Source organism: Polypterus senegalus, chromosome 3 (genome assembly GCF_016835505.1).
Source record: "Polypterus senegalus isolate Bchr_013 chromosome 3, ASM1683550v1, whole genome shotgun sequence".
NCBI lineage: Eukaryota > Metazoa > Chordata > Cladistia > Polypteriformes > Polypteridae > Polypterus > Polypterus senegalus.
Genome location: NC_053156.1, coordinates 280,559,849 through 280,704,027, shown reverse-complemented (window position 1 = coordinate 280,704,027; position 144,179 = coordinate 280,559,849). Strand labels below are relative to the sequence as shown.

At 42.4% G+C, this 144,179-nt stretch overlaps 1 protein-coding gene across 2 annotated transcripts; it reads left to right on the top strand.

The window, feature by feature from the left end:
• Nucleotides 1-46,647: 46,647 nt before the first annotated feature.
• LOC120526234 (chemokine-like protein TAFA-5) lies at nucleotides 46,648-133,914 on the top strand. 2 transcript variants are annotated; one of them, XM_039749292.1, is made up of 5 exons: nucleotides 46,654-47,901; nucleotides 71,342-71,491; nucleotides 87,828-87,955; nucleotides 109,330-109,367; nucleotides 133,518-133,914. In XM_039749292.1, exons 1-4 carry the CDS (start codon nucleotides 47,805-47,807, stop codon nucleotides 109,351-109,353), a joined length of 399 nt encoding a protein of 132 aa, XP_039605226.1. In that variant the 5' UTR covers nucleotides 46,654-47,804; the 3' UTR covers nucleotides 109,354-109,367; nucleotides 133,518-133,914. The 2 variants fall into 2 exon arrangements, with proteins under 2 accessions (XP_039605227.1, XP_039605226.1); XM_039749293.1 differs by lacking the exon at nucleotides 109,330-109,367 and having other exon boundaries at nucleotides 46,648-47,901.
• The last annotated feature ends 10,265 nt before the right edge of the window (nucleotides 133,915-144,179 follow it).

Sequence of the window (144,179 nt, the reverse complement as noted above, 5' to 3'; positions counted from 1 at the left end):
ATAGTGCCTTTCATCTATCTATCTATCTATCTATCTATCTATCTATCTATCTATCTATCTATCCTATAGTGCCTTTCATCTATAGTGCTATCTATCTATCTATCTATCTATCTATCTATCTATCTATCTATATCTATCTATCTATCTATCCTATAGTGCCTTTCACTATCTATCTATCTATCTATCTATCTATCTATCTATCTATCTATCTATCTATCTATCCTATAGTGCCTTTCACTCTGTCTATCTATCTATCTATCTATCTATCTATCTATCTATCTATCTATCTATCGCAGACATCACCCCAATCTTAGTGGGCTGTGAGATTCCAGTTTGGAGCCCACCCCAGCTCTGCTCCTTGCCATGGATAGTTGGTGCCTCCTGCTGGTAAACCAGTAAACTGTGAAGCACTTGGTGGTGAGGTGACATAGCTGACATGGTGAGTAAGGCACAGAGCTCTTCTTATAACATTTAGAAGAGAGACTTGGTTTTGAATGCAGACTTTTACAAAGACACTTTACTTGTTTTCTAAGCCACAGCACTGTGTTATGCTATAAGCAGAATGTACATTGTCTGTTCATGCTTTTGTATTTACATAAGAACTGCCTGAATATTTAGGTATTAGCTCAAGTAGAAAGTGTTGACTTAATGCCATGAGAGCTTTGAGTGCTTTAGGAAGGTAGTGAATGCAAATATGAACCCTTGAAGTGTGCTCTTCAGACATCACTGCACACCAGAAACATTCAAAAGCCAAGAGCGTGTTAAAGTCAAAAACCAAAGAAATCAGCTGTCTTTCATCTAAACAGGAGAACGTATTGCCTTTAAATCACATCCTTAATTTAAATCCTGAAACATTTTGAAAATCGGTTAGTAAAGTCCAGTACTTGGACAACAATTGCCATCCAGTGCTGCCACTCGAATGATGTCACCTGAAATACCCTCGAGGACACGCCACCTAGCAACCGGGCAGCGTGTCATTGGAAACAGGAACACAAAACAGCAGCAAATGATTCCCATCATAAAATCAAATAATTTTCATAAAGATGTAGCAATAATTCATGAAACACACTTTACAAATTTACATATTCAGTAATGACTGGAATAAAGTTGAGAAAAATAAAGTGGATTCAGAAAGTATGCATATTACTTCACTTTCTGCACACTTTATTGTGTTGTAGGTTTCATTTAAAATGAGTTACTTTGCTATTTTTACCCATCGGTCATAAACTATAATGACAAAGTGAAAACATATTTTCAAAAGCGTTTGCAAATTTATTAAAAATCAGAAACTGAAATCTCTCCTTCATTAAAGTATTCAGACCCTTTGCTGTGACATTCCAAATTGCACTTGGGTGCATCTGGTTTTCTTGAATTGTTCTTGAGATGTTTCTAGAACTTGATTGGATTCCACTTGTGATAAACTCAATTGATTGTTCATCGTTTAGAAAGGCACACACCTGCGTACAGAAGGTCCAACAATTCGAACTGCATGTCAGGAGAAAACCAAGCCATGAAGTCCACGAGATTCTCTGCAGACCTCTGAGATCAAGTTGTGGTGAGGCATAGGTCATGGCAAGCATATAAATTCATTAATAAGGCTTTGAGTGTTTCCAGGAGTACAGTGACCTCAATAATTGTGAAATGGAAAAAGTTTGGAACCACCAGGACTCTTCATAGAGTTGGCTGTCCAGCCAAACTGAGTAACTGGGCAATGAAACCAAAGGTCACTTTAACAGCTTTAGAAGTCATCTGCTGAAATGGGAGATCCTGTCAGAAGGAAGACCATCTCAACAGCACTTCATCAATCAGGTGTTTATGGAAGTATGGGTAGAGGGAAGCCATTCTGGAGTAAAAGGCATATGACAGTTTGTAGGTGAGAATGAGAAGAAAAAAACTCTCTGATCTGATGAGACAAACATTGAACTCTATGGGCAAAACTCCAGGCACTATGTCTAGAGATGACCAGGTAGAGCTCATCACCTGCCTAATGCCATCCTTCTCATGGGCAGCCTCATGCTATGGGGGAACTTCTAAGAAGTAGGGAGAGGCAGACTGGTCAGAATTAAGAGAAAGATGAATGCAGCCCATGAGACATCCTGGAACAAAACCTGTACTTGACCTTAGACCGGGGAGATGGTTCATCTTTCAGCATGGCAATAGTCCAACACATGCAGAAAAGGCAATCATGGAGTGTTTCTTAGACTCTAAGTCTAAGATTGTCCTTGGGTGGTAGTGCCAGAGCCCAGATTAAAACCTCATGGAACGTTTGTGGAGAGACCTGAGGTTGGCAGTTTACAGATGCTTCCCATCCAATCCAATGCCAATGATTTTCCTGGAAGAATGGGGCACACTGCCTAAAGCCAGGTGCGCAATGCTTGTAGAGACTTAACTCAAGACGGTATGAAATTGGCATTGCTGCCAAAGGGGCTTCTACAAAGTCCAGAATGAAGAGTCTGAATACTTTAATGAAAGAGTTTCAGTTTTTGATTTGTAATAAATGTGCAAACCTTTCTAAAAACATGTTTTCACTTTGTCATTATGGGTTATTGAGTGTTGACTGATAGGCAAAAATAACAAAGTTATTCAATTTAAATTCAATCTACAACACAATAAAGTGTCGGGAAAGTAAAGGGATCTCAATACTTTCTGAATCCACTGAATTATAAATTGATGGGGTGCCAGTCCATTGAAGGGTAAAGAAAAATACACACAGGCCAATTTAGTAGTGCCAAATGGATGGATGTGTGGCTGACATAACACATATAAAAAAGAAAAAAAGATGAAAAACATCCACACCCGAGACAGCTGCACCTTCTGAGGCTTTCCTTCTGCTGCTTTTCTTCTCCCAACTATACAGTGCAGCATTTCTGTGACCCGTTTGCAGCCATGTCTGTTTCCACCTTGGCATTAAAGTTCAGGTAGACTGAAACAAGATCAGTTCCAGCAAATAAATGCCCTCAGGAGATGGTGGTGGGGAGCTCTAGCTCTGATATGCTGGAAGTCCCCATGGTCAGTGACGTGTGGTAGATGGCACACTGCCCAAACTACTGATACCCCGCAGTGGGCTTCAAGGTGTACATGGGAGTGGTGGCAGCAGCAGCATCTGCACAACGCCTCCCCAGTGACAGCTCTGGCATAAAGATGAATTAATACTCAGCACTGGTGGAACAGTTGAGCCAAAAGAAGTGATTTGATTGCCTGACCACAAATGGAGTTAGTGCGATTCAATTTTCAATTTGGACAGCTCCGACTCGCATACATCATATGCGACATATTTCATTACACAGCTAAACTGGAGGCAGTTACTTGGGGCTTCCTCCTCAGGAAGATATCAGCGATGCAGTATGGCATTCCATTGATAAGGCTTTAGCTGTCCATCCAGCCACAGTGCGCTGAGCTGTCTGTATACGGCACAACAGTTAAGGCTACTGTCTCACAGCCACAAGGCCGGGATTCTAATGCTGCCCCAAGTGCAGTGTGAATGTTCTCCCTGGATCAATGACTTGGGACATTTCAAAAGTGTGGAGATTTTTTGGGTGATTGACTTGCTGAGAGTGTGCTGCTCTTCGTATCTATGATAATACAATTTGATTGTGCCACACGGGGACTGCACTCTTAATAGCCACGTCAGAAGGTTATTCTTGGTTTGTTTTTTTTTAATTCTTATATGTATTTGGAGGGTGGCTGTTTGCTATAATATTTCTAGAGTTTCTGTAAAAGCTAATGAATACATAATGCTATTAAACTATCTATCTATCATATAATGTCTAATTTCTGTTCATAATAAAATGGATTTCACATCTTTGTTTCAATTATGTAGTGCCTTTCATATCTAACTATCTAGTATAATCTGTACTGTCTTTCACGTATATCTACTGCTTATGTATCCATCCATTTTCCAATCCACTGAATCCGAACACAGGGATCTGCTGGAGCCAATCCCAGCCAACACAGGGCACAAGGCAGGAACCAATCCCAGGCAGGGTGCCAACCCATTGCAGGACACCCACAAACCGAGCACACACTAGGGCCAATTTAGAATCGCCAATCCACCAAACCTGCATGTCTTTGGACTGTGGGAGGAAACCCACGCAGACACGGGGAGAACATGCAGACTCCACGCAGGGAGGATCCGAGAAGCGAACCCGGGTCTCCTAACTGTGAGGCAGCAGGGCTACCACTGTGCCACCCTACTGCTTATGTAATGCCTTGCAAATCTATTATATGGTGCCTTTCACAGCTATTTATGATCTAGTACCTTTCACATTAATAAATGAATTATATAGTGTCTATAGTATCTAGCGATCTATGTACCTATCTGTTCTACTGTATAGTGCCCTTCATATTTAGCTCTCTATCTTAAACAAATGTGGGGCATAAATGGTGTTTTTTATTCTGCAAAAAGTGATTGCCTAGTAGTAAAATGTGAATTAAAAAAAACTAAAAGTAGATTTTGTTTTTATTTTATGCTATAGACTGGTGTTAATATAACTAATTTTAACATACTTGTAAATGAAGGTCTGTTTAAAATTTAAATCAATTTGTCTATCATAATAGTGCCTTTCTTATCTTTCTATCTGTGATATAATGCTTCTCATTTCTACTTGTTATAAAGCACCTTTCACATCTATGTATAAATTATATTGTGCCTTTCACATCTACTGTACAGTACCTTTCACATGTTTTTATTATATACTATCTTTCATTCATTGATTTATGAATTATATAGTGTCTACCTGTCTATTCTATTGTATAGTAGCTTTCACATATATCTATTTAATAAATAGATCATCAATATATGAAATATATAGTGCCTTTCCTATCTATCTATCTATCTATCTATCTATTTATCTATCTATCTATCTATCTATCTATCTATCTATCTATTATATACTGTCTTATCTATCTATCTATCTATCTATCTATCTATCTATCTATCTACTATCTATCTATCTATCAATCCTTATTAAAAGTGGAATCACGAAGATTGGCCATCTTTTAAATAACCACACTGGCACATGGCACACCTCAGCACACCTCACATCGGTCCTGGTGTGAGGTCTGAACGCTCTCGTACACCACTTTCTGTGCCAGTTTAAGGAGGCCTTGGTCAACTTAGGCGCAGGGTCACTGTGCCAGAGCATCTCTCGACAATCCGATCTTCAACTCAGATGTCACAGAACTCGTCATCCAAGTCAAGCCCAACGTCCATAAACTGCACTGACCGTCCAGGATCCATTCTGATATTTGGCAACTTAATAGACAAGCAGTTTGACACAATGGGAAAAAATGAGCTCTACCAGGTGTGTGTTAAGGTGACTTTTTATAAATTACTGAGAGACTTGCCAGACACACGGTGGAGACAAGAACTGCATGTTGGAGTGAATGAAACTCCAGCGTGGAGAACTTTTTATAAACAACCACTGCAAAAAAGAATTGGCGACCTGCAATGGAGGATTCTTCATGGGGCTCTCGCCACCAACTCCTTTTTATCGGTTATTTCACCGGGAACATCAGACTGTTGTCCGTTTTGTCAACAGCGAGAGACTGTCTTTCATCTTTTTGTTAACTGCAAACGGCTCGAACCATTTTTTATATTTCTCAAGACACTTTTGGATAGAATAGGACTGTCATTGTCAACTGTTTGTTTTGTTTTTGGTATTAAGTATACTCAGAGACAGAGAAATAAGTGTGTGCTGGGAAATGATCTACTGGGCCAAGCAAAACTGTCAATCCTCAAAACCAGGAGGAACAGAGAAAAAAACTCAAAGACCACCGATGTGCTCCTGATGTTTAAAGTGCTGGTAAAGTGCCGATTGAAGTTGGAATTCACTTACCATCAACTCATTGGAGACATGCAGACCTTCTGTGATTTATGGTGGGGGCTTTGTGTTCTGTTGAGAAGGGCAAGCTGGCGACTGGGTGGTGACTTCTTTAAATGTCCTTCAAAATATTTTCATACTGGATGGTTGAAAGCGCAGAATAGGAGACTCCTGGGGAATACAATGCTGTGTGTATAATGGAGAGCGATATGTACGAGTAGGAGACGAGTACAGGGGGAGTGATGGTGGAGTAAACTGATTATGAAATGTGTGTTTATTATGGACAATTATTTATTATTTATGTGTGGATCAGGAGGCATGCTCTAAGGGAATAGTGTTTTAATGAACAAATTATGAATTACTTATTTAATATGGAAATTCTGTACTTTATGTGTGGAGTAGGAGGCGTAATGGGAAATAGTAGTGGAGTAATGCAACATATTTATTAACTGCATACTACTGCTGTGTTCATGTTTTTTGTCATTGCACAAGGTAAAGTTTAAATTTTTTTAATAATCTATTAATGAGCGGAGTGGGAGGAGTGTAAAGGGGGAGTAATGGTGGTCTTTGTTTTCTAATGAATTAACATTTGATTTTCTTATTAATGTGTGGAGTAGGAGGAGTGTAAAGGGGAATAACGGTGGTTTGATGTATGGTTCTTTTTTTATTCTGAAATTTGTCATTTAACTGTGTATATTGTTATATTGATGTTTTTTATGCTCACAATAAAGGTTGTTTTAAAACTAAAAAAAACAAACTATCTATATATATATATAATATAGTGCCTTTCTTATCTATCTTCTTATCTATCTATCTATCTATCTATCTATCTATCTATCTATCTATCTATCTATCTATCTATCTATCTATCTATCTATATAATATAGTGCCTTTCCTATCTATCTATCTATCTATCTATCTATCTATCTATCTATCTATCTATCTATCTATCTAATAGTGCTCTTCAAATCTATCTATCTATCTATCTATCTATCTATCTATCTATCTATCTATCTATCTATTAGTGCTCTTCAAATCTATCTATCTATCTATCTATCTATCTATCTATCTATCTATCTATCTATCTATCTATCTATTATATAGTGTCTTATCTTAATATCTGTCTGTCTGTCTGTCTTTTGCAGACATCACCCCAATCTTAGCAGGCTGTGAGATTCCAGTTTGGAGCCCACTCCAGTCGTGGAAAGTTGGTGACTCCTGCTGGTAAACCAGTAAACTGTGTAGCACTTGGAGGTGAGGTGACATTATTATTATATAGTGCCTTTCATATCTATCTATCTCTCTGTCTGCACGAGACTGGGTCCTATGCCCACAGAATTTGAATAAGCATGCCCATGTTTCCATGACTGGCCCACCACCCAGTCTAGTATTGTTGTCAAATCAGGCTGTGAACTGGGCTAAGCCTTCATGAACTGGTGCTGTTATTCTAATGGTAATTGTTTTATTTTCCTGTCACATGTGCAGATTACAATGGATTCCTTCCTTGTGTGTCCGCAGGGCCTGTGACAGATTATCGTACCCTCCAGGGTTGGGCCCACCTAGAGTCACCTGCGGCTAATAGTGACTCCCCTCATCTCATCACTGAATTGGAATCAGCCTGACCCTGTGTGGGCATGTGCATGAGTGGGCCAAGAGATTGGCTGGCACGCCATTGAGTATTGGGTCCTGACAGCAGCCTAAAGTTGCCACAGTAGGCTCTGGTCAGCTGTGACCCTTAGTTAGATTAATCTCGGCAGTGCTTGCCCCTATGTGAATAGATCCTGAGGTGGACTGGTGGTCCAGCTATGGTGGGCTCCTGGCTAGAGTCTAGTGTTGCCAAGACAGGCTCACCTCACTGCACCAATGAACTGGAATAAACCTGCGTAAACTGGCCCCAAGTTATGTGGGCAGAAGACCTTGAAGTTCTTTCTTGTATGTCTAACTGACATTCCACACCAGTAAGCCCTGTAATAGACTGGCATCCCATGGAGGGTTGGGTCCTAACATTGCCAAGATAAGCTTTGCTGCACTGTGCCTCTCATCTGAAATAAAATAAATGAACAAATGACTCTTATGTCAGAAGAATCTGGGATGAACTGGCATCTTGGCCAGGGTTGGGTCTGATGTGTCACTGCAGGCCTGAGTTTAGAACAAGCCCACCTTTATGTGAGTGGGCTCTGAGATGCACTGGTGTCTCACCCACAGTTGAACCCTTCTTTACACCACCCCGGAAACCCTGAATTGGATCAAGAAGGTTTGAGAATATAATAATAATATTAATAATGCATATTATTTATATAGCTCCTTCCCCATGATTATGTCTTATGTTAGAAACAAAAGTGTAAATTTGTCGTGTCTAAACTCCACCGCTCAACCCTGTTAAGGCCAATGTGAAGCCATGTATATAGAAAATCAAAGTGATAGGCGCAGTAAGAAATGCACAAAACACCCACCTGTGTAAGCCCTGCTTGGTGTCCGCTTTTATCTGTGGGGGGACACACACGTTGCCCGACTTGTCCGCCTCTTTGCTCTCACCACCTCTTCCTTACATTTGTGGGCTGCTGTTCCTCACTGCCAGAATCTTCTTGTCGTCTTCCCCCAAATGACTAGAATGCTGGCATGTGGTGGTCTTTGAGTCCGCGTGAGGTTCACCTTCAAATCAGGCTCTTAAATCACTCATGAGGGTTAGGAGTGGTAGTCTTACTGCCCTCTGGTGGCTTTTGTAAGAATTTCACCCTTGAGCCATAGGTTGGCCTGAAAGCACCAAGAGAGCCTTTCAGCTGGCATCAGGGGTCGGTGGTGGTTGGGCATATCTGCGTCCTCGTTTGATAACCTTCAGCATTTTTTGTAGAATTTCTTCCCTGGACAGTTGAGGTATTTGTAGAGATTTTCTTTTTTGAGTCCTGCCAATATGGAGTGTGCGCCTATAAACCAGGTCAGTAAACAGAATGTCCGAGTCCTCTGACCTGATCTCTCCTTGTCTGTTGTTCTCTTTCTTACTCTGACGTTTTGCTCTCCTCATTCTCACCACAAAAAAAAAAAAAGCAACAACCCAACCAGTCCAGCAATACGTCAAGGTGATGCTTGAGAAAATGCATTTCGACTGCTACAGGCAGGACTGAAAGATTTATCAGGGGGCTCATTCAGCTGGAAATGCTCAGCTGACATCTGTGACTTGTCACGATGCGTCATCCTTTCTAGAGAGTAAAAGTAAAAGAGGAGTCGGCGGCGCCGGCTGCTGCTACTGCTACTGCATCAGGAGGACCCGGCAGACAGCAGGCTCTCTGGAATGCCGGCATGGAGCAGCTCTTAATTCCATCTGGGGTTCACTTCTGGAGAAAAGGCCGCAGTGCCTTCTAGTGGGTCTGCCACACCCCCTGAGAAAACATCTGGGCAGACCAGGTGACATGAGGGTGTACATGTGGAAAAGTAAGTACCCCCCATGGATATTGTTGACGTGTGTGACGGTGTTCAATGGCAAACTGTCTTCTTGCTCTAATGTTCTTTTTAGACAGCTAAAGCATTTTCCTAGCACACTTTGCAATTGTTACCTGCAGTTCCTGTGAAGAAGACTTCTTTTAGTATCAAACAATCAGCTCTTGGTGTGAATTTGCTGGGCCTGCCAGTCCTGGACAAATTAGCAGTTCTTTCAAATCCACACCACTTGTAGATGATTTTCCTTATAGCTGAATGATTGATTTCAACTAACTTGGTGATCTTTTAAAATCCCTTTCCAGACTCCTACACATCCACAACTTCTTTGTAAGAGCTCTTTTGATCTTGACATGATGACACAATGCACGTCAATAGTAAAGACAACACCAGACCCTCAAAATCTGTGGTTTAAATGAGACAGGGTCCACCTGCTGACTCCCAGGGTGGTTCTAAACATCGGCAACTCCTCTGGAACACCTGATTCTAAATCGATGGTGAGAAATATTAAAGTGTTGTTACTTTGTTAATTTAGATTATGAGAACATAATGTCAGTTTTATGTGCCATTTGTTCCAGCAGATCACATTTATCTGTAAGCACTGTTTGCGTGGTGAAGATCAAATGTTTGCCTGTTCAAATATGTTGAAAAAATCTGCAGTTTTCATGGGGTGTACTTACTTTTTCACATGACTTTAAGAACAAGTGGGCTAGGGAAACAAAGTGGGTACAATGGGTGAATGAACAAATCCTTATATATAATTTGATACTATCCATATGTATGGTGTTTGTGGGCAATACCTTGAGCAGCCACAAGAGCAGCGGCCGCGGGAAGGATGCGTCGGAAACGAAGTCACACAACTGATGCGGAACGTAGACTTGCTAATGCGACCACACGTTCACAACGAGCACAACAGACGGATGAGCAGCGTACGGCTACAAATGCTACTAACACTGAAAGAAATCGTGCAAATCGGACACAAAGGACTGATGAAGAACATGCACTACAGAATGCTACTAACGCTGACAGACATCGTGCCAGCCGTGCACAAGCGACTGAAGAAGCTCAAGCAGCTGCCAATGCAGCTCAGGTTGAAAGAAATCGAGCAGCCCGTGCCTTGTGGCGGCCAAAAAGGTCGATTTTAACCACAAATCAGTGTCATGATAACAAAATCATTTCAAGGACTTAACAAAACAAATAATTCTTTGCAGAGAAAGAATGGATTTCACAAACGTTGAATTTGTAGCACGATTCAATCAGGCTCCCAGTCTCTAGTAAATAAATGAATGAGGTACTATGGAAAATGAACACAAGATTAGTGGTAAGGAGGCAGAGGTTCTCAAAATATAATCAATCCACTTGTCCTAATAGTATGTGTTTGTATTGAAGATTTACTTGTGCAAGCTTCACCCAATCAAAATAAATTATATCTATATCTATATATATATATATATATATATATATATATATATATATATATATATATTGTGGTCCCTGGCTAGGGCTGGAGCCCGGCTGGGACGCCCAGGAGGACGAGAGGAGGGCTTGTGCCTCCTCCACACCGAGAGGGGGCGTCTGGCCTCGGGTAGAGGGCTTGGAAGCCCAGCCCTGTAGGGGCCCGTGGCCACCGCCAGGCGGCGCCCCAGTGCCTTATTATCCCGGGAAGACGACAGGGGACACCCAGGCGGCTTCTGGGTGCGCAGCCAGCACTTCCGCCACACGGGGGTGTGTCCGCGGGAGATTGCCGGGAAGCAGCTGGAGCCCATCCGGGTTCCTATAAAATGGGCCGCCTCCCTCCGGTCATTAGTAGAAGTCGGGTGGAAGAGGACGGAGCTGGAGTGAGGACTGGAGGCGGCCAGGAGAAAGAGAGGCACAGGACTGTGTGGCCTGGACTTGGGGGAATCGGTGCTGGAGGCACTGGGGTTGTGAGTGCACGTATTTATTGTAAATAACTTGTAGATAAACAGTGTGTTGGGTGGAACTATGTTGTCCGTCTGTCTGTGTCCAGGTCCAAGTTCACAATATATATACCCTGTATATATATATATATATATATATATATATATATATATATATATATATATATATATATATATATATATATATATATATATATATATATATATATATATAATCTTCATTTGGATCTTGATCTTTGTCCACGAATTAATTAGAAGTAGAAGCACTAGATGGCAGTAGAGAGACAGCTAAAACATAGGCATTGCGTTAAGAATCTCCTCCAGGCTTATACTACTGAAGACACTAGTACTCCAGTCACACCTCAAAACACAGACATTCAAACTAAACAAATTGTTGTGCTTTAAATTAACTAAAGAGATCTTCATTTAGATCTTGATCTTTGTTTGTCCGTGAATTCCACACATGCGTAGACCACCTTCTAGTTTAGTACGTTGTTGTTACTCACGGATGTCAATAATGTGCAAGAATAACGAAAGGAGTGGTGGACAGTGTTACGCTGGTTAGCTCCTGAGGCCTGGATAGAGAATGAGATTGCCGAAGATAAAAGGTACGTGCCTACGTAACATATGAATGAAAGAAAGACAGTGGGTAAAATGAATGACAACGTAACAGCACGTTCCGGAAATTATTATTGTTACGTTGTAGCCAGCGAGTGCTGCGCGTCTCACAGTTGTACCGTGGCTTGCTCACATGTCAGTGAAGTGATCCCTATTTATGCTTTAAAGAGCCTGGATAACTGTGTCCCCCTTTAATAACCATTGCTCCATGTATATTGCCTTACTCTTTGGATTGCCACAAAGCAACCTGTGAGATTGGAGAAATGTTGAGAAGACATCGTGAGAGTAAACGATAGCGTCATGAAAATGAGATGGACTGTGAACGGACAGAAGCAGAAATGCTCCTACACAACCACATAATTACTATTCGGACAGTGACTCCAAGGAGGCCATTCCTATCGAATCATCAATGTCCAAGGGTTTTCTTTTGTAATTTTGTTTCCCTTATAAAAAATCATAATGCTGTGCGACGAAGGGCCCAGTTCACGACTGGCAGCCGCGTTTAAACAGGGAGCCTTTCACAGACAACTTTAACACGCGCATAGCGTAGTTGGCGCACATATATAGTATATATATATATATATATATATATATATATATATATATATAGCAATCAGTAGGGGGCGCCACCGAGCACCAGACCCAATAATACCCAAAACAGTCATGAGTTCAAACAATGGATGTTTCAATCGAACAAGCACTAAACACAATGAACCACAGGCCAAAAACCATACAAATTTAAAGCTTTTCCTTTTCTGCTTCCATTTGAGTGTTGCCTGCAGCCTCCTCTCCTTCTTCCACCTTTCATCTTCCTGTTTTTAGCTGAATGCCAGTTTTGCCTTTTGTCCTCGAGGGTACCTGCTGATACCCCAATCCTTAGTTTAACATTGTATCCAGCAGGGGGCGCATGATCCCTGAGAATTTGTTCTTTTAAAGATTGCAGCTTGACTAAATCATATATAGAAAATAAATATCCTTCCCGCAGTGATACAGTGGCAAATTTCAGATGAAGAAAGAATAAAAATGACAAGTAAGAAAGTATACACTTTGCTTCTTTTAATATCGGCTTGCACTCCAGTAAATAATCAGTCGATTGAAGCTCCTGGGAAGCATGGTGCAGCAGTACAGTTCCTGGTAGTTGGCTCTGGCCGCTTCGCTTTGCGAGTGCTGGAGGTATGGGCCTAGACACAGGGGGCAGAGATGTCTTCCATGCGTCCACAGGCTGAGCTTAAGTTTTCAGTTGCCAGAGCTTTTATATTGTTCTACACATTGTACAGCTTCAAAACAAGAAAGCACAATTACTATACTGTATACAGTATGGGATTCATTCTTTGCTAACACAGTTCAGCTGTAAATAGTACACAATATCCGCTGACCCTCCTCAAACAAGGAGTACACCAGCGCCCTGTCAGTACCCATCTTGAGCTGCTCCGTTTGTCTCTCCTTATCTCCGTTTCTTCCTCTTCCTGTCAGATCACTTATGTTGCTTAGATGCCTCAGCTCTGTCTATTCATCACCTCTGAAGTTAAAATAATGTAATGTAGAATTCAAGTCACAGATCACAGTTGCACACTTCAAGCAGTTGGCTACAAACATGTCCTCCTTTTGCGCCTTTACCATACGTTCAGCCGTGTGTAATTAGGGCACCATCTCATTCTACTTTTCAGTATCATAAAGTAACTCGGGTGTCACGAGCTTGAAGAACCTACCCGAGCACCTTGGGTCACAGCCTGAAGGAGATGCCTGTCCATCTCAATGAAATGTACATATCATTTTCACACCTCTTTAATCAAATTTAGGGTCAATGGGGGCTATTGGAGATCCCAGGAGCATAAGCCTGGAGGGGACGCCTGTCCATGTCATTGGGCTTCACAGAGCACTTGAAATGATCTTAGAAAAAGGTTGTTGCTGCTCAACTCAATGATTATTTACATTTCCCTACTTAAGCCTTTTCAATCTGGATGCAGAGCCCTACATAGCACTGAAACTGCTTTACTTAAGGTAGCCAATGACTTTCTTATAACTGCATTTTCTGGGATGGCCGCTATTCTAGTTCTTCTTGACTTGAGCGCAGCATTGATACAGTTAACCATAAAGTCAAAATCAAAGTGAACTTTATTGTCATCTCAACCATATACAAGTATACAGATAGACGAAATTGCGAAGCTCAGCGTCCACAGTGTAACAACATGACAGGCAAATAATCAATTAAGAATAGAATTAAAATTTAAATTTAGAAATTAAAACGCAAATGAGACATTGTGCAAAGACAAGACAAGAAGTAGCAGCAATATTGACGTGTAGTTAGCAATATGAACATTGATGCAATGTATGGTATTTGCTATCTATCTATCTATCTATCTATCTATCTATCTATCTATCTATCTATCTATCTATCTATCTATCTATCAATATAGTATAAATAAATAGTAGATATAGATAATACAAAAATTATCAGTGTATGATAATAGTTGTTTAAGACGTGTGTAAACAGTGACAGGTCAGAATGTTTCACAGCAGAAGGATGTAAGAGTGTTAAAATCCTTAAAGGTCAGTATGAGATTTTCAGCTCTTTTCTACCTGCACACTCGTCTTTGCAGGAAAGTGGCCTTCATGTATAAAAGTTCTGTTTTTAGAGGTGGTGGTTGAGGCCGTGTGGAAGATCCCAGGGGGCAGCTTGGTGTTAAGGGGTCTGGCAGCTTGGGGGTAAAAACTCTGCTGCAGCCTGGCAGATCTGGCTGTGAAGCTGCAGTATCTTGTCTTGGATGGCAGAAGTGTGAAAAGTCCATTAGAGGGGTGTAAGGGGTCCTGCACAATGCTGCACTGCGTTTGTAAAATATGTCCAGTAGTGAAGGGAGAGGCACCCCAATAATGTTCTCTGTTGTCTTCACTATCCTTTGCAGGCGCTTGTGGTCGAATATGTTGCGGTTGCCATACCAGACGGTGATGCAGCTGGTCAGAACGCTCTCCATGGTGCCTCTGTAGAACATGGTGAGGATGGAAGAGGGAAGACTTGCTCGCTTCAGTCGCCTCAGGAAGTGTAGTCTCTGCTGGGTTTTCTTGATTATTGATGAGGTGTTATGTGTCCACGTAAGTTCCTCAGTTATGTGCACACCGAGGAACTTGGTACGCCTAACAGTCTCCACATCTAAACCATTGATGCTGAGTGGGATGTGTGCAGGATGTGATTTTCTGAAGTCCACGACTATCTCTTTTGTCTTGTCAACATTGAGAGATAGATTGTTGTCTTCACACCATGCAGACAGCTGTTCCAGCTCATCTCTGTATGCTGTTTCATCATCACTGCTTATCAGTCCCAGCACTGTCGTATCATCCACAAACTTGATGATGTGGTTGGTGTTGTGTGTGGCTGTGCAGTCGTGAGTCAGCAGGGTGAACAGCAGTGGACTAAGTACACAGCCCTGCGGCGCTCCAGTGCTCAGTGTGATGTTGCTGGAAGTGTTGCAGCCCATCCGAACTGACTGGGGCTTCTCTGTCAAGAAGTCCAGGATCCAATTACAGAGGGTGGTGTTCAGGCCCAACCTGCTCAGTTTTACAACCAGCTTTTGAGGGATGATTGTGTTGAAGGCAGAGCTAAAGTCTATGAATAGCATCCTGACATATGTGTCCTTTTTATCCAGATTTGTCAGAGAGAAGTGACGGGCAGAGCATATGGTATCCTCAGTTGGCCTGTTTGAGCGGTATGCAAACTGAAGAGGGTCAAGGGAGGCAGGGAGATTAGTCTTTATGTATGACATGACTAACCTTTTGAAGCACTTCATTATGATTGGCGTGAGTGCAACTGGTTGGTAGTTATTCAAGCATGTCACTGATGACTTCTTCGGCACTGGTATGATGGTGGTAGACTTGAAGCATGCTGGGACTGACGACTGGCTCAGAGATATGTTGAAGATATCTGTGAGGATACCAGCCAGTTGACGGGCACATTCTTTGAGCACACGACCAGGTATGTTGTCAGGTCCTGCAGCCTTGCGTGGATTAACTCTGGATAGAGTCCTCTTCACGTCAGTTATGGCGAGACAGAGTGCCTGGTCAGTGGAGGAAGGTGTTGCTTTTCTCGCAGGCTTTTTGTTCTGTGCCTCAAACCGTGCAAAGGAGTTGTTCAGCTCATCCGGAATGGAGGCATCACCACCACTGCTGTGTGGGTTGGGCTTGTAGTTTGTAATTGTCTGAACGCCCTGCCACATACGACGTGTATCTCTGGTGCTGATGAAGTGTTTGTTAATCCTCTGTGCGTATGCCCACTTAGCTCTCCTTATAGTGCGAGACAGGTTGGCTCTGGTCACCCTGAGGGCGGCCTTGTCTCCAGATCTGAAGGCTGCATTTCTGATCTTGAGCAACTTGTGCACTTCTCTTATCATCCAGGGCTTTTGGTTGGCTCTTCTGGTAACATCCCTGGAAACAGTAACATCCTCTATGAATTTGGAGATGTAGCCAGTCGCAGAGTGTTTGCACTTCTCAAGATTGATGGAGTCACCATACATAGCAGCCTCCCTGAAAATGTCCCAGTCTGTCAATTCGAAGCAATCTTGGAGAGCTGAAACAGCACCAACCTGTCATACTCTGATGTTCTCAGGGGCTGGTTTAGTGCGCTTCAGCAGGGACTTGTATGCAGGAACCATAAAAACCATAATATTTTACTGTCCCGACTTTCAGATATTGATATCTCTGGTGCTGCTCTTTCTTGGTTCACATCATACCTCAGTATGAGCCTTCATTAGGGAATACAAATCTGACACTACTTCATTCACACAAGGTATCCCTCACGGGTCAGTTCTGGGTCCAATCCTCTTCAACATCTATTTGCTCCCATTTGGTAAGACTATTCGCTGATATGGTCTGAGCTTCCACTGCTACGTCGATGACACACAACTTTATGTAAGCGGTGATGGAACTGCAACATCTTTACCTGTTGCGCTAACTGACTGCATTTGGGAAATCAATCATTGGATGACAGATAATTTTTTACAACTCAGTCCTGATAAAACAGAAATCTTATTGGTTGGTACCAAATCTGTCCTCTCTACCCTTCATGGGCTGAAAACTGATCCTGGGTCAACCCTCAGCATCAGTCTGTAATTTGGCTGTCATCTTTGATCAGCTTCTTACTTTTCAATCACACATTAGCTCAATACTACAGGCGGCTTTTCATCTCTGTAACATTGCTCATCTGCATTCCTTCCTCAGTGTGAAAGATACTGAATCACTCATTCACGCTTTCACCACTACCCGTCTGGACTATTGCAATGCATTGTTTTATGGCCTCCCGACTAAATATATCAATAGATTACAATATGTTCAGAATTCTGCTGCTCATTTACTTACACACACTAAAAAATCTGCTCACATCACTCCTGTCCTCTATGATTTACATTGCTTACCAGTTTCTTCAAGAATCAAATATAAAATTCTTCTTCTCACCTTTAAAGCTCTACATGGGTTAGCCCCTCATTATCTGTCTTAGCTGCTGCTTCCTTACACTCCTGCCCGTGCATTACGATCATCAGACGCTAACTTACTCACTGTACCTAAATACAGGTTAGTAACTACGGGTGGCAGAGCTTTCACTGTGATGGCCCCTAAAATTTGGAATGCTCTTCCTATAAGTCTTCACGAAGAAAAATCTATTATTAATTTCAAACTTCTGTTGAAAACACATTTTTTCAATGAGTATTATTCTTTTTCGTGTAATTTCTACTGTCTTATTAATGTGTGTATTGAATTGTAAAGTGCCCTTGAGTGTATGAGAGGCGCTACATAAATAAAAATCATTATTATTATTAAGTGACATTCTCAAACTTCTTAATCCGATTCAAACGTCATTAGGTCAGAACGTTTCCCCGTCAAGCAAGGGTGGCACAATATGAATCAACCCAGGACATGATGGCCATCCATCTTATTCAGCTTTACATAAAGTAGTGCCACATTCCCAAACACATTTAATCAAATTTAGGGTCCCTAGAGGGCCAGAGACGATTTCAGCAGAATGGATCGCAAGACAAGAACTAATCCCACTCGTTCTCAACTAGCTTTAAATGTCATTTCTAATTTGAATTGAACTAAACAGGCAGGTCTAAATGATCTTATGGATGCCACATAGATATCCATGCCTCCCACTCAATAACATAATCATCCTGATGCCAGTCTTCCCAAGCTGTCCACCCACCTCCATTTCCCTCCGATCCTAGAAACTGGTGGCAGGATGGGCACTCCAGTCACTGTAAAAAACCTCACACTGCTCCAGTGTGGTGCCGAGGTGTCACCTTAAACACTCGGGTCCCAATCCAGGTGGTTTGTCGTGTGGTGGGTGCGGCAATGCGCTATCAGCACATGCTCCCAACCTGGACTCTTGCTGCAGAAATCCTTGTCTGGCCTCTTATGAGCTGACCAGCTGTTAAGCACTCACGTGTCACCCACCTAGGATTTGTCTGTCAGCCAGTCATTGTCATGCTGTCTAATTCACGGTCGTTCCTAGGAGTAGAGATTAAAAAGACCCTGTGGCCAACTATTTGGGTTATTTTCCTCATCAAAATTGATTTTACATAAACCTTCTCTGCATTGCGTTTAGAGAGTAATAAGCAGAGAGCAGCCATCAATACTTCTTTAATGAACAAAGAGAGTATCGATTGGGCTGAGCTCTGCCTCTGAACCCTGCCCCAGCTAACAAGGACCTCTTTTCTTCCTTTCCCACCGAAGTGGCTGTGTGACACACATAATTAAACCTCAGCAGCTCTGGACAATTAATTACTGAACCGAGAGGGGAGCAGCGGTGGATCAGGAAGAACTGAGCAAGCCATTTCAGGGTCCACCACTCCAGCACTTTCATCATGTAAAGCGCCAGCTGGCTGGCACCTCAGCTCCAAGAGCTAAGGTGTCATACTGCTATTACAGTGACCACCATAATGTTTGGGACAAAGACATGTTTTTGCTTGATTTACCCCTCAGCTCCACAGTTGAAAATTACAAATCAAACAATTCAGACATTATGAAGAAAGTGCACATTGCAAACTGTCATTTAGGAGGATCTGCATACATTCAACACTTTCTTGACATGGTCCCCCCATTTCATGGCACCATACTGTTGGAGATGTTGTTTGTGATTCCTCAGGTGGGTTTCATTGCTTCATAAGATACATCTACCCTTTGGGGTCTGTAGCTGCCATTGTTTAATATGATGACCAGAGCTGTGCCAATGAAAGCCAAAGAGGCCATTATGAGCATATAAAACAAGAACTAACACCATTAGAGACAGCAGTGACACCTTGGGATGACCAAAATCAACTGTCGGGAGTACCATTAAGAAGAAAGAACACACCGGTGAGCTCAGTAATCACAAAGGGACTGGTAGGCCACAGTAGATTAATTAAAATTTTTGTGATGCACCATCTGTTGGAATGAGAAATGCAATGTATTTTATTACTTAAAATTTTTGTGATGCACCATCTGTTGGAATGACAAATGCAGTGCATTTTTATTACTTAAAATGTTTGTGAAGCATCCTTTGTTGGAATGGCATGCAATGCATTTTATTAATTAATATGTCTGTGATGTGCCATCTATTGAAATGACAGAGACATTGCAACTGGACGGACTCACTGACATCCTTTAATTAAGGCGGATTATTACATCATAATGTTTATTTATTAATTTTTTGTGTTATTATTTTGTAATTAAAATAAAAAATACTGTTGTATGAAAATGCCCCAACTACTGAAATGCCACCTGAGACGATCACCTCGCTGCCTCACTCCACGGGCCTGTCCTGCCAGCAGGGACCTCCTGCGCTTGTGTCCCATTTCCGTCAGCACTGCTAAGGACTGTTACTGTTATTTCCGCCATTCTTCTCATGTTCTGTTGAAGAGCTCACCGTCGGCCACTGCTTTCCTGAGGTGACAGGTTTTTGTTCCTGTCATTTCCTCAATCTGTGAGCCATTTTACCTCTAACCGATCTCAATGTTTAATTAGCTGCATTTTTTGTGCATTCAGGAAACAGCGGTTGTGTTGTATGAGTTTTGCATTAAGAAGAGATGTAGAAAAATTTTTTATTTTTGCCGTAGTTTTAACTCATCTGTCTTTTGTTATTTTCTTACCAATTTACCTTTTACTGTGGAGTTTACTGTTTAACTTGCATCCTAAACTGACAGTTAATGACAAGCAGAGTAGACAACGTGACAGAGAGCAAATGGTGAAAAGCGGCCACTCCTTTGGTTTCCGCCCCACTAGGGTGATCACCTGAAAAGCAGTTTGAATATCAAATTGTGATGATGATGATGATGATGAAGAAAATCATTAAAACCAAGGTGAAGAAAAGCAATAAATTACAATAATGTAACACACATAAATGCTCACTACATTCCAATAAAAAATGTACAAACCCAATTTTGGGTTTTCTGGCCTTTTAGTATTCAGTGTCATTTGCTCCTGTGTTTTCACCAACTAGAATTAATAATAGGATTAATTAATAAAGCCAACTACACAGAAAAAGCGGCAAATAGTTAGGAAAACAACAGTACACAGTTAAACCTTAGTAAAAATACTAACATTTCTTAATACCTGTTGTGCATTTTTCAGTGGAAAATAAGATAAAAGAATGAACAAAGAACAAAAGCCAGCTAATTAAACAGTGAGATCAGTTAGGCACTGCTTGTGAAACTGATTGGAACAAAAATGTGCAGCCTCAGGGAACCTTCATCCTAGGATTGAACTTGGAAACTACAGCTGGAACAGGACTGGTGCAGCTCTGCCTGGAGAAGCTCAGTGGCACAATAGGCTTTAGAGGCTCGAGGCAGCCGGCATTCGCCTCATTGTGGACCTGAGAAGGCTGCACAGTGAAGGACCACTAGGGCAGGACGGATCTCCTGTGCTCCAGCCCCTTTTTGACAGCACGCTTTTGAGCTCCACTACTGGAAAGAGACCATTACTCTGAAAACCTTTCTTTTTTTGTGCTGAGTAAAGATACAACAGCTTAAAGAGCTTTGCCTTTCTTGGTCCTGGAAAAAGATGGAAAGATCTTTTTAAAGTACTTTAGACAGATAGATATGAAAGAAACAATATAGATATGAAAGGCACTATGTAATAGATAGATATGAAAGGCACTTGACTGACTATATAGATAGATGCATGATATGATATGCACTATATGATGGATAGTTAGTATAGTATGAAAGGCACCATATGATAGATAGATAGGAAAGGCACAATATAAATACTGTAGATACATAATATGATAGACACTATATGACAAAGTATGAAAGGCATCATATGATTGATAGATAGATAGATAGATAGATAGATAGGAAAGGCACTATATAATACATAGAAAGATAGATGGATGATATGGAAGGCACTATATAACAGATAGATAGATAAATACTGTAGATGGACAAAAAGATTGACAGGTGGTATGGAAGGCACTATATGATAGATAGATTGCAAGTCAGGGTCTGCATTGTGTGAAAAAATTAACACCCCCTTCCCCTAAATTGCGCTGCCCTAGGTGATCACCAGCACATCTTAAGTCCAAAACCTTATTGCTTGCCTACAGAATAGTCAGAGGGTCTGAACCTGTATATATGGAGACATTTGTGAGGTCCGGTGCTCCTTCTTGACCACTCAGGTCTGCTATTGACTGGTGTCTGGTGATGCCACCTTTGTGTGGTATCAAATCTCTGTCCAGACTGTTTATTTGCATCCCCTTGCTGGTGGAATGAGCTCCATTTTAAACTGTTTAAGATGTGTTTGAAGCCCCTCTTGTCTGGTGAATTTCTGTCTTAACTGTTGTTAGCTCTTAGGTTCTTGTAACTAAGGATGTATAACTCACTTGTTTTTTTGCTTTGAGGTCTCCACTTGTGGTGGTCAATTTTGTACCCTTGTCCTGTAACACTTCTTCCCAAACAGTCCTCCAGACTGATGTTTCTTGGTAATGTTGGCCTCTTTTGTAAGTCGCTTTGGATCAAAACGTCTACTAAGTAAAATAAATGTAAACGGTAAAGCTGGCCCTGCTCATACTGGACAGACTGGTGAGCTGTGGCAGGTCACTCTTCATAGGTGGCATTTGTTACAAAGGGACACACATTTTCTGACTTTAGGTGGATGTGTATATAGAAATGGGACCTCGCCCGTCACAGAGGTCTGCAGCCACAAGGAGGATCAGCCCATTTGTCTTCATTTTGAGCAGCAATGTTCCTTGATTAAATAAGCAATTTTATAAAAAGCATCATTATCCTCCCCAGATGGGGCCTTACATTAAATGAGTGTCTGTGTGCTGCGCCGGCGCCCTCGCTTCCTCTTCGGCGAGGACTTCATTAGCAAAAGTTTGAGCACTTAAGTTAATCACATCTCCTGGGGGCTTTGCCGAGTGTTGGAATTCAGACAGGAAAGTGGCATCCTAGTGTTACCCCACCATTCATGCCTACCGTGATATCCCAGGGGTCAATTCTGTCACTGGACCGCATGTGATGAAAACACCTCTAGTTACCCCCTCCAGCTCTGAGCCTCTCAACACATGTCCTGGTGGTCCTAACACTCGTGTCTGTCCTGCTCCAAGTGGCCAAACTGATCTGACCAAACCCACCGTGTTGAGAAGCCTTCCATCCAAGTTGTTGTAGAGCAGCCATTCAATCATCTTGTCTCCTGGGATTTCGTTGTTGGTCCCAAATTCCTGACTAGAACCAACGCACCCCAACCCGCTTTCATCAGGCTCTTTAGCTAACTGCTGCCCATAGTGACCTTGTCCGTAGTCTAACACGTCCTGCCCGCCATTACTGTTTCCTCTCCCTGTGCTATGGAGTTGCTTATTAATTTGTGTTCCCTCATTGCCACCTTACTCATAGTTTAAGGAGTGCTGAGAAAAAGTATTTGGCCCCTTACACTTAAAAACAGATTGCACCCCAATGCCACTCAATACCCATCTGTAAGACCCATTTGTTAGTTAGTAAACTTTCCATCTTTGCCTATATATTAATGCATAGTCTAAGGGAGATTCTATTGTATCCCCCACTAGCTAAATTGAAATGGAATATTCTGATTCTTTCTTGTCCCTCTGACTGCAGATTAGTGCCAGTTTATGATCTGCCTTGCACTTGGAGGGCATACAATTTCAAAGTGTATCCTGCAACGTATTGTATTGACCATTGTGAGGTTTCTGAACTCTTTTAGAACTCCCCCCAATGGGACGACATGCCGAAGCGCGACTACCGCGTCTGTGGAGGACTACTTGTCTGTCACCGAGGCAACCACAGGTTCGCAGCGCAGCAGCACAGCGCCGTGGAAACAACTACGAGCCGATCGAGACTGCACTATACACGCCTGTCGTCGATGGGTGATAAAGGAACATTGTCAATGCAGGGAACAGTATAACTTGGCCACTGACCTGACCGCGACTATGGCTGTTTGCTGTGTGTGTGTATATAGGAGAGTGGCAGCTCCCGCTGTAATAAATATCTGTGCTGTTCCTGTTTCTAGTTGAATAAAAGCTGGTTAAAGTACTGGGGCTCAGCTTCGTGTTTTGCAGTGCAAGACATTGACTCGGGCGTCACACCATATTGAATGTGCCGTACGTACAGAACATACTGAATGTAATAAGTAAAGTCTATGTAAGTTTGCCATTGAGAAATAACAAAAATTTGAAGTATAGAAAGCAACCAAAGTTGAAAAAGAAAGACATTCTTATTAAAAACATTAGATGTTAGAAATTAAGGGTGGCACACGAAAAACCGAACAGTCTCCTAGCTCTGCTTGAGCTATTATACAGGCGGGTGCCATCGCGATCATGGAGCCTTGTTGTTGCGACGAGGTCAGTAGCCCCAACTGTGCATTAGTAAGGAAGCTGTGAGCCAGTGGGTACACCGTCTTTCAACAGGATGGAATGACATGTCAAACTTCTTGCAAGTCACTTTCTCAAATTTACGTCGTCTTCACAGAGGAACGAACTGTCAAAAAAGGTTTGTGGCCACCAAGATCACCGGACCTATCCACTTGTGAGTTTTACCTGTGGGGCAATCTGAAGGGAAGAGTGTATGTCAATAATCCAAAGACATTAGAGGAACTGAAGGACAATATTCGGAGTGAAATTCGAAAAATTAAAGCGGGTGAGCTGCATCGCGTCTATGACAATATGGTACGGCGTGCAGAAAAGTGTATTGACGCACAAGGAAATCATTTCCAGCACCTCCTCTAACCAGTAAGTACAGATTTTTGCATTACATATCTTTCGTTTCGTGTACATGCTAAGAAGCGTATATCGACGTTGGAGTCGGAGATGGTTTGGTTTTTCGTGCGCCACCCTGTATTATGTAACATGTTATGTTAAATGTTAGAAACATTCTTTCCTTTTTCGCCTTGCATCCTGCGTGTGTAATAAAGTTTTCTCTATTTTTGTGTGAGCTTTTTTACTTTGAATTTTCACGAAGCCTTTTGAAAACAAACCTTACTGGAGTGCAAAGTTTCTTTTGTTATGTGTTTGATTCATGCTGGATCCTGCCTTGCCAACCTCCTTCTCACTTGTCGCTCATTGCTTCAGATACCCTTGACTCTCAAACACAGGCAACTGCAATAGTGCTAAGAATGCGACCAAGGGCAGGATGACGGCCATCACGTTGTATTTTTGGATGAGACTGCACCGTGATGGACAGATCCAAGTATGGTGGCACTGCTGTGAAAGGAGGACCCGTTTTGCAGTGCCATACGGGCTCAACACCAAGTGTTATGAGGTGGGGGTGCCATTGGATTCCACTCTTGTTCACACCTCATGTCCGGTGCCAGCACCTTGACCATCAGAGAAGTGTTGGAGGCTGACATCTACAGAAGTTTGTTAGTGCCATATTCCTAAAGAACAATCCTCAACCACATCTGGCACAAAGTGTCCTACAGCTTCTAGCTGAACACCCTGAGTTGCACATTCAGCAGATTTGTTCCCCATTGAGCACATCAGGGACGTGCTTTGACCCTGATGGGGTGTTCCAGAGGCCACCAGCAGTTACCATGGATGAACTTTGGGTAAGTATAGAGGCTGCATGAGGTGCCATTCCACAAACACACATCCAGATGCCAAACTGTGCCCAGGCGGTTATTTTACCCTGTGGTGGATACACCAAATACAAATTACAGTAAAGTCTCAGTATCTGTGGGCACTGCGTGTTGCTACCACCTGTGAAAACTGAAGTCCGTGAATACGAGGTGTGGCAGAAAAGTAATGAGACTGATTTTTTATTTACCAAAGTTTTTATTTTTTTCAAACATCAATGTTATCCCCTTCAAAGTAGTTCCCTTGGGCAGCTACACACTGATGGAGACGTTGTTCCCACTGTTGGTAGCAGCGCTGGAAGTCTTCAACCAGTATGGTCTTCAGCATGTCCGTTACACTCTTTTGGATGTTTTCTAAAGTCCCGAAATGACGTCCTTTGAGGACATTTTTCAGTTTAGGAAAAAGTCACACGGACTGAGGTCAGGTGAATAAGGGGGCTGGGGAACCACAGGAATGCCTTATGAGGTCAAAAATTCTGTTATGGAGAGGGCAGTTTTTCGGCACCATTTTGGCACAGACCTTTCGCATGTGCAAATGTTCAGTCAAAATTTGATGAACGGTAAATCTGTTCAAATTTAATTGTTCACTCGACATTCTTAATGTTAAGCGACGGTCTGATCTCACAAGAGTGTTCACACATTCGATGTTTTCATTGGTTTTCGAAGTTGAAGTCCTCCCTGAACGGTGTTCATCTTCAACGTGTTTACTGCCTTCCAAAAATGATTTGTGCCAGCGAAAAACTTGAGCTCGGGATAAAGAATGTTCCACATAGGCCTGTTTTAACTTTTCAAACGTCACACTTGCCGTTTAATGGCACAACGTTGCTCCAAATTCTGCTGTTCCATTTTGTGTGACGCACAACCAAAAACACAACTTCGCTAATAGCAGTCACAAAAATCACGTAGTTAACGGAAGGAGTTGAAACTCGCACTGAGCTATGGGAGGGTACTGATACACGTGCTCTATCAAGGACAACAGCGCAGCATTGCCAGTCTCATTACTTTTCTGCCACACCTCGTATTACAGTAAGGCTCCCACTTAAGTATGCAACTTTAAATGTTTGTTAATGTAGGCAAATCCAATTAGTGTAACAGTATTTACAGTAAAAGTGATAAACAAGATCTGGTATTATGTAAGAGATTCATATCCATAACTAATAAGTACATCTAAAATAATTTAAATAGGTTTAAACGTTTCCTTACTTGTATACATTTTGCAACCTTTATTTCTATAGCATATTTTCAAACAAAGAATGCAGCTTTACAAGATTGCAAAGAGTAAGTTACGAGAAAATAACTAATCTTATTTAGTTTTCAAGAATAATAATGAATATGTAACAAAAAAATAGCAAATACATTAATAAAAATAAATCCATATAATCTTATAAGAAATAAATACTTAATTAGTGGAGGAGTAGCATCCTTGTATGCAGTATCATAATGGACTTCTCTAACGATGTTCCCGGTGATGGCCAAGATGGACATAAAAAACAAAACAAAGAGAAAAAAAAGCTGCAGGGGTTCCAAGGCCAAAAGACCACCCAGGCCCCCCACTAGGCATTCTACCTAACATTAGTGTTATCATTGTTTCCAGACTTCATCTGAGAAAATTCAATGCAGTGGGTCTCGTGGACAGCTGGACCACCCGTCTCTGTTCCAGCATCACAGGAGGCTGCACAGGACTTTGAGATCGCCATCTCAGAAGAACCGAACAAAGAAAGCAGAGAAAAGTCGAGGTTAGTAAAGATTGCAAATTCTTGAAGAATATAATCATTCTGTGCTTATATGGTCTATTAGGAATGCAACTAAAATGTAGCTACAAAAAAAAAAAAAAATGAAAAGTAGGTTTTTAGCTTTTTTTTTATTTTTATTAAATGATCCCCAGTGTTAGCCTGGTAAATTTCTATTGGTAAAGTATTTCAGATTTTAGGTGCATAACAGCAAAAAAGGCCACATCACCACTTCTTTTAAGTCTGGCTCTTTGAATTATAAGCAGACCACCATTTGAAGATCTAAAGTTCCGACTAGAAGTGTAGGGGGACAGCCACCCCAAAATAGAGGAAGGAGCAGATTATTTAAGGCTTTATACACCATTAGTAGTATTTTAAAGTCAGTTCTAAATGACACGGGAAACCAATGTAACAACGCTAAGACAGGTGTAATCAGCTCAGGTTTTCTTTTTCTAGCTAAGATCCTGGCTGCTGCTTTCTGGACTAAATACAACCGACTGATGACTTTCTTAGGTAGTCTAGTTAGGGTTACCAAAATCCAGTCGGCTAAAAACGAAAACGTGAATTCATTTCTCAGCATCTTGCAATGTTATAAGAGGTCTAACGTTTGCAATATTCCTTAAAAGGAAAAATGCAGTCCTAGCAATCTAGTTAATGCGTGATTTAAACTTTAGGTCAGAGTTCATGATTATGCCTAATTTACAAAACACAAAAGAATAAAAAATTCGGACATGAGCGTCTGTAGACTTTGCGCCCTGGGAACCAAGTTACCCGAACTACAATTTCAGTAATTATTTACCGCTCTAATGCTGATCTTTCTGATCATAACATAGGTCATTACGATAGCAATTGACAAGAAGAATTCATAATTAATGGCAGAATTAGAGTATTTGAGGGTTCCTCTAGAGTGCCTCTTTCTCTTGCACGATTTGGTTCAAAAACTGATCAGCACATCGTCATCTCAAAACAGACTTAGGTTTCGAGTTTGGTATTTTTCCATCCAGTCGTTTTACCTCTACATCAGGGGTCTCCAACCTTTTTTCCCCAGAGAGCTACTTTTACAAAATGAAAATGGCCAAGAGCTACTCGTGTTTTCTAACATTCATTCTCATAGCTTATTTCAACCCAAACAAACTGAATAAGCTTGTTTTGCCTGAATATTTAAAAAATGTTGGTGTCTACAACTCACATTTTTCATTAAAACATTAAAACCTCACAAAAAATATTTAGTTCACCTGCAAGTGCATTTTGTACAGTGCATCCGGTAAGTATTCACAGCGCCTCACTTCTTTCACATTTTGTTATGTTACAGCCTTATTCCAAAATGGATTAAATTTTTTTTTTTTCCTCAGAATTCAACACACAACACCCCATAATGACAACGTGAAAAAAGTTTACTTGAAGTTTTTGCAAATTTATTAAAAATAAAAACACTGAGAAATCCCATGTACATAAGTATTCACAACCTTTGCTCAATACTTTGTCGATGCACCTTTGGCAGCAATTACAGCCTCAAGTCTTTTTGAATGTGATGCCACAAGCTTGGCACACCTATCCTTGGCCAGTTTCACCCATTCCACTTTGCAGCACCTCTCAAGCTCCATCAGGTTGGATGGGAAGCGTCGGTGCACAGCCATTTTAAGATCTCTCCAGAGATGTTCAATCAGATTCAAGTCTGGGCTCTGGCTGGGCCACTCAAGGACATTCACAGAGTTGTCCTGAAGCCACTCCTTTGATATCTTGGCTGTGTGCTGAGGGTCGTTGTCCTGCTGAAAGATGAACCGTCGCCCCAGTCTGAGGTCAAGACCGGTCTGGAGCAGGTTTTCATCCAGGATGTCTCTGTACATTTCTGCAGTCATCTTTTCCTTTATCCTGACTAGTCTTCCAGTTCTTGCCTCCCTGACTAAGGCCCTTCTCCCCCGATCGCTCAGTTTAGATGGCTGGCCAGCTCTAGGAAGAGTCCTGGTGGTTTCGAACTTCTTCCACTTACAGATGATGGAGGCCACTGTGCTCATTGGGACCTTCAAAGCAGCAGAAATTTTTCTGTAACCTTCCCCAGATTTGTGCCTCGAGACAATCCTGTCTCGGAGGTCTACAGACAATTCCTTTGACTTCCTGCTTGGTTTGTGCTCTGACATGAACTGTCAACTGTGGGACCTTCTATAGACAGGTGTGTGCCTTTCCAAATCACGTCAAGTCAACTGAATTTACCACAGGTGGACTCCAATGAAGCTGCAGAAACATCTCAAGGATGATCAGGGGAAACAGGATGCACCTGAGCTCAATTTGGAGCTTCATGGCAAAGGCTGTGAATACTTATGTACATGTGCTTTCTCAGTTTTTTTATTTTTAATAAATTTGCAAAAATCTCAAGTAAACTTTTTTCACATTGTCATTATGGGGTGTTGTGTGTAGAATTCTGAGGAAAAAAATGAATTTAATCCATTTTGGAACAAGGCTGTAACATAACAAAATGTGGAAAAAGTGATGCGCGGTGGATACTTTCTGGATGCACTGTATGTCTGTATGCATTTTCTAGTGTTTCTCACACTATTGAATTAAAACAAGAATGCTGCCAAAACAAAACAATGCAATTCCAAATACACAGAGATTCTTTATTCATTTGTCATTTTGTTCCATGTCACTCTTTCACTTTATGTCCAGTTGCATGTGTGACGTGTTTTTTAGTTAGTCAGATGACTCAACAGGTGTATGGTGGAGTGGAGCCACTGAGGTTCACTCTTCTGGAGTCATTTCAATGTTCATCTGTCAGTCTTGTTCTGAACTTTGAGTTCATGACATTCATATCAAACTCACAGAGGTATAGAGAAATACAAAGCCGACATTTTCAGAGCTGCTTGGTGAAGATTCTTATAGTTATCTGGCTCTACTAAGCGGTAGAAATGCTGAGAATGCATTATAATATATAATATATACAATCTAATGTCTCTCTGTCTGTATGTCTGTCCGCTTTTCACGACTACTTCACGGATTTAGATCATTTTTTTTTCTATAATTCGCTAGAAAATTCTGCTTTTTTTTGTGACTTCTCTCATTTCGCTGTGTATCATAGTTCACTTGCATTACAGATTTATTTGTGTGAATCTGAGATCCATGCAGCGAAATTCAACTTTGTTTGATATTTAAAATAAAGTGTTACTTAGGTCTTGATGAGTTTGAGTCCAGATATTCTCTTAAGTGTATGCCACACTGAAAAGATAGATTGCAATTCACATTGTGGATCGAGATTTTGTGTTAAAAGGATCGCAATATGATTTTTTGGAAAGATCGCCCACCCCTAATTTAACTAATCACGTTTTCAAATTTATGTAGGATTCATTAACCTTTTGGCGAGCTACTTGGAAAGTGGTTGCGAGCTACCGGTAGCTTTTGAGCGACGTGTTGGACACCCCTGCTCTAGAGTGCCTCTTTCTCTTGCATGATTTGGCTCAAAAACTAATCAGCACATCATCGTCTCGTAACAGACTTAAGTTTCGAGTTTGCTATTTTTCCATCCAGTCGTTTTACCTCTAGACCATCCTTAAGAAACTGTGAAACACAGACAGACACACGCACATCATCGAGATATCGGTGTTTTTGGTATCAGGGAACCCTAAAGCATCGAGATCCACCGAAAACCAGAGATCGAAATTTTGGACGAATCCAAAACTTTCTCTCCTCCTTATGGTGGGAGAGGGTGCAAAGCAAAAATGCATGTTCAAGCTCTTAACAATTACACAGATACAATTTAAATGAACATCGAGAAAAAAAATGAAGTAACTGCTTGCTGTAGGAGTTTCTCTTGTTGTAGATGAAGAAGGATCAGTCAGTTTTTTTGTTTTAGTTCATTCAATGGAGCGGTGTTAAGATGTCTTTGAGACTGTCCTTGAATTCCATTTCATTTTCTTCATATTCAGAGAAGAAGTCCACAAGGCTTTTGGCCTCACCTAACCTTTCCAACCTGAGCTCCTTCACTCCATCTTGCTTGTAGAACTGTAGAGGTCATGTGGCTGAGGACATGACGTCAATTCATCAATGGCTTTGAATGACAACTCAAACCTGTGGAAAACAGATCTTGCAGATTTGGAGATCCAACTGTGTTGTGTGTTCCAGAAGAGTCACCGAGCTCTACTTCTAGTCGTGCACACCATGTATCAAAAGTAATCAGCCACATTTAAATATGCAAGACATTGAGCTTTTTGGGGTTCCCCTAATTTTTGACTCTCTACACTCAAAAAAACATTCATTTTTTTGCCCCTTTCTTGGACCATGTTTTGTGCAGGAAAAGAGATCAAGAGTAAACCAACAGGTGTCCTCAGCAAAAGCGATCAGGCATGCCATGTCAACTGACCCCAGGAGTTCACCGCCTAATGGGATGCAATTGTCAAAGTTCATCCTTTTCACAAAACTTTTAAAAACTGGTAATCAGTAATGTACGCATGTGGAGTTTTATGCTATTTTGAGGTGTAAATACAATATTTTTCATATTTGATTTTTTTACCGGTGGTCTTAGCCTTCTAAGAGTCATTCCTATCAAACATAAGCATGTGGGGTGTCATTTTAGACCAGTTCAAGGTCAGTGATTATGAATATGCTTTCATTTTGGATTTTTGACCCCTAACTAAAGATTTAGCCCTCCATGGCCCTTCGTCGGCTGATGAAAAATGATACATTTCCATTACAGTGTAGAATATTTATATTTTAATATTTCAAATATCTGATGCCTCTTTTCTTGTTTATTATCAATTTGCAAAGTGTAACCCTGGGGGCTTATATAGCGCCTTTCATATCTATCTATCTATCTATCTATCTATCTATCTATCTATCTATCTATCTATCTATCTATCTATCTATCTATCTATCAGTTATATAGTGCCTATCTATCTATCTATCTATCTATCTATCTATCTATCTATCTATCTATCTATCTATCTATCTATCTATCTATTATATAGTGCCTTACATATCTATCTATCTATCTATCTATCTATCTATCTATCTATCTATCTATCTATCTATCTATTGCAGACATCGCCTCAATTTTAGTGGGCTGTGAGATTCCAGTTTGGAGCCCACCCCAGTTCTGTTCCTTGCCATGGAAAGTTAGTGACTCCTGCTGGTAAACCAGCAAACTGTGAAGCACTTGGAGGTGAGGTGACATTATTATTATATAGTGCCTTTTATCTATCTGTGTTGATTGTTCATTAAAGAAAGGCTTGACATTATCATCATTTTGTTTGTCCGTTTTTTTTTTCTGTTTCTCTCCTTTAACAGTGCAGCTAGGATTAGCATTTTGGACAGAACATTTACATCCTTTGATCTTATAATTGGATCCTCTGCTCCTTAATCATCGTGACCTCAAAGTGTTAATCCTTCCCATTGTACCTGCTGTTTTCAGGTTAGTTTCGCAGTATTGGTTGCCCCAGTAACTTTGCAGGATTTTGTTAAATCTTTCTTTGTGGAACAGGAAAGTCTTGATCTCGTTCCAAAAAGCAGGATTAGTAAACTATCCATATCTTTGACATCACAGGTCATGTAATTCTGACTTAATCTGTTCTAAGTTTTACTAAATCTTTGTGGTCCAAAATGGAATTAGCCAGATCTGTTTGAATCCTGACATACTAACAGGATTTCAGTCTAATCCTGGTTTCTGGAACAGACTCCTATACTGGATCTTCATTTAGGTGTTATCCCTGTATTTATTTATTTATTCATTTTTTTAACCTCTGCAAAGCTTAATTTCCCCCTTAGGACATCTATCTATCTATCTATCTATCTATCTATCTATCTATCTATCTATCTATCTATCTATCTATCTATCTATCTATCTATCTATCTATCTATCTATCTATCTATCTATCTATCTATCTATCTATCTATCATCTAAAGATCAAAAACTGAAATCTGTCATTGATGTCAGTTTTTGGACTGTTGATTCAATACTTTGTAGAAGCCCTTTTAGCAGCAATTCCAACTTTGAGCTTTGCACACCTGGATTTAAGCAGTTTATCTCATTTCTTACTGGCAGATCCTCTCAAGCTCCGTTAGATTGGATGAGAAGTGCCTCTTTCAGTCAGAGTCTTGTCCTGAGGCCACCCCAGTGTTTTCTTGACTGTGTGCTTCAGGTCATAGTTGTGCTGAAAGGTGAACTGTTGCCTCAGTCTGAGGTGCCTTGCACTATGCAGCAGGTTTTCTTCAAGATCCTCTCTGTATTTGGTTACAATCTCCTTCCCTAAATTCTGAGCAGTCCCCCTGTCCCTGCCACTAACAAACACTCCCATAACATGATGCTACCACCACCATACTTCACCAGAGAGTTGAGATTAGGCAGGTGCTGAGCAGTGCCTTGTCTTGTCCAGAGAGAGAGTTTAATTTTTGTCTCATCAGTCCGGAGTCTTTTTCCTCACGTTCTCTGAGTCCTTTAGAACATTAGAACACTCTAGATGAGAACAGGCCATTCAGCCCAACAAAGCTCATCAGTCCTATCCACTTATTTCCTCCAAGAAAACATCAAGTCGAGTTTTGAAAGTCCCAAATGTCTTACTGTCTACCACACTACTTGGTAGCTTATTCCAAGTGTCTATCGTTCTTTGTGTAAAGAAAAACTTCCTAATGTTTGTGCGAAATTTACCCTAACAAGTTTCCAACTGTGTCCCCGTGTTCTTGATCCACTGTACTAATTCCCTTCATGATTTTAAACACTTCAATCATGTCACCAAATCTTCTTTTGCTTAAACTGTAAAGGCTCAGCTCTTTTAATCTTTCCTCATAATTCAACTCCTGTAGCCCTCTAATCAGCCTAGTCGCTCTTCTCTGGACCTTTTCTTGTGCTGTTATGTCCTTTTTGTAGCCTGGAGACCAAAACTGCACCCAGTACTCCAGATGAGGCCTCACCAGTGTGTTATAAGGGTTGAGCAGAACCTCCTGTGACTTGTACTCCCCACATCAAGGCGCTATATAACCTGACATTCTGTTATCCTTCTTAATGGCTTCTGAACACTGTTGGGAAGTTAATAGCTTAGAGTCCACTACGACTCCTAAATCCTTCTCATAAGGTGTCCTCTTGATATCTGACCGCCCATTGTGTATTCAAACTTAACATTTTTACTTTCTATGTGTAATACCTTACATTTACTGACATTAAACTTCATCTGCCACAAATCTGCCCAAGCCTGTATGCTATCCAAGTTCTTCTGTAATGATTTCACAGATTCTAAATTATCTGCCGATCCAACTAACTTGTTATTATCTGTGAACTTAACCAGCTTTTTACTTCTATTCCTATCTAAATCATTTATATATATTAAAAATAGCAGCGGCCCAGCACTGACCCCTGCTGGTCACCACACTTAACATCGGCCAGTTCTGATGAGGTTCCTCACACCATCACCCTCTGCTTCCTGTGTCTGAGCCAATTCTGCACCCATCTAAAAACATCACCCTGAACTCCCACTTCTTTTAACTTGATGCCCAATCTCTCATGTGGCTCCTTATCAAATGCTTTCTGAAAGTCCAGATAAATAATCTCATAAGCTCCACTTTGATCGTATCCTTTTATGCCCTCCTCATAGAATTCCAACATATTGGTAAAACACGACCTCCCTCTTCTGAACCCACGCTGACTGTTCAGTTAAACTCCTGTCCTTGTCATGTGTTGCTCAATCTTATCCTTAATAATTCCTTCCATTAATTTTCCTGTGATGCGTGTTAAGCTTACTGGCCTATAGATGCTTGGATCTGCCCTGTCACCCTTTTTATATAATGGGATGATATTTGCCATTTTCCAGTCCTTCGGAATCTCTCCAGTGCACAGTGACTTCCTAAAAATATGTGTCAAGGGTTTATATCTGTACTCACTAGCCTCCTTAAGAACACGAGGATAAATATTATCTGGGCCTGGTGATTTGTTTGATTGCACTGATTTAAATGACTTTTAGTTAAGAGTGACTTCTGTCTAGGTTCTCTATCGTAAAAACCTGATTGACGGATTAATGCTGAGATGGTCATCCTTCCAGCAGGTTCTCTCATAGGACCTCTGAAGCTCTGTTAGAGTGCCCATTGAGTTCTTGGTCACTTCCTTGATCAAAGCCCTTCTTGCTGGCTTACTCATTTGGCTAGACAGCCAACTCTAGAACAAGTACTGGACTTCTTGTTATTGAGTCCACTCTGCTCCTGGGAACATTCAAAGCTGTAGAAAGGGTTTTATCCCCTCACATTGATCTTTGCCTCACCACAATTTGAACGTGGAGGTCTATAGATCTTCATTTTTTGCTTTGTGTCGTGACATGCAGTGTGATTTGAGGGACCTTCTATACACAGGTGTGCCTTTCTAAATGATGTCCAGTCCAGTCCAGTGCCACAGGTGGACTCCAGTCATGTTCTTGAAACATCTCAAGGAGCATTAAAGCAAACAGGATACACCTAAGCACAATTTGGAGTGCCAAAGCAATGGGCCTGAATACTTCCATGAATTAGAGATTTCAGTTTTTGATTTTTAACACATTTACAAACCTTTCTGAAAACAGGTTTACAGTTTGTCATCATGGGTTATAGAGTGTTGACTGAGCAGCAAAAATGGCAAAAGTATCCGCGTGGCATCTGCAACACAATAAAATATGCAGAAAGTGAAGAGCTCTGAAAACTGTCTGTACCCACTGAATGCATACACTGATTGTCCTTTAAGAGTGAAGTTTTGATGGCCGGTGCTTATCTGCTTTATGCAGGGGTTTCCTGATCCCAGAGGTTTCACATTAGTAGCACTAGGGTACTGGCGACAGGAAGAATGCAGGGCTGTGGTAGTCCATCCAGTGGTAATGAAGGTGTGGACAGGCAAAGCCCAACTCCAGCACACTTTGCACTTAAAGTCAGAGAAATTATGACTCGTAGAGAGGACTTTATTTTTTTTAGGACTGGAGGAAATAGGAAAGGAGCCTCTCATTGGGAAATGTCAAATGAATGGCCTTCTATGTTCTAGAATTCAGAGATTGTGATCCATGACATTCTCTTGACCCGCTATCTCCCATAGCATTTTAACACAGAAATGGCCGACAAAAACCAGGTTTCAAGGCTTGATGTTTAGAGAACTGTCAAGGATAACCCCGAGGGTGAGTTGTACGTCAGGATGGGAGATTTGGAGAGGATTAGTTGAGCTTCTCAACATGAGTCAGGCGCCCCTCAACAAGCTGCAGGAATGAAGACTGAACATGTTGTGTTCCTGCCCTGCCCCTTCAGGATTGCGTCCTTTATGGAAGGCGTTACATTCAGTAAATGTAAGATTGTTCGATCGATGACTGCCTTTGCTGCTGCTCTCCAAGGCAGGCCCATCATGTCCATAACCTGCAGCAACCAGACAGCTGTTGAGTGACCAGAGTCGATAAATCTACTGCAAAACTGGCCATGTGGCTAATTCACGGGGAATCTAAATTATTAATAAGATAAACAACAGTAGAAGAAGTGCGCTGCGCATTGCTCACCTAAGTGATTGAGTGGCAACAGTCGGGCTTGAAGTATCCCGGCACCTTGACAGCCTCTTGTTTTATTGACCACGGCTGACGCTGGCGAGGCTCTGAGGTGGAAAAACACAATTAAGCTTTTTTTTTTTCTTCCCTCTTCTTTTTTGTTCATTTCCACCATTCGACCCTCTTGTAGCAGCAGAATCACAGGCGGCTCAGCCTGCAGATTGCATGTGATGGGAGACTGGGGAGTTGGAAGGGAGATCTCCAGGGTGTCGGGTGCTGAAATCATTTGTGCCAGCTGCCCATTTCAAGTCAAGTCAAGTGTATCGTCATGTGTGCTCAGCACAGGTGACAAAAATACAATAAATAAATATATATACATATTTGAATATATATATATATATATATGCAGTATATCATATATCATATATATATAACACAGGCGCAAGGCAGGAAACAAGCCCTCGGCAGGGCGCCAGCCCATCCATATATATATATTATATATATATATATATGGATGGGCTGGCTACCGCTTGTTTCCTGCCTTGCACCCTGTGTTGGCTGGGATTGGCTCCAGCAGACCCCTGTGACCCTGTAGTTAGGATATGGTGAGTTGGTTAGTGGATGGATATATAAATATATATATATATATAATATAATATAATACTGTATATACTAGCTGTCCCCTGCGGCTCCGCCCACTCATTAGTGAAACAGGACAAACTTAAAAAATCAATAAAAAAATAATAAAAAATGTAATTCTGGCCAAGTGGAAGGTCAACCATTGGCACTGTATCTGCTCATGTTCAGCTCTGACAGGAGAGTGTCCCCCACATGGGGATAAAAACCCATGGCCGTGACATCTCTGGCAATGAGCAGGTACCCTCTAAAAGACACATAGCTGTGATCTCTCTCTCACAAATGTCAACCATCACTCCTCGAACATTACTGATTAATCATCTTTAGATGAAAATGTCTGTTGAACAAACAGGTATCGCTAGCTAAGTGGAGGCAAGGTGCACTCCAACACATGGCTATCTATCTATCTATCTATCTATCTATCTATCTATCTATCTATCTATCTATCTATCTATCTATCTATCTATCTATCTATCTATCTATCTATTATATAGTGCCTTTCTATCTATCTATCTATCTATCTATCTATCTATCTATCTTTCTATCTATCTATCTATTATATAGTGCCTTTCTATCTATCTATCTATCTATCTATCTATCTATCTATCTATCTATCTATCTATCTATCTATCTATCTATCTATCATAGAGTGCCTTTCACATATCTATCTATTATTTAGTGCCTTACATTTCTATCTATCTACTATATGGAGGTTTTCCTGTCTTTAGATGCATTTTATGTGCTTAGCTGATGCTTTTATCCAAAGTGACTCATGAAAGAGGTCAACACATTTGAGCAGACATCAGTCTGGGGGCTGTTTGGGGACAAGTGTTACATGGCAATGGTACAAAAGTGATCAGCACAAATGGAGACCACAGAACAAAACACAAGCGAGTTATAATGCCTCAGTTACAAAGCCTGACCACTACTATCAGTTTGACAGAATTTCACAAGACAAGAGGGTCCTCAAATCAGAAGATTGAATGGAGGTGGGCAGCACGTTGCACCAGCTAGGAGCTACACATGAAGAGTCTGGGCTGAGATTTGATACCACGCAGAGGTGGCACTACCCAGCCGCTGTTCATCATCAGCCTTGAGTAGTAAAGAAGGAGAACAGGACCTCACAGGTGTCCCCATATACGGAGGTGCTGACCTGTTGACTTGGATTTGAAGTTAATGTCTGCTGCTACAGGGAGCCAATGTAGTGATCTGAGAAGAGGAGTGCCATGTGCCGGCCTCAGCTGGTTGAACACCAGACGTGCCACTGCATTTTGAACCATCTGCAGCAGCTTGGTGACACGTGTGCTACTCCTGCCATTAGAGAGATGCAGTCGTTCTGATGTGTCAAGAACAAAGCCTGGACCAGGAGTTGTGCTGTCAGTTGTGCTGTATTGAGTGAATCTGCAAGACCGTGAGACTGTGGCAACATGCCCACTACCTGCTAACACTCTTGGCGTTTTTAATAAGACTCACATTTGTAAAAGTAAGCAGTAAACAAAAGTTGATGAAATTAGTGGAAAAGGTAAAAATGCTGCAGCCCTCGAGCCTCTGAGCACACCTGAATGTTATGCCATGTCTGCCTCTTCTTCTTATTACACACTTTATAGTGGGGCTAATGGGGAATGAAACTTCAACTCCCAGCAGTCCCTGCAGTGGCTCTGATTGGTCATCTGCTGAGGGTGCAGGGGCTGCTGGGGACAAGGAGGCCAGCACGACATTTAAATGGGGCCAGTTATACAGAGAAAAAAAGTCTTTTTGTGTTTCATGTCTGGAGTTGCCTGTCTGTTTGTCTTCCTGCTTGATGCCTTATGGATTCTTGTTTTGTCCCAAATCATCTCCTGTGTTTTGGACTGTCTGATGTCTTCCTGTTGCACGAGGATTGTCTGAGGATTTGTTGTCATCCTGCAAAGAAAGGAGCGCTCCTGATCCCATTCACACGTCGTCATCATCTCATCAGGAAATACCGGTAAGACTATCTTTACATTCATATACAGCGAGCTGATCACTGGACTGTCTACCTCCATCAGTTGCTGTTTTTCATCGACTTCCATCGCGTGTGGCTTTGGTTAGTAATTTGTTATTGTTGAATTTGTGTTTATTGTATAATCGCCAGAAGGGAACTGGGGTGGGATTGTTTGTATAGTTATATTTTGTTTATTATTGCTTAATACATTCTGTTTTATTACCATAGTGAGAAGTCAAGCAAAAGGACACCTTTTATTGGCTAACTAAAAAGATTACAATGCAGTGCGTACAGAAAGTATTCACAGCACATCACATTTTCCACATTTTGTTATGTTACAGCCTTATTCCAAAATGGATTAAATTCATTTTTTTCCTCAGAATTCTACACACAACACCCCATAATGACAACATGAAAAAAGTTTACTTGAGGTTTTTGCAAATTTATTAAAAATAAAATAAACTGACAAATCCCATGTACATAAGTATTCACAGCCTTTGCTCAATACTTTGTTGATGCACCTCTGGCAGCAATTACAGCCTCAAGTCTTTTTGAATATGATGCCACAAGCTTGGCACACCTATCCTTGGCCAGTTTCACCCATTCCTCTTTGCAGCACCTCTCAAGCTCCATCAGGTTGGATGGGAAGCGTTGATGCACAGCCATTTTAAGATCTCTCCAGAGATGTTCAATCAGATTCAAGTCTGGGCTCTGGCTGGGCCACTCAAGAACATTCACAGAGTTGTCATGAAGCCACTCCTTTGATATCTTGGCTGTGTGCTGAGGGTCGTTGTCCTGCTGAAAGATGAACTGTCGCCCCAGTCTGAGGTCAAGACGCTCTGGTGCAGGTTTTCACCCAGGATGTCTCTGTACATTGCTGCAGTCATCTTTCCCTTTATCCTGACTAGTCTCCCAGTTCCTGCCGCTGAAAAACATCCCCAAAGCATGATGCTGCCACCACCATGCTTCACTGTAGGGATGGTATTGGCCTGGTGATGAGCGGTGCCTGGTTTCCTCCAAACATGACGCCTGGCATTCACACCAAAGAGTTCAATCTTTGTGTCATCAGACCAGAGATTTTTTTTTCTCATGGTCTGAGAGTCCTTCAGGTGCCTTTTGGCAAACTCCAGGCGGACTGCCATGTGCCTTTTACTAAGGAGTGGCTTCCGTCTGGCCACTCTACCATACAGGCCTGATTGGTGGATTGCTACAGAGACGGTTGTCCTTCTGGAAGGTTCTCCACTCTCCACAGAGGACCTCTGGAGCTCTGACAGAGTGACGATCGGGTTCTTGGTCACCTCCCTGACTAAGGCCCTTTTCCCCCGATCGCTCAGTTTAGATGGCCGGCCAGCTCTAGGAAGTGTCCTGGTGGTTTCAAACTTCTTCCACTTACGGATGATGGAGGCCACTGTGCTCATTCGGACCTTCAAAGCAGTTTACATTTTTCTGTAACCTTCCCCAGATTTGTGCCTCGAGACAATCCTGTCTCGGAGGTCTACAGACAATTCCTTTGACTTCATGCTTGGTTTGTGCTCTGACATGAACTTTAAACTGTGGGACCTTCTATAGACAGGTGTGTGCCTTTCCAAATCAGGTCCAATCAACTGAATTTACCACAGGTGGACTACAATGAAGCTGCAGAAACATCTCAAGGATGATCAGGGGAAACAGGATGTATCTGAGCTCAATTTGGAGCTTCATGGCAAAGGCTGTGAATACTTATGTACATGTGATTTCTCAGTTTTTTTATTTTTAATAAATTTGCAAAAACCTCAAGTAAACTTTTTTCACTTTGTCATTATGGGGTGTTGTGTGTAGAATTCTGAGGAAAAAAATGAATTTAATCCATTTTGGAATAAGGCTGTAACATAACAAAATGTGGAAAAAGTGATGCGCTGTGGATACTTTCTGGATGCACTGTATGTAAGCTTTCGAGGAGGCAACTCAGGCATCTTCTTCAGGCAAAGATGTAATACAGAAACTGGAGTTCCCTGTGTTTATATACACACCAGGACAGATGCAGCCTTGGAAAACCTTTAAGTGAGACATCTTAAATGTAATTTTTTTTTGTCTGTGAGGTAGTGTGTGTGAGTCAGGCCAAGGTTGGGTGCGTTCCTGGGATCCCCACTGAAAAAATAAATAAATAAATCACCGCCATATCGACGGTGTGAATCTTAGCTGACTTTTTTAGTCCGCTGTAACTTTAAAACAATGTCACACAAGTTCTTGTATGAAGTTCCCACTTCTTTACTGAGCTCTGTAATAGAGCTGTGCTTTGTGGCTCCCTCTAGTGGCCTCTGTATGAGATGCACTTTTTTTTTTCTTTATTTTGTTGAGGCAGCTGGCTCCTGGGCCTAAGGTCAGTGCTTTCTCCAGCTGACAGCTTATTACACCATATCATATCATACCATTTTCTAAGCTTGCTCAGTCTTGAGAGGAGTCACAAGGACAGCTTATTATGTTAAGGTGGAATTAAAACCAAAGTGGTCAGTGGAAGGTTGGACCCTGTTGTGACTGCCCAATGCTGACACACAGTGACAATAAGATGTCCAGTTAAAAGAAACTGTGCTTGTTTATTTAGAACCTTGGATTGTGTTGCTTTGGAGCCCTGAACCACACTAGCTAAAAGCCATTCTGTTTCTTCCTAAACCTCTGGATACTGAAGCTGGCTGTTCATTACCACTTTACCAATGGACTGCCTGCATTGTCCAAATTGTTGGTGCAGGGTTCAGAGCAGTTGCCTCCTGACTCTAGTGTCTTTGGTTCAAATCCCTGTGGAGTTTGCACATCTGGGCAGGTGAGGAAGTAATGGACTGCAGCGCTCATCAGGCTTCTGGGGCCCAGAACCACACAGAGCAGGCTCAATGGTGAAAGCATGGATGAAAGTCCTGATTATCAAGGGCCAGCCCACCAAAGAACAAAGAGGTGACATCTTGGTAGTGTGCTGACTGCCCCGTAACCAGCTCTGCTGTTTTCACTCTCCATTACTTATTTGTCACTCACAGCCACAAAGCTCTGAAGATGAATGGAACTTAAAGACTGCAAAAAAACATCTTTCTATATGCCAAGAACTGGTGCAAATGTCAGCCCAGATACCACCCGTGTGGAGTCTTTTCATATATGTGCTTAGCAGACGCTGTTATCCAAAGTGACTTACAGAAGAGGTCAGCATAATCAAGTAAACTTCAGTCCACTAAAATGCCTTTCTATCTATCTGTTATATAGTGCCTTTCATCTATCTATTGTGAACGATATGGGGCGCTCTTGCTCCCTTGAACCCCTGTCCACGACTCCAGACACCAGGTAAAAGTCCTCAAGTTGACTTTATTTTGTCGCCACAGTGCACAAAGCACACTCTCCACCACAATACTCATAAATCACCAATACAATCAATAAACACAATCCTCCAGCTCCCAGACGCATTGCCACCCTTCCACCCAGCTCAGCTCATTGTCTGCGAGTTCCCAAAGTCCTTTTATACTCACTGACCCGGAAGTGTTCTCAATCCCCAGTCCATGTAATCCTCAATCACTTCCGGGTCAGGTAAAAGCTCTTTTCTTCAACCCGGAAGTCCGTCGCTCTTCCTGTGACGAACCTCCGGGTCACAGGGCACAAAGAAGCCCTCGGTCCTCCCTGCAGCTCCCTCCTGTGGCCCCCACGGCATCCAGCAGGGCTTTGCATAAAAACTCCAATGTCCATGATGCCCTGCTGGTCTTCTGGGGACCTCCACGCTGCAAGGAGGGCTCCACCTGGCGGCTTGGGGGTATTGGCCGGGATAAATGGCCGGCCATCCATTACACTATCTATCTATCTATCTATCTATCTATCTATCTGTCTATCTATCTATCTATCTATCTATCTATTGTATAGCACCTTTCATTATCTATCTGTCTATTATATAGTGCTTTTCACATCTCTATCTATCTATCTATCTATATAGCGCCTTTCATATCTATCTATTGTGAAGGACGGTTGTGGTCTTTTCCTGGCTGAGAGGCCAATAAGTTGGAAGGACCAGGTGAGCTGATGTGCACAGGACACTTCCTTCCTCGGAGCGCTTGATGGCAGACACCCTGGGTTGCAGCAGTACCTCGAATTCCTGCAGGGCTTCATGGGAGTTTGCTGCAGCTCTTCTGTATTAAATGGCAACCGCCAGGGGGTCTGTGGAGGTGGCAGAGCCCTGCTACACTGGGCTTCCACCACACCTGGGAGTGATTCCAGATCTGGCTGATGAGCCACCTGAAGTGCTCCCAGCAAGTCAAGGAGCCGCCTCACTTCACTTGGGGAGCCAGAGTCGGAAGGAAGAAGACAAAGCTTGCCAGGGGAGGAGTGTGGGTGGAACGAGGAAGAGAAAAGGGAAGAAAAGAAAGGACTGTGTTGCATTGTGCTTTGGTGCTTGGGAACTGTGGGAGCAAAAGAGAAGAACTTCACATTATAATAAGGGTGTGCTGTGTGTCTGTTTGGCTACAACATCTATCTACTATATTGTGCCTTTCACATATCTATCTATTATATAGCACCTTAGAGTTCTATCTGTCTACTATATGGAGGTTTTCCCAGCTTTAGATGTATCTTCCTCTATCAGGTCCATAATTTATATTTACGTTTTTGTCTTTAACTGATGCTTTAATTCAAAGTTACTCATGAAAGAGGTCAACACAATCGAGTAGACATCAGTCTGGGGGGCTGTTTGGGGACAAGTGTTACAGGGCGATGGTACAAAACTGATCAGCACAAGTGGAGACCACAGAACAAAACACAAGCGTGTTACAAAGCCTGACTACTACTATCAGTTAGAGAGAAATTAACAAGACAAGAGGGTCCTCTAATCAGAAGTTTGAATGGAGCTGGGCAGCTCGTTCCATCAGCTAGGAGCTACATATGAAGGGTCTGTGCTGAGATTTGATGCCATGCCGAGGTGGCACCCCCAGCCGCTGTTCATCATCAGCCCTGAGTGGTCGAGAAGGAGCACAGGACCTCACAGGTGTCTCCATATATGACTTAGATTTGAAGTTAATGTCTGCTGCTACAGGGGGCCAATGTAGTGACCAGAGAAGAGGAGTGCCATGTGCCTGCATTGGATGGTTGTCACTGCATTTTGAATCTTCTGCCATGGCTTGGTGACCCGTGCCGGTGCTCTAGCCAGTTGAGCGTTGCAGATGTCCAGATGTGATGAGACCAAAGCCTGGGCCAGGAGTTGTGCCACCTGCTCTGTCAGCTATGGTCTGATCTTGTCGATGTCATATCGAGTGAATCTGCAAGACCAGAAGACTGTTACTACAGGGTCTTTGAAGGGCTGGTGGTCACTGCTCACCACCCCAAGGTGTGGGTGTTGGTGTTAAAGAGCCGAGCTGGACAGAGATTTGGTGCTAAACAGATAACCAGCAAGTCCATCTTTGCCAGGTTGAGCTGCCAATGTTGTTCCTTCATCGACGTTGCTGTATCAGTGAGACGTGCAGAGATTCTTGCTGACCCCGAGTGGTCCTCTGGAGAGAACAACAGGTACAGCTGTGTATCCTCAGGGGCGCACAAATAACAGAAACCATGGGACAGGGTGACAGGACTTGGTGAGGAGGTGTAGGAGTATAGAGAGAAGAGTAGAGAGTCCTGCACCAATCTTTATTGCACTCCCCATGCTTGCCCGGTGCACCCTTGACATCTCCTCATGCCAGAGCACAGGGTAGGCTCTGCCCACGACGTATGACTCAAACCACCTGACGGCAATCTTCGTGATTCCAAGATCGGGCATCTTATCTGCTTATGGGATGCTTACCTCACCCTTTCCTAGTTTCATCGTCATCCTCTATTGAGCTGTTCATTCATCGTTATGGTGCCATCTTGTTAGAAGCCCTCCCTGTGCCTGCTCACACATTGTTAGACAGCTGAACCCAGACAGAAGGCCCACTTTTCCTTTCTTGTCTCACTGAATGTGTGTCACCAGTTTTCTGCAATCATTGCATTGATTGATTCATTCTCAGTGTTGCTAATTAAAAGACCGATTGATTGACAGTCACATTAGAACTAAATACCCAGAAATATCAGGGGATGCCAGCCACTTGCTCTGGGCACTCCTGAGCTGAAGCACTGGCCTGAACGCATCTGCTCTGCCTGGAAACTTGACACACTGTGTGCCCAGAGTGACCAGAGCTGTGCTGTTCTCAACTCAGCTAATCAGTGGACGGAGTGACTGCTGGCCACACTCCAGGTATTAACTCCCGTTAGGAATATTTCTTTTACTAGAGATGTTCATAGTGGACATGTACATTGATTTTAGTCGACTTGTTAAAACTGGACATGTATGCTTGTTTTACTAGAGATATTCATAGTGGATATGTACATTGGTTTTGCTCCAGCTTTTTAATCTGTCTGGGGTTTGTTTCCTGCCTTGCACCCTGTGTTGGCTGGGATTGGCTCCAGCACACCCCTGTGACCCTGTAGTTAGGATATAGCGGGTTGGGTAATAGATGGATGGATGGATGTTTCAGCTGCACATGTTAAATCACAGCTGATCATAGTGGACACTCATGCTGTTTCACTCCAGTTGTTCACTGACTTTACTCCAAGTGCTCATGGTGATTGGTTATTCCCCAATGTGAAAACTGAATAGATACATTGGTTTTACTTCAGGTGTTCATAGTGAACATATGCACTGGTTTTACTCCAGATGTTTAAGTTGTCCAGATGCACGCATTTCACTAGAGCTGTTCATAGTAGACATGCTTGCTTCTTCTACTCCAGATGTTCAAACTGGACATGGGCACTCTCTTCACACCTGTTGTTCATAGGAGACACAGTCACTGGTTTTACTCCAGGTGTTTATAGAGGGCATGCCTGCTTCTTCTACTCCAGATGTTCAAACTGGACATGTGCACTGGTTTTTACTCCAGGTGTCCACAGTTGGCATGCACACTGATTATACTCCAGCTGTTAAGACTAGACCTACAGTATAAGCTGCTTTTATTCCAGGTGTTCATAGTGCATATGTGCATTGGTTTTCCTCCAGATGCTAAAGCTTCCCATGTCCATGTGTTTCACTAGAAGTGTTCCTAGTAGACATGCTTGCTATTTTTACTCCAGATATTTAAACTGGACACGTGTGCGGCTTTTACGTCAGTGGTTTTTTGTAGACACGGTCACTGGTTTTACTCTAGGTGTTTATAGTGGGCATGTGTGCTGCTTCTGCTCCCGATGTTCAAAGTGGACACTTGCACTGGTTTCACTCCAGGTGTTCAGCCTGACCAGGACAATGCCATCCTCAGCCCACCTCATGTACTGGTCTCATTCCAGATGTTCAGAGTGGAGATGTGCACAAATCTCACTTCAGATGTACAGGATGTGCATATGTATGGGTATCAATCCAGGTATTCAGTTGACCCATATGCATTTATTGGACTCCAGATGTTCTGACCGGGTATATACAAAGAGCTCACTCCAGATGTTCTGCATCACCATATGCTCTCGTTTCACTCCACAGATTTCATTCCCCAAGGGTATTCATCTAACTCCTGTTGTCTAGACTGGACATATGCACAAATTTCACTCTACGCATGGCATCTTAATCTTGCTTTTGATGTTGACAGAGGGCACCTAGACTGGGTTATCTGTGCCAGTCTCTGTCCTGATGGTCATTTGGCAGAGAACAGTGCCAGGTCTGGCTGAGCTGTTCAGTCTCAGCACAATGCAGAGCTCCGTCTGTCTCTGAGATTAGCAGAGGGGGTCCACTCCATAAACACAGGTCTCATGCCAGATGTTCAGAGTGGACATGCCAGATGCTTCCCATGGACTTCAGTTGTGGTTATGAGTTTTGCACTCCCACCAGATGGTGTTGGTGGACTTGTATTATAATCTTACTCATTGTGGCCACACATCAGATATTCAGAGCAGACGTCTGCAGTGGTCTCAGTCCAGATATCCAGATATTTGTCTATTTGTTTGACTCAATACAGGGCGCTCACTGATTTCACCTCGGCAGTTTAGGTTTGACCCCGTGGCATTGAATAAATCCAGCTGTGCATTTTGCCCCTGTCTAATTCTTGATGTCTCCTAAATTTCCGATCTTGCGTCTTCCTCGGTTATTCTGTAAAACCATTAAAGCCAAATACATGGAGTCTGAAGGCTAAAGGTGCTCACGGCCGCTGTGCCAAAGGGGGGCTTTTGGATGTCTGCTTGAAATCCGTAACGTGGTGTGATGTAAAAGTTCAGCTTGTATCGAGTATGTGCGCTGCGGGAATGATGAGGCACTGTCGGACCGCATTTGTGAGACGAGAGGTTATCTTCGTATCTTGCTAGCCCCGAGTCCTGCGTCTCGCCTGCTCTCCTCTCCTCTCCTGCTTTCGCCGTAGCCCCCCTCCCTCCCGCGAGTCTCCGAAAACATCGCCGCGGCAGAGTGCGCTTTTGCAGAGGGACTACTCCTCACAGCTGCGTCATTTGAACAGAATCGCGCGCCTCGCTCCTCCTCTTTGAATTACTCACTGAGCCTCCAGCTAAAATCCGAGAGACACTCTCTGGGAGTCGGGCCAGTCTGGCGGTCCGTGGCACCTCCGGACTCTCTGACAGAGCCGCGAGTGCGCTGCTGCCCATTTGGACTCGACAACGGACGGGAAATCGGCGGAGTAAAGATCGAAGAAAGAGACTCAGACCTGTGGAGTGCAGAGCCACGAGCTGGCGGGACCTCACGCTGGAAATCTAGAGGGTTCGGACCCCGTATCGTGACCTGTGGAGCGTGGACTTGTCACTTCGGACTTGGGATCCATCAGCACCGAGTTCTCTTTGTGGCTCATTCGAAGGCTTGCTGGCATGGAGCGCTGGGATCTGGTGATTTGAGCTCGGGGCTATAAAGCACACCCCCCACCTCCCCTACACAACCCGCCCCCCACCCCAGATCCTGGAACGGCAGCACACTAACGGGCGCTTTTCTGCACTGAGGCGAGACCACCGTGCAGCTGCGCCGGGATGTTCTCATTGGCGAGGCGAGCCGTAGCGTCTCCGCCGTCGCTGCTGCTGCTGCAAGGCGCTCCAAGAATGAGGGGGGACAGGTGAGCGCTGCGCCTCGGATATCGTGACACCTGCAGCCGCGCCTTGGGATTTCTACTTGATTCTTCTCACTTTTAAGAAGGATGCTGTTGCGAGGCCTCACTTAGTGGATGAGTTTCTAGTGTGCGGGAGTTCGGGGGCTGGTGAGGATGCAGGCGGGCCCGAGAGCGCTGTGTGCGGCCACCGGAGCGTCCCTTTGCTGCCTTTGCCTGCTCTGGCTAATCTACGCTCATTGGTTACGAGAAGGTAACATTTTCTAATCTAGCCGTTAATTATATAGCGCCTTTCATATCTATCCATCTGTTGTACCTTTCCAGAAGTGCGCTTCTGTTTATTGTTTTGTTTTTTCCTATTATTCTATTCATACCTATTATATAGTGCCTTTCATAATGATCTATTATACAACTTATTTCTCTTCCAACGATTATTTATGCATCTGTTATATTTGCGCCTTTCACGTCTAATGATCTGTTCTATACTGCCTTTCATTTCTTGCTTTTATTAATCATTTATATAGTGCCTTTCATCTAGCTATCCTATCTTTTATACAGTCCTTTCCCATCTATCTATCTATCTATCTATCTATCTATCTATCTATCTATCTATCTATCTATCTTTCAGCGTGGGAAAGGTGCTATCTAAATAAAGTGTATTATTATTTATACAGTGCCTTTCATCCATCTATCTATTATACAGCGCCTTTCATTATTTATTTATCGGTCTATATTTGAGCAGGGGAAATGTGCTATTTAAATAAAATGTATTATTATTATTATTATTATTATTATTATTATTATTATTATTATTATTATTATCTATCATATAGCACTTTTCATATCTATCATGTAGCGCCTTTCACATTACTTATTATATAGCGCCTATAGTTTCTTTCTCTCTGTCATACTGTGCCTTTCACATTATCTATCTCTGTTTAGTGCCTTTCACTTTTATCTATGTATCAATCTCTCTATCTGTATTGTGCCTTTCCTAACTATATGTTATACAGCGCCCTTCTTCTATTCTTTAAATCTCTTATATTGTACCTTTCCTTTTACTATCAACTATATTGTATCTTTCACTTCTTTCTATCAGTTATATTGTATCTTTCACTTTTATCGATCTCTTCATATATATTTCTTACATAGTGTCTTCCCTAGCTATGTCACATTGCGTCTTTCATGTCTCTCCAGCTACCCATCTATTATACGGCGTCTTTCACTTCTGTCTATCTGCGATTGTAAATCTTGTGAGTGACAGATGCAGTGTGGTGACCGGAGATGCTGCGTACACGAGCGAGTGTCGCATTCAAACAGTGCACTGTTATCCGTACTCTTTCTGCTCTTCCGAGTCGCAGCTGCTGCAGTGGCCCGGACCCGCCGCTCACACACTGTCCGTCTCAGCTCGTCTCCTCCGCGAGGCCCGTGCGCTCCTTCACAGTCACTCATAAACCGCTCGTGTGTGTGTGTAGAGACTGGACTCGACACGTGCAGCTCGAAATCTTAGCTGTCGTCATATAAAATTCAGGCAAACAGTGATGTGGGCGCTCACTTCCTTCAGACACCTGCACGTGTGCCCCCCCATGCTCGGCTCCCCGAAGTTGTTCCCATGCGCAGCCCGTCAAGCCCTTGCGGCTCTGGAGTCCCATGTGCTCCTCACCGGGTCCTCCCACACACTTGATCCTGGGCATCACTTGCACCCAGTTGTCATAGTGACTCGCACATGCACGTTCTCAGGCACACTCGGTTGTGTACATCACCCTCTCATTTTTTTTTTTTTTTACCACGCTGCCGGGGTCTCGGTTGTGTAAGCACATGTGTGCCCCCTAAGATCCACACTCTGCCGACAGCTTTGCACTTCTCGTTTGGCTGACACGCATCTCCTGAAGCACAACGAGACGCCCAGTCCAAGTCATACAGAGTGGGAGGTATCACTCAGACGCAGGGCACCCCCCCCAACAGTCACAGGCATGTAACAGTTCAGTCCAGCACCCTGTGGCACTGCACCATCACACACACACACACACCAAGCGACATCATGCGTGTGCGGCCTCACACACTCCAAGCGCCATTTGTAGGTTTGTGCACATGGAGTTAAGCGTACAGCTTCTGTAAAATAAACTCGTCAGCCCCTGGGGTCTTCACACTTGTTACTGTTACACAGCATCGACAGTCATGGGGACGCAATTTGACAATTTTTGATATGGGTCAACAGAAAAAGACTCTTTAATGTCAAAGTGAACACAGATCTATGAAAAGGGGTTTATGCTAAGAACTGATTGTATTCAATAATAATATTAATATGATAATATGAGACTGCGGTGGGCTGGCACCCTGCCCGAAGTTTGTTTCCTGCCTTGCACCCTGTGTTGGTGGGATTGGCTCCAGCAGACCCCCGTGATCCTGTAGTTAGGATATAGCAGGTTGGATAATGGATGGATGGATGGATAATATGAGACCCTTTAATATGATAATATGAGACCCCTAAATCGCCACTGCTGTGGCCAACTGGTATTAGAAGCCACTGAATCAGCTCAATGGAGGTCACCTGTCTGAGGTTCCAGTTGATTGTCAGGCCAACTTGTGGTCAGTCAGTATGGTGGTCTAACCTACACAATGAAGACAAAAGAGAACACTCAGAACAACTGCATGAAGTTGGGATGGAGACGAGAAAACCTCCAAGTCACTGAATAACCTTTGCAGTTCCAGTTAAACCAGTCATTTATAAACGGAAAGTATGGCAGCAGAGCTGTAAATCTGGAGAGAGCAGGCGGAGTGAGTGTGGAAGGAGAGGACGAGTGAGGGAGGCCATCAAGAGAAAGAGTGACAAGCTACAGTGGAATGAGACTGGAGAGACTGGGCAGACATCAAACTGTCCAAAAACGGCGTCACTTCCAGTGTCTGCCCACCTGGACCCACATTTTACTGCCCGGATGCCATCTTGGACAGTCTGAATAGGACTCCGGTCTGAGAAGACTCAAATTTGCCATTTGTGTGCACTTTTTTTTTTTGATTTGACTTTTTTTTCATTTATATGGTGTTTGCCCTCAGGTAGAGTGGCAAAGACAAAAAAAAATGCACAGGGCATTCCTACTAGAATTTGACAGAAGGGGACTCTGAAGGAAGAAGGTTTTGTGGTCTGACGAGAGCAGAATTTGTGCCTTTTGGCCCACCGAATAAACACCATGCTTGGTTACTGCACATCATGAAAAACAAAATCATCTCCAGCATGGCAGTGGCAGCGGGGCCTGGAAGGCTTGCTAGGGTAAAAATGAAGGCAGCAAAATGTGGAGGAAAACCTGACAACGTCTGCACCTTCCAGTAAAATGACGACCACAAGTAGAAAAGGCAAAGCTACACAGGAATGGCCTGAAAATGACAACGTGAACGCCCTGAGGTGGCCGAGTCAGAGTCCAGATCTCAACCCAACGGAGACGCTGTGGCTGTTCACTCACCAGCTCCGTGTAACCCGACAGAACTCGAGCAGATTGTGTGAAGAAAGAATGGAGGAAAAGGTCAGCCAGCGTGGAGACGTGCAAAGCTGACTAGAGAGATGTGTGCACACCGACTGAAGGCTGTCATGGCTGCCATCTACTCAGAGCTGACTGCAAGTAACTTATGTCATCGATTCTTTTATGTTTTATATGTTTAACTCACTCGAACCGCTTGGCACAGATCAGTGCGCACTTTGACATTAAAGAGTCTCAAAAATACCAAAAATAAATCAGTTGTGATGCACTGGTGAGCAAGAATAGAAATTAAAAATGTCCAAGGAGGTGAAGACCTTTGAAAAGGCGCCAGGTGTTGAAGCACAAGCCATCCCAGAGTGCACTGCTTTCTACCTCACAACTGGGCAGAACCTGCTCATGTCTCTGTGGCTCACAGTGGGCTGTAGGATTTATTTTCTTACTTTGGTCACCTAACTGATAAGGAGCACAGTGCCAGTCGCTGCTCCTCCTTGGCTGTCAGCGGGTACAGCTGAGACACACACACAAGCGCACAGGTGTCTACGTAAAGGTCTAAATAATTCAACTAATATAAATCCAGCACCCATTTCTATCTTTCCCTGTCTTCCCACTCCATCCAGCTCCTTTTCGAAATTTTCACCAGTCCCGTATGCATTTGTTAACGACCTGCTTGGTAAGAGTAGGCCGAGTACTTGTGTACTACACCCCAATCGCCACCACACTTCTTACATCCTGCCTTCATGCTATAATCCCAACTGTCACAACAATGACAAATACGTCCCTTGAAACTTGTTTTGTGCCAGCCACTTTTAAAATTGCTTCTGTTAAAGTTTGGTCTTGATGCGGACAATCTTAATAATTTTCAGCCCATCGCTCACTTAGCTTTTCTGTCAAATGTTCCAGCGTGTTATAGCCTCCCAGCTTAACAATTACCTTCTAATAATTTGATGGAACCCTTTCAGTCTGGTTTCAGGGCACAGCACAGTTGTGAAACTACTCTGTTATGGGTAACTAATGATTTGCACATAACAGTAGACTCTGGACAAACCAGCATATTAATTCTGTTAGATCCGAGTTCAGGAATTTTCGGACCTGATATTCTACTGTCCAGAATGGAGAACATACTGGGTATCTCTGGCACTGCCCTCCAGTGGTTTAAGTCCAATCTGACTGACAGGCAAAAGTTTGTTAGTCTTTGCAACACCAGATTCAGCTCGGCGCCGGTCACACAATGGGCTCCTCAGGGCTCTGTCCTCAGGCCTTTGCTCTTCTGTGTCTATAGGATTCCCCTTGGCCATATCGTTTGTAGCTATGGACTGGGTTATCATTCATATGCAGATGATACTCAACTCTATTTCAGTGTTAAAAGTGAAACTTCATCGGGCTTTCTCAGCTCACAACTTGCGTCGGGTCAGGTTGGTTAGCATGCACTGGTATAGCGTGTTGCCGCACCCACGACACAACAAAACAGCTTGGGCTCCCGGTTGGCAAGCCCCCTGGCAGACATGCGGTCCAGTCCCACCCTCCGGATATGACCATCTATCTGCTGTAGCCAGGTGTTACGTGGGCGTCCCCTTGGCCTGGTCCTCAACAAAGAGTATCTTGCAAGCCGGATCACCCTTGGGGAATCGCACCACATGGCCGTAGTGCCGTAACTGATGCTCCCTCACAATGCAGGTCATGTGCGTCATTTGGGACTCCATGAGCAACACAAAGTCAAACCAGTGGTGATTGTTCAAAGAGACACAGTGCAGAAGGAGCCCAGTCTTCGTCTCAGGTCACTGGATAGCGTCCATGTCTCACAACCATATAGCAAGACAGGAAGCACCAGGACTCTAAAGACTTGGACCTTCGTCCTTTTGTATAGATATTGGGAGCGCCACACACCCCTTTCCAGTGACCTCATGACCGCCCATGCTCTCCCAATCTGTCTACTGACTTCATAGGAGGAGACACCAGAGACATGAATGTCACTGCCGAGGTGAGTAAACCTCTCAATGAAGTCATCCCAGAAAGGGGTCTCTCTTTGAAGTGCCTTTCCCGAGGTTTCTTCCATTTTTTCCCTACAAGGGTTTTTTGGGAGTTTTTTCCTTGTCTTCTTAGAGAGTCAAGGCTGGGGGGCTGTCAAGAGGCAGGGCCCGTTAAAGCCCATTGCGGCACTTCTTGTGTGATTCTGGGCTATACAAAAATAAATTGTATGTATTGTATTGTATTGTCGACACTCTCTCCGCAGACAGACACACTGCTGATGGCCGTGCCCAGGAGGTCATTAAAGGCCTGGATCTCTGGTTTTGATCAGGACACTCACAAGCCCAGACACTCAGACTTCTCACTCAGTCTCTCGAGAGCCCTGATCAGAGCCTCCATTGACTCCACGAACATCATTGGCAAAGTCAAGAATCGTGAATTTCTCTTCAACAGCAGATGCCCACAGCTGCTGGAATGTGGAACCTTTTGCCTCTGCGAGATTAAAACCTGGATGGAGCAAATCTTTTTAAAATTAAATTGTAACAAAACTGAACTCCTGCAAATTGGCACTAAAGCGTAACCTAAGAAAATGAGCTCCTTCTCAGTCACTCTTGACGGTGATCCCCTCAGACCTTCTTCTGATTCAAGGAGTCTTGGTGTCATTTTTGATTCCTCCCTATCATATTCCACCCACATAAACCACTTTAAGAAACTTTTCTACGTTCACCTCCATAATAGATCCCGTTTTCTCTCATTCGTCTCCTTTTCTAATGCTGAGAAAATTTGCATACTTTTATCACATCTCGCATCAATTATTGTTACTCCCTACTGGCAGGTATCGCTTCAAATCTTAGTTCACAGCTCCAGTTGATTCAAAACTCTGCTGCCAAGTTCTAACGTGAACTAGCAACAGCAAGTACATAACACCGATTCTGCTTCACCTCCATTGGCTCCCTGTGTCTTACAGAACTGAGTATAAAATTCTGTTATTAACCTGCAAAGCTTTAAATGGCCTTGCACCGGACTGCATCAGTGACCTACTCCATCACTATGCTCCTGTTCACTCACTAAGGTCCTCTGATTCTGTGCCCCATACTGACCTGCACTCTATGGGTGACAGGACAGGACCTTTAGCTGTATGGCACCCAGACTTTGGAATGACCTCCCTAAATTAATGAGATCAGCCGACTCCATTCATTCTTTTTAAAATCAACTTAAAGCTCATCTGTTAAGGAAGGCTTTTAACTTAACCTGACATTTTGCCTCCTCTTTCAGAATTCCTCTCTGTCCAGGTATACTGTACTCGGTATAATTTGTGTGTGTGTGTGTGTTATATGACAAATGATGTTATTTGCTAGGCTTTCTTTTATTATTGAATTTAGTATTTTACTCTGGTTTATTGTCTATTATTCTATTTAATGCCTTCGTATATCCTGTATCTATCTGTTTATTTGTACCCTGCTGTTTCAATAAGTGCCGTCAGTATTGTCATTATTATTACTTCGCTGTGATTAGATACACTTGTACTGGGCCTTCACTTCACAGACAGACATCTGTTTTTCATTCTAAAGTGGCACAGTGGCACAGCGGTGCACATTGATGGTCAAGTTCAAGGGATCTGCATTGGCAATTGGAAAGTTGACGGTTCGAATCCCGTAAATGCCAAAAGGGACTCTGCTCTGTTGGGACTTTGAGTAAGGCCCTCAACCTGCAATTGCTGAGCGCTTTGAGTAGTGAGAAAAGCACTATATAAATGCAAAGAATTATTATTATTATTAAATCATCAGTGCTGATACTACAGCAGGTCAAGGCACTATATACATAAAACTGGATGTCTCAGGGGGTCCGAGGCCTGGTGAATAATAACGAGTGGGCAATGACTTTCTGAGGGAATTATGTTAGGTGCTGCAAACTTTAAGACTGAGAGCCAGTGTGATATAAAGGCGCTATATGCAGTGTATCTAACATTATACAGTACTGGATGCCTGAAGAAGTTAGACACCTAAACACTAATGAACATTGGGCAACAACTTACTGGGGAGAAGCAATCAATGGAAAGAGAGAAGGCGCTGACAGCCACAGGGCTGCAAGTAGGGGAAATGTAAAGGCGCTATACTATCTATCTATCTATCTATCTATCTATCTATCTATCTATCTATCTATCTATCTATCTATCTATCTATCTATCTATCTATCTATCTATCTATCTATCTATCTATCTATCTATATGTTTAGCATTATATGATATTGGAAGGCTCAGGGGTTCAGAGACCTGAACAATAACAACCGGCGGGCATTTAGGAAATGTGGTCAGGTGCTGCAGCACAAATGAAAGCAAGTGTAATGTAAAGGCGCTATACATGTTACATTATATAGCATTCAAAGTCTCAAGTGTTCAGGGACTTGAAGAATAATGGTCAATGTAGGCAATGGCGTTTTGAGAAAATGCGGTCAGGTGCTGCAAGTTGCTTTTTAGAGACACCATAAGTCAAGGTGGGAACTCAGTGAGAGTATGCTAAGGCGTGGACCCTAACTCTGGAGTAGGGGGACCATCCCAAAGCTGAGCACACACACACACACTACAAATGTCTTAAGTTTGAATGGCAGGATATGCAGCCTTTATTTTGGTGGGTCCACTCCTAGCGTGACCACCAAGATGGTGACATGTAGTCTGAAGCCTTCACAATCCTAATGATTTGAAAGTGTGAGGTGGCCTATGTAAGCCTCAAAGGTTAAAAAACTGACATTTTAACTTATTAATTATGACTGTGACTACTGGCAGACTAACTGCAAAGGCTGACACCCCAAAACTGTGACTAATACTTTCAATGTGAGACCACCCCTCTGACCAAAGCCTTTTTCCTCCTTATTCGTAAAGGCAGACAAAGCTGAAACCACATCTCCGACGGAGACCCCAATGTTTTTGCAGTGACAGGTAGTCAATCTGAGACCCCCATTCACTAATTATGAAAGGTAGAATGCCTCTCTGTTATTTAGATGTGTCCTCTCCTTCCGGACTAAGACCTCTTGATGTTGAGGACAAGACCCTAAATATTAACTGGGTCCCTCAAACATGGACTTTGCTATCTTTAAGGCTAAGACCCCACATACTGTATGTTATGGAAGGACTGTCTCCATGTCAGACCACCTCTCTGTCTGAGATCTAAATCCTCTAATCCTCAAAGACAGACAAAGCTAAGAGATCCCAATCTTTTAATCCCAACAGGCGGACCAAGTAGACAGAGACCCCCATTCTCTAAGAATGAAAGGCAGAAGGCCTCCCCTATATAGCTCCTTACAGACTAAGAGCTCTTAATAATAAGGAAAACACCCTAAATATTTCATTTTAAGAGGGAGTGTATGAAAACATCGAAGGTAAGGTGGTCTCTAAAACATGGAGTTTCTGCATTGTAAGTTTTGGACCCCATATCTGTTATAGGAAAACTGTTTCAATGCGAGACCAGCTCTCTGACCGGGACCCCGATCCTCTAATTCTAAAAGGTGGACAAGACTTCAGAAGCTCTCAGATTAAGACCCCCAGTTTGTAACTGTCCATTACCTAGAGTGGTCTGCTCCTATCTTCTTCTTTGAATCTTGAGGTTGAGACTCTAACTGAATTGTAAAAAGTTATCTATTTCAGCCGTACGGATCAGGTGGTCTTTATGACGGGGCCACAGCTGTAGCCATAATGCCGAGTCAGTGACTGGAATACAAATCCTGATAAATGGCTTATATGGGCAGCTCCTGTCTTAGCATTGAGACTCTTTTACCATGGGATGCATCTCTGTGCAGATTCAATATGGAGACTAATGGCGAGGGACTAGATGTGTCAGCCTTACTGCTAGGTCTCTGAGGGTCCTGGTACACCCACAGTCCATTAAAAGCAGATGCCTACTGTCTGTTCTTATTTGGTGCAAATACAGAGGGGAGCAGCCATGTTTACTCCTAGAAAATAACAAGAGAAAATAACTGATAAAGGTCAAAACTTTACCACCGTGACTACAGACATGCCACGTCTCCACAAGAGCACAGGGAAAGCTGTACGGCCAACCCAAACAAAATATCACAAAAGTGTGGATAATTCTGAACTTGCCCTCATAAACAGCACTACTACACAGAGTTTTTACTTTGTTGTTTGAAAAAGTCGAATGCTGACACGTCTAATGCATCCACCTTTATACTGGCACTCCACTGACACTAATTGGGCAACCCCACAGGCCACATTCCTTCATTGCACATTGCAAGTGCGGCACCTGGAGGAGAAACACCACAGCAATGAAAAAAAGCAAATAAAAGTGTGAATTAGTGTAGGTCACTCAAATTCAGGGTATCCATAAGAAATGTGAGGATATACTTTAGGAGGTAGAAGTACATAATAAACAAGAGCAACTGCATCATATCTCTCTATTTTATAAAAAAATTCTGGGATAAGACGAGACTTTAGCCATGAGATTTTGTGAGTCCCGCTCTCCTCTAAACCATTTTCAACCAGACGCCCACAGTCCTCTCACCTCTCACTCGTGTGAATGCTTTTGTCAGACACAGTTCCTGCACTCTCACCTCTTACAAATTTTGACGTTTTCTTCACTTTAAGTTCCCAATTAAAGAAGACGTATTGTGTCCAAATCTTATTGAAGAATTTCATCACGAAGGGTTATCAACCAAAGAAATGAGTACACGGGCAACCCTAGCACCGAGAAACGATAAAGTCAAACGAATTAATACAAAAAATGTCAGTCGGTTACACAGCAAACTGGTTAAATGCGCATCAATAGACTACGCAGAAACAGCTGGTGGTGATGGTGTGGAAGATGAAAACATCAACTTAGAATATCCCGAAAAATACCTAAAACCATTAACAACATCCACACGAATGACTGTAGAAAGAAGGATGTACCCAAGAACAGTAATGTAGTACATCTTCAGGGGATAACATCAGACAACGAAGGAGATCTTGATATGCCATTCATATTAAAATGTTAACAGTTTCCCGTTAGAATTCCTTTGGCAAAGACAATTAACAAATCACAGGGACAGACATTTGAAAAAGTCGGTTTATTTACTAGAGACAAAAAACGATATTCACTCACGGGCAGTTATACGTCGCGTCGTCACAATGAAAGTCCAAACACAGAATCAAAATTCAATGCAACATTGATGAAAATTGAATTAAAAAATAGATTTTACAGTAAAGTTTTATAGTAAAAGTGTAAGATTATAAAGTATTGCTTGTTAATTTCAAAGCCAAACAAAACAAAATCGTATTACGCAATGAATAACTCTAACACAACATGAAACATAATTTACTTTCAAATTATTACGTTTTACTATTTATTTTTTAATATGGTTAATTACTCGCTGTAATGTAAAATAGTTGCATTGTGCATATATTACAATTCCCATGAAAATAACAACCTGTTTAAATTGTACATCCGCATTCCCATAAGCGAGCGGCAGAACCGCAAAGAGGCTAGCATGTAGCGCAGGCCCAGGGGTTGGCGAGCCAAGCAAGCAGGGGGCAAAGCCCCTAGTATTTGAAATATTAAAATGTGTGCTTCAATGTAAATGTTTATAAAGTCTAAATATTCTCATTTGTAATAGAAATCTGTCATTTTTCACTCTCTGACAGATATCCCCGTATGGTGTAATAAGACCAAAGGAGACAGTGAGAGTGTTGGGTACCCGAGGGTAAAGCCCATGTAACTGAAAAAAGGTTAGATCAAAATATTGTGCACAAAAAATGGAAAATTTGAGTCTTCTCAGACCAGAGTCCTATTCAGACTGTCCAAGATGGAGTTTCTTCCGGTCATATGGCAGTCAGGCCAGAAAAGGCGGGTGGACACTGGAAATGACATCGTTTTAGGAGAGCTGTCAGTCTGCTAATCTGCAGAGGAAGGAAAAGAGAGAGTGTTATCACAAAGCACCACCCCCTAGATTGGTTGAGAATTACTATAACCTGAGCCCATTAACTGTCTCCCATGCACACGTATGTGACAGTACCCCACCTTAGCCTAGACCTGTGAAGTCGGGCGATCCAACATATGAGGTCAAGGACATGAGAAAGAGCATCAGCATTAGCATGGAAAGTAATCCAGTGATGTAGTCTTTGAACCGATAAGGCAATAGGTCCAATAATTACCCAGTGACACCGGGATTCAACTTCTTATGAAGAGCCTTCCACTGTAAAGATGCATGGTCCATCACTAGAGTGAATTCATGACCCAAGGGGTAGCACCTCAGCTGGTTAATAGCCCTTTTAATTGGAAGGGCCTCTGTCTCCATCACTGCATACCTGGTCTCATAAACAGTAGTTTCCAGCTCAGATATATAATGGGATGTTCAACGCTATAGACGCTTTGGCTCATCAGGGCTCCCACATCTGTGTTTGAAGAATCCATCTGAAAAATAAAATGTAAGGGAAAATCAGGCATAATTAATACAAGTACTGACATGAGGGTCTGTTTTAGGTCACAGAATGCGGCATCTGACTTTTCATCCCACACCCTTTAAATTTGTCAAGAGCACTACCCACTCAGAGAAGCAAGGGAAAAACCGGTGATGATATCCCACTAACCCCAAGAAAGCTTGGACCTGCCACTTGGTTTAAGATGGGCTCAGTTCTTAATGGCATCAACTTTGACGAACTGTGGTCACATGGTACCTCTGCCGACCAAGTAGCCTAAATATTTAGCTTCAGTCAACCCAAAAAAAAAACACTTTTTAGGGTTGCTCCTAAGTTCTGTTTCACCTAGTGTGAGAAGCACAGTACAAACCTGCCACACTTGATCCTCCCATGTGCCAGAATAAATGACGACGTCATCTAAGTAGGTGGCATTATAGGAATTGTGAGGACATGGCGTTCTATCCAGCAGACTTTGGAAGGTCACAGGCACCCTGTGCAAACCAAATGGGAGGACCCAGTACTGCCAAAGGCCACTAGGACTACTGAATGCAGCCTTTTCCTTTGCGGATTCCATTAAAGGAATTTGCCAGTACCCTTTTGTCATGTCAGGCGTGGTTAAATACTGAGTCTTAACAAGCTGATTGAGGAGGTTATTCACTTGTGGCATCAAGTAAGCATCGAACTATGAAATTTGATTTAGCCAGTGAAAGTCACTGCAAAAGCACCAACTTCCATCTTGTTTTGGGACTAGTACAATGGGGCTGGACCAGGGACTAAAACTCTCCTCTATGACACCAAGATCCAGCATCCGTCTGATCTCAAGTTCTAATTACATTTGTTTGGCTTGCAAGAGGTAGTAAGGGCGTTCTCCAACTCTGACCTCAGGCTGTGTAATGAAGTCGTGGGCAATTGGGGAAGTTCTTCCAGACCACTTATCCACCACTTCCAGGACAGACACGATGTCTGCTTTGAGCACCTGTTGTTGTTTGAGTGTCAAATTCAAGCCGAGGTTAAGGGTTTTAGACCGAGTGAAGATGAAGCAAGGTTGTTCTGAGTAGGTCTCTGGCTCCATTTCCTTCCATGGTTTCAATAAATTCACGTGGTATACACACTTCGCTAGTCGACAATTTGGTTGTTTAACCAACTAGTTTACCAAACTCTACCTCTGCTTAATTTCATAAGGGCCTTGCCAATAAGCCAGTAATTTTGAATGGGAAACAGGAACAAGAACCATGACACAATCTCCATGTTGGAATTCACAGAGAGATGTTCCATGTGCAAGCCTGTGCTGATTGCGAACACTCAATATTTTCTTTTAAAAATGTCTAATCTTAGCAAATCTAATGCATAATTAAACAATACATTTTAAAATATTGGTGGAAGGCAATACCTCTTCTTCCCAACCATCTTTCAATATATCCAATAATCCCCAGGGTTGTCGTCCATAAAATAATTCAAATGGGGAGAAGCCTGTGGGGGCTTAAGGAACCTCCCGATAGGCAAACAACAAGAGGGGGCATAAGAGGGGATCCCAATTCCTTCCGTTCTCACTGACCACCTTGCACAGCATTTTTTTGAGCACCTGATTAAACCGCTTTACTAAACCATCAGTTTGAGGATGATACACTGAGGCTTTTAGATGAGTAATCCTGAGTAACTTGGCTACTGCCTTGAACGTATCCATTGGTCCATTAAGACTTTGTTAGGGATGCCAACACACACAAAGACCCCAACAAGTTTCTGTGCGATAATTTTAGAATTGGCCAGTCTCATGGGAATAGCTTCAGGATAATGTGTAGTGTAATCCACAATCACAACAATGTATTTATGACCACATGCAGAGGGTTCAAGAGGTCCTATAATATAAACCCCTATGTGCTTAAAGGGAATATCAATAACTGATGTGGGAGCTGGAGGAGCGCGGTCCTTTTGAGAATTCTGACACTCTGCGCAGGTAACGCAAAGGCAATAGACTTCCTCATTAATTCTGAGCCAAAACAAATGGAATGTAATCCCCTGTCACGTCTTCTCAGTTCCCAAGTGGGTACCTAGGAGATGGGTATGTGCCAGTTTGTAAACCTGCAACTGGTAAGTCTACAGAACTAACAACAATGATCTCACCTCTCCCTCATGCTAAGCTACACAATATGACAATTATTATTAATAACAAAGTGTGGCCCCCGGGCATGGAATAATTTGTATATTGTCCATCAATCAGAACAACCTTATTCATTGCAAAATTGAGGGAATCATCATTCCACTGTTCTCTTTTAAATGATGTCGGCATTTGCCTAAATTGAAAGTGTAGTTCCGAGAGAGGATCTCAGATGACCTCATGGGGTGCAGCAATGCTCCTCGATCTTTCGTCTCCGTAGAAACATCCAAGCGTGATTGCATTGTGCTGTCCGCATCCCGCTGAGTAGTCACATTACCTTACTTGGAAGCCAGCGGATAACACAGTGTGGAGACAGTTTGAGATGGGTTATCATCATCAATAATGAGGCCCAATATTTTAGCAAAGGTGATATGTGTCTTTCCGCTTTTGCTTTGTGGCCAATCCCACCCCAAGATTACTTGGAAAGGGGGGGCTGCACATGACAGCCACCTTGATCTTATGAGTCAACCCTTGATATATGATAATACATATGGCAGACCTATACCAGCGAGTTTTCCCCATGGATACAGGTTAAATTGGTCAATCTGGATTCCCACTGTTGCGAAACTACATAATGGCGGGCTACAATGAAGATGTTGCTGCTGGAGTCTATAAGTGCTCTAATATTATGCCCATTATCAACTACCCTCTCGTTGTAGAGAAGGAACAGAGGGTTGGATGTGCAACAGTACCTCTCTCCTTGCATTCAACTGTAGTTGATCAGTTCACCAAAGTGAAGGTACTGTAGTTGAGGATGGTGTGGCCAAGCTCCCCACTCTTGTAGTGGAGGAGCACTGTGCTTCTCTGTAATTTTGACCGAAGACTCCATGCTGCGATGGGTAGGCTCTGGAGTAGCGACACGTCCTATCTGGGACTTATGCCAATCAGAAGACTGTTCAGCACGCTCGTCTTGTGAGGATACACTCTGTCACTTGAGGGTTGCTATCAAGGATACCATGGAATTAAATTGTTGTCTCTGGACTGGCTGGGTGATGTAGTCAGGGAGGGTATTCATTAAGTAGTCACAAACGATCAGCTCTGTAATGGCTTTGGAGCCAATTTTCTCTAACTTCAGCCACCGCCTGACTCTTCCCCACAAATCAAAGGCCTGCAAGTGAGCTGGCCAATCAGGGTCAAATTTCCACTCACAACATGTTCTTGCCTGCTCGCCAAGGCTGACTCTGTACCTGAGTAGCACCTTGGCTTTTAGTTGCTTGTAATTACCTGGGATGGAACTATCTGTCACTCCTTTTGGTGAGTGACTCGAGCTCGGTTACATAACTCTGATTCAGTGAGCTGAGTCTGTTGTTCTCCCACCTGGACTTTGGGTACTTGTAGATCACTAGCCATGGACTGGAGGACAGCTGTTATGTCCTGCTTTTTCATCATTTCTCACAGTAAATCCTGCAGACTACGCCACTGTAATAAGACTAAAGGAGACAGTGAGAGTGTGGGGTAACTGTGGGCAAACTCTGTACAGTTGAAACTAGGTTAGATCAAAATAAAGTGTGTGAAAACACAAAATTCAAGTGTTCTAAGACTGGAGTCCTATTCAGACCACCCAAAATGGTGGTTCTTCCAGTCATATTGCTGCTGGGCAGGCAGAGGCGGGTCCAAGTGGATGGACACTAGAAGTGGCATCGTTGGAGGAGAGCTTTAAGTTTTCCAGTCTGCAGAGGCAGGAAAACAGAAAGTGCTATCACACAGTGCCATCACCTAGATTGGCAGAGAAGTACCATCACCTGAGCCCTTCAACTGTCTCCCGTGCACACGCATGTGACAAGGGCCAGATCCCTAGGAAAGGATCAAAAATCAAACATAACATCATATCCATAGTAACTGACCTTGAAATAGTTTAAAACAACATCCCACATGCTTATGTTTGAAATTTGTAATTTTTAACCATCTGGGAGTGGCTCAAGTCCTTCTGATCATTTTTGCTGAAGACACCCACTGGTGTACTTTTTACCGTAAGGGTGTAATCTCTTGCACAAAGTTTGATTCAAAATGGCCTAAGGGTGAGTGTTTAGGGTGTAGAGGGACAAAAATAGGGAGGAATACCCTAAAAGCTTGACATTTTGCATAACTAGACATCAAGACAAATCAAACAGTTTATCATATGTGGGGGGGGTTCACATACTGCTATGTCAAAAAAATGCTGAATTTCAAAGGGTTCACAAGTAATTTGTATGAACACAGTAATTCTTAAACTTCCCAAACTTCCCAACATGCACAAATTTTTTTAAGGACTCATCTGCCATCTCGGATAGAGACTGGACCTCAGTGCTGACTTTCTATGCCTTTGCACAGATTGCTCCATATGCTGCACACAGGACAAACAAATATGGTGTCAAAAATGACTAAAGATTATTTAACGTTCAATACAAAAAAGTAAAGGTAAATCAACAGAGTGGATATCGGAGGAGATGATCTCTGAAACTGGGACCCCAATTCTTTCTAATCAACTCCAGCAGTGAGATTGGCCTTCTGCTTCTCTGACTGTAAATGGGCATCTCTTACTTTGGGACCCCAATTCTATACTAATAGGGGGCAACCTCAGAACTGGGATGGCCTCTGAGATTGCAGCTCCTCATTATGTAATGGGTTCAGCACTGACATGGCATTCTCATTAAGCCACTGTCACATTAGGTGACTTCTAGATAGTTGCGAGGCATGTCAGATTTGCCGACCGGGTTGCTTATCTCAATGCCAGACCGGGTCAACTTATGCAACTGAAAACTGCTGGCCATGTCACACTTACTGACTGCGTAATGACGACCTTCCAGCTAAGTTGTACTCACCCATTTTTGTAGCAGCCAATAGAGTAGCGTGCTGCCTGACAGGGCTGGTGCTGTATGAAGGGTTAACAGGTACCGTGAGTGGCCCCTTGTTTCGTTAAGCCATTCTGTCATTTTATGTAAAACAGACGAGCTTTCTGTCCATTTGTGAGGTCCAAAAGTCCACACTCCTCAATCCTCGTCGCTACATTCTGTGCACTTGCAGATGAACATTCATTGGTTGTCAGCTCTCATGCACACAGAGCCCACCACTATGACAAAAGATAGGATTGATTATGTCAGAGCGAGTTAAGGACTAATTGGAGTGAGTCGCTGGGCATTTCACATTAGGAGACTGGATTACAGGAACGTGCTGCCGACTGCCTCCGACTCACTAAGATTATGTAAATGACAGCTACAAATGCAAATCGATGGAAAGCTCAAGCAATGTGACAAGGCCTCAAGAGCCTCAAAACTGAGAAGGTCTCTGAACGGGTTGGCTGAGGCTGATTACATTATCAATGGAAGCATCAAAGTGTTTCAGGATCTTCACAAACCACCTGAATGTTCAGATGGAGACCCTGACTTTCAAATTCTGTCAGTCTTAGTGCTGTGGCCAGGGGTCCTGATTCTTTACTTAAGAAAGGCAGCTTATGCTAGCCTCCTTAGTGAGCCTGTCTCTGAGGCCGAGACCCCAGAGTGCCTAGGAAAAGAGCGCTATCGAGCACAGGAGACCTGGCAGATTGCTTTTTCTGACTCCTGTGGGACACAGAGCTGATCATCTATTCTGAGCACCGCAGGTTCAGGCCAAGCAGTAAGGGAAATGATTTTCATCTCCTTAATAAATCAAAGTGATGGAGTGACTGACCTGCTCCCTCACCCTGAGGCAGAGGCTTAAAAGACTGCCGGGTGGAAAGAATCAATTGGCTTTTTTTTTTCTTATTTTTTTTTTTTTATTTGTGTGGGCAATAAATGATGTCTCAGACTCGGGATAATTATCCGTTTATTAACTTGGGGTCTTCTTTTGATTGGTGTATGAGGTGAAACGAAACTGGCAGCCGCAGGAGACTGAAACTGCCCTGAAGGATGGTCTACAGGAGATGAAAGAGCAGTCTCCAGTGCCGTTTCTCTGGTGCCACTCGGGCGGCCTCCTCCACAGAGCAGGTAGCCTTGTGAAATTAGTCTGTGCCAAGCTCTGTCTAAATGATGGCCCCACAGAAGAAAGACATTATGGATTTGCCAGAAAGTCACTGGCCTCCATTTGCCTTGCTGTTTCCCATTGACACCATTTTGGGTCCCAGACCTGAAGTGGACTGGATGGTGACCAGTGTGACCAGTCACAAGCCATCTGGATGACTCACTGTTACCCCTTTTCAAGAAAGATGATTATGTAGGCAATGGTTAGAGATGCAATTTTTTAATCACAAAATCAAAGTTCACTGACAACTTGGCCTCATCACTGACATGCAGGTGATGACTCTCGGGACCCACATGGAGCCTGGCTGCTTCAGCCCTGCAATGGACACCCATCATGGTGAAGATGAAATGCGCAGGCAGGCTGAGAGCTTTTCTGCAGGAATAAAAGCTGCCGTTCCCATAGCAACCAGGTTGTTTTGGGCAACTGTGGCGGCGTACAAGCCCCTCATTAGTATCCGTTCTGGTGACGAGAGAAACTCGCTCTCGATTTACCAAGGAGAGTCAAGAGCCTCTTCACAGGGTCCGAGTGGCCAACACGAGGGGCTCGTTTCTCTTTCCTCTTGGCATCTCTCAGCTGAACAATTGCATGTGGGTATAGCCTGCATTACACCCTGGGCGGGCGCGGACACAGAGGAACAAGAAGCAAAATCTGGAAATGGGTGGGTGGGGGCACATTGAGGTATCTGGACAAATTTAGAAAAAAACAAACATTTGTGTGTGAGCGCCAGGGGGTCCGAAGGGCTGAGAGTCAGACATGCTGATTTGCTTTGATAGGACATTTCTCCACCACTAAATGTCCCTAAATGACATTTTTAATAGGACACACGCGCAGCTGGTAATGTCCCCTAATGATATTTTAAATGAGACAGTAGATAAAAGCCATTTAGTGGGTCATGAGAGCGTCCTGCACATCCTGTTGCTGCATAGGGTACTGCATCCCACTATAGATAGATGAAAGGCACGATAGATAGATAGATAGATAGATAGATAGATAGATAGATAGATAGATAGATAGATAGATAGATAGATAGATAGATAGATAGATAGATAGATAGTGTGAAAGACACTATATAATAGATAGATAGATAGATAGATAGATAGATAGATAGATAGATAGTGTGAAAGGCACTATATAATAGATAGATAGATAGATAGATAGATAGATAGATAGATAGATAGATAAGAAATGCACTATATAATAGATAGATAGATAGATAGATAGATAGATAGATAGATAGATAGATAGATAAATAGTGTGAAAGACACTATATAATAGATAGATAGATAGATAGATAGATAGATAGATAGATAGATAGATAGATAGATAGATAGATAGATAGTGTGAAAGACACTATATAATAGATAGATAGATAGATAGATAGATAGATAGATAGTGTGAAAGACATATATAGATAGATAGATAGATAGATAGATAGATAGATAGATAGATAGATAGATAGATAGATAGATAGATAGATAGATAGATAGATAGTGTGAAAGACACTATATAATAGATAGATAGATAGATAGATAGATAGATAGATAGATAGATAGATAGATAGATAGATAGATAGATAGTGTCACACACGTGCGCATGGGAATCAGCTGAAGGGCCTAAACACTAGTAACTCTACGCCAGGCCAAGGGGTGGCGGAGTGTACTGACTATCTCTCTCAGTCCCTTGCAGACCTTTTCCGGGAAATCCCGCCTGTTGCCGGCCCCAAGGATGACGTCACTTCCGGCCACAAGGACACCACTCCCAGTTCTGGCATAGATGACGTCATTTCCCTTCCAGCCTTTTAAAACTGCCATCTTGCCTCAGTACAGGCAGTTCTGTTCTGGACTCTGAACTAAGCACATTGTGCTATTTAAACTTACTTTTTGCAGCCGATTCAATTATACGGGTGGCTGCCCCAAATCTTTATGATGTCTCCGACTCATTCTTATTACAATATATACATAGATAGACAAACAGATAACAGACAATTGCACAAGAAATAAACATTTACTAAAAATATTAGTCCACCACTACTCCCTCCGACTCCACGCATTAAAAAAAAATAATTAGCTAAGATAATTTTTTCATGAAATAAGCAGTTAATTAGAGGGAGGTCAGTGGAATGATGAGGATGCAGGGAGTAGAGTTGGCAAAGGTGGAGGAGTTTAAATACTTGGGATTAACAGTACAGAGGGATTGTGGAAGAGAAGTGAAGAAGAGTGCAGGCAGGGTGGAGTGGGTGGAGAAGAGTGTCAGGAGTGATTTGTGACTTACGGTTATCAGTAAGAGTGAAAGGGAAGGTCAACAGGCCAGTAGTGAGACCAGTTATGTTATATGGGTTGGAGACGGTGGCACTGACCAGAAAGCAAGAGACAGAGCTGGAGGTGGCAGAGTTAAAGATGCTAAGAGATGCATTGGGTGTGATGAGGATGGACAGGATTAGAAATGAGGACATTAGAGGGTCAGCTCAGAGAGACAAGATTTTGTTGGCTTGGACGTGTGCAGAGGAGAGATGCTGGGTATATTGGGATAAGGATGCTAAGAATAGAGCTGCCAGGTAAGAGGAAAAGAGGAAGGCCTAAGAGAAGGTTTATGGATGTGGTGAGAGAAGACATGCAGGTGATGGGTGTGACAGAACAAGATGGCGAGGACAGAAAGATATGGAAGAAGATGATCTGCTGTGGCAACCCCTAACAGGAGCAGCTGAAAGAAGTACACACTCCCTCAGTACACACCTCCACAAATAAATCTGAATAATCGTTTGAGATAATACAAACAATCCATCCATCCAATATATTATTTTTAACACAATCATTTTATTCAATCAGATTAACAAAAACAAGAATCCACAATGTTCACTTATAATTCCATAGAAAAAGATTTTTTAATATTTGTTTCTATGCACATTTTTTCTTTCTTCAAACAAAATTCATAATCCTCAACCCTCATACCGCCACACATCTTATTAAATACAAAGTTCAATCCATTGTCACCAGTACTCTCTGTTACACTCCACCATCACTTCCACACATTAATTCAAACAAGTAATTAAAACACTCGGCAGTAGCCGATTTACTGACTGAAGCACACCAATGCTTTCTCTTAATTTACCAGTTCACCCCCTCAATCGCACATAATGCCCGTCCTGTTCTCCACATTTCACTGAACACTTCCATGTTGTTAGACAGACAGACTGATAGATAGATAGATAGATAGATAGATAGATAGATAGATAGATAGATAGATAGATAGATAGATAGATAGAGTAAAGCTGTCTATAACAGATAGACAGACATACCCAGATAGTGTATTTAGCCTGATTCTTCTGTTGTCTAAGTACGATGCTATGCTTGCTTTATATTATACTAGCAAAATACCTGCGCTTCGCAGCGGAGAAGTACTGTGTTAAAGAAGTTATGAAAAAGGAAACATTTTAAAAATAACGGAACATGATTGTCAATGTAATTGTTTTGTCACTGTTATGAGTGTTGCTGTCATATATATATATATATATATATATATATATATATTGTCACACACGTGCGCATGGGAGGCAGCTAAAGGGCTTAAATGAAGGCAGTTCGGAGGCATGCCGGGATGTGGCAGAGTGCACTGACTCTTTTTCTCATTTCCCTGTAGACCATTCCTGGGAGACTCCACCTGGCTCTCTTGACATCACTTCCGGGACCGAACCAATGGAAACAGACCTTACCAGCTCCGGCCCCCCTGATGTCACGTCCGGGCCTGATCCAATGAGCGATGAACACATGCCCGATCCTTATGACCTCACTTCCTGTCTTCCCCTTTAAAAGCCTGCCCTTTTTCCCTTTTCCCTCAGTCTTGTCTTGGACTCGTTGTATGCACTCCAGTGCTGTATCTTTATAAAAAGAACGACTTTGCAGCCGGGTTACGAGATTATACGAGTGGCTGCCCCAAACCTTTTCTTGAGTATGTCTCAGCTTTGTGACAATATATATATATATATATACACACACACATATAAACATATATACATATACATATGAACATATATACATATCTACATATATATTATATTGTTCCATTGCTCTTCTTGTAGCCCTGACCAGTATGTCAGAACGTTTAGCTATGGAGCGTTGTGTCATCTCCTTCTGCAGGTGTTTACAAACCACTGTTCAAGATATTATAAAGGTTTAGGGGAAGCCACCCGTATTTTGTTTTTTCCAGCTGCAAAAGGGTTTCCTTTATCAAACAATCAATGTGCATCTCACAGAGTCCAAAACAGAACTGCTATAGTAGCCTAAGATGGAGACTTTAAAGGTCTTGAGAGGAAGTGACGTCATCAAAGGGGCCGGCTTCGGAAGTGACGTCATCAAAGGGGCCGGCTTCGGAAGTGACGTCTTCAGAGGTGCCGGAAACTTGCAGGATTTCCCGGTAAAGGTCTGTCGGGAACTGAGAAAGACAGTCAGTGCACTCCGCCACCCCCTGGTCGGATGTTTTATTACAATTACTTGAGCCCTTTAGCTGCCTCCTCCTCGCACGTGTGTGACACCATATTTATCAGAATATCAGTGTATGGATGCCCCGACTGATCTCCATTATCATATGCTGCAGCTCTTGAATGCGGTCTTAAGATGTTCAGTTAGAGGCAGTGTGGCGTAGTGATTAAGGCTTTGGTCTTCAAACCGTGTTTGCAGGTTCATATCCCATTACTGACACTCGGTGACCGTGAGAAAATCACATCCCCTGTCTGCACTCCAATCAAATACAATGTAACCAATTCCGAAATCTGAAATGTTTTAAGTCGCCTTGGATCAAAGCGTCAGCCTAGTAAAAATAATAATAATACACCGGTCCTTATCATCACCCAGATGAAAAGTGAAATCAACATTTATATCGGGATTGAAATGCCTTTTACCAAAGGTGCTGTCGCCTGTTTAGTCATCTGATTACATTCGGTTTTTGCAGGATTAATGTCTGGTCTTAAATTGAAATGCAATTCACTTGGAGAAGTCGCTAAGCGAAATGCAATACATTTGCTCTGCTTTTAGCGATGACACACAAGCTATGGACATGAATTAAAATGAAATGGTGTGCCGTAGTGAAAATCAATCGATCATTTGGTTGGTATGTGTTTTAATTACAACATGCTAAAAGCCAAAATGCGCCATGTGAATGTACACTGCACTGCAATGTAGTTAACCTGTTGAACTCCATTTAATTGTACCACAAATAATCTTCCATAGTAAACGCCCTTTTACTGTTCAGTAGAGTCTCATTACAAGTCATACCTAGCCATTTTTTTGTGTTCATCTCCTGATGTTTTATTTACTTTTTGTTGTTAGTTTTATTTATTTAAAAATCATGAAAAAAGTCACCCTACACCCTCAGTCATATAACTCTTGATACCGCTAATGCCAGGCAATTGAATATTAATGGCAAAGACTGAGCAGTCTGTCCAGAATACAGTTGATTCAGGTAGATAACACACACAGTGTAACAGCATATTCTGTATCAAGATCTATGGGACTGCTGACAAAGTCTCAAGGTCACCTGTCACACGTTATACACGCTGAAGCCTCCCAGATGAATCACACACCCAAGTCAAAAGCCTAGAGTGCACTTTCTTTGTTGTCTTACCTGTCACCCTGTGTAGGAGATGTCCAAGTGCCGTTCTTATTGTGTATTGGAACCACACCCTGCTAGCTTCACAAATCCACATGGTCTTCCTTTCTACTCTGCCTAGGTCAGCTGGCGGTGGGGACATGTGAAATCATCACTCTGAACAGAGACAGCAGTCAGCCAAGAAGGATGATTGCCAGGCAGACAGCCCGCTGTGCCTGCCGAAGAGGGCAGATAGCGGGGACCACTCGGTCAAGACCTGCCTGTGTGGATGGTGAGTCTCTTCTTTTTAATACTTGGACTTTTCCTGGCTGGCACACGCCACCTCCCCACTTTGGAAATTGTGGTGAGGAATACTTGTAGACTTGTCCTTCAGAATAACTGTGAAGACCGGTGTTCTAATACTGAACACTGTTTAACCTTGCCTTGGGCAACTGCTGGTTAGCCATCCCCTGAAAGGCTGGCTTGTCATGTCTGGCCGGTGCCTGGTGCAAAGAGGCACATTCTGAAATATTCATTTACTTACAAGGGCCTCATAATTACTGCCGTGGGAAATGATTCCGTTGGCTTCATCCTTGTTCTTCAGTCCATTAATAACAAAGCTCATTAATGCTTAATGTCACCATGCCAAGATCAGTGGCTTTCTGCAGCTGCAAGCTTTTTGCTCCTTATTTTACTTAACATCTTGTAATCCCACTTAATGACCTAAGAGGAGGACTGAGACAGGGAGGATAGGCAGAATTTTGGGATAGCCGGCCAAGCCAGGGAATTGTCTTTAGGTGCTATGGCATTTATTTACAGGATAGAGAAGACAGAAACATTTTGGCAGGTTGCAACATGTGGACATAAGAGGCCATTGGGACCAGCTTGACCCTCACAATGATGGCTACCTCTCAGTGCCCGATGCCTTCAAAGAGGATGCGGGAGCAGAGTTCACTGCACGGGACAAGTCACTATTAATTAGGCCAATTATCCTCTAAATACTCTAATTAGGTGGGTGGTTATCTGGGTAAAAATGCTAAGGCTATCAGGCAGGCATCTAATGAGGAAACTTCACATGTTTTATTAACTCTAATTAAAAACTGGAAATGATAATCCTAGTGAGCACACCTCATGCACGCACAGCAGATGCATAATCACTTCATACATATTACCAGACAAATACTTCGGCATCAAGCGGCAATTCAGTCAAGAGAAAGGTGCCAAGAAATCCACTGAGAAGGGGCAGAAAGGTGACCTGGGGGGTTACACACAGGACCCTTTAGTCATCCTGCCATCCAACAATCTGTCTAGAGTTACAAGTGCAGGAGCCGAAGCTGGTTACAGCTTAGCCACACATTATATGGCTCCATTTATTTTTTTTAAATACATTTTCTTTACTTTAAATGGTTTTAGTCATCTTGTAGGCTGCTATTCTGCCTTTGCATTTCCATCAGAATTTTAAAGTCCTGTTAGGCTTTTCCTTTTTCTTTTTACTCACATGGCTCATGCCTCCTTTTTAAATAAGGTTGCATTTTACTGCATGACCGCTTATACTCACTCAGACCTGACCTCCCCTCAGCCTTCTTGACACAATTTAAACTAGCAGAGGTGCATCTCTCTGGGACTGAAACAGCCAAAAATGACAGCACTACCTGTCTGTCTATCTGTCTGCCTGCCTGCCTGTCTGTCTGTCTGCCTGCCTATCTTCCGGCCTGCCTGCCTGTTTGTCTGTCTGTCTGTCTGCCTGCCTGTTTGTCTGTCTGTCTGGTTACCTGCCTGCCTGCCTGCCTATCTGTCTGCCTACCTGCCTGTCTGTCTGCCTGCTTGTCTGTCTGTCTGCCTGCCTGCCTGCCTGCCTGCCTGTCTGTCTGTCTGCCTGTTTGTCTGTCTGTCTGCCTGCCTGTCTGTCTGTCTGCCTGCCTGTTTGTCTGTCTGTCTGCTTACCTGCCTGTCTGCCTGTCTATCTGTCTGTCTGTCTGTCTCTTTTTTCTGAATTAAACACAACTAGCCCCAAGAATATATATCACGAGAAAGCAATACAAATTTCTTTGCCCTTTCACTACTTGTCTCTTTTATATTTTCCTGCTCTTTCAGACTTTTCCCCCTAACTTTTCATTACTTTATTATTCTTTAATTCAAGTCCACTTACTTACAGTGTACTTCTTTCATCTCTACCTTGTTTTATTTATCCTCTTTTTATTTTGTACAACTATTTACTTACATAATTTGCCCCTAGTTGTTTCGTCATTTCCTTTTGAATCTCTTTTCTCATTTTTATTTTTGTCTTATTTATACTGCACCCCTATGTACACTCACCTAAAGGATTATTAGGAACACCTGTTCAATTTCTCATTAATGCAATTATCTAATCAACCAATCACAAGGCAGTTGCTTCAATGCATTTAGGGGTGTGGTCCTGGTCAAGACAAACTCCTGAACTCCAAACTGAATGTCAGAATGGGAAAGAAAGGCGATTTAAGCAATTTTGAGCGTGGCATGGTTGTTGGTGCCAGACGGGCCGGTCTGAGTATTTCACAATCTGCTCAGTTACTGGGATTTTCACGCACAACCATTTCTAGGGTTTACAAAGAATGGTGTGAAAAGGGAAAAACATCCAGTATGCGGCAGTCCTGTGGGCGAAAATGCCTTGTTGATGCTAGAGGTCAGAGGAGAATGAATGGGCCGACTGATTCAAGCTGACAGAAGAGCAACTTTGACTGAAATAAACCACTCGTTACAACCGAGGTATGCAGCAAAGCATTTGTGAAGCCACAACACGCACAACCTCGAGGCGGATGGGCTACAACAGCAGAAGACCCCACCGGGTACCACTCATCTCCACTACAAATAGAAAAAAGAGGCTACAATTTGCACGAGCTCACCAAAATTGGACAGTTGAAGACTGGAAAAATGTTGCCTGGTCTGATGAGTCTCGATTTCTGTTGAGTCATTCAAATGGTAGAGTCAGAATTTGGCGTAAACAGAATGAGAACATGGATCCATCATGCCTTGTTACCACTGTGCAGGCTGGTGGTGGTGGTGTAATGGTGTGGGGGATGTTTTCTTGGCACACTTTAGGCCCCTTAGTGCCAATTGGGCATTGTTTAAATGCCACGGGCTACCTGAGCATTGTTTCTGACCATGTCCATCCCTTCATGACCACCATGTACCCATCCTCTGATGGCTACTTCCAGCTGGATAATGCACCATGTCACAAAGCTCGAATCATTTCAAATTGGTTTCTTGAACATGACAATGAGTTCACTGTACTAAAATGGCCCCCACAGTCACCAGATCTCATCTTAGGGATGTGGTGAAACGGGAGCTTCGTGCCCTGGATGTGCATCCCACAAATCTCCATCAACTGCAAGATGCTATCCTATCAATATGGGCCAACATTTCTAAAGAATGCTTTCAGCACCTTGTTGAATCAATGCCACGTAGAATTAAGGCAGTTCTGAAGGCGAAAGGGGGTCAAACACCGTGTTAGTATGGTGTTCCTAATAATCTTTTAGGTGAGTGTATGTGTGTGTGTACACAGTAAAGTTTTGAACACCCCCATTTTTGTAGTTTTTACTGAACTGCAAGTAGTTCAATTCTAGTGAATAATCTGAGATTGTACAAAAGGCCTTTTAGAGGAAACAAGTAATGGATTCACAACTTACAGTTTTTTCTGCAGCAATGGAAGTTAACTCGTCTTTGAATGTAGTGAGAAGTCAAGCAAAATGACACATTTTATTGGCTAACTAAAAAGATCACAATATGTAAGTTTTTGAGGCGGCAACTCAGGCCCCTTCTTCAGGCAAAGATATAAAGTTAATGCAAACAGTTCCTACAGGTGTTCTAACTTCTGTTGATTGCTTACAAGCCCTTTTTTCTGCAGAAAAGCAATGCTGGAACAAACTGTGTCGCTACACTTTCTGAAGCATTACTTGTAGTGATGTGAAATGAATAAACAAACTAATTCTGTTGTATTTGTCTTGCTGTCTGAATGAACGTACTGGTACAACGACATTAAAGAACAAATCAATGAGGCATGCGCAGTGCGCGCTACGTTTTATATTGCATTCTACGACAGTCTGGAGGTATCATCTTAATTTGATTTAAATGGCTGCTGTCTTCAGGAAAATAGCCAATCAGTACACTGTTTCAGCAAAACGGTCATGATGACAGCTAGCCAATGACTGGCCTGGGAAATGACATCAAGCACCTCCCACTGACCAGATCACTCTGACTGAATGAACCAGTGTGCCCCCTACTGATGTGGAGAGCCATTGCAAGTTCATTCACGACCTCACGCTCACAGACTCGCGCTCACCCCAGTACAGGGCACTGAAATAGTTCACCGAAAGAATCCGTTTGTGTACTGAATGGAGGAGCGAACTGCAGACACGTGTCACACAGCACATTGAACCTCAGTTGAGTTCAATGACTGACTGGAGGACACACTAGAGGGCCATCTACTGGAAATTGCTAATATTTTTACAAAACTACATTTACAAATGTACAATTATAATAGGAACAATACAGCTTTGTTAGCCTACAGTATGTTTTAACTGCAGCATACACTAACAGCCTATTACCTGTGTCATACACAACCTATCCCACTCTATAGGCCAGCTTAATCCAAAACTGAAATCTATTTTATTTAGTCATAAAAGATGTAAGCAGTCACATGTTGTGTTACTTTGATATCTAGGCTATAAAGTGTTTGCTTATTTCATTATTATTATGTGTGAGTTATTGATTTTTTTGATTGTTTTTTATATTATTTATATTTTTGTAGTGTTAAAGTTGTTACACTGTTACAGTACTATTTTAGATTTTAAACTAGAATATAGCTTGTTGTTTTTGAAGTGAATGAATCAGTGACTTAAAGATTCAAATCATTTCGGTGAAGTTAATCATTGTTTGGCACATCACTAATTATTTTCACAGTATTACACTGTAAATTGATATAATAATGGAGAGAAAAAAGGCAATTAACAAAGGACAGACAGACAGACCGACCATTACAACACTTAAAAATATAAGAATTTCCTTTAGAGAATTTGCAAAAAAAGCCAACGTGTCAGTGAATGCAGCGTCCAGCACCAGCAAAAGGAACTTGGAAACTGGAGGAGACTTTGAATAACTCTGAAAATTTTCAAAATATATTTTTTCAGTTTTTGGCAACGTAATCTTTTTTTTTCGGCAGTTAAATTTTATCTTTGTACTAATTCAGGTTATTCAGTAGACTTGAACTGCTTAAATTTCAACAGAAACAGGAGAAATAGTTGTGTTCTAAACTATTTCAATGGCAGTATATACAGAAGATCAAGACAGAGAAAGCCAGAGACTTTCTTTCATTTTCTTTAAACCTATTTTTTAAAAACATTCTTACCTTCAATTTTCCATCTATGTCTCTTCCTATGTCATTCATTATTTTAATTATTATTATTATTATTATTATTATTATTATTGCCACGCATATATTAACTTTACCTGTTTGTTGTTTGGTACAAATCTTGTAATCGATATTTAACCCACTTCCTACTGTCCAAATGACTTGAACTTTTGCACACTTACTCACTTCCAATGACAATACATGAATCAATAATCAGTTTCACTAATTGATCAATTAATCCATGTTAATTAAGAAATTAAATTTTCATATGAAGAACAGTTCAAGATATCACCAATAGATGGCGTTAGTAACGATTAGAAATATTATCCACTTTTTGCATCTTGCATGAAGATGTATGCATAAAAACGTCAAAGGAAGTGTTAAAATATTGATTACAAAATTATTCTAAAACAAACCCAAGACTAAAAAGTTATATGTATAAAAAATAATTTTTAAAAACCACGCTTATATTAAGTTAAAAAGTGTACTAAAAAGTAAACATTACGTCTCTCATACATCACTCGTAAAATAAAAGCGTGGGCGTTTTTCATCAATCAACATTTTAAAAAGTGTCCATGCTTATATATATAAAATTCACTTTTTATTATTCCTTCATTCTCTTTATCCCTTTATCCTGCTTCTTTCTCTTTCAATATATTGTTTCAGTATATGTTTTTATCTTTCTTTCCCTACTTACGTACCTACGGTTTATGACCCATCGTTTTATTCCTAGCTCTGTTTTACCTGTTTTCCAGTTTCCATGACAAATCTCCTTATGGTTTCCCTTTGGCATTTATTTCCTTTACTAAACCTTTTTATTTTATTCATCTCTTGTTTTTATTTTCTTTTTTACTTTCTCGTATGCAAAGTATAGGAAAAGTATTGTAATCGTCCAAATATTCGATGTCGAGATTTTGATGAATCCCAGCATTTTAGAGCTCCCTGACATTCTCGTATACGAAGTATTGGGAAAGTATTGGAATCGTCCAAAAATTCTATTTCGAGATCTTAATGAATCTTGACGTTTTAAATCTCCCCTGAGTCCGAAAATACCATTTTTGGAATTATGTGTGTGCATATATATATATATATATATATATATATATATATATATATATATATATATATATATATATAAACACGATAACTTGAGTACGCTTTCACTTAGGTCAACCAAATTTTGCATTCAAGTATTAGGTACAAAACGTAGATTTCTATCAACTTTTGAGCTATTTCCGCTAACCGGAAGTGGTACCTTTTAATTCATGTAGCTCCAGAGTCCAATTTGTTCAACTTTACTTTTATAATAATTGTTCAATATATTATTAATTTGATTTGTTGTTGATGAATTTTTAATGTACATAATATAAAAATATAATCATTGTCCTGCAGTTTACTCCTCAAATATCTATCCCCATATCTGAGTTTATGAGAATGTCTAAGGGAGACCATTCCCGATTATTTGCATCTATAACCCATTTGTAATAATTCACACTTTTTTGGCTTTTATTATGATTTCGTTCATTATCTTGCTTTCATTATTCAATATATTATGTAGCACCTTTTATTAAAAAATGTTATGACCTATTTTTTCTTTTCATCCCTGGCTGTTTTATCTCCTATTTTTTCCATGTTTATTCTCTCCGTTTTCTTTGTCGTTTTTCCTTCTCTAAGTCTTTTTTTTATCTTATATATTCACCTAACTTTTCTTTTTTCCTGCGTCTTTTGTACTGGTATCCCACTTATAAATCTTTCTTTCTTTGCCTCCCTCCCACCCTAGAGATGCGGATCATTAAACTGTAGAGTGTAGGTTTGCAGCTCACGCAGGGAAGGCTTTAGTTTATCGACAAGAACTTATTACAGGAGACGGCCGTAATCACACGTTGCCTGATAAATTCCACGTTACTTGTCACCGGCGCTGATGACTTCCTACTCAGCGCAAAAACCCAAATGAAAGTGAAGAAAAAAAAAGGCGAAAGCTGTAAATGAAAAGCTAAACCGTGGGAGGAAGTCGGAACGAGTGGCACACTGGACGGCAGGCTGTTATTTCTTGGCAAGCTACCCTGAGCCTCCAAATTTATAAGTAGTGACGTTGCCTGCCGTCTTTGTCGCCCCGCCACCTTCTAGGAGAAGAACTCTGTCGGTGCTAGACAGCCCTGCCGTGCCTGGTCTAGGTCATTTGTGAACATACTAAGAAATGCGTTTGTTTAAGTTAACCAGACCCCGACACGACAGCTCAAAAGAAGTAACATCACACTCAGCACGCAGTCCTCCCGGCCTGCACAAAGCCTTCCCTCGTCCCCCTAGGTCCACTTAACTGCGGAGGACACGCCCCTCTCTCTGACTGGCTGCCGCGACGCTCACACGTGCGCTCGCTTAAGCTAATTGGCCGTGAGCGGTAAACAAGCTCCTCGTGCAACGAGCGCGCTTTGGTGTTTAGTGACTCCAGTTTTACTTTCTTCGCTGTTCATGTCCTGTCACTTCATCCACTCGTTTATCCTTTCAGTGTTTTTTCTTTGATGTTCGTTTCAAACGCATCCTCTCCGTGTCCAACTTCAAAGCAGTCGTTCAGAACAGACCTGGGCGCTACCGAAGTAGCTTGTGGACGTGGACTATTCAGCAACGGTATGGAGAGGCCTTGTGTAAGAGTATGGGAGCATGACACTGTCCTGATACAATCAACGGTTACAGAAACGGGTCAGCACTGCTCACTTTCCTCCCTAAAGGCTTGACTGCTAGACTTAGCATATCGAATACTAGTGTTGGGCATTTCGATTCACTTCACTTACTATCCGTGTAAGTGAATGGATTCATTTTCATTATTAAACACCAGCACACTAGTTCAATCAACGCCAAAAGTTTTGAGAATGACACAAATATTCATTTTCACAGTTTACAGCCTCAGTTATGATGGCAATTTGCATATACTGCAGAATGTTCTGAAGAGGGATCAGATGAATTTTAATTGCAAAGTCCCCCATTGCCATGAAAACGAACTTAATCCCAAACATCCCATTTCCACTGGTGTTGTGAAAAAGGCTTCAGGGTGCCCAAGAAAGTCTGGCAAGTGCCAGGACCTTCTCCTAAAGTTGATTCAGCAGTGTAGAGCTTCCTCAGGAATGGCAGCAGGCAGGTGTGAGTGCATCTGCACACACAGTGTGGTGCAGACTTATGGAGGATGGCCTGGTGTCAAGAAAAACATCAGGGACAGACTGATATTCTGCAAAAGGTACAGGGATTGGACTGCTGAGGACTGCCGGGGTCAAGTCATTTTCTCTAATGAATCCCCTTTCCGATTGTTTGGGGCATCTGGAAAAAAGAAAAGGTGAGCGGCGCTACCATCAGTTCTGTGTCATGCCAACAGTAAAGCATCCTCAGACCATTACTCACAATTTTGCCTAAGAACACAGCCATGAATAAAGAATGGGACCAAAACATCCTCTGAGAGCAACTTCTCCCAACCATCCAAGAACAGTTTGGTGACCAACAATGCCTTTTCCAGCATGATGGAGCACTGGGCCATAAGGCAAAAGTGAGAACTAAGTGGCTCGGGTAACAAAATATCAAATTTGGGGTCCATGGCCAGTAAACTCCCCATTGAGAACTTGTGGTCAATTCTTAAGAGGTGGGTGGACAAAAAAAAAACCCACCAGTTCTGACAAACTCCAAGCATTGATTAGGCAATAATGGGCTGCCATCATTCAGGATTTGGCCCTGACGTTGACTGACAGCCTGCCAGGGTGAATGCAGAGGTCTTGAAAAAGAAAGAAGGGCCGACTTTACAAATATTGACTCTTGGCATAAACTTAATGTAATTGTCAATAAAAGCCTTTGAAACTTCTGAAATGCTTATAATTCTACTTCAGTATACTTTAGAAACATCTGACAAAAAGATCTAAAAACACTGAAGCAGCAAACTTTGTGAAAACCAATACTTGTGTCATTCTCAAAACTTTTGGCCACAACTGTACAGGTAGAGTCACAAACCCTATCTGTTTGCATCACAAATATATAATTAATAAAGAATACATTATTTTGTGTGTATATATATATATATATATACACACGTGGACAAAATTGTTGGTACCCTTCAGTCAATGAAAGAAAAACTCACAATGGTCACAGAAATAACTTTAATCTGACAAAAGTAATAATAAATAAAAATTCTATGAAATTTAACTAATAAAAGTCAGACATTGCTTTTCAACCATGCTTCAACAGAATTATTTAAAAAAATAAACTCATGAAACAGGCCTGGACAAAAATGATGGTACCCTAGAAAAGACTGAAAATAATGTGACCAAAGGGACATGTTAATCCAAGGTGTGTCCACTAATTAGCATCACAGGTGTCTACAATCTTGTAATCAGTCAGTGGACCTATATATAGGGCTCCAGATAGTCACTGTGTTGTTTGGTGACATGGTGTGTACCACACTCAACATGGACCAGAGGAAGCGAAGGAAAGAGTTGTCTCAGGAGATTAGAAAGAAAATTATAGACAAGCATGTCAAAGGTAAAGGCTATAAGACCATCTCGAAGCAGCTTGATGTTCCTGTGACTACAGTTGCACATATTATTCAGAAATTTAAGATCCATGGGACTGTAGCCAACCTCCCTGGACGTGGCCGCAGGAGGAAAATTGATGACAAATCAAAGAGACGGATAATACGAATGGTAACAAAAGAGCCCAGAAAAACTTCTAAAGAGATCCAAGGTGAACTTCAAGCTCAAGGAACATCAGTGTCAGATCGCACCATCCGTCGTTGTTTGAGCCAAAGTGGACTTCATGGGAGACGACCAAGGAGGACACCATTGTTGAAAACAAATCATAAGCCAGACTGGAATTTGCCAAACTACATGTGGACAAGCCACAAAGATTCTGGGAGAATGTCCTATGGACAGATGAGACAAAAATTGAACTTTTTGCCAAGGCACATCAGCTCTATGTTCACAGACGGAAAAATGAAGCATATCAAGAAAAGAACACTGTCCCTTCTGTGAAACATGGAGGAGGCTCTGTTATGTTCTGGGGCTGCTTTGCTGCATCTGGCACAGGGTGTCTTGAATCTGTGCAGGGTACAATGAAATCTCAAGATTATCAAGGGATTCTAGAGAGAAATGTGCTGGCCAGTGTCAGAAAGCTTGGTCTCAGTCGCAGGTCATGGGTCTTGCAACAGGACAATGACCCAAAACACACAGCTAAAACACCCAAGAATGGCTAAGAGGAAAACATTGGACTATTGTAAAGTGGCCTTCTATGAGCCCTGACCTCAATCCTATTGAGCATCTTTGGAAAGAGCTGAAACATGCCGCCTGGAAAAGGCACCCTTCAAACCTGAGACAACTGAAGCAGTCTGCTCATGAGGAGTGGGCCAAAATACCTGCTGAGAAGTGCAGAAGTCTCATTGACAGTTACAGGAATCGTTTGATTGCAGTGATTGCCTCAAAAGGTTGTGCAACAAAATATTAAGTTAGGGGTACCATCATTTTTGTCCAGGCCTGTTTCATGAGTTTATTTTTTTAAATAATTCTGTTGAAGCATGGTTGAAAATCAATGTCTTACTTTTATTAGTTAAATTTCATAGGATTTTTATTTATTATTACTTTTGTCAGATTAAAGTTATTTCTGTGACCATTGTGAGTTTTTCTTTCATTGACTGAAGGGTACCAACAATTTTGTCCACGTGTGTATATATATATATATATATATATATATATATATATATATATATATATGGGTTTGTGTGTGTATATATATAATTATATATTTAACATGATGATAATTCATATGGCTGATTGATCTACACAGATATACTGGTAAATTCCATTTTATTTAGAAATAAATGTGGCAAACTAAGTCTATAATTAATAATAATCATTAATGACATTTACACTTTTCCAACCTAATCAAACCACTTTACACAGACAGTGGGGACCCACTTTACCACCAGCAGTGTGCAACATCCACCAGGATGACGTGATGGCAGCCATTCCAGTGCACTCACCACACATTAGCTGTTAGGTGATGAATGGGCGAGGGTGAGTCAGTCCGTTACAGACGGGGGGTGATGGATGGGGGGGGTGACGGGGGTGTTTTCTTGGGGTGATTAGGGACTACAATGGATGAGGCTGTGGTCGGCAGTTGAGCCAGGACCTCAGGAAACACCCTGCTCTTTATAAAAAAACTTCCCAGGGAGCTTTTATGACTACAGAGTGCCAGAGCCTTGGTTTTATGTCTTATCCAAAGGTTAGTACAAATGTTTACGTCATAGTGTCCTCATCACTGCTCTGTGGAACTGGGATCCACAAACAGACCATAAGATAACTGCCCCGATGGTCTCACCGGCACCTCTCCCTGCAGCAACCCAAGCTTGTCTTAGATGGTCTCCCATCCAAGTGCTAGCCGGGTCTAAACATGCTTTGCTTCAGGTGGTTTACCTATTAAGATTGTCCATTTAAGGTGGGTACAGATTTCATTCTGCCAACATACCATAAATATGAAGATTCTTTGTACACCCTGTGCAAAAGCTGCTGCTTTGCCTCCATCAACCCATAGACTGCATACTTAATATGGATATACAGGGGTCACTATGTTAGAAGGCTGCTCTGCCAGGTTGGCTATACAGACTACAACATTTCAACAACAACATTTATTTATATAGCACATTTTCATACAAACAGTAGCTCAAAGTGCTTTACATATTAAAGAATAGAAAAATGAAAGACATAATTATAAAAAATAAATCAACATTAACATCGAATAAGAGTAAGGTTCAATGGCCAGGGGACAGAAAAAAAAAAAACTCCAGACGGCTGGAGAAAAAATAAAATCTGTAGGGATTCCAGACCATGAGACCGCCCAGTCCCCTCTGGGCATTCTACCTAACATAAATGAAACAGTCCTCTTTGGATTTAGGGTTCTCACGGAAGGGCTTGATGATGATGATGGTCACGTAGACTTCTTCCTTTTAATCCGTCCATCATTGTTGGAGCATCATGAAGCTTTGAGTAGGTGGAGGTGGCGCAGGCCACCACCACAAAGAAACCGGAAAAAGAAACAGAAAAGAGAGTAGGGGTCAGTACCGATTTTAGAGCCACCATGAATAGTTGTTATGATGAATTGAACATACAGAGTATCAGGATTAAGTTAAATTACGATTAAAATGAAGTTATAAAAAGGCCATGTTAAAGTAATGTGTTTTCAGCAGTGTTTTAAAGTGCTCTACTGTATCAGCCTGGCGAATTCCTATTGGCAGGCTATTCCAGATTTTAGGTGCATAACAGCAGAAGGCCGCCTCACCACTTCTTTTAAGTTTTGTTCTTGGAATTCTAAGGAGACACTCATTTGAGGATCTGAGGTTACGATTTGGAATATAAGGTGTCAGACATTCCGATATATAAGATGGGGCGAGATTATTTAAGGCTTTATAAACCATAAGCAGAATTTTAAAGTCAATTCTGAATGACACAGGTAACCAGTGTAGTGACATCAAAACTGGAGAAATGTGTTCTGATTTTCTTTTCCTAGTTAGGATTCTAGCAGCTGCATTCTGCACTAGTTGCAAACGATTTATATCTTTTTGGGTAGTCCTGAGAGGAGTGCGTTACAGTAATCTAGTCGACTGAAAACAAACGCGTTAACTAAATTTCTCAGCATCTTTCAGTGATTAAAGAGGTCTAACTTTACTTATGTTTCTTAAGTGAAAAAATGCTGTCCTAATGATCTGATTAATATGTGATTTAAAATTCAGATTACAGTCAACAATCACCCCTAAGCTTTTTACCTCCGTCTTGACTTTTAATCCTAATGTATCCAGTTTATTTCTAATAGCCTCATTGTATCCATTATTGCTGATCACTAAAATTTCAGTTTTCTCTTTATTTAACTTGAGAAAATTACTATTCATCCATTCTGAGATACTAGTCAGACATTGTGTTAGTGAATCAATAGAATCGGGTCATCAGGTGCTATTGATAAGTACAGCTGTGTGTCATCAGCATAGCTGTGGTAGCTCACGTTGTGCCCTGAGATAATCTGACCTAACGGAAGCATGTAGATTGAGAATAACAGCGGACCCAGGATAGAGCCTTGTGGAACACCATATTGGATATCATGTGTCTTCGAGTTGTAATTCCCACAACTAACAAAATATTTTCTCCCTGTCAGGTAGGATTCAAACCAATTTAAGACACTGCCAGAGAGGCCCACCCATTGACTAAGGCGATTTCTAAGAATGTTGTGATCAATGGTGTCAAATGCAGCACTCAGATCTAAGAGGATGAGAACAGATAAATGGCCTCTGTCTGCATTTACCCAAGTCATTTACTACTTTAACGAGTGCAGTTTCTGTGCTGTGATTTGTTCTAAAACCTGACTGAAATTTATCAAGAATAGCATGTTTATTTAGGTGGTCATTTAACTGCATAATGACTGCCTTCTCTAGAACTTTACTTAAGAAGGGCAGTTAGAGATGGGTCTAAAATTTTCAAGAGCTGAGGGGTCAAGATTATGTTTCTTAAGTAGGGGTTTAACTACAGCAGTCTTAAGACAGTCTGGGAAGACCCCAGTATCTAGTGACGAATTTACTATGTCAAGAACATTATCAATTAGCACGCCTGATACTTCTTTGAAAAACCTTGTTGGTATCGGGTCAAGGACGAGGTGGAGGGTTTTAATTGAGATATTATTTTTTGTAAATCAGGTAAATCTATCCTAGTGAAAGAGTTTAATTTGTTTATAACAGGATGTTGGGGTTTAGGGGATCCTTAGTGTTGGGGAGATATACTATGTTATTTCTAATATCTTTATTTTTTGATTGAAGAATACAGCGACAGCCTCACAGGTTTCACTGGAAGCACTTAGGAGGCATTCCTTTGAGCTACCTGGGTTTAGTAGGTGATCAATTGTTGAAAATAAGACTCTAGGATTACTAGCATTGTTATTTATAATATTAGAGAAATAGCAGCGTCTCTCAAGACGGACAGTGTTATTGTATTCTGTTATTTTGACTTTTAATATTTCGTGGTGGATAGTAAGTTTACTCTTCCTCCATTGACGCTCAGCTCTACGCATGTTCTCTTTAAATCAGACACTCTTTGGGTCTTCCATGGTATACAATGCTAGAAGATTTTTTCACTGTCTTTTCAGGTGCAACTATGTCAACAGCAGCTCTCACTTTAGAATTAAATCTTTCCACCTTACTATTTACATTGTCCTCGCTATTATAGCTGGCACTATAAACGGACTGATTGCTTAAAATGTTTGTAAGTTTTAAAGCTGCTGCCGAATCAAAGAAGCGTTTTTTAACAATATGCTTCTCATGAGTGTTTTTTATCATTATTTCTATATTAAAAGTAGAAGAAAATGGTCTGATAGACCAATATCAATGATCTGTTTTATATCAACTTTCAGTCCTTTAGTAATCACTAAGTCTAATGTATGACCTGCTTTATGTGTAGGCTGATTTATGAGTTGTCTCAAATCAAAAGAATCCAGGAGGTTCATAAATTCTTTTACTTTTAGATCACACTGATTATCTATATGAAAATTAAAGTCGCCAACTATTAGGAGTGTGTCATAATTAGTAATTAAAATTGACATTAAGTCAGAGAATTCCTCAAAAAACGACACGTTATATTTAGGAGGTCTATACACGGATAGTATTAGAACTTGAGAATCTCCATGAATAACAACGGCGAGATACTCAAAGGACTTGAACTTACCAAAACTGACATCTTTACATTTTAATCGGCTCGAGTAAATGTTAGCCAATCCGCCCCCCCTTTTTCCCTGGCGGTTTGAATGAGTAAAACTGTAATCCGGAGGCGCAGATTCGATTAAAACTGACGCGGCATCTGAATTCAGCCATGTTTCATTTAGTGCAATAAGATCTATTTTTTTATCACTAATAAGATCGTTGATAAAAAACGTTTTGTTAGTTAAAGCTCTGACATTTAATAGTGCCATATTTAATGTTTCGGAGGTGCAGAGATGAGTACTATGTGCGTTATTGTTATTTGGAATAGGAACTAAATTATTATTATTAGCGCCGCTCTGTGTATATTTTTTGTTTAATCTGCGATCTGTTTTTATAGTTTTAATACATTGACTATTCAAATAACATGGGTACAGAGAATACCCAGATGTGCTGTTCAGAGGGAGACTGTATTGCCAGTCTAAACACATTCTATAAATGTGGAAAAACAGATGACTTAGACTAAATACAGAGAATGGTCACATAATGTGTATTCAGAGACTGCTTTGATAGCCAAAGGAAAATGAATACCTAGTTAAGCTGGGCATGGAGAGAGCTGTGTAAAGTGTATCCACATAACCAATCTAGCCAGGGTACAGTGGCTGCTATGCCAATCTAATTATGCAATCAGATTGCCTAATCTATATAAAGAGATGATGGGTTTAAATGTAAGCACACAGATTACCCTTCTAATGTGGGCACAGAGGATGCTTTGCCAGTCTACTTAATGCATACTGAACAGCTAATTTGTGTATTGCTGTGCCAGTTTAAATGTATAGATTACCTATCCATGGAGGGTACACAGGCCAGACTGACCACAAGGACTACTTGGATAAGCTCACAGATTTTTCACCTAAACTGGGCACAGAAGCTGTTTCTGCTAACTTAATTACAAAGACGCTTCACATGGGACTCCTTATTCTGCACAGAGAAACCACTCAGACACCCCGGGGGCTGACCACTTACCCAGGATACAGAGGCCAGTCTGCTTAACCTAAACACGTAACCCACCCAGTTAACGCTGCCAGACCGAGCACACAACTGTGCCAACCCCTTCTGCAATCTGCTACTCTTAGTAACAAATGTGGGGGTCACTGTTCTGCCCACTTCCGTGAGGTGCAACAGATGTTGTGGATTTGCTTGTTGCTGCCAGGCACATGGCTGGAGGTCTGTGATGATGAAGGCAAACGCCAGAGCTGCACTCTGCAGCAGCTGAGGAGTTGTCTATGAAAAGCAGTGGTACGCTTGTCGGATCAAATGAAAGGAATATGGAGCATGGCAGACAGTGCCAGCAAGGCTGGCAGTCAGGGGCAGGGCTATATTTTGTGCCAGTCATCATAGGGCCTTTTCATCTTTTTAATTCTTTAAAAGAGGTGTTAATGAAATATGGCTTCCCTTCAGTCCTATGTGTGCCGTCTGACATTTTCAAGTTCAGATGGTGCTTTACTGAGCTGCTAAGACCCGCTTCTCTGTCTCTTATTGCAGCTCGAATCGTTAAAAGCCGGCAGTGGTGTGAGATGACGCCCTGCTCAGAAGGAGAGATCTGCAGTCTGCTGTTCAACAGGTCTGGCTGGACGTGCAGCAAAGGAGGAGGAAGGATGAAGACGGTCACGGTGAGTCCCCTCTGCCTAATCGTCTTACCCATCAGTATAGCCTGGCAGTGACAAGCACGCCGCCTCTGAGGAGAAAGTAAGACAGCACTGGTTCAGATACCAGTTCAACCATAACACATGTCTGATTCGTGAATCCCACCCAAATTATGTGTAACACAAGATCTGTATGCGTGGAGTTTGCATGTTCTCCCCGTGTCTGTGTGGGTTTCCTCCCACAGTCCAAATACATGCAGGTGAGGTGGATTGGCGATCCTAAATTGTCCCTAGTGTGTGTGCTGCTTGTGTGTGTGTCCTGCGGAGGGCTGGCACCCTGCCCGGGGTTTTTTCCTGCCTTGCGCCCTGTGCTGGCTGGGATTGGCAACAGCAGACCCCCATGATCCTATAGTTAGGATATAGCGGGTTGGACAATGACTGACTGACTGACAAGATCTGTATGAAGATCTTCCAGCAGGCAGTGCTAAAGTCTCACCTGAGTCACCAGTAGATAGTAAGAGAGATCAAAATTGAACACCAGTATGTGGTAGAGGGCTGACCAATGACACCAGCACCAGCAGTGGCAAGCCAAAATAGGAAACCAGTGGGCAACTGAAGGGGCAAAATTAGGACAATTAGGACAGCATTAGGACATAAGGGCACGGGTGAGCATAAGGACACTGTGTTGTGACAACCGGGTACAAAAGAGGGCACACTGAGATCAGGCATGGTGATATGCTGAATGAGCATCTCAGTTGACATGGGGACATTGTGCTCTGCAGCATCTGTTAGCAAGAGAGGCCAAGCTGAGGCATTAGGCTGGCAGATATGTTTGGGCTCCTGTGTGGAGGAGAAATGCAGAGCTGGCACTCCTTTAAGTTGTAGCAGAGCTAAGCTGGGATGCTTTTGGGCATGGGTAGGAGAGCTGGTACCCTGGAGGGTAAAGAGTTAGGGTAAACAGACACTAGAGGATATAGTAGGAAGCTGAGCTAGAGCATCAATGGGTGAAGCAGGGCACCACAAGAAACAGAGAAGCAACTGGAATATCAATGGGTGAAGCAGGGCACCACAAGAAACAGAGAAGCAACTAGAGTATCAATGGGTGAAGCAGGGCACCACAAGAAATAAAGAAGCAACTGGAGTATCAATGGGTGAAGCAGGGCACCACAAAAAACAGAGAAGCAGCTAGGACAGCTTAGGGCCATAGGGGAGGCATGGTGGCACACCAGTGGGAAGTAGTATTAGTACCTCAATACACTCTGCTGAGACTGCAAGCGAATAAACCCAGACAAGTGCTTGGTAGGAGGGTAAGAACATGTATGGGAGACAGAGGTTTACAACAAGAAGAGAAACACAGAACTGTTATCTGGTCTGCCAAGTAGGGACACCAGTGAGAGACAGAACTGGCACCTAGCAAGCTGCAGTGGCTGAACATTGGCACTAGTATTGAGTGAGATGTGCCACCCTTATGCCAAGGGAGTTACTGTGCTCGGGTGTCAGTAAGCAGGCTCAGGGACTCACGAGAGTTTCCAAGCCAGGTGGGAGTCATGCTGATGTTTGGCAGGGCTGCTTGGCATCTTTTTTTTTTATTCTGCATCTGCTGCCTTCTAAATAAAGTAGTCCCCAAAGCCAAGGAGCAGAGTGACACGGAGCGCTCGGGGAGCTGCCCTTGTTAATGGAGTTTACATATGCACTGTGCGTTGAAAGCTCGCCAGCTATTAATATAGATTACTCACCGGAGCTGCAACACACAGGCAATTTGTCTCCACTAGCGCTGTGCTGAAAGGTTCAAAGATTGTATTCTCTGGAGCTGATCCTCTGGAAGCCAATATGCGGCAGACAAGCGCGCACGAAACGGGACATCGACGTGACTAATGAGAGGAATCGCCAGCCCGTGAAGCAGTGTGAGACCGAAAGGGAGGAGGAATCCGTCCATTTTATGACACCCCACCCCGTATCCAGTTCATTGTAGGTGACCTTTTCAAGTCCTTGATCCTTTAAAGCCAGAAACCTCAACATAAAATCTGGGAATCAAATACAGGTGCCGGTCATAAAATTAGAATATCATGACAAAGTTGATTTATTTTAGTAATTCCATTCAAAAAGTGAAACTTGTATATTAGATTCATTCATTACACACAGACTGATGTATTTCAAATGTTTATTTCTTTGAATTTTGATAATAATAACTGACAACTAATGAAAATCCCAAAATCAGTATCTCAGAAAATTAGAATATAAATTAAGACCAATGCAAAAAAAGGATTTTTAGAAATGTTGGCCAACTGAAAGGTATGAACATGAAAAGTATGAGCAGGTACAGCACTCAATATTTAGTTGGGGCTCCTTTGGCCTGGATTACTGCAGCAATGCGGCGTGGCATGGAGTCGATCAGTCTGTGGCACTGCTCAGGTGTTATGAGAGCCCATGTTGCTCTGATAGTGGCCTTCAGCTCTTCTGAATTGTTGTGTCTGGCGTATTGCATCTTCCTCTTCACAATACCCCATAGATTTTCTATGGGGTTAAGGTCAGGCAAGTTTGCTGGCCAATCAAGAACAGGGATACCATGGTCCTTAAACCAGGTACTGGTAGCTTTGGCACTGTATGCAGGTGCCAGGTCCTGTTGGAAAATGAAATCTGCATCTCCATAAAGTTCGTCAGCAGCAGGAAGCATGAAGTGCTCTAAAACTTCCTGGTAGACGGCTGTGTTGACCTTGGACCTCACCAGCAGATGACATGGCACCCCAAACCATCACTGACTGTGGAAACTTTACACTGGACCTCAAGCAACGTGGATTCTGTGCCTCTCCTCTCTTTCTCCAGACTCTGGGACCTTAATTTCCAAAGGAAATGCAAAATTTACTTTCATCAGAGAACATAACTTTGGACCACTCAGCAGCAGTCCAGTCGAGACGCTTCTGACGCTGTCTCTTGTTCAAGAGTGGCTTGACACAAGGAATGCGACAGCTGAAACCCGTGTCTTGCATACGTCTGTGCGTGGTGGTTCTTGAAGCACTGACTCCAGCTGCAGTCCACTCTTTGTGAATCTCCCCCACAGTTTTGTTTCACAATCCTCTCCAGGGTACAAGCGGTTATCCCTATTGCTTGTACACTTTTTTCTACCACATCTTGTCCTTCCCTTCGCCTCTCTATTATTGTGTTTGGACACAGAGCTCTGTGAACAGCCAGCCTCTTTAGCAATGACCTTTTGTGTCTTGCCCTCCTTGTGCGAGGTGTCAATGGTCGTCTTTTGGACAACTGTCAAGTCAGCAGTCTTCCCCGTGATTGTGTAGCCTACAGAACTCGACTGAGAGACCATTTAAAGGCTTTTGCAGGTGTTTTGAGTTAATTAGCTGATTAGAGTGCAGCACCAGGTGTCTTCAATATTGAACCTTTTCACAATATTCAAATTTTCTGAGATACTGAATTTGGGACTTTCATTAGTTGTCAGTTATAATCATCAAAATTAAAAGAAGTAAACATTTGAAATACATCAGTCTGTGTGTAATGAATGAATCTAATATACAAGTTTCACTTGTTGAATGGAATTACTGAAATAAATCAACTTTGTCATGATATTCTAATTTTATGACCGGCACCTGTATATATACTTTTTAAAAACCACGCTTAAATTAAGTTAAAAAAAGTGTACTAAAAAGTAAAAAATAAGTCTCTCATACATCACTCGTAAAATAAAATAAAAGGTGGGAGCTTTTGCTTAGATTTTAAGAAGTGTTTTATGAATGTTGATTGATGAAAAGCGCCCACGCTTTTATTTTATTTTACGAGTGACGTATGAGAGACTTATTTTTTACTTTTTAGTACACTTCTTAACTTAATATAAGCGTGGCTTTTTAAAAAGTATATATATATATATCATTTTCAACTTTTTAGTCTTGAGTTTGTTTAGTATAAATTTGTAATCAATATTTTAACACTTCCTTTAATATTTCTATCTGTTACTAGCACCATCTATTGGTGAAATCTTGAACTATTCTTCATATGAAAATTTCATTTCTTAGTAAACATGGATTAATTGATCAATTAATGAAACTGATTATCGATTCATGTATTGTCATCGGAAGTGAGTAAGTGTGCAAAATTTCAAGTCATTTGGACAATAGGAAGTGGGTTAAATATCGATTACAAGATTTGTACCAAACAACAAACAGGTGAAGTTAAATAAGCATGGTAATAAAAAAAAATTAATTTAATAAATTAGGTGAACGAGGCACAAAACAAATGGATACACAGTAAAATGAAATGAGTCTCAGCTGTTTGACAATATACACCCATTTATGAACCAGACTGTGAGTCCACGCTCTCCCTCAGTAGTAGCGTGTGCTGTTGTATTTGCATTTTGCTGTCGCTTCTCACTTAGTATTGCCACACATTACCCCATCCCTCCACCCACTCAATTCCAGTTTGGGAAGGCAAAGTGACTTGGAGAAATGGGATGGAAAGGAAGTGGAGTAAGTGCCCTCCGAGATAAGAATTAGTATCTGCTGATGTCCCTTAACACTTTGCAGGTGTAATAAACAGGATATCATATCGTCCTTCGACATTTGGCCAAATTTCTCTTATTGCTTTGCGAAAGCTTTAGATTTGTCAAAGATTTCGATCTCCGTTTTTCGTAAGGATCTCAACGTTTTAGGACCCCTTGATACAGAAATCATTGATATCTCGATGATGGGTGTGGGTGTGTGTGTCACAGCTTCTTGAGGACGGTCTAGAGCGGTGATTCCCAATGTGAGGTGCACGACTCACTGGGGGGCAATTTGATTTTTTAACAGGAGCAATTCGAGAATTTAGGTACGTTAAACAATTTATAAAATTCACTAAATAAATAAATTTTATTTTGTACAGAGACATTTATATAATATATTTATTATTAACATAGAAAGGATGGTGAAGAACCCTTTAGTTAATGATTTTACAACAGGCTTGTGTTTTTCTACTTAGAAATCGTTTTTCCCATTAAAAAAATATGAATTATAACAATGATTATAAAATTTTGCAATATAACAAAAATTTTAAATGATCAAAATATTGCAGAAAAAGCTGTCATTAATGTTGTTTTATATTTGTGAATATCACGTCTCTTATTATATGTTTTCAAAACTGTATTTGCTGTGTTGTCATATTACTTCATATTGTATTCATTTTTTTTTAACAATTTCTTAGCGATTTCTTTGTCAGTACTTCCTTTCCCTCTTTTGTTTCCATTGGAAGCTTGTTTAGTCCAAATTAATGACATTATGGGCTTCTTCCACGTGACTTTTTGAATAGGTAATATTAAGAATAAGGTATATGCTACAGTGGAGGACATCATAATTTTAGAGAGGTCTAGGTGGGGCATGGCCAAAAAAAATGTTGGGAACCACTGGTCTAAAGCTAAAACAGCTGGATGGAAAAATACCAAACCCAAAATTTAAGTCTGTTACGAGGTGACGATGTGCTGGTTAGTTTTTGAGCCAAATCGTGCAAGAGAAGGAGAAAGAGGCACACTAAGGAGAACCCACCAATACCGTAATTCTGTAATTAATAATGAATTCTCATCAATTGCTCCTGTAATGACCTATTTTATGCTCAGAAAGATCAGAATCAGAGCAGTAAATAATTACTGAAATGTTCTAGAATATTTTGGGTAACTTGGTTCCTAGGGCACAAAGCCTACTGACGCTCCTTAATTTTAACTACCTACAGTATGTGTAGGAAGGATGGCTATTTTTTCTTACTTTATCCTAAAACTGGAATGGTTTCACAGCTGGCATTGTGAGGATTTGATTTTAGACTACATTATAAAGTCTTTGGTCCCGGCCTGAGAGGGGCACATTTTTCAGGTGGCAGTGGACTATCCGAAGGGGCAGGGCTACCTGAAGACGTCGGTCATAAAGAGAAGGGTCTGACTGCAGCCTGCGTCCACTGAAGTCCATATTGACCTGCCTGTTGATGTCAGTTGTGACACGCTTGATGATGTCAGTCAATAGACTCCCGTCGTCACTGTTAGGATAACTCAAGTTAATTGTGGTGAACGTATTGATAAAGGATCAACAGGCCAGACTTACAGATAGAGTAAGGTAACCCTCCCACAGCATAACAGTGGGCACGATGTAGGAATGTTTTGCGGGAACATTGCCTTGGAATTGGTGTGTCAAGAAAGACGCAAAAGTGTCCTTAGTGACATTGGTAGGCTTTATTGTGAGTGACATCAGAGGTTGTTGACGCACCATGAGTGACGTCAGTAGGGCTGCACACTGCAGTCACATACACTTGTAGCGGTGCTACGTTTTTGGTCCCCTCTACTGCGTAGGTCACCAGACCCTTCTGTTGGACAACAGTTGCCGGGCCAAACCACTTCGGATCAGTTTAGCCATGAATTCATCTGAGGCTTTGGAGAGGGTCCCAGTCCAGACAGTCTCAATCATACAACCAGAGACATAAGCTTGTACAATTCTCGGCTGGGGAGAGAGTCTGGATCAGGACTCGTCCCCTCTCCAAAGCCTCAGATAAATTCACGGATAAATTGGCTCTGAAGTGGTTTGGCCATCAACTGTTGTCCAACAGAAGGGTCCGGTGACCTACGCAGTAGAGTGGGGATTGCCGAGGACTAAACAGTTAGCAGCGCTACACACTGCCAGCTTTAAAAGGAGCTCCTTTTTATAGTAATTATTCAGTTTTTGACTTTATATTAGTGGGTCCCTTAGTTCATGGTGTCTTGATCTGCTTTAATAATACTTTTTTTTCTGCCTTTATTTCCACTTGTTTTCTGATCATTTTCCTGTTAATTTATCAAGCGGGGTCATTTTTGCTAAATTGCTTGTAATTTGACCTCTCCAAATTAGAATCATTGCTGTTATTGAACTATCTGGAGTATAAACACACGGTTGGTCTCTTTGTAAAGGTAACATTCTCTAGTTTCACCCTTAGTAGTCAGAATCACTGTAGGTGTGACTGATCAAAAGTTATGCACATTAGAACTCACAGAAAAAATTAATTTTTTTGTTCTCGCTTAAGTTTTTTTGTGAAAATAAAGGAAAATAAAGCTGCAGTAGGTAGGTGGGGACAGAAACACACTATGTACCAACAGAATAACTTGTTGACTACTCACATTTCAAATTTGAAAAGAATACCTGTAAAAATGACATTTTTACACCAGTTTTTATGTGGGCATGTCCAGGTGCTTTTTAGAGGGCCCTACGGTTTATCCATTATCCACATTTTGGAACGTATGATAAAGTGTAATAACTTTTGAATGCTTCAACCCACAGATATCAATGAGGGCTCTACTGACAGCTTACACCTAAAGGAATCTATATGTACACACAGTGTCACTCTATTAGTTATGGAAATTCATGTTCCATACTAAAAACAATAAAAAATACACATTTCAATATGAAAATAGTCAATACAAGTCTTATGGGCAAAAAATATATTTAAATTTTTTATTTTTTACTTTTTTTTTTTATAAAATGCACACAAACTATATACATTTCTTTTACAAACTGTTACAACACAGCTCAGCGTTTTTCCATGTGCCACTTGATGGCAGCAATCACTAGCAAGCAGAAAGCACAAGGGCGTGGCACGTCGCTCTCCGCCATTAGACGTCTCCTGGGCCGGTGGAATACTTTCGCAACGCGTACATGCATCTATTATTTAATCGAGCGTTTATTTACGTTTAAACTTCTACTTTTATTCATATTTAAAATGCGAAAAAACTTGGCGAAATCACAATAAACAACCACGCACCAACTCTGCAGACTGGCACAAATGCCACCTTCACGCAGCTCCGATCGTTTTTTTACAAGTTAGTATGTCAAGTTACATATCAAAATGCTCGGCTGCTCATTGGCTGTAAGTTTTGAGTGTCAGTCACAGTGTCCAATCAAACTGGTAGATTCTACCAGGGTTTGGAGCTTTACGTCATCCTTCAAGCTGTCTGTGACACTCGTTGGCTATACGAGGTGCCAGTCAACCCCAAACCCGTCGTAATTGGCCAACTTAGGTGTCGATCAGAAGCTAACACTTCCGTGTTTCATGCAGTAGCATGGTTGTCGCCGACAGAAACAAATTACGTCTGATATGATCAATATAAATGAAAAAAAATTACGTAGGTGGTCTCAAGTTATGAAACGTTTTCTGGAGTTTTTGTCCCTTTGAGGATATATCGTGTGTTTTGGACCTAATCGTTTTACTGGATTATATTCGCTGGAGCCTTACGGACACAATGGGATCAATACTGCTCGGAAATATTGATGTTTGACTTGCAGGGGGTCTTCAAAGGTAGGGAAAGTCAACTCTTAAAGTATGTACTTCTCTGTAAAAAAGGCTTTAGTGTCAGTGCTGTGGTTGTTGTGTGTCAAAATGGTTTATATCATCGGTAAGACGAGACTTTGAAGTTTCATTTGATGGGTAGTATGTCGAGATGCATGGCAGATGGGCATGCACACATTACTGTAACGTTTTTGAACCGCTGCTATGTCCCGGGACCGGTACGTGTGCACGTTAAGGGTTTTTTTATATGCTGTCTTAATTTCTGCTATTAGACTTTTGGGATTTTAATGTGATAAGGGTTTGTAAAATATTCTGAGTTCTCTCGTGATGCCATTCTGTTTTCTCATGGATGTTATTATTGTATGTGTTATTGCAGTAGCGGTTGCTCTGGCTAATGTCTGGGGTCACTCTGTGTGTCATTAGTATTATTGATGGGCAAAAATTTTCCAAAGAATTTTTTTTTACCATTAATCTTGTCCGCTGAAGTTTGATCTGAAAATTAATCATTTCACTGTCTTAGACAAGTTTTTTTTTTCCCAGCACCCCATGATGCTTTCCAAGGGCAGCGCAGCATCACAGGACAGTAGCAGCCATTTTGGATGGAGATGTCACTTCCTAATCTGTTCTGTAGATACTGTACACATACATAGATGCTTTATGGTGCTGCCCAATCTCCTTCATACATATGTGAATAATTTACGGCATGTATTTTCATTTATTCTCATGACCATAATGAGAATGTTATGAAAATAGTTTGTTGTTCTGCATAAATCAATTGTGCATTGTGTCTTCACTGGATGAGCCCCCTAAGTATTTAACGCTGATCCCTTGCATCGAGGGCTGTGTGGGTATTAGTTAGTTGTAGTGATTGTGGAGTATAATTTTATCTCAGGGTGGCCCGGTGGTGCAGTGGTTAGCTCAAGTAACATTGAAATCACAGCGATTACCCAGGAAAAATGGCAGCAACACTTCAAAGACCATTTCAGCATTATAATCCATTAAAAACGAATCCAGTTTTTCCATCCTCATTGACTTCAATGCATTTTGCCAAGTTCACCGATATTCCCGAACATTTTCCGCGTATTTGCCAAACTCGATATAAAGTGAATTCAGCAGGGTTTGCACATCGCTAGTCATTCATGGTCAGGTGTATAAAAGTCTGTCCCGTAAACTTCCTGCCTGTCCAAGATTGAATAACGATCCTTTCCTTGTTGGTGTGCGCTTTCTTGTTTGATTTTCTGGCTTAACAGAATCTCTGCCTTGTTCTCTGGCCCTGATTTTTGTTTCTGACCCTCGGTTTTGGACTGAAAGAATCTAGGCTTCCCTTTTGAAGGCAATTCATCTTATGGTCTTGCAATCTTTTCTTGATTGTCCCTGCACAGGCAGTGAAGCGTGGATTCAATTTCAATACTGAAACATTTGACAAACAAGAGGTGACCATTCAGTCCATCAGGCTTGTTTGGTTATTAACTAATCGCTACTTGTCAGACTTTCACATGAACTATCTGTCCATTTTGTTACCCTACAGGTTTGTGCTGAGTAGGACAAGAGGCAGAAATTAATCCTGAACTTTAGGACAGTCCATTACAGGTCAGCTAAGGCAGCCATTTAATAATGAAACAGGACTAACTTTAAAAATCAAGAAAAAAATGTTAAAAAATATAATGTTGGATTATATCTCTCTATTATAAAAAACAAATCCTGGGAGGGAGAGACTAGGGAGACGAGACATGATCTTCACAGAAGACACTTAAAAGACCCTTGCATCAAAATCGGAGTCCGTCAAGTCAGCGTCCGATTCAGCGATAATTTGCATAACGTTGTCCATTGAGGTTTTTTTTTTTAAACATTTGCTTTGATATCACGCCAAATGTCAATTGCCATTTTTGACGTTGTTTGCTCCTCACTACACACACAAGAGAAGGGAATCCTGGCCAAACCGATGAAGCTAACTTTCCTTCTAGAAAAGAGAGTCCAACTAAAATATAATGGTGGGGAGTTTTCACTGTTTACAGTTGATTACCACCGTCAACCCCTCCTTTTGACAAAAGTCGACATCAGCCCTGAAAGAGTTAAACACTCGGTCCACATCTGGACTGTGTAATGTGAACAGCATGGACAGCCGATTGGATTCTAGTTCAAATTCAGACATTCATCCCTGCTAGCGTAAAAGCAGAATTGTTGGTCACGTGAGGAATCATCATTTCTGAAAGACCTCAGAGTAGTGTGACTGGATCTTCCAAATCAAAAAAAGCCAATTTTGTTTTTGTTTTTGGTGGCTTTCCATGTCGATGTACAAGGCATGGCTACCAGATGGAGTCCCAGTAGCAGACCTGCTATGCTTTGAATTCCTTCTCTGATGTCATGAATGGGAAAGTCTGGACTGACCAGCATGGCTTCTTGTTTTTTGTCAGCTCTCATCAGGAAAAGTGGTACAGAAAATAAGATGAGACAAGTCAGTCATTGCTTGGCCCAGATGGTTTACACGGCTTCTCCCAGAGCTTTAAGGATCCAGATTCAATTCCTGGGTTGATCATTTGGTATAAAGTTTACATGTACTACATATTTCTGTGTGGGGTTTTCCCTGGGTGCTCTGGTTTCCTCTCATATCCTAGAGATATGCAGATTGGATTTGGTGCCAGTTGGTCCAGTAGCTGTAATTGGGTATGTGCAGGAGTGGTGTCACATCTGAAGTTATTAGTGACTTGGACTCCTTGGATTCATGTACAACCTTTAAACAGAGAGGAGTAAGAATGTGAGTGACTTCTCACTGGTGACCCTGAATCTGGCTGAACAAGTTACTTAAAGTATAGAAGTTATAGAAATTTTCAAACAATTGTTCACCACATGGGGATACACTTTGTTTGAGGATGAAAAAATGGATAAGAGTGCGACATGAGGAAATTCACGCTTGTCTCAATGAGACAGCATTGGGCAACCTTGTTATGTAAACTGCTCAAAACAGTTAAAGGCACACTTTTTAATCAGAGTATAGCGTCAAGTCAGTGAAACTTCTGGGCTGTTGATCTGGTCAGTTAAGTAGCAGAGGGGGGTTGTTCATCAATTTAATGAAATTAACAACAGGTGCACTAGAGGGGCAACAATGAGATGACCCCCAAAACAGGAATGGTGTAACAGGTGGAGGCCACTGACATTTTTCCCTCCTCATCTGTTTTTTCACTAGTTTTGCATTTGGCTACGGTCAGTGTCACTACTGGCAGCATGAGGCGATACCTGGACCCTACAGAGGCTGCACAGGTAGTCCAACTTCTCCAGGATGGCACACCAATATGTGCCTGTTATTGCCAGGAGGTTTGCTGTGTCTCCCTGCACAATCTCAAGGGCCTGGAGGAGATTCCAGGAGACAGGAAGTTACTCTAGGAGAGCTGGACAGGGCCGTAGAAGGTCCTTACCCCGTCAGCAGGACCGCTATCAGTTCCTTTGGGCAAGGAAGATCATGATGAGCACTGCCACTGGTGTGAATGTTTCTGACCAAGCAATCAGAAACAGAGATTCATCAGGGTGGCCTGAGGATCCGACGTCCTCTAGTGGGCCCTGTGCTCACTGCCCGGCACCGTGGAGCTCGATTGGCATTTGCCATAGAATACCAGAATTGGTAGGTCCACCACTGGCGTCCTGTGCTTTTCACAGATGAGAGCAGGTTCACCCTGAGCACACGTGACAGACGTGAGAGGGTCTGGAGAAGCCATGGAGAATGTTAAGCTGCCTGGAACATCGTAAGCATGACCAGTTTGGTGGTGGGTCAGTGATGGTCTGGGGAGGCATATCCATGGAAGGACATGCAGACCTCTACAGGCTAGACAACGGCATCTTGACTGCCATTAGGTATCAGGATGAAATCCTTGGACCCATTGTCAGACCATATGCTGGTGCAGTGGGTCCTGGGTTCCTCCTGGTGTACAACAATGCCTGGCCACATGTGGCGAGATTATGCAGGCAGTTCCTGGAGGATGAACAAATTAATACCATTGAATGGCCCCGAGGATCACTTGCCTGACCTCAATCCATTAGAACTTCTCTGGGACATTATGTTTGGGTCCATCCGATGCTGCCAGGTTGCACCTCAGACTGTCCAGGAGCTCAGTGATGCCCTGGTCCAGATCTGGGAGGAAATCCCCAGGACACCAACGTTGTTCCATTAGGAGCAGGCCCCCCTGCCGACATTGTCAGGCATGCATTCAAGCACATTTCAAGCATCCTTTCATTCCTAACACATTACCAGTCCATAACAGTAGAGATATCCAGCAGGGTTACTTTTTTCTCGTTGAGATCTGATGTGTTTTCAAAGTGTTCCTTTAATTTTCTGTGAGCAGTTAATTTTTATGCAGCATCATTGTACAGTGAAGACCATCCTGGTTGAATTTTATGAGACTTGCTCAACATTATGTCCAGTGAGTGGGAGTGAAGTTCATGCCAGGCCACTTTACATGCGGAAGCTTTATTTAATATGGTGCCTTGCTTTAGCATACTATAAAGGTATAATAATAAAGCCTAAGTCAGTCAGTCAGTCATTTTCCAACCCGCTATATCCTAACACAGGGTCACAGGAGCCAATCCCAGCCAACACAGGGCACAAGGCAGGAACAAATTCCGGGCAGGGCACAAACTCACACACACCAAGCACACACTAGGCACAAATTAGGATCGCCAATGCACGTAACCTGCATGTCTTTGGACTGTGGGAGGAAACCCAAGCAGACACGGGGAGAACATTCAAACTCCACGCAGGGAAGACCCAGGAAGCGAACCCGGGTCTTCTTACTGTAAGGCAGCAGCGCTACCACTGTGCCACTGTGCCGCCCTAAAGCCTAAGTGCTTACATATATTATTGATAGCGTGTGCAGCAACATCATGGTGGCACAGTGAGTTTAATATTTCAAAAAAGACAGTTATGAGTAAATGCAGACATCAGGTGGGCACATCATTTGAGAATACCTGTTATATTTGCTTTATGCCAGTTCAGTCCACATGAGGTACTGACCTATAAATGCAGTGGTCGGTGAGAGCAGACGTTTGCTTAGTAAGAATTAAAGGCAAGAAAGAGGGTAGGATGAGTGAGTGAAGAATTGAGGACGACAGAGCAGCTGGGAAGGATAAGCAAGAACAATTTGTGCAGAATAGGAAGTGGCAGGCACAGATTTGGCAAGGTGGACGAGACTTCACACACACACACACACACACACACTTGTTCCTAGCAGCATAGCAGTCAGAGGCTGCAAAATTACTGTCAGGAGAAAGATGAGGAGGAGGAGTGGACACCCACACACGGCCATTGCTCAGCAGAGCAACTTGTCTTGGCGGCTTAAATGTGGAATGAGGTGCATCAGTCAATATGTAACCTGCAGCTGTGCCAAATTATTAGAAAAGCAAGTGAAAGATTACAGTCACTGTGCAGAATCTCGCTAGGGCATCGTCACAAGTAATCAGTCGTCTTCCAGTCTGCAAGATGGATCTGGCCATGCGGCCCCTCAGGGCTGGTTCAGGGGTGATGGCTAAAGACATCCTGTGATTTGTAGGTCTGTTGAATTGTCCGTGCTAACCGAGTGGTGGACTGAAGGCTGAAGGCAAATGAATGCTATTGATATTCTTGAGCCACTGACCGTGAGACAGTCTTGACAGTCAACACTGCTTAGCCATTGTTCACCATAGGCCTCTCACCTGGAGGGACAGGTCAGCTGGGTGCAGAGCAACAAGCCAACTGTGTTCTTGTAGGGCAATGTTTCTCCGCGTTTTAGGTATCGCTTCCCACTTTTTCCCTTGTTCATTTTTTTCACGACCTAACGGGGCATCCTGTGGTGATTCAAGCACCGTGTTGGGGTTCCCCCTTGCTGATTAGATGGCTATCGTTGGAGCGATCCACTGCCATTATAAACAAAACCATCTTTTGACCTCAGGGTGGCAAATCTGAGACCCACTTTTGGGTTGCAACCAACTGGTGAAGAAATGCAATGGGAGTTGTATGGGACACCTTATATTGGGTGTCCTTGGTTCTATATACTGTCTGCGGAATTTCTTTGCTGTAACACAGTGGTTCTCAACCTGTGGGGTGGGCCCCCCTAGGGGGGCGTGAAGTAACAAAAAGGGGGGGCGCGAAGATGTGAAAAAAAGAAATCAAGAATCAAAAATATGAAAAAAACCTCCATTGAAACCAAAACAAATGAACTTAAACTACATTATGATACTAGAACAATAAATACAGAGTTAGATGAATGTCGATAAAAGTTAAGTAGGTATAATAAAATATGCATCTACATTTAAAAAAAAAATGTTAGGGGGGACGCGATTAAAACTGTTATGAAAACTCGGGTCGCAAATACTTAAAGGTTGAGAAACGCTGCTGTAACACATTCATGTTTATTATGACAACAGAAAGTGGTGACGTGTTGCTTGTTGGTCAGATAAGCCAGTAAGAGTTCTACTGAACTCAATAGTTTGTACAGTCATATGAAAAAGTCTGGGAACCCCTCTCAGCCTGCATAATAATTCACTCTCCTTTCAACAAAAAAGATAAACAGTGGTATGTCTTTCAGTTCCTACGAACATCTGAGTATTGGGGTGTTTTCTCCATCCATCCATCCTCTTCCGCTTATCCGAGGTCGGGTCGCGGGGGCAGCAGCTTAAGCAGAGAGGCCCAGACTTCCCTCTCCCCGGCCACTTCTTCCAGCTCTTCCGGGAGAATCCCAAGGCATTCGCAGGCCAGCCGGGAGACATAGTCCCTCCAGCGTGTCCTGGGTCTTCCCCGGGGCCTCCTCCCGGTTGGACATGCCCGGAACACCTCACCAGGGAGGCGTCCAGGAGGCGTCCTGATCAGATGCCCGAGCCACCTCATCTGACTTCTCTCGATGCGGAGGAGCAGCGGCTCTACTCTGAGCCCCTCCCGGATGACTGAGCTTCTCACCCTATCTTTAAGGGAAAGCCCAGACACCCTGCGGAGGAAACTCATTTCAGCCGCTTGTATTCGTGATCTCGTTCTTTCGGTCACTACCCATAGCTCATGACCATAGGTGAGGGTAGGAAGGTAGATCGACTGGTAAATTGAGAGCTTTGCCTTACGGCTCAGCTCCTTTTTCACCACGACAGACCGATGCAGAGCCCTCATCACTGCGGATGCCGCACCGATCCGCCTGTCGATCTCACGCTCCATTCTTCCCTCACTCGTGAACAAGACCCCGAGATACTTGAACTCCTCCACTTGGGGCAGGATCTCTCCCCCAACCCTGAGAGGGCACTCCACCCTTTTCTGGCTGAGGACCATGCTCTCGGATTTGGAGGTGCTGATTCTCATCCCAGCCGCTTCACACTTAGCTGCGAACCGATCCAGGGGTGTTTTCTGAACAAAGATTTTTAGTGAAGCAGTATTTAGTCGTATGAAATTAAATCAAATGTGAAAAACTGGCTGTGCAAAAATTTGGATCCCCCTTGTAATTCTGCTGACTTGAATGCCTGTCACTGCTCAATGCTGATTACTTGCAACACCCAATTTTAGTTGGATTAGTTCGTGAAGAGTTGAACTTCATAGACAGGAGTGTCCAATCATGAGTGGTAAAAGGTATTTAAGGTGATGAATTTCAAGTTGTGCTTCCCTTTGACTCTCCTCTGAAGAGTGACAGACAGCATGAGATCCTCAAAGCAACTCTCAGAAGATCTGAAATCAAAGATTGTTCAGTCTCCTGGTTAAGGGCAGTGGTCGGCAAACTCATTAGTCAAAAGAGCCAAAGATCAGCAGTACAACGATTAAGATTTCTTTTGAGAGCCAAATTTCTTTTCAAGAATCATGTTTTTAGGAATCGGTTTAAACTAGCTACTAACATTAAATAAAATCAGATATCATAATGATAATCTTATTTATTGACAAAAAAATATTTTTTACATTAAAATAAAAATATGACAAAACATGCATTTAATGAGAACAATGACCTTGCATTTCCTTGGAAAGTTTGGATAAGTCCGGTTTGTATGTAGTTGTTTTTAATTTCAAGCAGGATTCCAGGTTCTCATCAATAAGTCGATTTCTGAATGTACTTTTAATAAGGTTCATGCTTGAAAAAGATTGTTTGCATGAATATGTAGAGCCAAAGAGTGAAAGAACAGCAAATGCTAGTTTTTTTAACTGATCATATGAGTCAGGAATACTATTTCAGGTGTTGAAAATTATCATGTCTTCCTTCTCCAGGTCTTTCAAAGCAGACCACTTGTGCTGTGAACTAAAATCACATTTATTTTTCTCCAATTTTTCCAGATCAGCATTAAGGCGTTCAAATTTCGAGCTCCATAATTCTTTGTTTTTTTAACTCCAGTAATTGCATTTCAAAAGCGCCAATGTCAATATTTAAAAGAGAAAAATTCAATTCTGTTTCGTCAGCACTGAGAGGTTTTTTAACAAAGGCTAACGTAGCCATGCTATTTCTGAATTCCTGAAACCTCAGTAGAAAAGCTTCCCTCACATTTAAAATTGCTGTTTTGAAATAGTAAATGTCAATTACCGAGTTATTTTCTTGGCGATGTTTCAGCAGGCTTGGAAAATGAATTAATGTTTCTCTTTCAAAATCTTGAGCAAGGGATAATTTGTTTTCGAATGAAATGACTTCTTCCAACATCGAAAAAATTGTGTTTCCTTTCACCTGTAGTTTACGATTAAGATTATTTAGATGAGATGTAACGTCTACCATGAAATTAAATTTTTGGATCCATTGATCGTCCGTTAGTTCAGGATAGTTAACACCCTTCTCAAGAGAAATGCTTTAATTTCTAATAATAAGGAAGCGAAACGTTTTAAAACGTTTCCTCTTGAAAGCCAAGAAGATCTGCGTATTCACTCTCCATTTCAATTAAAAATTCTTTAAATTGCCGATGATAAAGAGCTTTAGCTACAATTGTGTTCACAATCTTGATCACCAATTCCATAACATTGCAAATTTCTTCTGGAAATGTCTGCGCACAAAGCGCTTCTTGATGAATGATGCAATGGTAAACAAGTATCTCGTGATTGATTTTTTCCTTAAAAATAGAAACAAAACCTTTTCTCACTCCGGTCATACTTTTTGCCCCATCTGTTGAAATTGAAACAATTTCATCGAGTGGAATGTGATGTTTCTCCATGCATTCAATGACAGCATTTGCAATATCCTTGCCACATGTTTGACCTTTTAGTGGCAATAATCCTAAAAGTTCTTCTTTAGGACCTGTAGACGAAATAAATCGGACAAAAAGTGAAACTTGCGCTCTGTCATTTATGTCACAAGACTCGTCAACAGCTATTGATAAAGCTGAAACCAATTTAAGATCTTCGATTTGCTGATCGGTTATATTTGAAGACATTTTGACTGTCCTGTCTTTCACTGTTTTAGCAGACAGTGGTAACTCTTTAATTTTTTTTAAGAATTTCCTTGTTCTTAAAATCCTGGAATAGCTCTTCGGATGCATTTATAAAACAACTGTTAATGTACTCACCGTCTGTGTATGCTTTGCCTCTCTTAGCAATCTCTTGACTAACAATAAAGCTTGCAATATTAACATTGTTGGAAAATTGCGCCCAATAATTAAATACAGAACTTGATTTTTCTTGACTCTTCTGAAGTTCCTCAACTGCTTTCTTCCTCGCATCACCGGTGGGATATTTACTGCCAAGTGACACATGTTTAGTTGTAAAGTGTCTCTCCAAATTTGATTTCTTGTTATGCGCCAATTTTTCTTGACAAATAAGACAGGTCGGAAGGCCATTTGAGTTTTGTATAAACGCGAACGATTCGGTCCATTCAACTTTAAATTCACGGTTTTCGTCTTCCGTTTTTCTTTGCTTCTTCTTTGTAGCCATGTCAAATAGGTGGCACCTAAAAACATGTTTCGTTTTATAACAATAAAAGCAGCAACACAAAGTTAGAACAACTTATTAAATTGATGCCAAAAATGCCTGTGAGATCTGCAGCTGGTTGAAAGATACAAGTAGCTTAATGCGCTTAAGGTACTCTCGTCACTCGCGTGAGACTTTCCGGCACGCCAGGCACTGACCACTGTACACACTGACGGACAAACTGTGACTCTCTTGCTCTCGCTCAAGTCGTGCGTTTTTCGCGTGTGCCTCCTCCGCACCGCGTATCCTGTGCCCACTTGCGCTATAGTGATGGGAAGTTCGGATCATTTTACCGACTCGGACCTTTGAGTCTCGTTCAGCAAAATGAACGAATCATTTTTCGAGTCATTTCGTTCAATTCTGTTTCCGCTCAGACTGCATAGGTTAAGCTTATGGGGCTGTCACGCGGATGAACGAACGACTCGAACCCGAAGACTCGAGAGATGAACTAATCAATTCTGTTTCCGGCTCAGACTGAGTTGATTAAGTGTATGGGGCTGTCACATGATGAACGAATGACTCGAAAAACCCGAAGACTCAAAACAAGTGAATCAATTCCAATACAGAAACTATAGGAAGTTGCAAACGCGCATGCGCGACTGAACGAATCACTCCCACGAGATGACTCGTTCTTCCCAAGTTACATTAAAGATTCATTCAAAATGAACGAATCGTTCAAGAATGACCCATCACTATTGTGCTACGTCAACCCGACTGACACCCCGCTCACCCGCACATAGTCGAAATCGATTTGTGGCAGAGCCGCACTCAAGTGGCTGAAGAGCCGCATGCAGCTTGCGAGCCGCGGTTTACCGACCACTGGTTTAGGGGAAGGCTACAAAAGGCTACCTCAGAAGTTTAAACTGTTAGTTTCAACTGTAAGGAATGGAATCAGGAAATGGAAGGCCACAGGCACAGTTGCTGTTAAACCAGGTCTGGCAGACTGTGACGATGCGGGTTCGGCTCCATGCTGCCATCTGCTGTTCGGGAGCCCTTGAACCCTACACCGTCGGAAATGTTACCGATGAGCTAGACAGTGAGGCAATAACAATGGAGCAAGGGGATGGTGTATAAAAGTATTTTTATTTAAAGCAATCATCAAAACAAGGTTCAAATAAATAAGTGCAGTGCTTCTCAAAGAGAGTCATTCCTTAAATAAATAATCCATTAAAGCAAACGTGGAGGTCTAAAACAATGCAAAAAAAAAAAAAATCCTTTAGAACGAGGTTAAAACGTTGCCGGAAGCAGTCTTAAAACAATGACAAGCCCGGTGCTTCTTTTACACTAGCGTCTCACCTGCTTCTCCCGTTTGGGTCCTGCAGAAGGCGAGACGCTCTCTCTGCAGCCGACCTTCTTTCAGTCACACAGGTCTGGAGGCCTTCCGATCCTAGCTTCAGTCGTGCACTCATCCCAGACGGGGACTTAGCTTCCCTCCAACGGCCAGGACTCCCACACTGGAGATTACCTGCTCAAGTCTCCTCACTCCCACTGTCTTCCACGGCGAGTCACCTCCCTCACTAGTCACTCACGCTCTTCTCCAAATGCTCAGCGGGAGCGACTACAATCAACTGCCCTAGGTGTTAGATAAACACCTCGCTAGGGCCCACAGTCCAGCTGCATTCAAGCCTGCTCTCACTCATTTGCACGATCTCCTTCGCGCTATCTCTGTCTCTCATACCGGCTTTCTTTCTCCTGCGTCCTGCTTTCTCCAGCCACCTCCGTCGTTCTTTCTCTCTCCTTTTTTCCTTTTTTGTTCTCTACCTCTTCTAGCCAACTCACGCTTCTATATATTGAGAGGGCATAGCAGCTGAAGCACATTAGCAGCCCCAGGAACATTCACGGATGTGGGCAGTCTCTCACCTGTGCACTCACACCACAGATCGCCCTGAGACCCGCTACAGCCACCACACCCCCTCGCTAAGCCGTGAGCGCGGTGATTATTTATTTTAAAAAAAAATGGCATTTGCTGAGAGAGCTGTGGACCTACAACACCACACAGGCCAAGAAAAATACAGGAGTGGCATATACGCAGGATTGTGAGAATGGTTACAGACAACCCACAGATCACCTCCAAAGACCTGCAAGATCATCTCGCTGCAGATGGTGTATCTGTACATCGTTCTACAATTCAGTGCAATTTGCACAAAGAACATTTGTATGGCAGGGTAATGAGAAAGAAGCCCTTTCTGCACTCACGCCACAAACAGAATCGCTTGTTGTATGCAAATGCTCATTTAGACAGGCCAGATCAATTTTGGAACAAAGTGCTTTGGACTGATGAGACAAAAATTTAGTTATTTGGTCATAACAAAAAGCACTTTGCATTGTGGAAGAAGAACACCGCATTCCAAGAAAACCACCTGCTACCTACTGTCAAATTTGGTGGAGGTCCCATCATGCTGTCGGTCTGTGTGGCTAATTCAGGGACTGGAGCCCTTGTTAAAGTTGAGGGTCGGATGAATTCAACCCAATTTCAACAAATTCTTCAGAATAATGTTCAAGCATCAGTCACAAAGTTGAAGTTACGCAGGGGTTGGATATTCCAACAAGACAATGACCCAAAACACAGTTCGAAATCTACAAAGGCATTCATGCAGAGTGAGAAGTACAATGTTCTGGAATGGCCGTCACAGTCCCTTGAGTTGAATATCATCAAAAATCTATGGGATGATTTGAAGCGGGCTGTCCATGCTTGGCAGCCATCAAATTTAACTGAACTGGAGAGACTTTGTATGGAAGAATGGTCAAAAATACCTCCATCCAGAATCCAGACACTCACTAAAGGCTACAGGAGGCGTCTAGAGGCTGTTAGATTAGGAAAAGGAGGCTCAACTAAGTATTGATGTCATATCTCTGTTGGGGTGCCCAAATTTATGCACCTGTCTAATTTTGTTATGATGCATATTGCTTATTTTCTTTTAATCCAATAAACTTAATGTCACTGCTGAAATACTACTGTTTCCATAAGGCATATCATATATTAAAAGGAAGTTGCTACTTTGAAAGCTCAGCCAATGAGAAACAAAAATCCAAAGAATTAACAGGGGTTCCCAAACTTTCATATGACTGTATATTACTATGGCTGCTTCTCCTATTCTTGCCCTCACCTTTTGAGGGTTCTGGTCTCAGGGTGCTAATCTACTGTGCAGCAGTATCTTCTCAAGGTGTTGATCATCTCTGGACTAATGAGAGGTTGTCACCTATCATGGCCCTTACATTTTTGTTTATGTCTCTTTCCATTTTGCCCCCATAGCCTCTACCCAAGGAGCCATCTTAAGCTGCTGAGGGGAGGTGAGCTCTTTCTTTTGCCTTTCTTTCTACTTCTTGTTCCAGGGGGTGAGTTGCATTGGTCCATTTTGTATTTGTAGTACACTGCAGGGGTGGGGAGGGAGCCGGGGGTGTCTTGTCATGGTTAGTGCTTTGTGCCACCTCTCTGCTGTGAAGGCAGAAGGGTAGACTGTGTGCCCAAGTGATCTGGAGGAAATCAAGTGCCCAGCTGGTCCTGTGTTTCATGTAGGCTGCAGCTTGCTGTACCATCTTTAAAATTCTGTCCTCATGAACATTTGCTGACATCAAAGACAGAAGTCAGACAGAACGAATGTGGGAAGGAAAATGATGCTGTGACTGAGGCTGAGGAGCAGCAGACCCTGAGGCTAATGGGAGACGAGACAAGTGTTAATATAGAGACCCACAATATGACTGGAACAGAGGACATAGCTGGGGCTGACTCTTCAGTTTATCTAGACCCTCAACTGTGGGTGGTCTCTGCAGACCGCTAGTGGGCCCAGTAAACTTCCAAGACAACCACAAGACGAATTAAATAATTATAATACAGCAGGCACTTATTTAAATCACTAACAATCAAGCTATAACAGGAGTGTCAAACTTAAGGGCCATGGTCTGAATCTTTTTAACGTAACACTTGTCATCCTTATTCAAAACACGTTACTTATCAGCTGTAACCCAGACCCTCTTTTAAAAGGCACTTCATATATAGATTGTATCCTTTGTGGAAGATCTGCCCGACTGCAGACAGACACAGGACACCCAATGTTCAAAACACACGCTGCCTTTGCAGCACACAGTGCACAAATCAGCAGCCAGAAAAAGCTCACAGTCCTTCTTTCTTTTCCTTATTCTTATTCTTCTTTCTTCTCTCTTTTACGGCCACCTTCACTCCTCTACCACAAGTTCTAATCTCTGCCTCCCGACTCCGGCTTCCTGAATGGAGTGAGGCGACCTCTTTTATACGGCACCTGAAAGTGCTCCAGGTATTCTCCAATCATCTTCCGGATGTGGTGTAAGTGCTGCAGGCCATGGCTCTGGAGCTGTCCATGTGCCCCGTGTCGGTGGCCCTGAACCAAATCAGGGAGGCTGCCCTCTCTTGTCTCAGGGGAGATGCTGCTGTTGACATGTCCTCTCTCCTCAGAAGGGTGTCCCAACCGGGATAGACACCCAGCCATCTGCCACACCTTATAAAGTTTAGCTAAATGACATTTACAGCCGGCATTAAAATGTATCTCCAGTATCCACATCATGTCTTCGACTAGAGAGTGATCGGACGGATGCCCCACATACGCACAGCAATTCGGGTTTAGTGGTTGCTCACGTTTATCAGCACACAGCAGCGCATTTCAGCTACTAAACTGTTATTAGAATTGGAATGGGCTGATGGTAAGAAACCAACAAGAAAACAAGAAAGGAAAGTTACATGGCTCACTGCCATACAGAACTTTAGAGTTTTAGTATAATGGCAAAGATGTGACAGTCTAATCGTATTCTGTGATATCATCTACTGTTGAATTCTGCTCTGCACTTGTAATATTTCTCTTGCACTGTTATATTGTATTGAGGATTACTTGTGTTCTCTTTTGTGTATTGTGTTGTATTTACCCCCTTTTTTTACAAAATACCTAGAAAGGGGTCTCTCTTTGAACTGCCTTTCCCAAGGTTTCTTCCATTTTTTCCCTACAAGTGTTTTTCGGGAGTTTTTCTTTGTCTTCTTAGAGAGTTAAGGCTGGGGGGCTGTCAAGAGGCAGGGCCTGTTAAAGCCCATTGCGGCACTTCTTGTGTGATTTTGGGCTATACAAAAATAAACTGGATTGTAATGATGACAGTGATACCCCTACATCAGACACGCACAGGTGCCAGGGCCGGCCACTCCTTCGCAGCTTACCTGACTGCTGCCACCACCCTACACGAGGCTTTTGTGTTTTCTGCTGAGTTGATTGTTGTATGTGGAGAGAAGACGTGTTTGCATTTCCTCTCATGTTAAATGTGGCTGTCGCTGATGGAAACACTCCAGTGCTGAATCTCAAGGATAACCAAGTAGCTTTTGTAATTATGAACAAATGTCTGCAGCGACTAATTCTGCATTTTAAAAATTTCTTTCAATTTTTTATTTTCAAAAATACTTAATCATTCAATGTTTATTTTTAAAAAGTAATATTTTAGCCCTGGGAGTAGTTAGCAGTTTTTGTTGTTCGCAAAAATATCTGCAGTGACAAGTTCTGTATTTTAGTAATTACTGGTTATTGTTTATTCCTAAAAAATGGCAACTCATTTCATATTATAATAATGTAATTCAGGTATTAGTAAAATATTTTTGTTTAATAAAAAAATTGGGAGTGGTCTCTCCTAGACCTTCTCGTATACTCAAATATGGGGATGGATATTTGAGGAGTAAACCGCAAATAATGATATTTTCATGTTATGTACGAGGGACGTTCAAAAAGTTTCCTCCCTTTTATTTAACTCTGTTTATTAAGAAATTCAAAAACAAATGACATCACTTTTCTACGTAGTCACCTTCGTTTGCGATGCAATTTTCCCAGCGTCATACCAACTTTTTAACGCCCAGTTACTACTCCTCCCGTCTTCACTGTTTTCAACAAAAATATAAAAGTGCAGAAACTTTTGGAACATCCCTCGTACATTAAAGAACCATCAACAACAAATCAAATCAAATTAATAATATATTGAACAATTTTAAAAATAAAGTTGAACACATAGGACTCTGCAGCTGCAAGAATAAAAGGTAAAGTACCACATCCAGTTAGCGGAAATTGCCCAAAAGTTGTTGGAAATCTACGCTTTGTACCTAATACTTATATGCCAAATTTGGTTGATCTAAGCGAAAGTGTACTCAAATTATTGTTTTTGCACACGCACACACACACACACACTGACATAATTCCAAAAATGGAATTTTCGGACTCAGGGAGGTCTAAAACGTCGAAATTCCTCAAAATCTCAAAGTGGAATTTTTGGACAATTCTAATACTTTCCCTGTACTTCGTATACGAGAAAGTCATGGAGGTGTAAACGTCGAGATTCATCAAAATCTCGACATCAAATTTTTGGACGATTACAATACTTTCCCTATACTTTGTATATGAAAAAGTAAAAAGTGGTGGATGTAGGAAGTGCAGGATGAGTGAGAGGATGGAGAAAACAGCCAGTGACAGAGATCAATGCAGAAAAAATTATTAAGGCAGCCAAAGCTCTGCATGGGCTGTTGCACCTCTGGATTCATTGTCTTCTGAGGTTTGCAATAAATAATTTGTTTCCGAATAAATACATCTGAGCACTTATTATTTTTGTTTATGTTGAAACACCATTTTGTTTCTTCATCATTAGGATGCCACAACGGGTCATTAGGGGTGATTACTGGAAATCATGCCGCTGTTGTTTCATTCGTACAATGGTATTCAAACCAATGAGACACCTCCTAGAATTGTCCAAGTTTCTGGATGAACAAAAGTGTAATTCTTGAGAGAAGTTTTCTTCTTTAGTGATCCCCAACCCCCAAATAAATGAACCACTGCACATTTTCTTTATCAGTACGATTTTGGTTAGCATTTCTGATTCACCTTCTAGTGAATCCTGTTTTCCTGGTTTTAACCCGTGCGTACTTTGACTTTGTTTAGATTTGCATCACTTGGTCCATCCATTTTCCTATCAGTTCTATCTCTGTAATTTATGAGACCGTCAACAGAACAGTCCCAAAATGGTGGTGCCCAGAAGATAAACAAGGGGGCACTATGGGACACAGCATTTCATTTTAAAGATCTTTCAAATGCATTGGAACAAAAATAACCTTAATTATCTGCCTTATCTGCCTCCAAAACCCCCAAAACAAAGTTTAGAATATTATTATAAACTGAAGAATATCTGCAAAAAACTAAAATCAAAAGTCAGATCATTGCAGGAAGTCTAAAACCAAAAAGATTTTTTTTATATGGAAGGATTAACGTTACATGGAGAGCACCAAGTATGACAAAATGGTAAAAAGAACAAAATCCCAAAGGCCTCAGGGGGCCTACTAATATAAAAGTTTCTACCAGACCCCATTGTCCCTCCCGTGCCCCCTTCCCTTCTCCACAGTCTGATTCCAAGCTGAATTAACAACTTCTAGAAGACCCTGTAATACCCCATGCCTTTTCAAACCCCAGTGTAACCGTGAGCTCTGGACATCTTGCAGTTCATGAAACTAAGGAGCAGCGAGAGAATGAGGGACACCAACCACGACAAAAGTAGTGAAAAAGTAGGTCTTTTATTAATTCTGTGCCAAAATCAAACTTTAGTAGTGCGTAGGAGTTTCCTAAAATAGTTAGGAAGTCACAAGTGGCAGAAAACAAACATGTAAAGTACATAATCAATTATTAATACCAGGAAAAACTGAAATGATTAGGAATTAAGAAACTCTTAAAATCTAGAGAGGCATCAATCCAGCCATTAACCTTTCTTATAGCCCATAGTTTACAGACGTAATTCCAGAAAACACCTCCATCTCTTTACGAGGAAGACTTCTCCCTGAAATCCTTTCCATCTCTCAATTCTATTCCTTCTCAATCATCCACACCCAATGTCAACGGTCCACCCCACTCCTTATAGAACTCGAAGGCATTTGCACACATTCCTTTGTCCTTACTGCTCCAGAGTTCAGCAGATTCAGACCTCTCTCTGGTGATCCCTGGAAAAAGTCTCACATCTCCATTCCCTCTCGATCATCCAGTCCAAATGTTGACCACCCACTTCACTCTTTAGATGACTCAGAGCTGGTCGGACACATTTGTCTGTTGTCACTGCTCTCGTGCTCAGCAGATCTGATCTCACATTGAAAATCCCTGAAACAAAAACGAAATGATAATCCTCCTGCTCAGCAAGCTCTTCGGCCTCTTCACGTTCCTTAAGCGCTGCACGCCCTTCATGTTCCTCAGGCTCTGCACACTCTACAGGAACTTCACGATTCTCCGCACTCCTTATGTTACCTGATGCTCCACACAACAATCCAAGAACACCAAATCATCAAATCCCTGATTGTCGTTCTATCACATGCCTGAATCCTCACCTTTTGGCGTGTCTCTCGACAGGTTTTAACTCCACCCCTTTAAATCAACAACAATATTTATTTCTATAGCACATTTTCATACAAAAGACAAAATAAATAAGAAAATTGACACAGTCTCACGTGCAGATGCCCCCTCATACATGTGCATCCCCGCGTCGCCAATCCATTCCACTCTCGTGCTCTTTTGCACCCCTCTACACAGCAGTGCACCCAATATGTATCATTCTTTCTGTGCTATGATGTCCACGTGCCTCTTTTTGTAAGTGCATATACACTCACCTAAAGGATTATTAGGAACACCTGTTCAATTTCTCATTAATGCAATTATCTAATCAACCAATCACATGGCAGTTGCTTCAATGCATTTAGGGCTGTGGTCCCGGTCAAGACAATCTCCTGAACTCCAAACTGAACGTCAGAATGGGAAAGAAAGGTGATTTAAGCAATTTTGAGCGTTGCATGGTTGTTGGTGCCAGACGGGCCAGTCTGAGTATTTCACAATCTGCTCAGTTACTGGGATTTTCACGCACAACCATTTCTAGGGTTTACAAAGAATGGTGTGAAAAGGGAAAAACATCCAGTATGCGGCAGTCCTGTGGGCGAAAATACCTTGTTGATGCTAGAGGTCAGAGGAGAATAGGCCGACTGATTCAAGCTGATAGAAGAGCAACTTTGACTGAAATAACCACTCGTTACAACCGAGGTATGCAGCAAAGCATTTGTGAAGCCACAACATGCACAACCTTGAGGCGGATGGGCTACAACAGCAGAAGACACCACTCATCTCCACTACAAATAGGAAAAAAATTGGACAGTTGAAGACTGGAAAAATGTTGCCTGGTCTGATGAGTCTTGATTTCTGTTGAGACATTCAAATGGTCAGAATTTGGCGTAAACAGAATGAGAACATGGATCCATCATGCCTTGTTACCACTGTGCAGGCTGGTGGTGGTGGTGTAATGGTGTGGGGGATGTTTTCTTGGCACACTTTAGGCCCCTTAGTGCCAATTGGGCATTGTTTAAATGCCACGGGCTACCTGAGCATTGTTTCTGACCATGTCCATCCCTTCATGACCACCATGTACCCATCCTCTGATGGCTACTTCCAGCTGGATAATGCACCATGTCACAAAGCTCGAATCATTTCAAATTGGTTTCTTGAACATGACAATGAGTTCACTGTACTAAAATGGCCCCCACAGTCACCAGATCTCAACCCAATAGAGCATCTTTGGGATGTGGTGGAACGGGAGCTTCGTGCCCTGGATGTGCATCCCACAAATCTCCATCAACTGCAAGATGCTATCCTATCAATATGAGCCAACATTTCTAAAGAATGCTTTCAGCACCTTGTTGAATCAATGCCACGTAGAATTAAGGCAGTTCTGAAGGCGAAAGGGGGTCAAACACCGTATTAGTATGGTGTTCCTAATAATCCTTTAGGTGAGTGTACTTAACTATTTGTATTACACTATCTTATAAATATTGTATATATAAGTCGGGGCTTCATTTTACCGTATAATTTCTGGTATTTTGTAATGTCGGTCGTATAAGTCGAATGCGGTCAAATCTATTGGTCCAAGAGATTATGATACACTAACGCCCACCTGAGAGAGTAACCACAGAGCACACGGCCTTTTTTTTCTATGTATTGTGTCTACGTGACCACAAGGTAATACCTGAACTATTCTGAAACGATGTTTGCAATGATTTGTGTGTTTTTGTATCTCACACCCTCATATACCTTCATCGTAAGAGCATCCCTTATCTACGATGGAGCTTTCGATCAGAACAAAACATGAAGCTGGTTTTAAATTAAACGTCGTTGAAGTAGCGAACCATATTGGCAACTGAGCTACTGCAACAAAATTCAATGTATCTGAGAAACTGATGCGAGATTGGAGGAAGCAAGAAGATGTAAAAAAAAATTGTGTCGTATTTTTGAACGGGCGTATAAGTCGGGGTCTGATTTTATGATTGATTTTTCGGATTTCAAGACCTGACTTATACGCGATGTCAGAGGTGACTGGGGTGGCGACCCGGCTGGGATGCCTAGGAGGACCGGAGGAGGGCTTGCGCCTTCCCCATACCATCTGGGGGCGACCGCCCTGGTTCCTTTGGGAGCCACGGGTACAGAGCTTTGAAGCTCAACCCAGTAGGGGCCTGTAGTCGCCGCCAGGGGGCGCCCCCATGCCTTTGGAGCCCTGAACCTCAGCACTTCTGCCACACCAGGAAGTGCTGGGGGGAAGAAGAGCAGGGACACCCGGAGTGCTTCCGGGATTGCAGCCGGCACTTCCGCCACACGGAGGTGTGTCCATGGAAGATTGCCGGAACCCACCTGGAGGACATCCGGTTGAGGATAAAAGGGGCCGCCTCCCTTCAATCGAGGCGAGAGTCAGGAGTGGAGTGGACTGGACTGAGCTGGAGAAGAGAGAAGGAGGCGGTCTGAAGAAGGCATTGTGTGGCCAGGACTTTGGGGTTTTTTGTGGTTCACTTGTGACTTGGTAGTGTAAATAAACGTGTTTGTGGGTGAAATGAATGTGTCCGCCTGTCTGTGTGTGGGCCAGCCTCCACAGCGAGTATATATGGCAGCTAAGTTCACTCTAGCCCAACTCCTGAGAATTATTTTCAAGGACCCAGGTGCCATGTAGAAGTCCATACTCAAAGATTCCTATACCAGCTCAGAGTTCTCTCACACTTCTCTACCCCTATAGAAGCATCTTGGTGTGTGCCAGACAGGTCGCCCCTCAACACCCCCCCCCTCCCCATGTATTTGAGAAGCCTACATAAAGAGCACAGTGCTCCCACACTGCCCTCTAGTGACTTGGGGCACTCCCAAAATACTAATCAGATTCCCCATTTTTTTCCTCAACCCTCATTCACATACACCAAGTCTGATTGACATGATGCCACCTAGATAGAGAGTGACTGGAGGTCCCTAAAGGAGATGGCTGACGAGGCGAGTCTGATACGCCATTTAGTCCAAGAAGTTTGTCCGTCCTAGTCATCTACTGTAGATTGTCCACAGTATAATATTAAATTAAGATGTGGCGGTCCCTACAGTCCAAAAGTGTGAGGCTGAGTTATAAGACTGATGTGTGATGAAGCAGGAGATCTAAGAGTCTGAGGCACAACATAAGACTGAGAAAAAAAGAATCCAGTGACTGAGAGAGAGGACTGGCAAGTTTGAGACTGGCAGTGGATGTGGAGTCTTAGGCTAATACAATACAATACAATACAATAAAATTTATTTTTATTTTTTGTATATCCCAAAATCACACAAGAAGTGCCGCAATGGGCTTTAATTAACAGACCCTGCCTCTTGACAGTCTTGACTCTCTAAGAAGACAAGAAAAAATTCCCCAAAAAATCCCTTGTAGGGAAAAAATGGAAGAAACCTCAGGAAAGGCAGTTCAAAAAGAGACCCCTTTCCAGGTAGGTTGGGAGTGCAGTGGGTGTCAAAAAGAAGGGGGTCAATACAATACAGTACAATACAATACACAGAACAGAACAAATCCTCAATACAGTATAAAAATAAAAATTTTAGAAGTACGGAGTACAATACAATACAATACAATACAATACAATAAAATTTATTTTTCTTTTTTGTATAACCCAAAATCACACAAGAAGTGCTGCAATAGGCTTTAACAGGCCCTGCCTCTTGACAGCCCCCTGGCCTTGAATCTCTGAAAAAGACATGGAAAAACTCCCAAAAAACCCTTGTAGGGAAAAAAATGGAAGAAACCTTGGGAAAGGCAGTTCAAAATGAGACCCCGTTCCAAGTTGGCTGGGTGTTCAGTGGTTGTCAAAGAGAAGGGGGTCAATACAATACAATACACAGAACAGAACACAAGTAACCTCAACACAATATAGTAGTAAAATAAAAATATTACAAATATGGAGCAGAATTTAACAGTAGATGATATCACATAGGAGTTTGCATGTTCTCCCCATGTCTGTGTGGGTTTCCTCCCACAGTCCAAAGACATGCAGGTTAGGTGCATTGGTGATCCTAAATTGTCCCTAGTGTGTGCTTGATGTGTGGGTGCCCTGCCCAGGGTTTGTTCCTGCCTGGTACCCTTTGCTGGCTGGCATTGGCTCCAGCAGACCCCCGTGACCCTGTGTTAGGATATAGCGGGTTGGAAAATGACTGACTGATATCACATAAATTTGGATTTGTTTAGAGTCCTGGAGACCTCAGCCATCAAGCTGCCTCCCCCTATTGGCAATTCCACAGCTGAGACAGCCAATCCGATGTAAGGACCCCTCTACCTGACGATTCCTGCAATCCTCCATCAGGGATGACTTTAACTTAGGCAGGCAAAACAACTTGACAGGTGGGCCGTGGCACCAAGTGCCACATTTGACAAAGGCTAAGACAAAGAACGAGTCTAAGGGCAAAATAGAGGATAATTCAGATAAAATGGCACAGAGAAAGAGTGAACGTGATAAAGAATAGCAGGAAGAATGTGCCACAAACCGAGATGAATAACGAGACCAAAAGAAACACAACATGTGAGCTTGAAGATGTACTAGAGGATAAGTGTGATAAAGAAGATGAAGGAGGCAGACCATGGCCCAAGGTGATCAGAAGAATGACCATGTAACTGAGGCTGAGGCCCGCCACAAAAAACAAGTTACAAAACAATCTCATTTCTCCAACACCAGATTAGAAAGACTGATCTAGAAAGATGTCAAGATAGAGCTTGGAGTGTGACAGAGCGGACGAGCCGAGCAGACAGAAGCTGAGAATGACAAAGGGGGCCCATCCATCTTTATATTTTATAGTGCGTTTCATACTGAACATTACCACAAAGTGCTTTACAAAGCAATTCACATTACGGTGCTGAGCGAATCAATCAACACACTGCCTGTACATTATGGTGGAGCCGAAGGGCAAAAACACAACAGCAAATCGTGAGAAGGGGAAATTCATCAAAGAAATGAGGGCTTGGAACTTCACGCTTGCTATTTCCTTAATTTCTCCCCCTCGTTTATTTTTTTGTTGGGCTTTGTTTGTCTTTGGGGCCTCCAGCATTTCTGGCATTGCTGTGATTGATTCATGCTGTACCATAATGCAGGAAGATGGGCATTACATGAGCATGTGTGAAATAAGGAGAGAGAATGATGTGCCAGTCTTAATATAGCAAAGGGTCGGGCAATGTTAAAGTTCTGACTCTGGTGCTAGCCGGGTACATGTTGGCCATATAATAATAACTAGCTATGCTAACTAGTCTAAGACGGATTGAAATCTAAGTAATCAACATAGACCTCAGTATTAACACTTGCAGTGCACCATGTCTCTGTTATATGCCATTTGATATGGGATTTCTGAAAGCAGTGCTAATGTTTGTGATGCGCCATCTGTTGGAACGACAAATGCAATGCATTTTATTACTACAGGGTGGTCCAGATCTAATTATGCAGATCCAGATCGTCTGGATGACTTTGATTTATGATGTTGACTTTGATTCCAGTTCGGCGCAAAGACGATTCTTCATGTTGTCGGTTCGCACACTCCTCAATGGTCCGGGATTTTTCGGGCGATTTTCTATGTAATAAACTTAATAAGTTATAGCGTAATGAAAATTGCATAATTAGATCTGGACCACCCTTTATAAATTATGTGATGCGCCATCTTTTGGAATCACAGAGACACAGCAAACGGGCAGGCATACAGTCAGACACACAGACACTTATCCTTTTATTAGGTTGGACAACACCAGGGGCACACGTAGATTCCTGTTTAATTTTCACCATTCGATTAGCCGTGTGTTTTATTCATTTATTGTGTTCGTAAGAATTACTTTTGAATGCTTTGAAATCACTTCACTTTCTTTTTTGTCCAGCGCTTCCTGACTCAACAGTACAAGAAAACCCCCACATGTGATATACCGTTTGACTCATCTTGATTTCTATTTATGCGGGATATCAAGCTGTTTGGGGTTGGCCCTCCAGACCAGAAAACCCCTTTATTAGGCCATCTTGGAAATTACTGCAGCATTGTGATAAAGAATAGGTGTCTTCAGAACAAAATTATTAAAAACTGTGCATGCCACATCAGCTGACCCCAAGGGGTTCACCCCCTAATAGGATATGAGCGGTCAAAGTTACTTTTTTTCACAAAACTTTTACCTTTTTATGCTAGCTTGAAGTTGCTGATCTCGAATATGATCGTATTTCTGACATCAGATTCTTTATTGGTGGTTCTGCCCCTCTAAGAGTCATTCAGGATAAAGTTAAAAATAAGAAATATCAAACATAGGCATATGGGGTATCGTTTAAGATTATTTCAAGCTCAGTGATTATAAATGTGATGTTATTTTTGATCCTTTCCTAGGGAAACTTTTCTAGTCCTCTATGGACCTTTATTAGAAACTGAAAAATGGCAAATGTCTATTACTATCAAGAAGATTTAGACGTTAAACATTTAATCTGAAGCACACTGTGGACCTCCAGGGGGTGTACCGCTTCCAAAACCCCGACACAGACAGGCTGAGACACAAGTTCAATGCAGCACACGTTTTATCCTTCATTGGGGAAGCGTTTTCTGTTGCTCCCTACCTCACAGTACAGTACCGTACAGCATACAAGTAATAAGAGACACAATCCTTTCTCTCGCCTTCGCCTCCACTCCTCCTTGCAAGGTTTGTCCGCCACTTCCCGACTCTGGCTCTCTGACTAGTGGTGAGGTGGCTCCTTTTATAGTGCACTCGTTCAAAAGAGCGCGGTGTTCGTCGAACAGGCTCAGGTTTCTAAGAACGTTGAACTTAACGTAATGTATTTGCAAGTGAAGAACTTGAATGTGAGCGAGTTCAGTTTTAGGTGACATTCTGGGTCTGGTTTTGGTCTAGATTAAACATAATGTAGGGGCGGAGCCAAATCCAAATACGGTATTCATATTAGCACAAATAGTGGATTTTTATACATTTTTATTTCGTATTTGTATTTGGAAAAAATAACGTAAAATCAAATTGGCACTGTCCGTGTCTGCCTGCTTGTGCTTAAGCTGCTGCACCCCACTGACACGAGCACGCAGTGAAGCTCCGCTTTCGCTTTTAGGAAAACGTTGGACTTCGTGAGGCCACTTTATATTTTTCCCCATTGGACATGCAATATGTGACGCAAATTTTGACCGGCAGTGTAATATGTTAGTTCACCTACTCGCTGGTTCCACAGTCGCCATTTGTGTCGCACAGTTGGAAATAGAGCAGTAATGTATATCTGTACTTGCATCTATTTAATTTCTTTTTTGACCATGAGGATATAAGCATATATGGTTATACGTATTTATTGCTGGTGTGGAGCTGACCCGGACACAGACAGGCGGACATGTTGTTCTTCACCACCACACGTATTTATTATATACAATATTTACAAATAATGGTCACTCAGACCCAGTTCAATGTGCACACACCCCAACACACAGTCCTGGCCTCACAAATGCCTCTCTTCGGGCCGCCTCCACACTCCTCACGTGCCTTGTCCTGCTTCCACCCAACTCCAGCCCTGAATGAAGGGAGACGGCCCCTTTTATACGCTCCCGGATGAGCTCCAGGTAGTTCCCGGCATTCCCTCGTTGGCCACGCCCCAGCGTGGCGTAAGTGCCGGATGTTCCCCCGGCAGCTCTCCGGGTATCCATCTAAATCTTCCCCCCAGCACTTCCTGGTGCGGCGGAAGTGCTGAAGCCCACAAGTTCCCAAGGCATTGGGGCGCCTCCTGGCGGTGACCACGGGCCCCTACAGGGTGGGGCTTCCATGCCCTGAACCCGTGGCCCCCAAAGCAACCAGGAAGGCGGCCCCCACATGATCCCAGATGGGCACACGCCCACTTCTGGTCCTCCAAGGCGTTCCGGCCGGGTCGTTGCCCCTGGTGTATTTAAATAAAAAAAGTCTTCATAATTATTGTATTTAATTCAAGATCACTATAATAATATAAGGCATGCAAAATTGAAAAAGTAAGCTCATGGGTCATTTATTCTCACTCCTTAAAATATACCAAATGAACTGAACACGAACGAGTTCAAAACTGAAATGGTGAACTATGAACGTGGATTTATTCATTTTATTCTGTGTGAAGTGAACTTTGAGTGAGTTCTTGTGAGGTGTGAACTTGCACAACGCAGACCGGAAGTGCTCCGGGTGTTTCTCACCCTTCTTCCGACTGCACTTCTGGGTGTGGTGGAAGTGGTTCTATTTCCTCTAAGGGTCGCTAACTCCCTGGTTGGAATAAGTTTGTTTGTATTTGCGGCATTTAAGTAACCCAAAACTATATAGATATAATGTAAAAAGGCGATACCTCTCCCATAGTGATACGGAGGTAAGAAATCACATAAGAGAATAAAACTTAGCTTTCTTTAATGACGATTTATGTGGCCTAACAGACAAGGAAGCCATAGCAAGAATTTTATCAAGGTGGGATCTTGATGTACACAGTCTGCCATTTTTGTCGCTGCGATGGAAGGGTTTTCAGGACGGATGGCGTTATCCCCCATTTGTCCGTCAGCTTCGAGGTGTTTGGCTGCTGTCCAAGCCTTTTGTACTGTTACTTAGGTAAAGTCATTCCAAGCAAAGGCAAGGAGAGGATTCAATTTCATCTCTAACATACAGAAATAGTACATTGCCCATTTTTGTAGTTGTCCTGTTCTCTCTTCAAATGCTTGCCTAGCAGTTCTAAATGCTGAGAGCCCCTGTGTGCTAAATCTGGCCTGCACATGTGAGTGGATTTATAAAATAATTTTTTGTACAGAGCACAGTGACATTAAACTTATATTCTGATTACAGGTTCCTCCAATGAACCCCTGGCGTTACCCACGGAGCCCAACAGGGCTGCTCCAAACTACAACTCCCAACATGCCCTGCGGAGCTCCGTGTTGCTGTAGCAACCCAGGGAGGCTGCCCTCTAGTGTCTTGGGAAAGATAGTGACTTCAGTATAGTTCCCTCAGTCCTTAAACCCAGTCGGGTAATGGCCCTGGCCATCTGTCACAACATATTTTAATATTTCAAGTATTTGGAGCAACAGTTCTTGTTTACTTTGTACTTCTGCCTCATGAAGTAAATCATCACATTTTTTATAAATAGGTGGCTTATGTTAATTCCGACTTTTCTCATTTTTTGAACCCACTTATCTCTGTTCGGTTTTACAAGGGGACTGTGACTAACCGGTCATGACACGGCTCGATCCAGGAAGAAACCCTGGATGGGAATGACAGGCCATCACAGAGTCTTCACTGAAGCTGTTTTGAAATAAAGCAGGTTTAGAAAACAAACACATGAATTCCTCTGCATGGAAAGAACACTTAAACCCTCGTCGTAAAGATATTTACCTCTAGGACACAACACACCAACGTGAATAAATGTTCTATGAGATGAGCATCTGTTTACGTAAAAATATGTCTTTTATCATTTTGTCCGAGGGTTCCATTTTGGTGACTTTAAGTGGGAGTTCTGGGGCCTTGTGGTGACACCTGGTCTTATTAGACGCTCATATGCATGAGATGACTCGGAGTGAGTATACAGAAAGGAAGTGACTAAAGCCAAATTCGAATGAAGTTAAATGAGTTTTACACCAGGAGGTGTGGGTTATAGTCAGTGCTTAAAGTGGGCCAGTGCACACCGGAACTCCATACAGACATTTCCCTTTTCTTGCTATTGAGTGATGATAATTCATTTCAGTATACTGGTGCATTCTGTCTGTATGGACCTCATTAGCAACTCTTATTTCTAAAACCAACATGTCTGCTAGCACCTCCAAGGGGAAAAAAATCCCTGCTTTGCAAGATAAATTGCGAATGTAAGCATGCCTTCGAACCTCAGAGATACCGCTCACCGCCGTTATCGGGCATGTACAGCGAGGAGTACCAGCTGCAGAAGATAAGGCTCCAGACACAGATAGACAGACACTGTATGTCCAAAATTCACACATTTTCGTTTCTAATGGTCCTGCACACAACACAATGCTCCAGCACAATATTCAGTCCTTCTCTCCCTTTTTGCCGCCTTTACATCTTTCTTTCCAAGCTTTGTCCTCCTCCTCCCAACTCTCGCTCTCGAATGGAGTGAGGCGGCCTCCTTTATAGTGCACCCGGAAGTGCTCCAGGTGTCCCTAGATTAATATCCGACAGCACGTCCGGGTGTGGCCAAAGTGCTGCATCAGAACCCCGCTCCTCTTCTGGCAGCACTTCTGGGTGTGGCGGAAGTGCTGCATGTCCAGACTCTGGAGCTGTCCAAGTGCCCCCCTGGCGGTGGCCACGGACCCCCACTGGGTTGAGCTTCTAAGCTTCAATTCCGTGGCCCCGATGTAAACCGAGGGGGCTGCCCTCTTGTGTCCCGGGGGAGGTACCATTCCCCCGGTCTTCTCCTTAAAAGGGCGTCCCATCTGAGCAGGATCTCCGGCCATCCATCTTTTTTTCCACTTCAGGCACTGGGTAAAGTAGTTATTACCAGAGAACTTTTTAAATTTTAGTGTGGCCCAAATCGCTGAAATGATGGAATTTTACTGACACGTCGATTCGCCTGGGAGTTACTTTTTTGCAGTCTTTTCACAGAAGGTAAAAGGCTCCAGAATCTTTGCTGAGATGTGAACGCACAGTCTGTAAAATGTTGATGAGGGATTCATTCGAGACTAAAATTACAAGAGTTTCTCTGGTCACAATTACTTTACCACATGTCCTAACTAACCCCATACAAATAGACCTTCAGATGAAACTGAGACCTCCTGATGTCTAATGTAAGGGTCCATGCTCTGAGGGGATTCAAGGCAACACAGGGAGTTGTTTAACGAGGCTGGACTAAAACCTCAAGCCAGTTTAAGCCTCCCAGGTTTTTAGCTCTTTCAGGGTTACGCCAGTCCTTTTTGAATGGGATTAATTTAACACCAGAATGTGAGGTAAAGTAATAATTACTGAAGAACTTTTCTAATTTTTAAATTTGATTTGGGCAGGATTCGTTTCTACATCAGGGAGGTGGGGTAAAGTAAAGTCACCGACACTACATACAGAAAGAGGTTTGGGGGCTGCCACCCGTATACTTAAATCAGGCTCCCAAAATGAAAGATTGGTTCCAAATGACAGGTCTCAACAGACTTCAATCCAACAACAGAACAACAATAAGAGGCAAACACAGGAGAAGTGATGTCATCGGGCCCGGAACTGGTAATGATGTCATCGAGTTCGGGCAAAATTTCCTATGCTTGGTCTGCCGATGAAAAAGAGGAAGGATTACTGCAGTCTGCCACCTCCTGGTCTGGCATGGAATTATCCTTTGTGAGCCCTTCAGCTGTCTCCCATGCCCATGTGTGTGACGAGGTATGTAATGTACAGTGGTGTGAAAAACTATTTGCCCCCTTCCTGATTACTTATTCTTTTGCATGTTTGTCACACAAAATGTTTCTGATCATCAAACACATTTAACCATTAGTCAAATATAACACAAGTAAACACAAAATGCAGTTTTTAAATGATGGTTTTTATTATTTAGGGAGAAAAAAAATCCAAACCTACATGGCCCTGTGTGAAAAAGTAATTGCCCCCTTGTTAAAAAATAACCTAACTGTGGTGTATCACACCTGAGTTCAATTCCCGTAGCCACCCCCAGGCCTGATTACTGCCACACCTGTTTCAATCAAGAAATCACTTAAATAGGAGCTGCCTGACACAGAGAAGTAGACCAAAAGCACCTCAAAAGCTAGACATCATGCCAAGATCCAAAGAAATTCAGGAACAAATGAGAACAGAAGTAATTGAGATCTATCAGTCTGGTAAAGGTTATAAAGCCATTTCTAATAAGCTCCTGAGAAATGTGCCGAACTTTATACCTTCCCACTAGTGAGTCACAGGTTATGACCTCAGAGACCACACCCCCTAACAATAGGTGGTTGCATCATGGCAATGAAACCACAAAGGTGGCACCTAAGGAAAAAACAAAATGGCTTCAGAATAGATGTAAAAATAATTTAACAAACTTGAAACTAACATGGAACAATAAAAGATCAAATGTTAAATTTGAATTTCTTGTGTATTAAAACTATAGAAATGACATATTACTTTTACCCATGATCCTAAAGAGACACAGGAAACATTAAAGACAAAATTTCATCATTACACCTACAGGTTTCTTGGGACAGAGCACCACCTCAGGTAACAATTCTTCACTGTCACCTCTGACATGTGACCTTTACGTGAGACCAGGTGTCACTTGGAGGTCTCGGTTGCAAGCTACCTTTGCGTTCCTTTAAAGCTGAAGGGTCTGAGGTGACCAATGGTGACACCAGGAATCGGTGACTGAGGTAGAGCTGAGACTTTATGGTGTCGGCTGGTGATAAATGATTTGTGCAAAGTTGAAATTCTGACTGAAACTTGGTGTATCATTTAGTGTTCGCTTCCCGGGTCCTCCCTGCGTTGGAGTTTGCATGTTCTCCCCGTGTCTGCGTGGGTTTCCTCCTGGTACTCCGGTTTCCTCCCACAGTCCAAAGACATGCAGGTTAGGTGCATTGGTGATCCTAAATTGTCCCTAATATGTGTGTGTGCACGCTGCGGTGGGCAGGCACCCTGCCCGGGCTTTGTTTCCTGCCTTGCGCCCTGTGTTGGCTATGATTGGCTCCAGCAGACCCCCATGACCCTGTAGTTAGGATATAGTGGGTTGGATAATGGATGGATGGATTTGTGAAACAAATTGTGTGCGGTTGACGCAAGAAGAAAACTTTTTCACTCCTGTCTGGAAGGGTTTTCATGCATTCATTCTACATTTGTCTGCCTGTCATTTAGTATTTAAATAAAGTTCTTTAGTATATACAATTATCACCAGACTACTTTTCTACCACAGGTAGATATGTCGTTGAGCCACCGGAAATGTTCTTTGTCAATTATGGTGACAATCATGTGGCTTTTATGCATTTACACCAAATCCAATATGTAAATATGGCATCATCAGAATCAGATCACATCAGATTGATAGTGTGAATGCAGCCCATGACTTGTGACAGAAGCCTAAGACAGGAGTCTCCTTTTAGATGGGCATCCCCAATATCTACTCCCAAACCAAAGTCCAGCTCCGTTCCACCTAAAAGACTGTGATGATTTAAACAATTTATGCAAAATTGAATTCACAGCCAAACTTGTTATTTTGCAAAATAATTAATGAAACAAATGGTGTTTTATTTCTGCCAAATTTGTGACATTGACACAAGAAGAAACGTGGAAGTATTTATATTATTTCATTCCACACACATCTGTCTGTCATCCATCCATCCATTACCCAACCCGCTATATTCTAACTACAGGGTCACAGGGGTCTGCTGGAGCCAATCCCAGCCAACACAGGGCGCGAGGCAGGAAACAAAGCCCGGGCAGGGTGCCAGCCCACCGCAGCGTGCACATACACACACACAGACACACACATTAGGGACAATTTAGGATCACCAATGCACCTAACCTGCATGTCTTTGGACCGTGGGAGGAAACTGGAGCACCTGGAGGAAAATCTGCCTGTCATTTAGTATTTAAATAAAGATATCTATAACAAAAACAAAAAAAAATCACCGGACTCATTTTCTGTTAAGTGCAGATATTTTGTGAAACTGCCAGACATCTCCTGGCAGCACAATCCCCATTTTGCACAGAAAAGAATACAGGGAAACAGGAGAGTGGGAATGAGACTTCTGGGAGCAGCATTCTTTGTTAAATAAATAAAACCTACAAAATATAGTAAAACCTCGCTTATCCATCCCTTGATTAACCATCAGCCTCCATCAACTGTCAAGGCTAAAAGATAGAAACAAAAATACATGGAGCACGCCAGTGCCTTCCTGTTAATGTACTACTACTGCCATACAGTACACTGCGAGCTCTTCAGATCGGAGAAACTCTTCCTCGTGCTAGCACATAGTGTTCCTCGGCAGCACCACGTCAGGCCACAGTTTGAAATCACAGTGATAGTTACGTACCAACAGTTTTAATAGTGTTTTGTAGCTTTTTTCTTTTGGTATAATTAATCTACTATACATTGTTATGGCCATTAAACATATGTGTGTGGTGTTGGAATTCTCACAAGAAATTGAAATTATGAAACATTTATGAAACTGCAAAAGGGTTTCAAGTATTGCTTCAATTTACAGAGTAAGAAGAACAGCGAACGATATAAATCATGATGCCAACAAAATTGAGAAAGTGTTGAAACTTGAAACCATTGATGGTAATGTTCTTCTGTATTGTAATTTTCTTTTTAAATTCTGTTATCTTTTGTTAATATACCCTATTTACATGTGTACCACGCACACATTTTTTCCTGAAAATTAGCATTAGAAAATCAGGTGCATGTCACACGACACGAGGAAATGTAATTCTGTAATGCTTACTTTCTTCTGCTTGGGCTCGCTCGCTCTCTCGCTAACTTGCTCGTGCTCTCTCTCTCTCTCTCTCTCTCTCTCTCTCTCTCTCTGTCGCTTGCTTCCTCGCGCACTGTTACTCTCTCTCTTACTCTCGCTCTCTAGCTCGCTTGCTCGTGCTCTTTCTCTCTCTGTCACTTGCTTGCTCGCGCACTCGCGCTCTCTCTCGCACTCTTTCTCGCTCACGCTCTCTCCAATACAATCACAACGAGCGTCTTACACGAGGGCGCGTGGTACACGAGTAAATACGGTATTTTGACATGTAGGCATCTTGTGGTGCGCCGTACAGGAGCAGAGAGTGATGGGCCTGGATGAAGGGCTTCTTAGGAGATAAGTGACAGGAGAAGTGAGGAGGAAAAGGAAGGTGCCCCAGAAGGAAGTTTTGAGTAGAGAGTCAGGAGACAATAAGCAGGAGTGTTTATGGTGTAGGGAGAGAAAGACAGAATGTGAATGGCAGGTGATAAACTGATTGGTAGGGAAAGCTTTCTTTTATTGCTTTGGAGGTGTGCTTTGTTACCCAGATAACGGAGTATAAGGTAGGGCACCATTTGTTACGGAATGTAACAAAACTCCAAGTAAAACGTAGAAAACTCCAGTACCTCTGAGGTGTATTTGCTTATTACGTTGGACATTACAATATTATATGAATTAATTCATTTTGTTATTCCTATATTGTAGTTGTTTTGTAAAGAAATATGATGATTCGCTAAACTAATCTATTGTATACCATTTTTAAAGTAGCTATTCTGTTTTCCGTCTTTTCTCTTATCTGTCACGACCTCGGTCCCAAACGCAAAGGATAATCAAAGTTTTACTGTATTATTTTTGCATTTCACAGTTACAAAATTACCTCCAAAATAAATTTTAATGCCAGTTTCATGAGTACAGGAAGAGATAGATGGGGCTGAGATCTCCAAGGGCCATCCAGTCTCATAAAGATGAAAGGTGTATAAAGGTTTAATGTGACTCACGGCATCCGTGTCTCAGACAGGAGTGAAACGTTTCGGTATTACGCCATCTCCTTTTAAATTAGCAGACCAGAAGAGATTAAGTTTGACTCTGGGTTCTCAGGGGGGATAGCAGTTGGCATCACTCGGTTTCGGTAGAGTTGAAAGGTCGAGGTGACCTAGGCGGGGACACAGGATGATAGATCCTGAGCTTCCCAGTGTCACCCAGTCTCATTTACAGTTAAAAGATTTGAGGTGACTCAGGATGACAAAGAGGGTCAGTAGCTGTGGTGGGTTTTTTGGGGGCACAGGCAGGTGACACCACAGTCTCCTTTGGGCTGCTTATAGCTGACATGGGGGAGGCAGCTGGATGGATGAGGTCTGCAGGACTCTAAAAATATCCAAATCTTATTATGTGATATCATCTACTGTTAAATTCTGCTCTGTACTTCTAAAATTTTTATTTTTATGCTGTATTAAGGATTTGTTCTGTTCTGTGTATTGTGTTGTATTGACCCCCTTCTTTTGACACCCACTGCACGCCCAATCCACCTGGAGAGGGGTCTCTCTTTGAACTGCCTTTCCCGAGGTTTCTTCCATTTTTCCCTACAAGGTTTTTTTGGGAGTTTTTCCCTGTCTTCTCAGAGAGTCAAGGCTGGGGGGCTGTCAAGAGGCAGGGCCTGTTAAAGCCCATTGCGGCACTTCTTGTGTGATTTTGGGCTATACAAAAAATAAATTGTATTGTACACATGAACTCTACGGCATTTGTTGGCATCCTGGCTCAACCTCAGCTTGATTGCTTTGGAACTTTTCACCCCATAGCACTTCCAGGACAGAGAATTTAAATTTTGTTAATGGTGGTATTTGATGCATTGTTGGTAATAAGAAGGCTATTGTACCCTCTAGTGAGTGTGGTACAACCTTGGGGATGGGATTTGAGGCGTATCCCTAGAAATCTCACTTTTTTTAAAAACCTACCTGGTGGTGGTGGGAGGCTCTCATAGATCTCATCTCATCCCCTGAGATCCTCCTGTGTCACTAGACACCAATGTCTAGACGTGTGCTTACCCTTCTTATGCCATTTGCACCCAGAACTCCTTCTTTTACAACACAACAAGCAAAGATTGATTTTTCCAAGATATAAAGAGAAAACGGCATAAATCACTAGCAATTACCGTGAATGGGCGGCTGTGAGAAGGCTTCATAAATATTTATTTGCACCGCTTCAAATTTATGAAATTCTGTTCTGATTTACAAAATCATATTTAAGTCTATTAAAGATTCATATGAACAGTTTAGAATGTCAAATTTACAAATTTGCAGCATGAATCATTTATGTAAAAATAGACAAGATACATATTTCTGCCAAGTTTCCCAATCTTAAACATAAATATTCTTTAGCCGTATCATGAGCTTCCCTAATTGTTGTTGTGTCCGAAATGAATGTGGAGCTCAAGCATGCCATACGTGAGGGGGTGGACAGTGGCCCAGTCTTGGCACTTTATACTCCCACGGCTTCACTCCAGAACTGTAGATGGTGGTACCGTGCAAAGTGCTATTATTGGGCATCCTTTTGCGCGTAAAGGCAGGTGGCATGTGGAGCAGCACGGAGGACCTCCTAAAGTGAAGAGGCAGAAGAAATAAGATGTGAGGGCAGAAGGTTCCACTTGGGCCTCACACCATGGCATTTTCTAGTGTCACCCATAATGAAAATTCTTACTGTGCTGTGATGGTGGCCTTCTAGTATCCCAGTCTCTCCAGTAGACTCAGAGAGGTGAGATGTAGCTGGGCTAAAGAAATAGCCCACCAAAAAAAGATTTCTTATATATGAACGTCTGCACGTGGAAGTATGTGTGTCTGCCTGTCTGGCCCGGAAGTGAAAGGTGGAGTTGGGGTAAGGGCTCCACCTCCAAGGATACACAAGCGAGGCGAGCACGTCAGCAAAACGAAACCTCCGAAGAAAGACAAAGTCGCTTAGCCGCTAACACACAAGCGACACCAGCATGTCAGCAAAACAAAACCTCCCAGGAGAGAGACGCCCAGAGATGTTCCTTTCAATTACCTGACATCTCTACGTTTCAGTTTTTTTTCTGCCGATTTCAATAGTTTCTAGGACCCCGGGCTTTTTACAGCATGTGCTTACACAGCTCATTTTTTATAAGTTACTTACCCCATGTTGTTTGTATTGATGACCAAAAAAAAATGTTTTCATGCAGAATTGAGATAACAAAGACTCTGACTGAAAAGGCCTCTATGGTGACCAATGATGGACAACAGCAAACAATATCAAAACTGTCCATGAAGAAATCTCACATTACTCAAGTCATAAAATGTCCAGTTATATGCTCATAATGTCCCAAATACATGCCTTTTTACTGAAGTATTTTACCACCAACACTTCAGAAGTGGTCATCCAACCAGAAGCTAAGCATGTTTAGGCCCAGCCAGCATTTGGATGGTTGACTATCTAGGAAAGCTTGGGTTGCTGCTGGAAGAGGTTTAGGTGAGTAAGGGGGGCACTTAGTGGAAAGTGGATCCCAATGCCCAAGTCCAGTGATGAGGATACTGTGCTGTAAATATGGCGCTGTCCTTCAGATGAGATGTAAAATGGAAATTCTGACTTTCTGTGGTCATTAAAGGTCCTTGGGCATCCTTCAAAAAGAGTAGGGTGGCTGAATTGCCCACCATGGCCTATTCATTCTGGCTCCCTAACCATCCTCTGTCCCTAACTATCACCCCTCACCCCTTCACCACCCAATGATAAAAGGCCCTTTTCTTTCCTGGAGACAAACAGCAGCTTATTGTTGACACAAATGTGCTGTCCTTGTGCCCCAGGCTCCAGTTTCTTTCTTAACTTTCAAAGCAAGCTCCCCATCTTTAGGCCCGTGTGGGTCACAGCCTGCAGATAGCAGATTGGGGAATGGATGACTTGGAGTGAACCTCATCTGGGCAGCGCAGTGTAGGCACTGGCCTGCTTTTGTGGCCTTATTTTGGAGGCCTTCATACCCTTCAGCTGTGTTTGGAACTTTTAACCCTAATAGAAAAAACATTTTTGACAAATTATTTTAAAAATCAACTATTAGAACATTTGGTTTGTCAATACAAATGCTTGATAGAGAACATGTTGTCACACGCGTGCGACTGGGAGGCAGCTAAAGGGCCTGAATAATAGTAGTACCATGCCAGGCCAGAGCGGTGGCGAGCTGCACTGACCTCTCTCAGTCTTCTGCAGACCATCCACGGGAATTCAGATGCCTATGATGATGGCACGTCCGGTCCCGGCGCCATTGATGATGTCATGTCTGGTCCCTGATGATGTCACTTCTGATCCCGGTCCAGATGATATCACTTCCTGTCTCAGCCTTTAAAGCCTAAGTCAGTTCTGTGTTGGGTTTAAACCTGTCAAGAAGTCAATACGATTTACCCATTTGCAGCCAGGGCACAATGTATGGGTGGCTGCCCCAAACCTTTTTGACATCTTTAAACTATTCTTGTGACATATGTGTATGTATCTTTTAAATTTCAGAGAACAGAGATGATTGTCAAGGATATCTTTGCAGGGCACTGCATATATAGTTTCTTACCATAGAACAGTTCATTAAAGATCACAAAGTAACGAAGTTCTGGACAATAAATTAAACAGGTCCCAAAGCCAAAAACACTGAGCTTCCAATATGAAATTAGGAATAAAGTGAAGTATAAAGATAAACCAGAATGTATTGAGTTACACTCCTGACCACTTCTTCTCTCCACAGGTTTCCTGACCACACGAAGACAGATGGAGGCACTCATCACACACAGCATCACATCTTCACACACCTGAATCCTGAATCTTGACCGCATGGGAAGGACTTCATCTGGCTGGAGCTCAGGCCCCATCACAGTCCCACTGCTCAACGCTTTGGACAGAGGCAGCAGTGGAATGGACCTGCCCAGCTCTGCCCAGTGGAGGAATCACTGAGGAAGCTCAGTTTATGCAGACTGTGGAGCAATGAATGGTCAGCAAGTCCGAGTTGCTCACAAGAGTGCCCCCTCCTGGTTTGTTGTGGACTGAGTTGGCTGCACGCACCACACTGGCACAAAGAAAGACATTCAGTTGGGCTGTAGAACTGAACATTTTTTCTGAAGCAGATGCAGCTCTTACTCCTCAATGTGGGGTGCACATTTTTTTTGAGGGGCTGGTGACCTGGAGAACGGCTTTTATGTGGTGCATGGCTACGAGAAACTTTTTGTTTATTTGTTATTTTTATTTACATTGTCAACTGCTGAGAATGTCTGGTGGTCAGCTGGGGTTGGAGGGATACTGGCCATTTCTTCTTTCTGACCATTGGCCAGCTTTCCATTTTACCTGGCAGGCCTCTGAACTGGGTCGGCAGACTTTTTTTTTTGGGTGGGGGGTATTCCCCAGTTCACCAGTTCCCCAGCTCTCCAGTGTAGAAGCGGGCTGATAACATGGCATTCCAAGATGAGGGTGATTTGAAGCACCATATCAGAATAAACCCTGCGAGATGGTGGTTGTGCCCAAGTAACAAGCACATGAGACCAAAGTTGTGCCCATAGGGTAGGTAAAATGTCAACACTGCCTCTTTACTCGAGTGTCAAATGTTGAAGTCGAGACAATGGATGTGGAAGTGTGAATGGGTCCCTCCATCAGCCTTAATGCCAACCTCACCAGCCTCCTGCTTAGTCCTGTGTCAGAACTTGCTGACCTGTTTGCTTCATTCAATTCCAGTCTCCTAACAGAAGATGGCCAGCAACTCCTGAAGAGTATATGCATCTACTCTGCTCTTAATTATTGAGCACAGAAAAGTCTGATAGTGGCCAGGCACTTACACCTTGGAAACATTGACCAAAAAATAATGATTAAAAAAAAAAAGAATCTTGCCGCTCTGCTAGTGGGTGCGTTGTTTATTGTGGAGCATCCAGACCTTCACACAGTGGCATTGCCCAAGCACCTGCATTGGCAGAATACACCTTGACCTCTGTACTCGGGTAACGGCTTCCTCATCTGTCTTCTTCAAAAAGGACTTTCTTTGTTGTGCCAGTTGCCTTCATGGGTCCTCTCTGGGTTTTGCAGAGTTTCCAGCTGTGATATTAGTAGTACCAACTCATTCTGTTCAACTGACTTTATTAAATGGACATTTACAAAATCCCGGCATCATAGAATGTGTGCATTATTAGAAAAAACGGGAAGGTGTCCCATCTGTGTGCACTCCCTCTCCAGTCCATGATCTGATTCTCCCATGGCATGGATTAGGAGTGGATGATAAACTGGCTGATCTGGTGTCCCGGAAGAAATTCATCTTACGGTATGAATTTTGGAAAATTGCAAACAAATTTAAACCTACAACATGTTCATGTAAATCTGTACATACCAGTGGAAATGGGATATGTGATTCTGTGGCTGTGCATTCGTATCTTAAAGGTAATGTGGAACTATGTATGTATGTGAACCGTGTGTACGGAGTAGTGATGTGCACTTTACAGACAAGTCGATGCAAAAAGGAAGGGAGGAAGGGAGGAAAGGAAAAGTGCAGTGTTTTTATTATAGCAAGACTCACAAAACTCAAAATGGCTTTAATTGAGTTTATGTTTGCATTTTTGTGAGAAATCCAGGACAGATTTTAACATCTATTCCGAGATTTTCTTACCTAACGAGTGCAACTGTGATGTTAGTTTCTCACTAAAATGCATATGGAAAAAGTTCACATGTTTTTAATGTCTTCCCGCTATGCCACTATTTTGCCCAAGCCACGTCGACTGTTGTTATGGTAAATTACCCACAAGCCCCTGAGAGGATGTGACATTGTGGGTGCGACCATATAAAGACTGGTACAGAGGAACCTCAGTTCATGACCATAATTCATTCCAAAACTCTGGTCGTAACCCCATTTGGTCGTGACCCGAAGTAATTTCTTCCATAGGACTGTATGTAAATACAATTAATCCGTTCCAGACCGTATGAACTGTATGTAAATATATTTTCTTTAAAGATTTTTAAGCACGAAATAGTTCATTATACCATAGAATTAATAGTGTAATAGTAAACTAATGTAAAAATATTGAATAACACTGAGACAAACGCCCAGACTCCCTGCTCAGCTGCTCGCGAGCCTGCGCTCTCTCTCTCTCCTGCACCGGCTTTATTTATTTAGTTATTTATTAAAACTGGCCTTTTTGATGGGAGCTGTGGACCCGCTATACCACAGGAGGAAGCTGGTTTGAGAGGAGGTTACAGTTCTGAGGGCGAGTCCCTCTGCGTGTTGCACCGAGAACAATGTACAGTACAGAGAGAGACTGAACACGTGTGGAAATCATCGGTGCGCACAAACCGAAAGGGAAACTGGCTTGTTTGGCACCCGAGTTTGTGGTCATGAATAGATTCAAAAGTTTGGTGAACCTTTTGGTCGTAACCCGATTTGTACGTGTTCCGAGACGTTCGTGAACTGAAGTTCCATTGTACATGCAGTTTCAAACTCTCCAAGTATTTGGATATAAACACTGTTGCTGTTAGGGTATTTACATTGTATTCAAAACTCTTTTTGGTTACCGAACATTCATTCTGGCATTAGGGTCTTTGGTTTCTGCATAGCTTTTTAAAACCTGATGATCTCGCAGCTTGATTTTAGGGTTACGACTTTGGCTTCTCTTCTGAAATTGCTTTCTTCTTCTTATCCCATTATTCCAAAAACTTCTATGACTTTTTGTGTCGCAACAACAGGGGCAAAGGCTTCTAAACTCAAGAAAGGGAGAGAGGAATCATAAAATCCTCTGGTCCCAAATCTCTTAAAAATGTTTCCTTATGTTTAAAAAGTTGATTATTAACACAGAATTCAGAAAACAAGATGAAAATCAAGGAGAAAAGCAATAATTTAAAAAAGAAACCCTAAAAGCAAACAAGCCAAAGTCCATGATATACATAACAAAGACAAAATTCTGTGTCAAAGAACTGAAAAAACCACATAGTGATAAAAAGTACTCACTATTCAAATGGTGAAGAAAGAAGAGCCGAACAACAGAAGTGAATTGGAAGGCCACAGCTCTAACACTGAGACTTACTCAGACTTATATAGGCCAGAGGGTCAGCCCCACAGCTGCAGCGTCAGGGGGCCCCGTCCCCTTAAGCTCAATATATAAAGACACACTTGATATAATAAGCACAATAACAATTCATTAAATGTAACATAACTAATAATTTAAAATAACAACCGGGGGTCAGCCCAACAGCTGCAGCTCCATCCCCTTAGGCTTCTTATACAGTACATAAATGTCAATGTGTGGAAGTGCGTATGTCTGTCTGAATTGCAAGGCTACAGTATGAAGCTCAAAGAAAGCGAAACTGCCGAGAAAAAAGAAACTCGCTTAGCCACTAATACACAAGCGAGGTGAACAGATCGGCAAAATGAAACCTCCGAAGAGAGAGAATTTCGCTTAGCCACTAATAAACAATGTAGACGAGCACATCGGCAAAACAAAACCACCGAGGAAAGAAAACCTTGCTTAGTCGCTGGTGCACTACCGATGCGATTGATTTAGCTGTCCATTTTGTTAGGAGCATTTCATTATCACATTTATTTTTGTGTTTGACTTTTTTGTTTCCAAATGACCAAGTTTAAGGGGAACAGTTGGCTTGGCACTCCAACAGTTGCACCAGAGCCCAGAAGCTTTATCACAGTGCGCAGACACACAGTCATTAAATGAGGCTTGCGATTTCCCACTCTTGGTTTCAGCGTATGGAGACTGAATCATTTCATCGAGTGGTGGAAGTCGGAGGATTTTGGTCCCCATTGGTCAAGACTGAATCGCTTCCTCACACCTTTATCCAATTTAGACATTTCAGCAAATGGATACTTGATCATTCCTTCAAGCTGATTGGGAAATTGGCGAAAAGACCCCTTGCTGTCACAGGCCCCTGGGTGTGCACCCATAATGCCCTGATAGTAGATCTGCCCCTCCTCAGCTGTAACCAATCACTATGCTTTGTGATACTTTCATAACTGTACAGATTAGTTTGCTGCTTCATGTCTAGACAGCAGAAGATGCTTGTTAGGATATTGTTATTTTTTTATATCTATTTAAGCGTGAGGGGTATTCTGGGATATTTGACACAAATATATGAACAAAATTAAGGAGAACAGGCCAGGTAGCCCTGTCCTTTCTGACACTAACCCCCTCTGTTTTTATCCAAGTTGGGACTGGCATCAAGTTGCCTCCTTGGTGGCTAGAGGGTCTAGTTGTGTTGTGGGATCTACAAATGTAGAAGATCTGTGAACAGGAGAGAACACAGGAGGACTGGAGGAACAGTGTGATTGTACCCATTTATAAGGGGAAGGGCAACATTCAGGGTGGTGGAAACTATAGGAGGATAAAGTTGATGTCACACACACAATGAAAACTTGAGAAAGGGCTATAGAGAGAAGGCATCGGGAAGAGACCACCATAGTGGAGGAGCAGTTTGGTTTTATACCAGAGAGAAGAACAACTGATGCAGTCTTTGAATCAAAACACCTCATGGAGAAAATCTGAAAGGTTTGTATGCGGTGTTTATTGATTTAGAGAAGGCTTGTGATAGCCTGCAATGTCAAGAGGTTTGGAGGTTCGTGAGAGAGGAAGGAGGGCCAGAGAAGAGTGTGAGGATTGTCCAGGATATGTATGAGGGAGTGAGGACTCGGGTAAGGCGGTGTTGGGATAACAGACAAGATCCCAGTTACAGGAGGTCTGCACTAGGGTCTTCTTGAAGTCCTTACCTCTGTGATCTGGTTATGGATGTGCTGAGTCATGGGAGTGCAGGCTTTTTGTTGATGCCATTATGATGTCTATCACCAGAAAAGAGGGACTAGAGAGGAAGTTGGAATGGAGAAGGGCTTTTGAAGACAGAGGGCTGAAGAAAACTAAGATGAAGAAGACAGAATATATGTGGTGTAATGATGATCAAGATTCAGAAGTTAGTCTGCAGGGAGAGCTACTGAAAAGAGTTTAAATATCTAGGATCAGTGGTAGCCCAAGATGGAACACTAGATGAAGAGATAACTCAAAGAGCGCAGTGTGGGTGGGACAGTTGGAAGACGGTATCAGGAGTATTGTGTAATTGAAGAAGTAAGGCAAAGGTTAAAGGTAAGTTTTATAAGTCAGTGGTGAGACCAGCAATGATGGAGCTGAGACATGGGCAGTAAAGGGCGAGCAGGAGAAGAAGTTCAATGTGGCAGAAATGGGAACGTTGAGATGGAAGTGTGGAGTTACAAGAAAGGACAGAATTAGTAATGAGACAATCAAAAGTGGGACAGACATCAGAGAAAGTACAGGAAATTAGGCTGAAGAGGTCTGGATGTGTGATGAGGAGAAAAAAGGAATATGGGGCTAAAGAGTGATGGGAATGGAAGTGCAGGGGAAGAGAAAGTGAAGGAGGCCAAAGCAGAGGTGGGCGAATAAAGTAAAAGAAGATCTGAAAGAAAAGACCTGACTGGTGAGAAGGTGTAGGACCGAGATGTATGGAGAAGGTTGGTCAAGCATTTCGACCCCATGTATTGATGGGAAAAGACAAAGAGGAAGAAGAAGAAGAAGGCCACCAGTCCAATTGCTTAATTTCTCCAAAGTCATTTCCAGTCGGGTTCTGAAGGTCTCTGAAGTCCTGCTGTCTACCACACTCCTTGTGAGTAGATCAGCTTTGAAACATCGGTATAAAATCTGCCCTGAACAAAATCACAACCGTGTTTCCGTGTTCTTGATCAAGTCACACTCTCGATTCACTGGACTCAGTCCCTTCATAATTTTAAACACTTTGATTTTCATTTACAAGGTAAGCTCCATTCATTCACAACATCCTTTAGTTAAAGTTTCAGCTGATGTGCACAGAGAACATAACAGCTCTCGTAGGTGCTAATACTGCTGTTTCACCAAGTGTAACTAGTCTTGTCACCATGTCATCAGCTTTGTTGTGTTTTGCTGCAGAGGTGCAGACATTGTAGCTTCCTCCTGTGTGCGCTGATGAAAAGAGAAAGGAAAATGACATACAACCCAAATGTGTACAATGTAAATAAAGCCAGAATGCAATGATTTGCAAATCTTATAAACCCTTTATAACAAGAACAGGCTGGAGATGTGAAAAAGGTTTGGCGCAGCCACCCATATATTATTTCCTGGCTGCAAAATTAGATTAAAAGGATGTACAGTGGGCACAGGTTTGAGTCCAAGACAGAACTGATTCTCTGGTACAAAGATGGCGGCTTTAAAGGAGAGTTGGGGAAGTGACATCATCATTAGGGCCGGAACCGGAAGTGATGTCATCGGGGGTAGGAGGAATTTCTTGTAACACTTCTCCACAGAAGTGAGAGAGTCAGTGCACGCCGCCACCCCTTGGTCTGGCATGGAATTACTCTCATTCAGGCCCTTTAGCTGCCTCCCATGCGCACGTGTGTGACACCTTATTTTATTCACCACAGAACACAGAAAGCACGTCAAATGTTGAATGTGAGACATTTTACTGTTTCATGAAAAATATTTGCACATTTTGAATTTGATGGCAGCAACACGTCTCAAAAAATTTGGGACGGGGAAACAAAAGGCATGAAAAATAAATAGTTCTGTAAAGAAAAAAACCTTTTTGCAACTTATTAGGTCAATTGACAATAGGCACTTCCCAATAAAACGTGTGTGTTGTTGAACTGAAGTGAACTCAATGGAGGCTCTGATCGGTGCTCTCGAAGGACCAAGTGAGAGTCTGAGTGTCTGGGATTACGAGTGTCCTGATAAAAAGCAACATCCAGGCCTGTAATGAGCTCTTGGGCACAGCCATTAGCAGTGTGTCTGTCTGTGTTGAGAGTGTCGACCTCGTCGAGAGGTTTAGTTACCTCGGCAGTGACATTCATGTCTCTGGTGACTCTTCTGTGAAGTCAGTAGATGGATTGGGAGAGCATGGGGGGATCATGAGGTGACTCAAAAGGAGTGTGTGGCACTCCAGATATCTCTGCAAAAGGACGAAGGTCCAAGTCTTTAGAGTCCTGGCCTGTCTTGCTATACGGTTGTGAGACATGGACGCTATCTAGAGACCTGAGACGAAGACTGAACTCCTTCAGTACTGTGTCTTTTCAGGGAATCCTTGGGTAGCGCTGGTTTGACTTTGTGTTGCTCACAGAGTCCCGAATGAGGCACATTACCTGCATTGTGAGGGAGTGTCAGTTACGGCACAACAGCCATGTGGCGCGATTCCCCAAGGCTAAGGAGACGCCCACGTAACATCTGGCTGTAGCAGATAGATAGTCATTTCTGTAGGGGTGAGACTGGACCGCATGCCTACCTTTTACCAACCATAATCCCAAGCTGTTTCATCGTGTTTGGTGCGGCAACGTGCTGCGCCAGTGCACGCTCCCCAACCTGACCTGTTGCTGAACTTGTGTCCTGGTGTCTGTTGTGTCAGGTGGTTAAGGCGCTGTGTAGCCCCTGTTGACCACACCGGGGAGCAGACCCAGGCTGAAACATAAACCCCACTGGCCCTTAATGTACAAACACCCCCGTTGTCATTATCTCCATCTCAAGAGTGGTACACGCACACTGCTGTCGTTTTCTTCTTAGCTCTCGTGATGTTCAGTGTGGATGTGCACCAAATCCTTCCAGATGTGAATGTAAATCTATCTAGAACCCTCCACAAACATCACAGGCGTCTCGGCAGTGGTCTTCTTCACCTGCATTTGGAAGAGTGGCCACCTCGGCCGCAGCACCGTCTGACTTCGAGTGTTGAGAGATGGTAAATCGTTGTATTTCTTCGGAGGAGCCGAGCCGGCCCTAATCACTCAGTTGTTAATTAACATCATTACACAGGTTATTAAAGATGCTAATGATGAGACAGTATAGCTTCCATCCGCCGACACGCTGGAAAAGCCTCCTTTATTGTGTTTGCAACATTTTTTGCCATCTGGTACGAGTGTTAATCAGCAGCACTTATTCTTTATCAAGGATGTGTAACTACGGCATGAATAATTTACAAGATGGTCTGAAAGCAAAGTTATCATCCGGAAAACAAAGCAAAGCAATGAGCTACCTACCATTTAAAGAGAAGAGCAGAGCACACCATCAAGGGGGGCTTGGGTGTGTGTGTGTGTCCAAAAATTATAAAATGTGGCGAGAGCTCAAATAAAGTGAGCATTCATACGAGATGTGGCTGCCGAGTGTGCCGTGTGTGTGTGTGGGTGTGTGCATGTGTGAGAACATAGTCTGTTACTGTGGTACATCCACAAAGTGAACTGTACTGTGTGAAATAATCAGCCTTGACGCACACAAAAAGCTCCGGGGCAGCCACCCGTATATTATCCCTGGCTGCAAAAGGGTATGCAGAGTTGCCCTGAAGTGCATAGATTGGAGTCCAAGAGCGAAGTGACGTACGCGCAAGTAGTCTGGTCTTTTAAATCAGGGAACTGGAAGTGATGTCACCGAGGGCCGGGACCGGAAGTGACATCATTCTGACCCTGGAACTGAAAGTGTTGTCATTCTTGGGCTCAGAAGTGACATCATTCTTGGGTGCGGATCAGGCAGAATTTCCTGTAGTTGGTCTGGAGAGATAACAGAGGAAGGTTTAGTGCCCCCCCCCGTCACCCCCTGGCTGTATCCAGCAGGGGGCTCTAGCTTCCTTTTTGGAATTGGGATTAATAAAGTATCTATCTATCTATCTATCTATCTATCTATCTATCTATCTATCTATCTATCTATCTATCTATCTATCTATCTATCTTATAGTGCCTTTCACATATCTAGCTATCTATCTATTATATAGTGCCTTTCACGTATCTATCTATCTATCTTATAGTGCCTTTCACATATCTATCTATCTATAAGTTCTTTTGTAATTGCGGTGTGTTACATAACCCGAAACTATACAGATATAATATAAAAAGGCAATGCCCCTCCCTTAGTAATACAGCTGTAAGAAATCACATAGGAGAAATAACTTAGCTTTCTTTAATGACGGTTTATGCGGCATAACAGATGAGGACAAGGACCCAGTTCGGGAGTGTAGCCCAATGTGTAGAGTCTGCCATTTTCGTTGCTGCGTTAGAAGGATTTTCCAGACCGGATGACGATATCTCCCATCCATCCATCTGCTTCAAAGGTGTGCTAGGCAATGTTCCAAGGCTTTATACCCTTTCTTCATGTGCAGGCCCTCCACTTAGGTGAATAATACAATTCCAAACAAGGCAAAGAGAGGATACAATTTCATGCTGAGTTTAACACACAGAAAAAGTGCACGTTGCCCATTTTACGGTGTTTCCTTAACTTGTCTTGTCTTAAAATGCTTTGCCTAGCAGGTCTAAATGCTGGGACCCTGTGTTAAATCTGGCTCAGCTGTGCATGTGAGTAGAAATAAAAGAAAAGCAGATTAAAAATATTTGCACAGTGACATATTAAATGTATATTCTGATTACACTGGCCTGGCGTGGAATTACCTTCATTTGGTCCATTCAGCTTCCTCCTAGGCTTGACAATGTTAGATATCCGGCGTGCCTCAACAGGGTGATACGGGTGGTTGCTTGGCTGAGGACATCACATCACACAGGCATGGAGGCATCCATAGTACTTAGAGTTGTTTCCAAAACTTGATTGGAGTCCACCAGTGACAAACTGAATTGAAGTAACATCGTGCAGAAAGGCACATGTGCACCTGCATATACAAGGTCCCACAATTCACACTGCATGTCAGGACAAAAACGAAGCCATGAAGTCTAAGATACTCTCTGTAGACCACCGTGATCAAATTGTGCTGAGGCAAAGATCAGGGCAAGAGGGGATCAAACCATTCTGTACAGCTTTGAGTGTTTCCAGAAGCACAGAGGTCTAAAATAATTGTGAAGCAGAAGATGTTTTGAACCACCAGGGGTCTTCCTAGATGTGGCTGTCCCAGCAATTCGTGTTTTGAGTCTGCCTGGGTAAGTCTCCACCAGCTCTGCACACCTGGATTTGGGCAGTTGATCCCATTATTCCTGATAGATCCTCTCAGGTTCTGCTAGATTGGATGAGAAGTGCATGTAAACTGTCATCTTCGGGTCTCTCCACAGATGTTCTATGGCATGGGCGTCAAACTGAAGGCCTGCAGGGCCACAGTGGCTGCAGGTTTTCATTATAACTCTTTTCCTAATCAGATACCAGTTTTCACTGCTAATTAACCCCTTTTCCCTTCCATTTAATAGCCCTGTTTATACAAATTCAGTCCTTGAAATTCTTTTCTTCATTAAATGGCAGCCAAACAGAAATGAGATGTGAAACGAGCTGACAGATGACCAGCTACACTGGGATTTCAAACTCCAACCAATTTCACTCCAACCAATTTCACTCCAACCAATCTCTTAAGGAGAAGCCATTTCTTGCTGTTAATTAAACCCGTTATTTAATTCTGTGGCCTGTTGCTGCTCTCATTCTACCACAGCAAACAT

What these genes read in the sequence shown, in the direction of transcription:
- LOC120526234 (XM_039749292.1), top strand. Translation starts at nt 47,805, where the DNA reads ATGCAGGCGGGCCCGAGAGCGCTGTGTGCGGCCACCGGAGCGTCCCTT. An exon ending in CGCTCATTGGTTACGAGAAG is followed by an intron (nt 47,902 to 71,341) that starts GTAACATTTTCT and finishes TACTCTGCCTAG; the next exon opens with GTCAGCTGGCGGTGGGGACA. An exon ending in GAAGGATGAAGACGGTCACG is followed by an intron (nt 87,956 to 109,329) that starts GTGAGTCCCCTC and finishes TTGCCCCCATAG; the next exon opens with CCTCTACCCAAGGAGCCATC.